Source organism: Nomascus leucogenys, chromosome 22a, assembly GCF_006542625.1.
Source record: "Nomascus leucogenys isolate Asia chromosome 22a, Asia_NLE_v1, whole genome shotgun sequence".
NCBI lineage: Eukaryota > Metazoa > Chordata > Mammalia > Primates > Hylobatidae > Nomascus > Nomascus leucogenys.
The window spans coordinates 139,209,559-139,353,737 of NC_044402.1; the positions used below are offsets into that span (position 1 = coordinate 139,209,559).

General features: G+C 48.4%; 2 protein-coding genes across 3 annotated transcripts; one reads left to right on the forward strand and one right to left on the reverse strand.

Moving 5' to 3' along the window:
* Window positions 1-27,002: 27,002 nt before the first annotated feature.
* On the reverse strand, window positions 27,003-28,559 carry LOC100594667 (transcription initiation factor TFIID subunit 4). The gene is given in 6 exon segments (XM_030802319.1): window positions 27,003-27,291; window positions 27,293-27,441; window positions 27,443-27,781; window positions 27,783-27,889; window positions 27,973-28,352; window positions 28,453-28,559. Coding segments are annotated over 6 exon segments (1,371 nt in total).
* TWIST2 (twist family bHLH transcription factor 2) lies at window positions 28,374-89,260 on the forward strand. 2 transcript variants are annotated; one of them, XM_003277487.4, is made up of 2 exons: window positions 28,374-29,075; window positions 66,298-66,772. In XM_003277487.4, the coding sequence occupies exon 1, from the start codon at window positions 28,558-28,560 to the stop codon at window positions 29,038-29,040; it is 483 nt and encodes a 160-aa protein (XP_003277535.1). In that variant the 5' UTR covers window positions 28,374-28,557; the 3' UTR covers window positions 29,041-29,075; window positions 66,298-66,772. The 2 variants fall into 2 exon arrangements, with proteins under 2 accessions (XP_003277535.1, XP_004092109.1); XM_004092061.3 differs by lacking the exon at window positions 66,298-66,772 and adding an exon at window positions 88,565-89,260 and having other exon boundaries at window positions 28,418-29,075.
* The last annotated feature ends 54,919 nt before the right edge of the window (window positions 89,261-144,179 follow it).

Consider the following 144,179-nt stretch of genomic DNA (forward strand, 5'->3'; position numbering starts at 1 on the left):
TTGCAACACAAATTGACAAGAGGGACCTGTTCAAACTAAGGAGCGTCTGCATAGCAAAAGAAACTATCAACAGAGTAAACAGAAAAGCCTACAGAATAGGAGAAAATACTCTCAAACTATACATTTTACAAAGGTCTAATATCCTGAATCTAGTAGGATCTTAAATAATTGGACAAGCAAAAAACAACCCCATTAAGAAGTGAGCAAGAGATACGAGCAGACACTTCTCAAAAGAGGACATGCTAGCAACCAACAGACATGAAAAAATGCTCAACATCACTAATCATCGGAGAAATGCAAATCAAAACCACAATGAGATACCATCTCACACCTGTCAGAATGGTTGTTATTAAAAAGTCAAAAAATAACAGATGCAGGTGAAGCTGCAGAGAAAAGGGAATGCTTATACACTGTAGGTGAGAATGCGAATTAGTTCAGCCACTGTGGAAAGCAGTTTGGAGATTTCTCAAAGAACTTGAAACATAACCATCATTTGACCCAGCAATCCTATTACTGGGTATATACCTGAAGGAAAATAAACTATTCTACCAAAAAGATGCATGCACACATATGTTCATTGCAGCACTATTCACAATAGCAAAGACATAAAGTCAACCTAGATGTCCATCACAGTGGACCGGATAAAGAAAATGTGGTACCTATACACTATGGTATACTATACAGCCATAAAAAAGAATGAGATAATGTCCTTGACAGCCACATGGATGTAGCTGGCAGCCATCATCCTAAGTGAATAATTGGAAGACAGGAGGGTTTGTGTCAGTTAAACTGGAACAGAAGACCAAATATCACATATTCTCGCTTGTAAGTGGGAGTTAAACATTGGGGCTCATGGACATAAAGATGGCAACAATAGACACTAGGGGTTACTAGAGGAGGGAGGAAGAGAGGAAGGAGAACAGGGGTTGAAAAACTAACTGTTGGGTACTATGCTCAGTACCTGGGTGATGGGATCTTTAGTACCCCAAACCTCAGCATCAAGCAATATACCCATATAACAAACCTGCACGTGTATCCCCTGAATCTAAAATGAAAGTTCAAATGATTTTTTTCATGAAAAAAGTAAAAAAAAAAAATAACCAAAAAACTCTTAATCACATCTGGGAAGTCCCTTTTGTTATGGAGGGTCACATATTTACGGGCTCTGGGGATTAGAATGTGGGCATCTTGGGGGCCATTATTCTGCCTCCACAGGAACATCATCCTAAATCAGAAGACAGAAGTGCTCCTTGTGGGAGAGGAATTACAGGAAGTGAAGCTCTGTGTTAGTCATAGGGTTCTCCTTGGGCTCTCTTGGGGAGAGGGGACAGGGACATGAAAAGCACAGCCTGTAAAACTCAAGGCAGTGTCTGCGAGAATGAGCATGAGAACGATCTTTAACGCCTACGTCAGACTTCACTCTTGTGCACTCTTTGTCTTAGTCATTAGGGCCAGCTTACTGGATGTGTGCCATTTTTCATCCCAATTTATAAAAAAACAAATGAGATCATGAAATGTTGAGTTACTCACCCAAGATCACAACTCTGTACATATCTGTCAAGGTGGTGAGGTCTGCAGACAAATCAAGGCCAGAATGCCCATCTTTCCCTTTTAAGGTGAATTCAAATATTTTAGAATCTCAGAGGAGCCCTTTCCAAAGAAAGGTGGCATTTTTCATGATCACTTTCCCACATGAAAGACCTCACTGAAGGAGCCAAAGAGTTGAAACCCGCAGATGCCGAACGAGCCCTTCTTCCTGCAATGCAAAGATCTTAAGCCATGATTCATGATGCCAACAATCTGCTGCTGACTTTTCTAAGTGTAAATCAACTTGACAATGCACATTCTCTGCCTCATGTGCTCTTCAGACCCAGCCTCTTCACAGGACGCTGCTTCGTGATGTAAGCTCTGGACAATGTGAGCTGTGGAGTGTGATTAATGCGCCACGTGTCAGCAGGAGGATCAGAGGTTGTGTGTGTGCGTGCCTTAGTGTGTTGGTGTGTCCTCCCTGAAGTTCAGGGCTCTGGGAGTCCCTTCCCTACAGAGAAAAAGGAGGGGGAAGCACAAACTCCATTGAAAAAAGGAGAAAACCTCAAAGGAGAATTTACTTAGCATGAAATATTTTCACAACCCAAAAAGATAAGGAATGTTAGGACGAAGAGAAAAAGGAGTCAAGGACAAGTATGAGCTCCAGGGTGGTGGGCAGTGGTCCCTCCTCCCTCCTCACTTGGGGGGACATGAACATGCCCTTGGCTCCTGGGTCTGTGCAGAGCTGCCGTTCATCATCAATACACTTGTCCCCAAACAAGTAGGAACTTCCAGGTAAATCTACAAGTGTGTGGGCCAGCTGTCCTAGCCGATGCAGACTTCCGATATAAATGCTCTGCCTCTCTGGGCTTGGGTTCCATTGTTCACACCACTAAGCCTTCCCACACCCAGGTCCAGAAGCATCCTGGCCACATACCTAGTGCCAGGGAAGGGCCCTGGAAACTGGAGGAGCTGAGCAGGAGGCTCCCCAGAGCTGCTTCCAAGGGCAGAGTCATGCTAAGGAAAGTGAGGGTCAGTGCTCAGGGACCTGAGCTATCATTAATCCAGGGGTGAGTCTGGGGCAGGAGAACACAGAAACAGTTCAGGAGGCAAAGCACTGTGCAACAAGGAGCTTTGAAAATGTTGGGCAGCTGAGCCCGTAGGGGTAGGGTACCCGTTTATTTTCTAAAAAATGATACTTGAGAGTGAAAGGGGGGTGTGATTCATACCAACTATGAGGGGCTATCCCTATATGGGTGCTGCGGATGGAAGGGAGGGACCCAGGACCCCACTCAGGACTTCTGCCAAATCCCTGTGTCTCACCTACTGCACAGGCGGGGACAGTGCTCTGTCCACATGGGTACTGGAGGATGGATGGTGCACTGATATGATGCACTTGATGGTATCAGATTTTAAGTGGGGAAAAGCTCACACTTGGAAAACCCCAGAAGTCCCACCTTTGCGAATTTACAAATTAGCTCCCTTCAAGACTTAGAAGACTAGAAAAATTATTCTGAGGAAAAGACTCATCGGCTGCAAGTGGGAGTGATAACTGCAAACATCATGAGTGATCTACAAGACGACCTAAATGCTTCTACTGACCAGAGTCCTGACCTGGTGAGGCAACCATGCCACAGGCTTTCCAAGTAAGGGAGTTCTATTTCTGCTTGGGCTGCAGAATGCTGCCAGAGAACAGTGTTCATACTCTAACCACAAGAAGACACCACATAATCTGTAAGATCATAAGTTTTCTTGAGAGCTGCGGGTACAAGGCAAATAGGTGAACCGAACCACAAAGGGTGACAAACCCACTGAGGAGAGTTGGGACATGTGGATTGTTTTACGTTTGGCAAAGTGTAAGAAAAGTTAACATAAAAACAAGCAAAAAAGAAATAGTTGAAACCTAATGGTTTATTAAATGCTGAGTATGGATACATTGTGTTGAATGGTGGCCCCCCAAAAAGGCATGTCCATGTCCTAACTCCTAGAAGTTGTCATTTGATTTGGTAAAAAGGTCTTTGCAGATGTAATTAAGGATCTTGAAATGAGAACATCATCCTGCAGTATTCAAGTGGGTCCTAAATCTTCTGTCAAGTGCTCTTATAAGACATACAGAGGAGAAGAAAGTCACAGAGGAAAAGGCGACATGAAGACAGGCAGAGATTGGAGTGATGTGGCCACAAGCCAAGGAAGCTGGCAAACCTAGAAGAGGCAAAGAATGATTTCCACACTAGAGCCTCTGTAGTAATAGGGCACTGCTGATACTTTGTTTCTAGACTTCTGCCCTCCAGAACTGTATGAGAATTAAGTTCTGTTGTTTTAAGCCACTAAGTCTGTGGTAATTTACAGCCCCCTTAACAAACCAATACAATGGGCTAGCATGACAGTGTAGAATTGACATAGGAGGAAGGGCTGTATATCAGATGAGATTGAAGGCTGGCTGAAAGGGGTAAGAGGCACCAAAAGCACCTCTCCATAAGACATGCCCACCACCAGCACCATGACAGTCTACCATGGCCATAGCAATGCCTGGAGGATACCGCCCCTTTCCATGGCAAGGACCTGGAAGTTACCATGCTTTTCTAGAAATGTCTGAATAATCTTCTCCTTAATTTGTATGTAATTAAAAGTGGGTATAAATGTGACTGCCGAATGGCCCTGAGATGCTACTCTGGGCACACTGCCTATGGGGTAGCCCCACTCCACAAGGAGCAGGACCTCTGCTGCTGCTCTATTTTGTGGCTTCAATAAAAGTTGCTGTCCAACACCACCAGCTTGCTCTTGAATTCTTTCCTAGGTGAAGCCAAGAAACCTCCCAGGCTAAGCCCCAATCTTGGTGCCTGCTTGCTCTGCATCAGAATCCCTGGTAATTCTAGGCACAAGAGAGCCCACACTCACTCACTGACTTTTTTCTATGGACCTTTACCAAGTACTTTTGTGAAAGATCGGAAAGAGGGAAGGAGACCTGAGAGAGTCTGTATTAGTATACATGAAAGCCTGCCTACATCATGGATCCATGTCCAATATGTGGCAAAAGCCACGCTGGGAAGGGACAGCTCCCAGAAATCAGGCAAAGATGCTCTGTCTTTCAGGAAGGGGAGGAAGCAAAAGCCATCTTCTTTACAGGAGGGGCTGGAACCTGACTCAGGCACAGTGTCCTGCACTGATACAAAGCAGAAGTCTGCTACTTATTGCTAAAGGAGGATTAGGAAACTCTCTTCTACCCAAGACCCTCCCAGACACTAACAAACAAGAATTTGGTTGTCATGGGGGAAAGTTAGGGATGCTGCCAAAACCCCACCTTTGAGGCCCAGATGTACACCTATGACTGAGGCTGGAGCAAGAGAATTGAGAAACCTCTCCTGACCCTACCCTAAGGCTTGCACCAAGTAACAAGCATAGCAGGCTGTGACTGGAAGAGGCTGTAACTGGAGAAAGCCCTTCTCTGTGGTGCAGATGTACAGGGCACATTGAGAGCTGAAGGTATAGCAGAAATATAGAGGGAAACCCTATAGCATTCCAGACCCAAGTAAGCACAGGGAAGCAGCAGACCTCCAAAGCAGAAATTTGAAGCCTGTACCCACTAAAGGTAACTCTAAGAACAGAAATTATACACCCAACTCAACTACTGAACAGATTGCCTCAACTCCTGTACAAAACACCTATCATCAGAAGACATGCTCACTTCTAGGCATAAGTACTATTTAGATTAGCCTCTACTTTTATTTTATGTAGAATTTTCCACATTCAACAAAAAGTTATGTAATACACAAAAAGGTATAAAAGATGACCCATTGTTAAGAGACAAAGCAATCAGCAAAATCAGACCCTGAGATGATCAAGATGTTGGAAATATCAGACAGGGATTTAAAATTACTGTAATTAATATAATAGAAGATCCAGGATAAGATAGAAAATACGTATGAACACATGAGAAATTTCAGCAAAGAAGTAAATACTATAAAAGAATAAAATGGCTGGGCATGGTGGCTCACACCTATAACCCCAGCACTTTGGGAGGCCGAGGCGGGTGGATCACAAGGTCAAGAGATGGAGACCATCCTGGCCAACATGGTGAAACCCCGTCTCAACTAAAAATACAAAAATTAGCTGGGCGTGGTGTCACGCTCCTGTAATCCCAGCTACTTGGGAGGCTGAGGCAGGAGAATCACTTAAACCCAGGAGGCGGAGGTTGCACTGAGCCGAGATCATGCCGCTGCACTCCAGCCTTGCAACACGGTGAGATTGTCTTAAAAAAAAAAAAAAAAAGTGGGTGGAGTCAAGTGAAAATGATAGAGATTAAAAATTATTAAAAATGTATACCATACAGTGAATAATTCCTTTGACAAGCTTATCAGAAATGTGTAGAGATATTAGAGGAAAAAATATTATTGAAGTTAACCAGTAGAAATCATCCAAGCTGAAACATAAAGAAGAAAAAAGAGTAGAAAAAAAATAACAAAACAGAGCACTCAAGAGCTGTGAGGCAACATCAAACAGTCTACATATATGTCATTGTAGTCCCAAGAAGAGAAGAGACAGAGAGCAAGATAGAGGGGCAGGAATAAGATTTGTGTGACAGTAGTTAATAATTTTCCAAAATTAAGGAAAAATAGCCCAAGAAATCCCTGAAGATCAAAGAAGTTCAGATATATCACACAAGATATATTTCAGGACAAATAGAAACAAAAGATAAAGATAAGATCTCTTTAAAAAAAATTGAAGAAAAATACACATCACACGCAGAAGATCAAAGATAAGAGCTAGGGAAGATTTCTTATTAGAAATGTTGCAAGCCAACAGACAATGAGGTGGCATCTTTGAATTACTGAAAGAAAATGTTGCTGTGTACCCAGAATTCTATATCATGTGAAAATATTTTTCAGAAGTGAAAGCAAAACAGACTTCTTAAGTTTAACAAATAAGGTGTGTGTTTCCTGCACACCTGCACGACAAAAAATATTAAGGAAAGTTCTTCAGAGAGAAAATGTATGATATCAGTGATACCAAATGCCTGTCTGGGTCTGTACAAATAAATGAGGAATGCCAGAACTCATAAAAATGAGTAATTATAAAAGATATTGTTTACTTACATTTTAATCTTTTTCAGAGATGATTGACTGTCTAAAAGCGTAACAATGGTAAAATTCATAACATATGAAGAATCAAAATGCATGACAACAAAAGCACAAAGAATGAGCAGGAAATGGAAGTACACTATTGTGAGGTTCGCATACTACATGTGAAAGGGTATAACAGTATTTGAAGATAGATTGTGATAACTTAAAGATGCGTATGGTAAACTCTAAGGCAACAACAGAGGGAGAAGGAAAGAGAGAACATTGTAGAAATAAATCAATTATAAGGTAAAATTGAATATACAACAATATTTAATTAATCCAAAAAGAAGACAAGAAAATTGGAAAAAAGGAACAGAGTGCAGAATTAATAAATGATAAACAAGTGGGCCCGGCAGGGTAGCTCACGCTTGCAATCCCAACACTTTGGGAGGCCGAGGCAGGAGGATCACCTGAGGTGGAGAGTTTAAGATCAGCCTGACCAACATGGAGAAACGCCATCTCTACTAAAAATACAAAATTAGCCAGGCGTGGTGGCGCATGCCTGTAGTCCCAGCTACTCGGGAGGCTGAGGCAGGAGAATCACTTGAACCTGGGGAGGTGGAGGTTGCGGGTGAGCCGAGATCATGCCATTACACTCCAGCCTGGGCAACAAGAGCGAAACTCGGTCTCAAAAAAAAAAAAAAAAATGGTAAACAAGTTATAGATTTAAATTCAACCCTATAAGCAATTACATGCAGACGCTCCAATTAAAAGGCAGAGATTGTAAAACTGGAAAGGAAACAAGACTCACTGTATGAGTAAAAAAAAACAAAACACTTTAAGTGTAAAGACTTAAAGAGGTGAAAAGAGAAAGGCTAGAAAAAGAAATACCATGTAGAGACCAATCAAAAGAAAGCTGAAGTGGCTATAATAATTTCAGAAAAACTAAAATTCAGCATAAGAAATGTTACAAAGACAAAGAAAGAGCTTATAAACCACTCGGTCAATTCATCAAGAAGACATTGCAATCCTAATTGTGTTTGTCCCTAGTCCTGAGCTTCCAAATGCATAAAGCAAAAGCTGAGAGAACTAAAATGATAAATGGGCACATCCATAATGATAGTTGGAGAGTCCCATACTCTTCTGTCAGTAATCGATAGAAAAAGTATACAAAATAATCAGGAGGGCAGTAGAAGATTAGAAAACCAGTACCAACCAACTTGACTTAACTGACGTTTCTCAGAACACTCCACCGTCTTCAGAATACACATCCTTTTCAGGTGTACACAGAATATCCACTAAGATAGAACATGTTCTGAGCCATGAAACAAATGACAACAACATTAAAAAGACTGAAATCACACAAAGTGTATTTTCTGACCACAGTTTAATCAATTCAGGAATGAACAACAGAATGATATCTGGAAATGCCACCAATAGTTGGCTGGTAAGCAGCAAATAATTCTTACGTGGAAGAAGAAATACAAAATAAATTATAAAATGATTTGAATTACAAAATAAAAGTAAAACATATCAAAATTTGTAGGATGCAGGTAGTCGTGCTTAGATGGAAATTCATATCATTAACTGCTTATATTACAAAAGGTAAAAGGTCTGAAACCACTAAGCTTCCACCCTAATAAACCACAAAAGGAGGAGCAAATTAAACCCACAGCAGACAGAAGGAAGAAAATGATAAAGAGCAGAAGTAAAAAAAAAAAACAGAATCATAAAAGCAATAAAATATCAATAACCCCTTATCCAGAATGAATAAGAAAAAAGTGAGAAAATACAAAGTACCAATGTTAGAAATAAAGCAGATACTACAAAAATTAAAGGGATAATAAGAAAATGTTATGAACAACCTTATGACAATAAATTGGATAACTTAGATGAAACAGAAAAATTCCTTTAAAAACACAAACTACCAAAATTCACTCATGAAGAAATAAACCACTTGAATAATCTACATCTTTTAGAGAAATTGAATTTATAGTGATTTGAATGTATTTGGATTCTACAAGGAAAAGCACAGGCCCAGATGGCTTCACAGATACATGTTGCCAAACATTTAAAGAAGAAATAATACCGATAGCATGCAAGTTTTTCCAGAAAGTAGAAGTGGAAGAAACACTTCCCAAATCAACTTATGAGGCCAGGATTACTCTGATACCCAAATCAAGAAAAGGCATTACAAGAAAAAAAAATCAACTGACCAAAAAACTAAATTAGACACAAAAACCCTTAACAAAATATTAGCAAATGAAATCCAGTAATATATGAAAGTGATAATATGTCATGTTCAAGTAGGGTCTATCCTATGGATGCAAGGTTGGTTCAACATTTGAAAATCAGTGAACATAACTGGCCATATCAACAGGCTAAAAGTGAAAAAAAAGATATGAAAAAAATGATATCATCAACTTAATTGATGCAGAAAGAATATTTGGCAAAATGCAAAACCAATTCATTATTTAAAAACAAACTCTCAGAAAACTAAAAATAGGGGGAAACTTCTTCAACCTGATAAGGAGCATCTATGAAAAGCCTACATCTAACATCATACTTCTTGGCAAAAGACTGAATACTTTCCTGCTGTGATTGGGGAAAAGGTGAGGATTTCTGTTCTCACTGTATTTTTCAACGTTGTACTGGAGTCCTAGCCACTGAAATAAGTCAAGAAAAAGTAACGAAAGTCACATAGATAAGAAAGAATAAAAACTCTTTATTCATAGGCAACATGATTATCTATGTAGAAAATCCCAAGAATTTACATAGAAGCTTGTAGAACAATAAATGAGTTTAGCATGGTCACAGGATACAAAGTCAGTATACAAAGACCAGTTTAATGTCTGTATACTGTCAATGAACAGCTGAAAAAGAAAACATTAAAAGTGCTGTTTAGCATTGCACCAAACCAAGAAACAAACAAACAAATAAAAATAATCGCCTAGGTATAAATCTAATAATATATGTTAAGGATCTGTTACAGTTTTGGAGACTCAATATTATTAAGATCTCAGTTCTCCCCAAGCTGGTCTGTAGATTTAAGGCAATGCCAACCAGGATGCCAGCAGGCATTTTTGGTAGAAATTCAGATTCTAACATTTATATGGAAATGCAAACAACTTAGAATAGACAAAATAATTTTTAAAAAGAAGTACAAAGTTGGAGGATTCCCACTACTTTAAGACTTGCCATGAAACTATAGAAATCTAGACAGCGTTTTATTAATATAAGAACAGATATATAGTAATGGAAAAGAACAGATAGCTCAGCAATAGTCTCACATGTACACGGTCAATGTATTTTTGAAAAATTTGCAGGAAAACTCAATTGGGAAAGAATATTAATTTCAATAAGTGGTGCTAGAATAATTGAACATCAATATGTAATAGAAACCAACCTCAACATTAATTTTACACTGTAAACAAAACTTAGCCAGAAATAAATCACATAAATAAAAGAGCTAAAGCAATGAACGTTCTAAAAGAAAATACAGAAAAGGTCTTTTTGATATCTGAGTTAGGCAAAGATTTCTTAGATATGATACAAAAATACAAACCGTGAAAGAAAAAGTGATAAATTGGACTCTCTCAACACTGAAAACTTCAACTGTTTGAAAGACTGCTAAGAAAATGAAATAAGATGAAAACTGTGAGAGAAAATACTTTCAAAATATACATTAAATAAATAAATTTAGAATTTATATAAAATTCTTATTTATAATTTATACAAATTTATAACTGTATTTAGAATTTATGTAAAATTCTTATTTAGAATTTATAGTAAGAATTTATATACATTTAGAATTGTATTTAGAATTTATATAAAATTCTTACCTATTTAATAAGAAGATAAGTGACCAAATTAAAAATGGGCAAAATATTTGAACAGATGTTTCACCAAAGATGACAGACAAATGGCAACTAAGTATATTAAAAGATGGTCAACAGATCTTGAGATTCTTGTAATGCCGAAGAAAAAGATGTGCTCAAAGATGATAGGACATATGGGAAAGACACAGGTACCAACATGAAAGTGACCCCAATGGTCAAAGCTGAGGCAATTAGAGCAACAGCATAAATGATAGTATTGGATTATACCCCACAGTGTAAAATAAATATCTATTAGTCAATAGTGATATAAATAACAAATAAATAAATAAACAGGGAATGGGAACTGCTCTTCTTTACAATAGAATTCTAATTCGTAAATGAAGAAATAATGCAAATAGAAAATCACTATTTGGCAAGCACTGCAGTAAAAGCTGTTGCAGGCAAGAGTCACAAATAGATGTTAAAATTATTGAGCAAAAATAGGATGAAAAACAGGATAGTCTCCTGGTCTCAAAGTCTCTTCCCACAAGATTCTTACTAATTTGGAAATTAGTAATTTCCACACTAAAGGAAAAGGGGTCACTTTATAATAGAGAAAACTAGCATTCACCTAACCCAGTTATCAAAGCTGCATCAGCAGTAATAATACATTCCACATACATTATATCGCTTCTGTGGTATTCTTACCCAAAATGCATAACCTCAATATGTTCATGAAAGAACATCAGATGAACTCAATTTGAGAGTCATTCTTTAAAATCACTGGCCAGGACTTGTCAAAAGTGTCGAAGTTATGAAAGACAGACTGAGGATCTGTTACAGATTAGAGGAAATTTGACAGTTAAATTCAATGTGGCATTCAGGGTTAAATCCTGGACCAGAAGAAAAAAAGTGTAAAAACAGGAAAATTTGATTAAGTCTATAGATTAGTTCATAGTATTCTATCCATGTTAGTTTCCTGGTTTCCACCACTGTACTATGGCTTTGTGAGATTGTGGGAGACTGAATGAAGGGTGTACGAGAACTCTCTGAACTATTTTTGCAACTATTATGTGAATCTAAAATTATTTCAGAATAAAAATGACATTTGGTAGAAAAAAAGCCAACATCATTAGTCATTAGAGAAATACAAATTAAAACCACCAGGAGATAATTGTGCATCTACTAGAATGGCTAGAATTAATAAGACTGGTGCTAGCAAGTACTAACGAAAATGCAGAGAAACTGAATTTGTTTCCTGTCTTTATTGTGGTAAAAAAGACCCATCTGACGCATTTACGGTGTTGCACAACCACTACCACTATATATGAACAGTTCCAGAGTCTTTTCATCAGCACAAATGAAAACACTGTACCCACTAATACTCACTCCCTATTCCCCTCTGTTTTAACATATACCCAGGATTTGTTTTAATCGGGGAAAATAAGACACGCAGATATGGAAATGACTGTCATGAAGGGAGGAGTTTTATACTGACAGGTCCCTGGAAACAGGAGGTGCAGTACACCTGGCAGAGTCTTATGGCGAAGCACCAGGATGAATCAGGAGGCAGAAGAGGTGAGAGGCAAGAGTGCGAGAGATCCTTGATGGTGGTTTTCACTGCAGAGGTAGGGCAGGGTGAGCAAGCTGAGCATGTTTAGGATGGAATAGCTGAAACAATTTCAGCAGGCTCTGGACTATAGTGGTCCCTAGTTGTCAGGATCTGGCTCTGGGGTGATTTAGGGAAGGGTGGGTAGTGTTATGATCTGCAGGAGGCTGATACAATCAGGTGGATGGGGATATTGGTTGGTTTGCAAATCAAGACATGCTCTCAAACAAGTTGTTTGCTATCTCCAGGAATTAGCGAACCCTGGAAGGGGCAGTCTCTCCCTGGGTCTGCAAGGACCCAAGATGTCAAAGCACCATAAAATACAGAAAATAAAAAACATGATTAACACATGCCCTCCTCCAGACCCCTGGCAACGACTCATCTGCTCTCTGTCTCCTGGTTTGCCTATTGTGGACATTTCATAGAAATGGAACCGTATAATATGTCGCCCTTTGTTTTTGGCTTCTTTCACTAACGTACTGTTTTCAAGGTCTGCCCATGTTGCAGCATGCGACAGTACTTCATCCCTTTACATGGCATGGCTGAGTAATATTCCATGGTATGGCTGGACCACATCTTGTTGCCCATTCATCCACGCATGGGCATGCAGGTGGTGTCTACATCTCAGCAATGGTGAATGATGCTGCTGTAAATATTCACATACACATTTTTGTTCGAACAGCTGTTTTAATTCTTTTGGTTACATACCCAAAAGTATTAATAGGATTGCTGGATCATATGGTCATTCTGTATTTCACTTATTGAGGAGCAGCCAAACGGTTATTCACAGTAGCTGTGCCATTTTACATTCTTACCAGCAGTGGAGGAAGATTCCCATTTCTCCACATCCTTGCCAAAATGTGTCATTTTCCAGTTTTTGTTTTTTATGTATCATAGCCATCGGCAGCTGAATTTGTCTCAAAATGGTCTGGCCATTCTGGAAAACAGTTTGGTAGTTTCTTTTAAAGGTAAGTGTACACCCTCACAGGACCCAGCAACCAAGCCCCTACAAATACGAGAGATTAAATTGTCTAAGAGAGACCTGAGAGAGGTGAAACACATGTAGACAGAGGCAGCTTGACTAAAAATCACTCTAAACTGGAAACAACCTAAATGATCATCAGCCAATGAATGCATGAGCAATTGTAGTATATCCAGACCATAGAGTTCTCAGCCACAGAAAGCAGCAGGCTCAAATATGTGCAACGGCATGGATGACCCTCCAGGGCATGAGTCTGAGGATGAGAAGGTGGACGCGAAAGGCTGTTTTTTCTGATTTCATTTTTATGACAGTCTTTACAAAGCAAAACAGAAACAGAAATGAGATCAGTGGTTGCCAGTGGCTGGGACGGGGAGGCAACTGACTGCAGAGGGGTTCAAGAGCACTCACTGGAGTGATGAAAGTGTTCTTATGGAGACAGTTCCACATAGGAATTTTAAACTTGAAATGGATGGATTGTACTGTATGCAAACTATACCTTTTTAAAAATGGTTATTTTTTTTAAAGCTTGCATGCTTTAGACAGATCTGCTTTTCTGCTTTGTATGTGGAGCACGAAAACCAGCTTGCAGGTGGAGGAGCTCACGGTGTCTCAAGACACACAAAGTTGCAGGAGGATGTGCACGTGTGGGAAACTGAGTGAGTTTCTCGATGTCAGCAGCAAGGACTCACAAGGCTGTTTGTTTTGTTTTTTACTAGGTGTTGACAGCGCCTTCTACTTCACCTTCTCTCTCTCTTTCTCCTTGTCCTTCCTCTTTAATGAATTGACCATTTTCCTTAATTTGAGCATAAAGAAAATATCTTGTTACCTGAAGATTTCCACCACTTGCATTGTTATTGATTATATACCAAAATATTATGTGTGAAATCTTCCTGAAGAAAATACAATATTCCAGAGTCCTTGCACAAACAATTTTTAGAGAATGAAAAATTAGTGTCAATATTTTCCTCCTATTGCATTTCAAACCTCTTTACTTCTGTGCGTGCATCTGCCAGCTGACCTGAGAGTGCTTCTGCTGAGATGCTCAGCCGGGAGTCAGTGGAAATCCATGGATTTCAAATGGATTAAGACCACAGGCGACACACCCATCATGTGTGGCCCAGGGAAACAAAGGCCACACTCTCATCCTTTGATACCGTTTCATGAATTTCTCCTCAGGGGGAAAAGTAAGTATCTGTCAAATAATGCAATAGAGTCGTTTCACTTTCCTCTTGGAGTTCAGCATCTCTTCCGCGGGTAGGCGTGAGGGCCTTTTTGAAGGAGGAGGCAAAAATCCATCAGGAGTAGCAGAGGAAAAAGAAACTGGAGGGAGAAGCCTGGAGGGAAAGCCTGGAGCAGGCAGGCTTCGGCGCCTTGGCACAGAGGGAGGGGAAGCGGCGGCACTCCTGGCCGCCATCTATCCATCTTCCCTGGCAGGAGATGAAGAAATAAAGAAGGGAAATGGAGTCAAGGGAAATCATTAAAAACATTTTAGAAACCGTACAGCCTAGAGAAGTAACATATCACTCCATATCCCTACCTACCTACACACACACACTCTCTCTCTCTCTCTCTCTTTTCTGAACAAGGACACTCCATGGTTCTTTCCTGGTCTCTTGGTAGAGGCCTGTAGCCCACTCCAACTGCCCCGGAAAAGAGAAATTTACCATATACCCAGAAATATTCCCCCCAGAAGCCTGCTTTGATGTGTTTTTATATTCCAGATATAATCAGTTTTAACACAGGAGTTTAATTCCAAGTTTATTGCTTCATACATGTTAGGTCAAACCTGAGTGTTTATTTAGATAAGTGTTCAGAACTTTTTAAAGTCAAATTTTCAACTCATGAGTTTAAAGTTTTCTAAAGAACATTTTGAAACATAAACATAGTTTTAATTTAAGATCTGCTAAGGCTCAAAAGTGTCATGCCGAAGGGAGGCCATAATTTCTAATTATAAAGTATCGGGGGCGATAAATTCACATGACCTTTTCAGGAAAGTTTATGACCACGCCACCACAGGGCAGGGGCTTTATGAGGGGCCAGGGCATGTGTGGCCACCAAAGGCCCCTGCATGTTATTTAGACAGAGTAAAAAAATCACACTCCCCGCATCCCCAGGCCTGCTCTTTCGACAGCGCCACTGAGCCGCAGAGTGTGATACGTAGCTTCAGTACTTCAGTACCAAACAGGGATTTCCACTTCTGAAAATAGAACCGGGACACTATCATGCTGAGGGAACCCTAGGGATCATTCACCCCACCCTGTTATCCACAGAGGGGAAACTGAGGCCCACAGTGGCAAAGGGAATAACCAAGGTCATCTTCTAACCAATGACAGAAAACAGAATCCAGACTTCCCCTGGCCCAGGTCGTTTTCTGATCTTCCCCATAGCCTCGTGCTGTGGCTAGGTTTTGCTCTTTTTATTCTTCTCCTTCTCCTTCTCCCTCTCCCTCTCCCTCTCCTTCTCCCTCCCTCTCCCTTCTTCTCCTCCTCCTCTTCTTCCTCTTCCCCTTCCCCTCCTCCTTCCTCTCCCTCTCCCTCCCCCTCCCTCTTCCTCCTCCTCCCCTTCTTCCCCTTCCCCTTCCCCTTCCCTTCCCCTTCCCCTTCCCCTTCCCTTCTCCTTCTCCTTCCTTCTCCTTCTCCTTCTCCTTCTCCTTCTCCTTCTCCTTCTTCTTCTTTTTTTTGACAAGGTCTTGTTCTGTCACCCAGGCTGGAGGCAGTGGCGTGATCACGGCTCACTGCAGCCTCGACTTCCTGGGCTCAAGTGATCCTTTTGCCTCAACATCCTGAGTAGCTGGAACTACAGGCACACACCACAATGCCTGGCTGACTTTTGTGTATTTTTTGTAGAGATGGGGTCTTATTATGTTGCCCAGGCTGGTCTCGTACCCTGAGCTCAAGTGATCACCCATCTTGGTCTCCCAAAGTGCTGGGATTACAGGCCTGAGCCACTGCAGCTGGCATTTCTTTTCTTATATGATAAAAAATAAGTGTTTCAATTGCCTGCCTTCCCACTCTCAATCGGCAATGCAGCAAGAGGTGGTGGGTCCAGGTGAGCTCCCACGTTAGCCCAAGCCAGTCTCTAAACACTTCGCAGTCATGGGAAGAGAGGCCAAATTCTGCAGCTCCCACCTCTTGACTCCCCGCTGTCAACTCCCCCTTTGCTGCCTCCTGTTCCCTCTGCTGCCTCCTGTCCCCTCTGCTGCCTCCTGTCCCCTCCCCACCTACCGCTGTTCCTTGTCTGGCTGGGCACTGGGCTGGCTTCCATCTTCCAGATGGATCACTTTTTTCTTTAGAACTCTGGTTCATTTCCAGTTGTCTCCAGAAGGAAATCCAAACTCCTAACTGGTCCCACAAGATTGTTGGGAGCCTGGTCCCCACCTTCCTCTATGGTGCTGCCAGCACCCCCAGTGGACGAGACTTGCTTATCTGCCCAGCACCTCTTTCCACTCTCAGGGCACCAACCTGCCCTTCTTATCCCACCCCATCACAGGAGCCCCAGCTGGAGTCAGGCCAGGAGAGCCCCATGCCTAGTGTCTCTGCCAAGCAAGAGACGAAGGCTGTTTAATGAGCACTGCTGTCCTGGGAGGATGTGACCCTGGAGTATCCCACCTCCTATCATGCACAGGAAGAAGCAAGGCCCACACACAGAGGGAGGCAGAGCTAAAGCATGGAGAGAAAGGAGAGGGATATAGCATCATTGAAACTCCTGGATCCAGCTAAGCCTGAAGCCAGCCCAAGCCTGAACTTCCCAAGTAGTGAGCCAGTACATTTCTGGTAGGCAGGTTCAGGTTGAATGACTGTTACCTACAACCAAGAGAGTGCTAACCACTGAGCCCCTGAGGTCTGAGCCACAGGGTGCTCTCTGTTTCAGGGACGTGAATGCCTCCTGCATGCCTTTGGGTCTTGTCACAGCATCATCTCTTCGCCTGAATGAGTTTTTCTCCCTCCTCTGCCTGGCAGATGTTACTTGCTGTATTAGTCAGGGTTCTCTGGAGGGATAGGACTATAGGAAAGATGTATCTATGAAAAGGAGTTCATGAAGGATAATTGGCTCGCATGATCACAAGCTGATGTCCCACAATAGGCCGTCTGCAAGCTGAGGAGAAGGAAGCCAGTCCAAGTCCCAAAGCCTCAAAAGTAGGGAAGCCGACATTGCAGCCTTCAGTCTGTGGCTGAAGGTCTGAGAGCTCCCAACAAAACCACTGGTGTAGGCCCAAGGGTCCAAAAGCTGAAGAACTTGAGTCTGATGTTCGAGGTCAAGAAGCCCCCAGCACAGGAGAAAGATGAAGACAGGAGACTCAGCCAGTCCAGTCCTTCCACATTCTTCTGCTTGCTTTATTCTAGCCTTGTTGGCAGCTGATTAGATGGTCCCCTCCCAGACTGCCAGGCGGGTCTGCCTCTCTTAGTCCACTGACTCAAAGGTTAATCTTTGGGAACACCCTCACAGACACACCCAGGAACAATACTTTGCACCCTTAAATCCAATCAAGTTGAAAATATTCACCATCACACTTGCCCCTTACTGATGTCTTTCCAGGCACCCTCCAACCCTGCAGATCATTCTCTTCTCAGTCTTCTCAGTGTGGATTCAAAACCCCATTACATCCCTCAGCATGCTGTCTTATAAAGTATCTGTTGGCCCAGCAAGATGGCTCACGCCTGTAATCTCAGCACTTTGGGAGGCTGAGGCAGGTGGATCACCTGAGGTCAGGAGTTCGAGACCAGCCTGGCCAACGTGGTGAAACCCCGTCTCTACTAAAAATACAAAAATTAGCCAGGTGTGGTGGCTTGTGACTGTAATCCCAGCTACTCAAGAGGCTGAGGCAGGAGAATCGCTTGAACCCGGGAGGCAGAAGTTGCAGTGAGCTGAGATCACACCATTGCATAGCAGCTGGGGTGACAGAGCGAGACTACATCTCAAAAAAAAAAAAAAGTATCTGTCTATTGGCTCCTACTTCTTAGCACAATATGAAGCACAGTAAATAATGATTAATTAGAAGGTACTGTATTAATAATTTGCTGTGTTTGATTAATTTCTACCCATAGTTGTACAATAAATTACATTTTTTTTTGAGGTGAAGCCTCACTCTTGTCCCCCAGGCTGGAGTACAATGGCGTGATCTCAGCTCACTGCAACCTCTGCCTCCCAGGTTCAAGTGATTTCCTGTCTCAGCCTCTTGAGTAGCTGGGATTACGGGTGCCCACCACCATGCCTGGCTAATTTTTGTATTTTTAGTAGAGATGGGATTTCACCATATTGGCCAGGCTGGTTTAGAACTGCAGACCTCAGGTGATCCGCCCACCTCGGCCTCCCAAAGTGCTGGGATTACAGACGTGAGCCACTGTGCCCAGCCACATGTTTTTTTTTAATTAGGGTGCATCCCCAGTATGAGGTGAGGAGAGATGCCACCATGATTCCTATGATCCCTCCACACTGCCTTCATTTGAAAGTGCTATGTTTGAAGAAGTTAAATGAGTAGGGAGCTGAGCAGGGCAAGAAAGTGAGGGCATAGGATGTGAATGACAAATTTGAAGATTAAAAATCAGGGCAGGGCAGTGAGAATTGGATACGGTTTGGCTGTGTGCCCACCCAAATCTCATCTAGAACCGTAGCTCCCATAATTCCCACGTGTGGTGGGAGGGACCTGGTGGGAGGTAATAATCATGGGGGCAAGCCTGGAAGGAGCTGGAATGTTACTCTGGAAAATCTGAGCCCAAAAAGAGAACCTGGCAGTGCTGACAGATGAGAGGGTTTGTACTGAAAAAAAGGTAAATGTGTGAAAATCCACATTCTGAATGATGAGATCCCCTGCCTAAGTCCCTTTCCCTCCTAAGTCTCCCAAGACACTGGAACCCAAGCTTCTGCCCCAGAGCAGGAGGTGGAAGAATTCCTCCCTGGAAAGAGGGGCCAGCCACAAAGAAAAATAGCAATGACTGGAGGGTCTTCCCCCAAGCGTGACTGAGTCCCCAGCTGATCATCCCAAAGTAAGCCTACTAGTGACAATGGTCCCTCTTCTCACATATACACCACACACACATGCACACACACAAATGCACACACACACACACATGCATGCAGAGCTGCCAATCAACTCTTTAATGACAAAGCCCTGAATCTGGGCTTGGTCTTGTGACTTAGCCCATGGAACATTGGTACATGTGTCAGGAGCAAAAGCTTGGAAAGCATTTGCCTTGGGGCTTGTGCTCTTCAGACTGTGGTTGGAGTCCTGAGACCACAGCAAGAACAAACTCAAGCCAGCCTGCTAGAGAAGCCATGTGCAGGAGCACCAAGGGGTGACAGCTGGTGCCTACTACCACCAGATCTGTGACAGAGGCCATCAGGCTTAAGCCATGAGATGACCACAGGCACATGAGTGACACCAGGCAGGACTGCCAAAACAAACAAACAAACAAACAAACAAACCAAAAACCACCTGGCTGAGCACAATCTGAACTCCTGGCCTACAAAACTGTGAGCAAATACAGTGATTGGTATTTGAAGGCACTGCATTAGAGGGTGGTTTGTTATGTGATAATAGATATGAGATAGATTGGAAAGGTGTAAGAACATCAGCCACCTGGCTATCTGGGGAGCAGGAAGTTTCAGGTAGGCTTTTGTGTGGGGACATGCACTATGCAGGCAGGAACTGCCAGCAGCCCAGAGTGACAGGAATGGAGTGAGCCAGAGACATAGAACCTGGGATTAGAGAGGTCATGGGGCATGATCTTTGTCAGGTTGGGTGGGCCTTACAGATGCTGGCAAAGACAGTCATTTATACCAAGTAAAATGAGCCCTTGGAGGGAGCGGAGCAGAGGAGGGGTGAGATCTGACTGCATCCTGATGACACCATTGAGCCTGTCTTCTAGCCCTGGATTTTCTGGAACTGGCTGCCCTAGCCAGGGGCTAGATGACTTGCAACTTCTCAAGTGATGCTGGGTCCTGCCTCCAGGAGGTGTACCTCTCTTTCTATGATGTTACTTAGCATGGACCAGCAGTGCCTGAATCCATTCTTACATAACAGAGATGTTATAATTCTACCGTCCATCCTTCATTTGTTATCTGGAACACTTCTATAGAGTGAAATATTTTCTCATCAACTCATACATTACATTGAGGTATAATTCAGTAAGGAAGGCTAGTTACATGCATGATTCTTTCCTTTCACTTACCAATTTTTGGGACTGTGAGTCCATTTCCTAGCAACAGCCAAAAATGACCAATAAGTTTTGTATTCAAGTAACATTAAGACTTAAGGATTTTTACCATCTGTGATATGTTTCTGTCTATTGCAGTTACTTTTCTCATTCATGCTCATTTGCCCTGAAGTGGGGAAACACTTTTCAGTTCCTTCCTGGTCCTTTTGACATGGATGTGGTCGTTATTGATGGCTTCCTTGCCTTCTGGTGTAGTAAGATGCTCCAGGCTTATCTTGTTTTACCCTAGATCTAGGTCAACCATTTCTTCAAGGAGAGACCAAAATCTGCACATTAGCGGTGCTCATTGCCAGTGGGTGGCTCATTGTTCTAGTTCTTTTCAGTGGTCAGGGTCAGGAAATACAGACCCAAGCCCATAGCTGATGTTTCCAACAAATTTAGAATTACATGGTTTCACTTAACTACTTCTTCTTTTTTTTTTGAGATGGAGTCTCTCTCTGTCACCCAGGCTGGAATGCAGTGGCGAGATCTCAGCTCACTGCAAGCTCCGCCTCCTGGTTTCATACCATTCTCCTGCCGCAGCCTCCTGATTAGCCGGGACTACAGGTGCCCGCCACCATGCCCGGCTAATTTTTTGTATTTTTACTAGAGATGGGGTTTCTCCGTGTTAGTCAGGATGGTCTTGATCTCCTGACTTTGTGGATCTGCCTGCCTCAGCCTCCCAAAGTGCTGGGATTACAGGCTGGAGCCCAGCACACCTGGCAACTTCTTTTGTTTTACATTCGTACCTCTTTTCTTTGAGGTTGGAGATCCTGATCCCCAAAGACATGAACATAATTATTCATTTGGCTTAGCTCACAATATAGTTTTGGAATAACAATAGCAATTTTATTACTAGAAACATGAATGCTGAAAGGTTTAAGCCTTTTTTGCAGTTCTTTTTGCCTTTAGAGTATGTTTCACTAGGGATATAAGGCAATTATAGTGTTTTAAAGCTATCTTAAATTATTTCTGTCTGCATGGTTAAGCCACCAATATCATATACATTTGATGAGGTACATTTGTGTGATTTTGCTTTCGATTTTTTAGGGATTTCTATTTTTTTCATTTTACTTGATTTTATATATATAATTATATGAACAATTACATGATTCCAAAGTCAAATCTAAAAAACAAGATTTATTTGGAGGGACTTGGCTCCCATCCAAGCCCCCTACACCCTATTCTTTCTGATTCTATTTGTGTCTTGTTTGATCTTTCCATTTTCATTTTTTAGTTGAAATTTGGTATATATTCCAGGTTAAAAAAAGTCATATAAGTTTGATGCAAGAACAACTTTGATTAGATCTCAAAGGAATTTAAAAATGTGTGCCAGCTGGGCGCAGTGGCTCACGCCTGTAATCTCAGCACCTTGAGGGGCCGAGGCAAATGGGTTCCTTGAGGTCAGGAGTTTGAGACCAGTCTGGCCAACATGGTGAAACCCTGTCTCTACTAAAAATACAAAAATTAGCCAGGCATGGTGGTGAGCACGTGTGATCCTAGCTACTCAGGAGGCTGAGGCAGGAGAATCGCTTGAACCCAGGAGGCAAAGGTTGCAGTGAGCTGAGATTATGCCACTGCACTCTAGCCTGGGTGACAGAGTGAGGACTCTGCCTCAAAAAATAAATAAATAAAATAAAATAATAAAATAAATAAAAATAAAAACGTGCCAAAGGCCAGTGTTAGCTCCACTTTACAAGCAGATGTTAGTGATGTCAAGAAGTCAAAGCCAAATAATGGGGGGAGCCCTAGCATCCACCTTCTGAACCACAGCCCAGAAATGTGGGTGTTTCACCAGGATTCCATTATGGAGAAAAAGGCCCACATTGCTTAAGCAGGAAACGACTTATTAGAGGCTATGATGGAATCGTTTGTGGAGCTGGATGAGCAGGCTCTAGGTAGAGCTGTCAAGGCTGGCTTCTGAGCCATACTGCCGAGCTGGAGTTGCTGACTCATTGGATCCAGAAACCAGTGAATCCAGAACCACCTGGAATCAAGGAGCTGCTCCTGCTGCAGCCAGCTTCCGAGCCACAGTGCTCCTGCTGTACACCTCTCCAGGAACCCGATGTGCAGACCACACCTCTGGACATCCGGTGCCTGGACACCATGCTGCCAAGAAAGTCAAACACCTCCACCCTGGGCTGACCAGCAATGTGCAGGCATCTGCCCATTTCCCTACATATCCCTAGAAGTTCACCTCACCGATCAGGGCTGCCAGAGCCTGAAAAAGGTCATTTTCATCTTCCCATCTGCTGCAATTCAAGAAGAAAGAAGACAGGCTAGATGGAAAGGAGGATGAGGACCCAAAACAAGGAGGAATGATGCCAGCAGGAGATGATGCTGTTCAACACTGCTGGGTTAGCAATGTCAGACACTCGAGGGCAGGGCCATTACACTGCAGCTGTGCCTCAAGCCCCCCACTCCCAGGGATTTCTCAAGGGGATTATTTTTTATCTTCGATTTTTTTATGTTGATTGGAATCTATAACATTTATATTTTTTCTTGACACATTGGTTGGACATATTTTTGGGGTATTTTGACACCTGTACATGATGCATAATGATCAAATCCAGATAATTGGGATGTCCATCATCTTCAACATTTGTCTTTCTTTCTGTTAGAAGCATTATAAAACTTATTTTCTAGCTATTTTGAAATATGCAATAAATTATTGTTAACTATAATTTCCCTACAGCCCTGCAGAATACTAGAACTTATTTCTTCTATATGACTGTATTTTTGTACCCCTTGGCCAACTTCTCTTTGTCCTCCCTCTCCCTTCCCCTTCCCGACCTCTGGGAACCATGATCCTATTCTCCACCTCCATGAGACCTGATTTTTTGGCTCCCACATGTGAGTGAAAACACAATATATTTGTCTTTCTGTGTCTGGCTTATTTCACTTAACACAATGACCTCCAGTTCCATTCATGGTGATGAAAGTGACAGGAGTTCATTCTTTTCATGTCTGAATAATATTCCATTATGTATATATATCAGAGTTTTGTATCCATTCATCTATGATGGACACTTAAGTTGATTCAATATTTTGATCATCATGAAGAGTGGTGTGATAAACACGGGTGCACAGATACCTCTTCCATATAGTGATCTTTCTTTCTCTTTCTTTCTTTCTTGCTTGCTTGCTTGCTTGCTTACTTTCTCTCTCTCTCTCTCTTTCTTTCTTTCTCTCTTCTTTTTTTTTTTGAAACAGAGTCTCGCTCTGTCACCCAGGCTGGACTTCAGTGGCTTGATCTCAGCTCACTGCAACCTCCGCCTCCCGGGTTCAAGGGATTCTCCTGCCTCAGTCTCCCGAGTAGCTGGGACTACAGGCGTGCATCACCAAGCCTGGCTAATTTTTGTATTTTTAGTAGAAACAGGGTTTCACCATATTGGCCAGGCTGGTCTCGAACTCCTGACCTCAGGTGATCCGCCCACCTCAGCCTCCCAAAGTGCAGGGATTACAGTTGTGAGCCACTGCACCCAGCCAGTATTTATTCTTTTGTGTATGGCTTATTTCACATAGCATCAATGAACTTCAAGATTAATTCACATTGCAGCAGTTACCAGGATTTCCTTCCTCGTGCTTCAGCCAGCAGAGTAGCTGGGATTACAGCCACACACCACCATGCCTAATTATTTGTATTTTTGGTAGAAATGAGGTTTTGCCATGTTGGCCAGGCTGGTCTTGAACTCTTGACCTCAAGTGATCTGCCCACCTTGGCCTCCCAAAGTAGCAGTGGGGATTTTTAAAGGAGAATCCTGCCTGTACAGGATGTGTGCCCTGGGCTTTAGGTTCTGGCTCTTTGTAAGTAGGATTCCATCCTGCTGGTGTCATTGCTGAAGTTAGGCAGAAGACTGGCTCTTGGACTTGACAACCAGAAAGTGTTCTGACGCCTATCACCAAGAATACATTGCATTTTACGACTAGATTTGAGAAGCATCTTCAACCTTGGTTTTTAGAACTGAAAAATGCTTTTACAGTGACCCCCAACCCCCACCACTGCTCTATCACACTGGGGAATGTGCTGGATGATTGAAATCTCTGGGGATGGCAGACGGTTGCAAGGAGGCATAAAGTATTGCCAGAATAAAGCCAACAATACATGGTACAAGGATAGCTTTTTCCCAGACAGCATATTTCTACCATTCAGCAACATGATGCTGAAGACCCCTAGAATCTACACAGAAATGCCAAAACTTTGTCAGATAATTCTCAAGAGTCCATCTCTGAAAATTTGTGGTTTCTTAAAAGAGTGGGTCATGTTCACTGTCACCTCAGTCCAAGAGAAAATAATTCAAAACGAAGGCACCAAGACTAGTTTGATGGAAAAGTGTCAGTGGAGCGCTGTGTTAGTGTAAGACTGCTACTGCGCTAATGCTATTTGCTTTGCAAATAAGGAAGTGCTGTTTGACTGGGAGATGCTGTTACCAACCCCGGAATCAATGTCATTGATTCATTAATCTGTTGGATTGATTCTGTCACACAATTATGGGCTGCTCTGTCATCTGCTCTCAGTTCACTAAATTCACGTGGAGGTAACAACCCACTAAGTCACTGGGAATGGAAACTAGACCTTTAACGATATCTTGGTTCGTGTCTCTTGGCTCCATCAAGAACTTCATAGAGTTAAACTACAAAAGGATCTGCTGAAGAACTCAGGTGGGTTCACCTGTGCAGGCATTTTGACAAAAGGTAGCGACAATAGCATTCAAATGTATAAATTCATTGCTTTATTTAGGTCCTGAGAGTTTACTAAATTTTTTTCACATCTGAGCAAGTACACAGTTTCTTATCCTAAGAAAGCCCAGGGGCTGTATAATTGCATCCTATTCTTTTTTTTTTTTTTTTTTTTTGACACAGTCTTGTTCTATCGTCCAGGCTGGAGTGCAGTGGCATGATCTTGGCTCACTGCAACCTCTGCCTCCTGGGTTCAAGCGATTCTCCTGCCTCATCCTCCTGAGTAGCTGAGATTACAGGCATGCACCACCACGCCCAGTTAATTTTTGTATTTTTAGTACAAATGGGCTTTCACTATGTTGGCCAGGCTGGTCTCGACCTCCCAACCTCAGGTGATCCATCTGCCTCGGCCTCCCAAAGAGTTGGGGGATTACAGGCGTGAGCCACCGTGCCCAGCTGCTATTCTTGAAGACTATCCCCAGGTGACAATCCCTGCAGTGTCATTCTACTGCAGCAAGATTAAAGCCAATCTAATAGCTGTCAAATTCGCTGTGAAAACATATCACCTTCTCTTACTTGCTGCCCTAAGGAAAATGTGCAGTAGAAGAATCTTTCAGAACACCAGGTCATTTTTTAAAAAAAACACAAAGTCACATGAAACAAAGCACACTTTTTTACATATATGAAAGGAAGCATTCACAGGATTTTCCATACTCAATAATGAATAAGTACCCCAAGAACTGTATTTACTTCCGTGAATCTTTATTGCGTGATATTTAACTGAAGTCCAAGTGAGCCTGGGTGGTCCTGCAAAGAATATTCACACAGAGATACATTGTATTACTTATGCTATTAATAAATTGGCTTTATTAGCCTTATCACTGACTTAATTTTTGACAGAAAAACTCAAACTAAATCAATAACCTGAGTATTATTTCCCAAATTGATGACATTTTCATTTGGGTTTTAATTCAGCAAATTCCCCCCCTCAAAAGAGAGGAATGCTGTCACTTCCCCAGCCAACCTGCAGGTGACGTTGAAAACGCTGCTAAATGCCACTGTGCCTTAGTTTCTCCTACTTATTATGCAAGGGGTCACCGCCCAGGTAATGACTCAGAGGGGCTGGCAATACAGCATAAGAAAGACATTCCAAATTCCGTTAAGCAAGGTTTTCCGCAAGCAGCCGTCAGTATCACAGACTCCAGTACTATAATCATTGTTAAAGTATTTTAAAATAGACAAGACACGCCATGAAGAAAGTGCATCCAGACGGTTGAACTGGGCTGCTGGTTATGACAGCTCCAGGGCGCCCCGGGGGTCGCAGGTGAAATCCTCCAGGCCCATCTCCCCAGGCAGAGGTGAGCCTACAACCCAGCTTGCGCTCCCCTTCCAGGGCGCCCCCGGGGCTTCTGGTCCTCAGGGCAGGACTGGGCCCTGGGCTGCTCAGGACCAAAGCTGAGCTGTTTTTCTTTCAAACTAAACTATGAACTCTCTCTGCTGGAGAGAGAGACAGAAAGAAGGACAGAGAAAGAGACACACCGACAGAGCCAGAGTGACACAGGGGCATGCAGACAGGGAGACAAGGGTGGCGAAGCGGGCTACCAGGCAGCTCCTCTCCTCAGTAAAAGCCCTCCGCATCTGGGAAGGGGGAGATGTCGCTGGATCTGGGTCCTTGGACCCACACAGGGTTGGTAAAAGGGCAGCAAATCGCTATTGTCACTGCTCTGAGCAAAGAAACCAGGGAAAGGCCAGTTCGGGAAAAACAGGCCCTTTCCATCTGACGTGAAGCCCCAGGAAGGGCTGCAGCCCAGCACGGGCAGGACGGCTGGGGACCTGGCTTCTCTCTCTCGTTCCTTAAATTTTTATTTGAGAATTTTTAAGAAACGGACCTGGAAAGCTATTTTGCTGGGCTAGAGGGGCCGGGGCCTTCCCAGCGCGGAGGAAGGAGGGCGGTCAGGCCCTCAGGCCGGGTGGGGCTGGGTGCGGTGGCTCTGCAGAACCTTTAGTCATTGAACTGAAGCCGTGGGTCCGGTGCGCAGACACTGCGCAGGGCGCTGCCACCAAGTCACATGCATGCGACGGCCCGCTCCTCGGCGTTCTGCCTTCCTGGACGGATTGTTGGTAAAATGTCCCCTAGAACGGCCGGAGCCAGGGCCCTCGGACAGGGGCGCGAAGGGCCCGCTCTTTGCAGTCCTCGGGTTTCCCAACGCGGTGGTCGTGGCCCGCGGGCCCCACCTCGCGGCCCGCCTGGCCGGCGGGAGGAGCAGCGGAGGCCGAGCACTCCCCGGCCTAGGGTTCAACTTCAATAAAAGGGCCCAGCCCGCCCTTGATCACGCCGCTTGCCTGACAGCCCGGCTCAGGCCGGGGCCTAATTGAGCCCGGGTCACCTGGGAATAGGTTCAAAGGCATCAAAGCCGTAAACCACCTCCAGGCCCAGAGCCAGAGCGGCCTGGCGAACAAAGAGACCCCGAACCACTTCAAACGCGCTCGCGCTCGGCGTCCAGATGGCCCGGGGCCGGGGTCCGTGGTGTCGCTCACGGAGGCCGGGCCCCACACTCCAGCCACCCTGCGCCCTCCTGCTCGGAGCTGCCCGCGGGCGGCCAGCGCAGCGGAGGCTGGGCCCGGGGCAGCCTCGTGTAGCTCCCGGAGCGCCCTCCGTCCTCTGCTGACCCGCGAAGCGAAGGCGGAGCGCAGAGGCTGGGGCCGGACAAGGCGGGCCGGCAGACGCCCCAACCCGCGCCCAGCAACCCGGGCAGGGCCAGCCAGGCGGGCGCGGCGGGCACCGGGCGCTCCCGCAGAGGCTCGCTGTGGCGTTGTTTTAAAGCAGTTAGAAGGAAGGTTTGGGAAGGGCGTCGGGGCCGGGGCTCCCCATTAAGCCAGGGTGAGAAATGGTCCCCGACAGGCACGCTGGCCCGAAGGGTGGCATCTCCACGGATCTTGGCGGCATGTCCTTGGGCACGGGCGTCTCCAGGGGGTCCCGACTGTCCTTACACTGGCGGTCGGGGCACCGAGACCCCTGCCTGCGCAGCTCCCCAGACCCCAGGCCTAAGCTTGCGGGCCGCGGTGCAGACTAGCTGTGCGCCCGGGGGCGGCCAAGACCCACGCAGGTCGAGGAGGCTCCTGGCTGCGTCCTCATCTTCGGAGAGCGCATCTGGGGCTGGACTCGCCTCTCGAGCCCCCCCACGCCCAGAGAGAGAACCCTCCAAAGCCCAGTGGGGGCCGATCTCTACGTTAAGGCTCAGACAAAGCCAGGCTTGGCTGGGCCTAGGGCTCGGGGCGGCCTGAGAGTGCCCTGCGTTCGGGGTGGGGGCGCGGGCGGCGGGCGAGGACCCGGCCCCCGGGATGCCCTCCGCGCCGGGGCCGAAGGGGGAGGCAAAACTGAAAGTGCCGCGCCGGGGGGCGGGGGCGGCCGGCGAAGGCCCCAGAACTTGTCCTGCCCCCGGCCACCGCGGCCAATCAGCGCGCCGCCCTAGCTCCTGACAACTATTTAGCAACCCAGCCCGGCTAGAGTTTCCAAAAAAGTTAGAATAACTTCCTCTCCCGGAGACCTCGGTTTTGCACAAGCCGGCCTTGAAATCAGAGCCTTTCCAGCAACTCCGAGAGCGTGTGCTCGGCGACCGCGGGCTTGGCCAGCGGCGCGCGCTCGGCGCCCCGGCGCCCCCAGCCCCACGCGCGCCGGGCGGGCGCCATGGAGGAGGGCTCTAGCTCGCCCGTGTCCCCCGTGGACAGCCTGGGCACCAGCGAGGAGGAGCTCGAGCGGCAGCCCAAGCGCTTCGGCCGGAAGCGGCGCTACAGCAAGAAGTCGAGCGAAGATGGCAGCCCGACCCCGGGCAAGCGAGGCAAGAAGGGCAGCCCCAGCGCGCAGTCCTTCGAGGAGCTGCAGAGCCAGCGCATCCTGGCCAACGTGCGCGAGCGCCAGCGCACCCAGTCGCTCAACGAGGCCTTCGCGGCGCTGCGCAAGATCATCCCCACGCTGCCCTCTGACAAGCTGAGCAAGATCCAGACGCTCAAGTTGGCCGCCAGGTACATAGACTTCCTCTACCAGGTCCTGCAGAGCGACGAGATGGACAATAAGATGACCAGCTGCAGCTACGTGGCCCACGAGCGCCTCAGCTACGCCTTCTCCGTGTGGCGCATGGAGGGCGCGTGGTCCATGTCCGCCTCCCACTAGCGCCGCGCCACCCACCTCCGGACCGGCGCGCCAGGGTAGGTGCTGAGCGCGCGACGGGCGCCCTCCGCTGCGGGGGGCGGGCGGCAGGGGCTCAGGGGCACTGGGGCCTGCGCGTGTCTCCTTGGGGAGGCCCCGCGGGCCGCGGCGGCGTGGATGCCGTGCGCTTTTCCTCTTAGCAAGGAAGGCGGGCGGGCGGGACGCTCACAGTCCCAGGGACACCCCTGAGTGCAGACTTCCACGCGAGGGTGTCAGTTGGGAACCAGCGGACCGGTGACTCCCCGGGTGGGATCTTAAGATACTTAGACAAATGGTCGCATTTTTCATTCTCGGTGGTGTGTGGGTGTCCGTGGTTGGCGGTGGAAGGAGCGAGCATCAGAAAAACCTCCTGGGGCCGGCTGGGGACTGGGATATGAGGACCAGCTGCCCTTTGCGTCCGCCGCAGCGCAGGCCGCCCGCGAAGCTGCCTGAGCCGGGTGGTGCCGGGAGAATGGCTTCGCTTTCTTCCTGGGCAAGGGTAGAGTGCGTTCATCGGGCGGACACTCAGATCTCCCCAGCTGCTCGCGCCCGGGGTCCCCGGCCGTCGGCTCCCTGGCCGGCCCAGTGGGCGTAGAGGTGCGGGCCTGCGGCTCCGGGGTTTGCCTGGGGAGGACGGGAGGAAACTGCCCTGCGCTTCGGGGCCAGATCAGCCACAGGGCCGGGAGTGCCCGAGAAGAGCCCTGGGCCGAGAGCGCAGAGCCTGGAGCGCTGAGGCAGGGGGGGTCGGACGTAGCCGCGCGGAGCCCCAGGGCGCCGGCAGGCAGGTGGAGCTGACCTAGGAGCTGGGAGCCCTGAGTCCCAACCTTGACCATGGAGTGCCGGGGAGGGGCCCCGCCCGTGCCGCGTCCTGGGTCCAGCCCCGCAGGGGTGGGCGAGGGGTCCAGGCTGGGAAACAGGTCTGGAGGACAGGGAGGCTGTGCGCGCTGGGCCCTGCGCGAGGAGAAGGCTCGGGGGACACAGCACTCAAAGTTCTGGTTTCCTCTGGAAGAGCGATTAGGGCGTCCTGCACCGGGTCCTTTTCACCAGACACCTTCCAAGTCCCTTTAGACAAGCTCGAGCCACGGAGGCGCCGTCCTCAGGCTCTGTGAGCAGGCGAGCCCCTCTCTCATCCGCCATCCAGGGCCATTGGAGGGGCACAGGGTTCTTTTTGCTGGGGCCGCGTTAAAAATCCTTCCCCCTTAGTATGTTTTAGTTCCTCGCACATCTTGCGATGTTTTTATAAAAGTCTCTAATTCACACAGAAGGAATTTAGATTAATCAAGAGCACCCGGCCGCCTATTCTCCCAAACATACCTATTTCTTTTTTTATGTGGTTCTGTAATATCTGCGAATGTTGTTGCTGAGGCCACGAAAAGCTGATCTAGCACAGGTGGGTTTTATTTCATTTTTTTTTTTTAGCTTTTATTTCGGTGTCACTAAAAATTCTTTAGATGAAAGAACCTCCTGAGATAATGATAATTGTATAGTTTTTTAAAAATAATTTTCAGCAGAAAATAACTTGTGGGAATCTTCTCCTGTCTTTGTCAAAAACAGATGGAAAGTGTCTCAATCACATATTTCTCTAGGAAAGTTTGGACTGGCTGAGTGCGAAACGCTACAGTGGGGTAATACATTAATTCTGGTTTTTGCTGCCTAAATAATGAGCTTCCATTAGTTACTTTCATTTATGCTTTACCTCATTCATGGTTTATAGCACATCTGAAATAAGAACAAACAGATGAGGAATGTCATCTTTTTAAAAACACACACATTGAGCCGTGTTTAAGGAAAATGTCACTGTAATTATCGTTAAGACTGCCCTCCAGAAAATTACTGAAAACAAATACCGGTAGATATGATGCTGCTAGAATTTAGCAGGAACATTTAAAATTCATTTAAAAATAATCGCACTCCTCAAAACTTAGAGAATCAGCCATAGGTAACCATTAAAGATTATAGAAAAATAAAATGCAATACGTGTAATAAATAAATAAAAACAGTACTAAGAGCTTGTTTGGAAAAAAGCCCTTGAAAATATAATAGATAATTACACAGTTAGTGGGAGAGCTGATGATCTATAAGGAGCCTATTTATTTTTATTTTTACATACTGGACTATAACTGAGTAGTTCAAACAAGCTAGTTTCATTAAACAGATACTCTAAAAGAAGAGAAAAGAAATATGGAAAATTTTTATCCATGAGGGATTCTGGACACACCTTGTTTTTATTTATCAGGCACGTTAGGCAGACATCCTGTCATTCTTTTTGTTTTTAACTCATTATTCCCTGTAAGATCAATACAATTATAATTGGTTTGATTTCCTGAAAATGTTGCTAAACAGCATTTGTTTTTATCTGTAGCATTTCTAAGAAGCATTAATTATATGCATCAGCAAAGACTCTCTAGACATTTCAGTACATTGCAAGTGATTTTAATGTTTGATGTGGGATGTTTTCACGTATGTGAAGAAAACTGTGTTGAGACTAACAGCAACAGCAGCACAAAGCCTAAATTGTCCTTTGAAAGGAAGAGAAACGCAAGAGATGGTGGAGCGCGGGTGGTGCTGATATCTATCCTGCCTTTCTTCTTTGGCCTGGTATTTAAAAGCACAATTAGACAATAAATCAGGTGTCTTTGGCCAGTCAGTTGGATTCATCTAATGGAAAAATCTCAAAAGGATTTTTTTAGTATTCTCATTAAATGCCTGCACCTTCGGAGCAGGGTCCCGGCCACCTGGCTTGGAGGATGGGGGAAGGTGACCATTACTTATCAGACATTTGTCCTGTTCCCTGCTGTGTGGTTAAAGAAAACATCTTCTCTAACTTCTGCAAAGTGTGCACAGATTTTCAATAGGTTACCTTACTCAACAAACTTTGTTTTTCTGAGAACTTTTAGCTACTTTGAAGAAATTGCATGACCCCTTCACCATCTAATATATGTTAGCCTTTTCCTCCCTCCTGAAAATTTACTTCTCAAAGGTGTTTGTTAGCTGCTGTATTCAGGATGCTAGAAAATCAGTTCTTCGTGGAGAAGAACAGAAATGCAGAATCCCAATGGAGCTTTTGCTTGCCTAGAAGAAGTAGAATGAAAGGCTGAGCTCCCTGGAATATAAGCAATGTTTGGTTACAAAATACCCGTCAATAAGATCTGATGTAGGGATTTGACCTGTTAATGTGGGTCTTGTCCTCTTAAACATCAGCAGTCCTTTCCGCCTTCCATCAGGGAAGTCTTGCTACTCATCTTGCTGGAGAGGGACTTCCTCAGACTTCAGTGGCTATTTGAGACCATTTGAGATAGACTACTTCACTGAGGTGTCCTGAAACTCATATTTTCAGACAGATCTTGAGCTGAACCACGTTCTTGTTCTTGTCATCCTTACTTCACTCTCTTCTGGGTAGATGGCACAGATGCTGGATTCCTTTTGCCTGGCAAAAAAATTAAAAAAAAAAAAAACCACACACATAAAGTAAACTCTTTCTGAGCAGAGCACTATAACTCATAACTTTAGTTTAAATCTGGGCTTTAAAAAAAACAAATATTTTAATAAGCCAATTTTAAAGGCTGAACTTTTATGACAGTTTTTAAGCTTAGTATTTATATTAATCTATTCTCACTGGTGTCTTTAAAAACCCTGTGAATGCATGCTGGAATGTCTGTTTATGTTTGTGTCTTTCCCTGGGAAAGGATAAATGTGCTGCAAAAAGCAAACCAAATACAGAACTCTCCGCTAGCAGAGAGTTCACAAACGAGGCAATAAAATTCAAAGAAGAGATGAATAAGTTACTGTAGCCAAGGAATGGAAAACCATAAAGGAGACACAGAATCTAATCGATACAGACATGGATGCTTTCAAATGTAAAGTCAAGATGAAACACTACAAACAGAAACTGATTAGAAAGATATTCCACATGGTCACCTGAGTCTACACGTGATAAAATTGCATAGCACTAAACACACACACACACACATGCACATGCACATGCACACACACACAGGAGTGTATGTAAAACTGGTGAAATCTGAATAAGGTCTGGGGACGATATTGACGCCAGTTTCCTGATTATGATAATTGCAAGATGTCAGCATTGGGAGAAAGGAGTGAAGATCTGAGAATCTCTGTATAATATTTCTTGCAACCTCATGTGAATCTATAATTATCTCAAAATTAAAATAAAAAAGATATTCCACAAAAGTATTAAATCTGTATGTTTAGATAAGCAAGTTATGTAAGAAATTACTACTAAGCTTTATCTCAGAGTAATAAACTAAAAATGTGACTTGAGCAAAACTCCACATTTTTTTTCTGACGCCATTTGAGGAATCTCAACATATTTCCAATATATAACTAATTAGAAGTGGTTCCCTATAAGTCTTAAATAAAGAGTAGTATCCCAGAAATATGAAAGGCAAAATACCAATTATAATAGCAATACATTTATTCCTATACTAATAAAGAAAATATTTTACAAAAAATTTTGGGAAATATCTACCTTAAACTGATACCTGTGTTATATTTGCTTTTTAAGATACTAATTTTATATTAACTTTCATTAAGCATAAACACACAATTCTAAAGCCAATGATTTATAAAAATTATTCACCAAGAAGTTTAGGGATTGAAGTTTTAGTATTTGGAGCCATAAGCAGTGGGAAGGAGAGGATATAGAAGAGGAGGGAGGGAGAAAGAGAGAGAGAGAGAGAGAGAAACTCAAACCCTAAGCCCAGTTATAGTTATTTTTAATGAATAATTGTTTTAGAAACATATTTTCTGTTTTTGTTTGGTAGTAACCCTTTGAATGTGATTGAGTGATATTAAACTATGCCTTACCGGAATGCTGATTTGGAAATGAGGGCGGTAGCATTAACAAGGTGAATTTTAAGCTCTTGTAAACTGAGGCACAGTGTGATTTTTTCTTCAGCGATTATTAATGGTTGTCACTTCAAAAGGAGACTTGGATCTGAAATTGGAAAAGCCAGCACATAACTTGATTCCGACATGAGGAAAATTTTTTAGTGTTTAGTCGAAAATAGTCATTTTGAACCCAAAGGGTATCTGACATGCTTCAGATATCTGGGCTATTTCATCCACAACTGCGGTGTTTAGAATAACATGATGATCCTGTGATTCTGAGGATGAGAGAGCATGATTGCGTGAGCTGAGTGCAGTATCTCCTTGTCTACTGGGGCTGTCCCTCACTGAGCAGTTTTCTATCCTAATAGTGTTTTCCTCTGTTATTTGACCAGGGAAAGATTTAGATGACCCAGCTTCTGTCGAAGTCTCATGTAGAACTATAGTTTTACTTCTCAGACCCTAAGAGCAGTGCCTTTAAACTTGGACACATCTCTCCTTTCTTTAGTTCAGAATTTCCCTTCACTGAAATGAAAGACAGGGTTGAACTCAAAAGAGCTTTCGGTTATCACATTTGATTATCCTGGAAATACTCCTGTCTTTTTAGTTCACATTCTGCCTTAAAAAAATAGCCATCAGCGTCTTCTGGGAGGAAATGGTAAATTTTGTTATGTGGTCTGGCATTAGATTCCTATTTCTCACTGTCTAATTTGACGGACAGTTCACCTCTGTGTTTCTGGATGTGCAGGTCTGGTGTGTGACTGACCTGAAAGATTTGGGCAAACCCCTTGATTTGTATTAACCCTTCGACCTTGACTAAACATCAGACCCCACCCTGTGGCTGAGGTTTGTGGCGTGGTCACAGACAGAGCCTTTCCAGAGCACCAGGCAGAGCAGCTCCCCCAGGAGGGGCTAGGGCAGCTTTTTAGCCTTTTGCTGTGAGAGGGGAGGGTTAGAGATCCTTTTGCTGTCTTCCCCGTGGAGAAAAAAATGTTGCAACTTTCGTCGTTACTACTGTTTTTCTATCGCTATGCAGACAAAATGCCACCCGAGCATTTCTGTTCAGTCTCTGTAAGTAGATGCCCCTGCTGAAGGGTGGAGAGATTTTGGCCTGTTTCCGAAGCAGGGGCTCCATGAGGGACAGCTTGGAGCATGAACAACCTCCTAAAGGAAAGCACAGGCCAGTCATGTACAGTCTCGGGCTCTGCCGCCACGGTGGCTTTCTTTGTCTGTTCTACTTTGAATTAGCATTCTGCATGTGAAAATGCAAGCAGGCAGCGTTTTGTTTTAATCACGAGATCTAGAAGTACCGTTTCCTTTCCTTCATCTCTGCTCTTTGAGTGGTTCGTGTGGCCGGTGCGCAGAGCGCTCGGAGTCGCAAGCTGGCTGCCTGCGTGGACTCCCTGGACCCGTTACTTGTCCTTTACTTCCACAGCTCAGACTTTTAGCTCGGCGGAAGAGCGCACAGGCGCGGCGTGAGCTAGCCTGCAGGGTTGGCAAAACCTATACCGACTGGGTCCCTTCCAGAAAGTTTCTGTGAACCTTAAATCTCAGTCTCAAGGAGATTGTTTTGTCTTGATACATAACAGAATAAGGCAGTTATCATTTCTTTGGGAAATGCCTAAAATACTGCAAATTGGAAGGGAAGGGAAAGGAAGGAGGAGAAGGCATACTCCTCTTTCTCAAATCGGGCATCTACACACCTCTGTTCACATCATGGACACTAATGGGTGGACAGCGTCTTCATTGAGGATTAATTTTCCTGAACTCAAATATTTATATATATATACACACACTACATATATACTGATTTGTAACTAGTCAAAATCTTCAGCATATGCCCAGCCGCCTGGCTTTCCTCTCTTTCATGATAGTCTGCATGTGTAGATGGGAAGCTAGGAGAGAAAGATGCGAGCATTTTGCATTCTTTTTTCTGTCTGGGGAACATTTCTTCTCCAGCAAGTCTTTCCTACTGCTTCCCCCAAACCAGCATATACTCTTCTACATTCTTTAGTTGAAATAGCATCTTTTAAAAAAATGATTAACTGAAGTCCACTTGAGGTTTCACTTTACGAAAAAGTAATAGAGGAAGAACGAGAAGCCCACCATCAGGTCCCGTGACAGCTCAGTCACCCGTGGAAATACAGACTGTAAATACTGAATGGCCGAGGACCCTCTGAGCAAAGCCTCGTGTGGCCCGTAGATGTGTGCTCAGCACCCCCGCCTCGGTGTATGCTTGGCGACTCCCTCTCCTTCGTGAGGTCATGTTACTATTTTCTAAAAGTATTGTTTCACTGATACCAGAAGTGCCCCAAACAGATATCTGTACCCTAAGAATCCCAAGGTGCCCTGTTTTTGTTGATTTCTCTGGTGCAGAAGGACCTGTTTCAACGATCCCCAAACTCCCTGGGGGCCGTGTGGCGGCTGTGGCAGAGGGGGTGCATCCAGGACTGGCGTTATATGGCCCCCGAGGTAGGGCCAGGAGAGAGCTTATCTTGAGGTCCCGTCTTGTGTGACTGCGAAGGTGTTAATAGGCAGGGTCCAGGTGGCCCATGCGAGCCGGCAGCATTGGAAGGGTAGAATTAATTGAAGGGCATTTTACTGGGTGTTAAATTATTGCTAATTCCAAAACTTTCTTTCAGACTATTTTTTTCTGAGAATAGAGATTTTCTTCTAATTAAACAACAGGCAAAAGATGAGCACGATTACTCACTTCTCTGCTCGTTTCAATGTTGCTGTATGTCATCTCCTTTCTTGTTTTACTACAGTTCACAAGTGAATAATATCATGTAATTTCAGTGTGGAACAATGTAATTTCCATGTGCGTCCCCAGCAACCCTGTGCACATTAATCTATCATTTATAATTTATAACATGGAAAAGTCTTTTTTTATGGAGGACAAAATAAAAGAGAAGATTAGGATGTGAATAGGTCAAGTGATACATAAAGAATTTCACAAGGGATCAGGGCTACGGAAGGGACTCAGGTCTCTTAAGACCAGGTCCCATTCTGTATTTATCTCCAGGATTGTGTTGGGGCCATGTGCCTCTCTCTGCTGCTGGCCACGGGAGACCCAGCACCTCTTCCTCAGTGTCCCTCAGAGACCTAGAAGACAGCGGTTTTTCAGAAAAAGCACCCTTGCTGCCATTCTCAGAAAAACAACACTGTAAATATCCAGCAGGGTCCCTCCACACTGCTGCAATAGTGCCATGAGGGAGGCCGCTGCAGACACTTGAAAAGGACCTCAGGTGCCTTCCGTTCCTGTTTGGTCCCAGCCATCAACACTGCCCAGCAAAGTGTGCCAAAGAAGCCCCAGAGGGGGCTCTGCCTCTGAGGGGCCTGTGACAATCGCAGGTGATTCAGTTGCCAGAGAAAGCAGAGGCCCCCAGAGGAAGGTGGTCGGGGGGCCATCTGCTGTGCCTGGGGTCAAGGACCACTGGAGGGAGCTTGGGTTGGCTTGAGACTGTTCAGGGGAGGGGCACCATGACAGGCGGGCCCTCCCATGACAGAGGAGCCGGAGAGCAAGAGGAAGGACGCTGCTGCTGGCTGTTTGCAAGTAGCTGTCCCACCACCCTGGCACTTCCCTGGTCCCTGAGGCTGGACGGGCCTTGCAGCCCATCTTTGCTGAGGCCCAAGTCACCTATCAGGTCGTGCTGATGAATGTCTGAGCATGAGCTCAGCACGGCTCAGCATTTGCCAAGGTTAAGGAAAGGAAGTGGTAACTCAGCATTGATTTCCTCCCCCGGGATTTAATAGCGATAGATCTAAACCTGCAGTCAGATACCACTTTAAAAGCCTTGGCTCATCTAAAGACAGCTTCCAAGAGACGATCATGCCAGGCCATCGCTGAGGTTTGCAGAGGAAGCAGAACCAGCCCTGTCTTTGCTGAGAGAAGCCAAACGACCATCTTGTCTGTCTCGTAAAGCAACCTTCTGCTTGAATAGCAGAGCTCTTTGAACGGCAATAAATTATTACATTGAGGCTGGGTGCAGTGGCTCATGCCTGTCATCCCAGCATTTTGGGAGGCCAAGGTGGGCGGATTACCTTAGGTCAGGAGTTCGAGACCAGCCTGGCCAACACAGTGAAACCCCCTCTCTACTAAAAATAAAAAAATTAGCCAGGTGTGGTGGCACACGGCTGTAATCCCAGCTACTCAAGAGGCTGAGGCAGGATAATTGCTTGAACCCAGGAGGCAGAGGTTGCAGTGAGCCGAGATCGCGCCACTGCACTCCAGCCTGAGCGACGACAAAGCGAGATTTCATCTCAAAACAAACAAACAAACAGCAAGCAAACAAACACCATTACATTGGGCAGATGACAGACTTTGTCCTCCCCGCTGGTTCCTCCAAAGCCACCTGGCCTGGGGGTTCTCTGTACCAGGCTTTTGGACAATCAGCTTTGTTGTACTGTTTCCTGAAAGTTGCAAATATTGTTGAATGTTAATTACATAATTTCACTTTTTCTAACCAGAAAGAGGAAAAGAGGAAGTGGGGAGACAGAAAGTGAAGCTGCTGTGCATTTCTGGCTCCCTGGGCGCATCCACTGGGCTTTCTCCTACTTGGTTCATCACAATGGGAAACCATAATTAACTAATTCTGAGAACTTTTAAATGCTTGTGACTATGCATGATCAGTGTGACTCTCTACAACAGATTTTGCAATTAATTTAAGTCGCTGTTTCTGGAATAAGTTATATGTGATTCTTCCCTTTAGTAAGCTTTTTTGAGGTGGTATTTTTCTAATTTGGAAAATTTTAATTGGGCAGAAACCAAAGGCTGTTGACTTTGCGAGAGGCAAGCTAGCTCCCCAAGTGACTCTCTTGGGCAGAACCCATTGTCTTGTGTCTGGGGGATTCACGGTTCAGAATAAGACTTGACTGAAGTTAAGTCTTGACTGAAGTTAAGCAGTGGAGAACACTTTTCTGCCCTCAGCCTTGCAATTTCCCATGTGGTCTGAGGCAAGTCATGGCCTCTCTGGGCCTCAGTTTCCCTGTCTGTAAAATAATGGACTAAGTTTCTTATAGCCCTCTGGCTACTAAAATTCTAAGAACCAACATAACCCTGCAATTCCACTGCTAGGTATATACCCCAAAACATTGAAAACAGGTGTTCAAACAAAAATTTGTACACGAATGTTCATAGCAACATTATTCGCAATAGTCAAAGGATGGAAGCAGCAAAGTGTCCATGAACTGAGGATCAGTAAAACGTAGCCCATCCATACGATGGAATCTAATTCAGCTATAAAAACAAATGAGGTTGGGCACGGTGGCTCATGCCTGTAATCTCAGCACTTTGGGAGGCTGAGGCGGGTGGATCACCTGAGGTCAGGAGTTCAAGACCAGCCTGGCCAACATGGTGAAACCTCATCTCTACTAAAAATACAAAAATTAGCTGGGCATGGTGGCAGGCGCCTGTAAACCTAGCTACTTGGGAGGCTGAGTCAGGAGAATCTCTTGAACCCGGGAGGCAGAGGTTGAAGGGAGCCGAGATTGCACCACTGTACTCCAGCCTGGGCAACAAGAGCGACACTCTGTCTCAAAAAAAAAAAAAAAGTGTAATATGTGCTACAGCATTGATGAATCTTGGAAACATCATGCTAAGCTCAAGAAGCCAGATGACTACATATTGTGATATTTGGGATTTCATTTATATGAAATGTCCCAAATAAGCAAATCCACACAGGCAGAAAGGAGACCGGAGGCTTCTCAGGCTTCATGGCGGGGTATCGGGGGTGAGTGCCGAACAGGTGTGGAGTTTCTGTTTGGAATAATACAAAACACTCCGGAACTAGATAGCGAGGCTGCCTTCACAACAAGGTGTACGCACTAAATTCCGCTATACTTTAAAAGCTCAAATGATAAATTTTATATTGTATGTATCTTTCTACCATCACCAAAAAAAAAAAAAAAAAAATCCTACTTCCCAGACCATGTGCATCTCTGGTAACTGAGGTGTTCAGTTGGGGGTGGAGGGGCTAAGGGGCTAAGCGTTCACCCATCACTCACTTTTCAGAGATGTTATCCAGTTTATCCTCCTGCTTCAGCGCTTATCCAACTATTCTAGTTGTGCCTATGAGCATTTTCCTTTCGACATCTAGTTCCTAATGTGTTTATTCACACACACACACACACACACACACACACGCACACGTGCGTCAAACAATTCTGAGGCACACTGTTTCTTTTGCCTGCCCTCTGCTTTTTGTGACATGTCGATTACACCTCTTGAAGCCTCTCCACAGTAGACTGAGTTCTCACCCTCTGGGGGCCGGAGGCGGAGAGGGATTGACTCTAAGCCTCCATGCCTCTTGCAGTCAGCTGCTAGATGAGAGCCAGAAGCATCTGCCATAACTGTGGTGGGGGAGTCTGGTACCTGACGGGAAGACACACAAGGGTGGCCCATGAGTGCACACCCCTCGCCTCCGTCAGCAGGCTGTCCACAGCCCAGGGCTCGTCTGCCCGCTCGGTGGACCACTTCAGGCTGGTTCTGGGCTCAGAGGCCCTCAAGGGGTTGGTGCCATCTCCAGAGTCATGGGATTCCTGCTCTTCGTGTGTGCAGGTGCTGCTCCCAGAAGACAGGGAGACACCTGGAGACACCAGGAGGGTGGCACTAAATTGTTCAGCACCAGTTGTGTGTTTTCCTTCGGTTGCTCACCTTTCTCTTCTTCCTTCCTGATCTGTGCACCCTTTACATGCTCCTGAGCCACCTGTGTTTGAGACACTGTCAAAACCACCCACCCAAGAGGATGGGCCAGAGAGCCGCTGTGAGTGCTCCCTCAGCTCTGAGTGCTCCCTTGGCCACGACGCCATCCTGTTTCTTTCTAAGACATCATCGCCTTTGTGGCATTATTCAGTCCGATGTTGAGACACTTATAGAAGCCCCAGAGATGGTGTTGGGCTCCAGGATTGTTTGAATTTTCAGAATCCAGACTGAGGGCTCAGGAGAACCTGGAGCAAATCCCAAAGGATCTCACCAAGGGCTGAGTTGCCAAAAGCAGACAAAAACTGTTCCGGGCCAGGCGCGGTGGCTCACGCCTGTAATCCCAGCACTTTGGGAGGCCGAGGCGGGTGGATCACCTGAGGTCAGGAGTTCGAAACCAGCCTGGCCAACATGGCGAAACCCTGGTTCTACTAAAAATACAAAAATTAACCAGGTGAGGTGGTGGGCACCTGTAATCCCAGCTACTCGGGAGGCTGAGGCAGGAGAATCGCTTGAACCTGGGAGGTGGAGGTTGCAGTGAGCCGAGATCAGGCCACTGCACTCCAGCCTGGGCGACAGAGCAAGACTCCACCACACAACAAACAAACAAACAAAAAACTGTTCTATGTGATGCTGCTGTTCCCCCATTCCCAGTCCCATTGTGGAGCAAAGAGGAAGCCACTAGAGAGGAGGCGCAAAGGGAAAGAGATTCCCAAAAGCTGCCGAGAGAGAGGATTCCAGATGGAGATGGGAGGACTGGCCGCTGGGGCCCTGGCTGCTTCCTTAGTTAAGTTGTGCAGTCGGCTTGACAGGAACGTGGGTCACCCTCAAGCCAGACACATCTTGGTCTCATGGCCCCCATCAGTCACCGCCGCAGGGGTTCTTCCCGCAGCTGCCGAGGCACAGAGCCCAGCTGCTTTGATTCATTAGCACATTATTCACATTCGTAGCACAGCACACTTGCTTTTCCTGGGGGACGCTCTGCTCTTCTTTCTGGCCACTTCTGCTTCGTGGTAACTAAATTGGAGGCTCTACCATGTCCAGCCTGTGCTCTGTATGCCTGGGGGGACACTGGAGCCAGCGCCCAGTGAGTGTAGGGTAACTAGAAAGGGCACCTCCGTCACTGATTTTCCAACTGACTTTCAGAGACACCATCTGGATGCTCTGAGCCAAGTCGGCACCCTTAGGCTCCGGGGCACAGTGTTTCTCCCTTGTCTCCTCCACTCCTCCTCCCTGTCTCTATCTCACTATCCCTGAAGGCGAGACTGTGGTGTCAGAGAATGCACTGAGTCAGCGTGCCTTTTAGCACACTTGCCACCACCTGACTAACAGCAAAGCCAGGCTTCCTGGTGAATCCCGTTACGGCCGTCCCGCTTATCTATGGTTTCGCTTTTCGAAGTTTCAATTACACACAGTCAACCACAGTCCAAAGTTATTAAATGGAAAATTCTGGAAGAAAAATTGATAAGTTTTAAATTGCACACCATTCTGAGTATCCTGATGAAATCTTGAGCTGTCCCGCTCCATCGCACCTGTCTCTGGCTCATCAGATAGAAAACGCATACAGTATATATGGGGTTTGGTACCATCTTTGGGATCGAGCATCCACTGGGGGTCTTGGTGTGTATCCCTGTGGATAAGGGGCCTACTATAATTTCATCCCACTGAGGTGCCATGGCCCAGGCCAGCAGGGACAGCTGTGGACGGAGCACCACAGCCACACGTGGACGGAACACAGCGGGAGATCAGGCCAGTGTCTTGCAGGTGGCAGCGGTGAACATCCAGTGAGCTGAAGTGGTGTTTACTAATGCAGGCCCTTCCTACCATCTGCTTCCAAAAGCTGACCATTCCAAGTCCAGCAATCCTAAATAAAATAGCAAAATAATAACTCACTAAATTAAAATTCTAAACTTTTATATACCAAAAAACCATGACAATCAAAAATTCTAAAAGAACCAGGAGGAAAATATTTACAATCTATTTTGCAGTGGGTTAATGCTCTTACTAGAAAAAGGGCCTTTAAAATATTTAAAAAGACAATTACCCATTAGGAAATATGGGCAAAAAGTATGAATTCATAAAAGGAGAAATTCAGTTGGCCAACAAACACATGAAGTGTTGAACTTCAACAATAATCTAAGGAATTTGAAATAAAACAGAAGGATACTATTTTTTATTAAATTGGAAAAAATACATAATTATAAACCCCAGTACTGAGGAAGGTGGGGGAACCATGCCATCCTATTTGCCAGAGGGAAGAAAAACTGCACAGCCTTTCTAAAGGAATTTTGATGGTAGGTGAGAAAAGATCTAGGACTGGAAATACCCTTTGCATGAACAATTCCGCTTCTAGGAATTATCTTAAGTGAATAATGGCAGAGCTGCCTAGCAACAAAGAAATTCATATCAGCTTCATTAATATTGGTGACAAAATTAAAATGTCCTGGGAAATCGGTGGGGTAAACTCTGCTTTGTCCATATGCTGGAACACTAGGCAGTCAGTAAATGTGTGTTGTAAGTGGATGTTTAATAAAGTGACGGCCATGATTGTAGGGTGGAGCAGTTCATACGATCTCAGGTTGGAGAATCAAAGTGTGTGTGTGCGTGCATGGGTGTGTTTGTCTGGAGAGAGAGTGGCAAGAACGAATGTCTCTGGACCAAAAGTTGATGAAAGAGCTTCCTTTCCTTCTTATGTTTTTTTTTTTTTTAATTTCTAGATTTTCTACAGATGCCCTGTATTACTTCTGCAATTTGAGAACACAAATCCAGAGGTGCCCAGTGCTTTGTAAAGAGAGTGTGGCAGGCACATGCTGACCGACCCTCCCTCTAGAGAAGGGCAGCCACTCCCAGTCCCATCATAAGGCGGTGCAGTGAAAATACAGCTGCCACCCACAGAGGAATGCCCGCACCGCAACCCCCACTCGGTGTTATGACTTAGGTACTCGCTGAAGTAATACAAAAGAGTGGCCTTCAAAATATATTTTTGTATCTTCTGCAATCTGCATTAAAGACACCCGTCCGTCATTTTCAGAAGAGGCCTTTCACGTTAGGATAATTCAGAAGGATGCACCCGGAACGTACCAACGCGGCTCCCTGATGGAGCTGGCGACGTCCTTTGGCAATGAGGGCTGTGCGGTTTCAGCTCTCCTGGCTGGCCTTTACCCGCTGGGCAGTTCCCAAATGGCACTTCATGATGGGACCGGCGCTCATCCCCACACTGTTAGTGTTAGCATCCTCATTTCTTCTGCCTTTTTTTCACTCCTCTCTACGTAGTTCGGGATATCTGTTGTTAACCATAAACCACTTCAGCTTTGGGGAAGCAAGTGGGAAAAAACCACAACGAACCCCTTAGCCGTTCCCCGAACCCAAATTGAGAAGAGGTGCTTTGACCCCGACTCACTCAGTGGAGCTAGAAAAAGCCCTTTCTTAGCTGCTAGAGACGTTTTATTCACTTTTTACCAGGATCAAAAATGAAAACCACGCGTCCCCCTGGCCTTGTATGATGAATGACAAATGTATGGGACTGAGGAGAGGTCGGCCGTAGAGTAGGTCTACCCCCTGTCCGCGGGGCATCCCTGCGTGCCAGCTTCTCCAGAACCTACAGGGAGGAAGCACCAGGCTGCATCTCCTTGGAGGCTGGAGACCAACCAGGCACCGAATCTCTCGTTTCCTTTCAGATTCTTCGCCATAATCTAATTTTTGTTAAGCCTGTCTTCCTTTACACCCTGGGCTACATTTGACACATATTTCTGGCAAATTCTGGGACCACCCTTGCCAGATGACCAAATCCTTTTCAGAGAGATGACTGAAATATTTGTAAGTTTCCATCAGCATGGGGGGAAGGGGCTGGAGGTGAGGGGGGACCTCTCGGGCTGTGCTGTGGTATCCTCTCTTCTCCACATTACACCCCAAGCACGCGACTGTGAGTGGCGACTGGGGCCTGATCCTCAGTTCGAAGACACAGATGCTCACTGCTGTAGAGACATAAAGAAACCAAGAGGTTAACGGCCAGGGTTAGTCCCCTCCGCGGGCCTCCTGCATGAATCAGAGCCGACTGGGAGCAGGAGTGACTCAGAGCCGTGGCTTTTTGTCCTCTGGCTGTGCAAATAAACAGAGCAGGAAGGTTTGAATGGGCCAGGCCTGGAGCAGAGAGCAGGGTTGGAGGCGGCTCTCAGTTCCAAGGCGAGCCCCACCCCGCCCCCAGGCCAGGTCAGCCCGGGGAGGGGAGAACTAAGGGCACCAGGCAGCCCACCCGGCCCGGCCAAGACCAGCAGGACAGGGGCCCAGAGGCTGGTACACCCCGAGGTGCGGGGGAAGAGGAGGTGGGAGAGTGCGGGGCCGTGGCTTGCTCTGTGGGGACACTGCCCTGGGGTCCACCCTGTCCCGGGGTCCACTTGGTATAGGCACCCACCAGGCCTGCACCCTGCCCTGGGAAACATCCGTGGGGCTGTCCTCTTCTCTGAGCATCTGTGAGGGGTTTTCCTCTCCTTAAGACCCCCTGGAAGGTCCAGAGTGCAGGGTGTGTGGCCCGGCCGGGCCTGGAGATCCGCCAGGAGCAGAGAGCTCCGGAAGGCCTGCAGGGAGGACCCGGAGGATGCATCTACTGCGAGGCTCGGTGGGCCTGGCCACCCGAGGAGCCTCTTCTCTCCCCCTGCAAGCTGACTTAAAGGGTTTGAGAAACGATGGCAAAGCCACATTAGGTCACTCCACTTGTTGATAGTCCACCCAGCAAGCATGCAAGCACTGAGCAAGCAAAATTATTTTCATCCTCAGAATGGCCCCATTTCACAGCGGGGGAAACTGAGGGACCCGTGTAACTCCTCAGCTGAGAGCATAGACAGAGCAGTGGGCAGAGCCAGGAAGCAAACCCAGCCAGTCCGATTATCTAAAAAATGAGATTTTTCCCTCCATGCCAAGTATGGCCCCATCCTGCTGAGTCGGGTCATTCGGTCAGGGCTCTCTGCTTCAAACAACGGTGCACAGGGACCTCCCCATGCAGCAGGGAGTACCCCGGAGAGTGAGGGGGGCCTGGATCCAGCCAGGCATCTGTCGGCGTTCCTACACCCCTGCAGTCTGCTCTCAGGTGCTCCTGCGTTGGGAGCAAGGCCTGAGGCGCTCGTGTCAGGATTCCCCGTGGGAGATCGGGTAGCTTCAGCCTGGGCACAGGAGCCTCTGGGTCCAGAAGTGAGCAGATCAAACCCCTGCCCTACACACGTCACCCACCTGGCGCCTCCTGGCTTTGGGTGGCCCAGCCACATGCCTGCAGGTTGAGTCTCTGAATTTGCAGTGCCAGGGCCAGCTGTGCCATCTGCTCTTTTGGAGTTTTTTTTTTTTTCCTGTGGCATTAGACAGGCATCCTCTAACCTAGAGAACTCTCACTACCACTGCTCAGAGTTCCCTTTTTATACCTGGCGCCAGTGAATACACCAATTTAGATGCTCTCTGTAGTTAGGGAGCAATCCCCATGGTCTGTGCGATGTCACCTTGTGTGGTGGAAATGCCATTCGCTGTGATGAACCCTTTCCAGTCACTCCACCATGCAGTGCCCGGCCGGGGCCCGATCCGCCCTTCTTCCTGGTCCCATCTCCCGGGATCTGCTGTCCCCTCTTCAGGCCGTTCTTTGCGTGGTTAGCCTGGGCTACCTTTCCCAGTCACTGATCTGACTCTGTCGCTTAACCTGTTAATGGAATAGCATGAACGATGCACCCCACACCACGTCTGGTGTTACCCGGGCCCACTGAATGTAGGTTCCTTTACCCCAGTTTCACCTGCTGCCAGCGGGATGGCCAGGCCTGCCAGGCACCGCCCAGGTTCCCCATGGCACGGGCCCTGCCTGCTCTTCTGTGAGCTGCCTCTGAGCCTTGGGCACCCTCCATGGTGAGCTCCCCAGGCCAGGAGCATGTCTGTCCCTTTAACCCTGTACCCAGCCCTTGGAGCAGTTGCCAGTAAGAACGGGGGTGAGGAGGTGAGCAAACCCACATGCTTGTCCTTAAAGCATGGCACCTTCGGGCAGGTACAGTGGCTCACACCTGTAATCCCAGCACTTTGGGAGGCCGAGGCAGGCAGATCACAAGGTCAGGAATTCGAGACCAGCCTGGCCAACATGGTGAAACCCCGTCTCTACCAAAAATAGAAAAATTAGCTGGGCATGGTGGCGTGAGTGCCTGTAATCCCAGCTACCTGGGAGGCTGAGGCAGGAGAATTGCTTGAACCCGGGAGGCGGAGGTTGCAGTGAGCTGAGATCGCGCCACTGTACTCCAGCCTGGGTGACAAAGCAAGACTCCACCACAGAAAAAAAAAAAAAAAAAAAAAAAAAGCATGGCGCCTTCATGTTCCATGGCTTCACGCGGCTCTCCTTTGACTAGAATCTCCCCTATGCCCGACAGGAGATTCCCCTCCAGCGTCCCCTCCTTGGGGAGCCTCTAACCACCCCTCCGGGTGGCATTTGTGGTGACTCCTGAGGCCTCGTACATCCCCTAGTGGCCTGGTAGCTGCGACGGTTTGTCTGCCTGTCACCCCGGGAGCACCTTCGGGACTGTGTCCTTGTCATGTATCTGGATGCCGGGCTCAGCCCATGCCCTGCACAAGTGAGGGTCATGGAGGGAGCCTCTGTTTCCCTACCAAGTACACAAAGAAACTACACTGTGTCTGATGCAAACGCATGTTTTCTGTGCGTCTGTGATTTCCAATTCCCTGGCTGCCTTCCAAGCAGAACGCACCTGGCAGCCTGGGGGTCTTGTGTTTGCCCCAAACAGAGGAGCCAGCCTCATGTTTCGAGGGCCTTTTCCATCCCAGAAGCCAGCAGCTGGAGGGAAGGGGGCTGGCTGTAACATTGGAGGGGCCGCAACCCCCACATTTCTTCTGCAGAAGAAAAAGGGGTAGAGGTGGAGAAAGAGAGGGAGAGGGAGGCAGGGAGGGAGGGGGAAGCCACTGTACAGCCTAGCCTGGAGGCATCTCGGGGGAAAGTGATTCATCTGATCTGGGATGGAAGATTATTTTGGGGAGTAAAATGCCCTGCCTCCAACACACACACACACACACACACACACACACACACACACACACACACTCCCCTCAGTAAAATACCCAGTTATCGCCAGGCTTTATGCAGTGGCTCTGGGGGCAGGGGCACAATAAAGAGAAGTCCCAGCCAGCTCCTGGGGCAGTGTGGGCTGAGGAAGAGGCTGGGAGGAGAGAGCTGTGGCTGGGAACCCTTCGATAAACAGGAAAGAATATTTTCCCTTTGGCACAGGCCTGGCACAGAGGAGCTGTCAGCAAGCAGGCGTCTGAAGATTGAGATCACAGAGGGGTGGCCGAGGCTGGGGCACAGGCTGGATGCAAGGCAGATGCCGCATGGAACCCTTAGGTATTGAGTGCCCTGAAACTAGAAACTGAAAAGGCAGTCACATCCTCATCAGAAAGAAATCGATGGTGAGTTAGGAGGCCAGGAGGGAAGCAGCCGTTCCCAGAGCTGAGGGGCATCCCTCGAAGGCGGGAGGGAGAGAAGTGGGAGGCAAAGGCTGGGGATGGCCGGGTGGCCCTGGGACCAGCAGAAGGAGCAGGTGGGCTGAAGGTGTTGGGGCAGAGACTGTGGTCAGCAGAAGGAATGAGAGGGGCCACCCTCCTGCATGGAGTGAGGCTCAGGAAACGTGGAATGAAAGAAAGAAAAAATGAATGCAGTATAATGGAAGTTCCAAGGAAAACTGCGGTTAGGAAGGTGGCTGGCATTCTGGAATTACCTCCCTGACCAGTGTAGTGACCCACAAAGACCGCATCCCTCAGACATCAGCCCCGTGCCCTGGGTTCCCTCTGGGTGCACCTGCCCTGGAGGTCAGGCTTTCTGCACGTGGCTCCCAGGGGCTCTGCTGAGAAGCCCTTAGACATCATCTAGTACAGCCCCTGGGCCCTCTCTGGGGTGCAGACGAGCTGGTGAGCTCCAGGCCTCAAACCTGACTGCCCAACTGCCTGGACCCCCCCGCCCCCCAACCTGCTCTGGTAAGCATTGGGCTTCTGTCCAGATGACACAGCTAAGCAGGGTTTGGAAGAACAAAAAACAAAACCCAAGTCTGCCCACTTCGGACAGGGGCAGGGTGGAGAGTCTCAGTGGAGGATGGGGGACTGGCTAAGTCAGGCAGACTCAGGGGGCATGGCCAGACGGATCCCAGTCTCCTCCCATTCCATGTCCCTGCATCATTCTATGGGACCACAGGAAACCAAACTGGCCCTTCTTGAGACAGAGATGGAAGATGCTGTTTCCCACAGTGGACACCAATCAGCCCTGGCTGTGACTGTGTCTGTGGGACGAGCCGTGGTCCGAGGTTGGTGACTCTCTGGGATCACCCGCCGCCACCATGACCGGTATCCTCTGTTGCTCACATACTCAGGCATCACTGGCCGGGCTCAGTGTGGTGCCAGCGTAGGCTGATCCACAGGCATGGTAGGGCCGGGACACAAGCCCGCGGCTCAGCAAGGCTGGAGGGAGCGCTGCGTGCCAGCCGGTGCAGGGGCTTGTGTCCATTTGACTCTCAAGATGGTCCAGTGATGGGGGTGGCATCCACCTGCATTCTCTCGCATTTTCTAGAGAAAGGAAGTTCATCCCAGATGGGTCAGTTGGCATCGGTGTCTGGGCTGTGAGAGACAGTTTCATCCGCACCAGCATCAGGCAGCAGATGGCACGGGTAGGTGTGAGGGCAGCAAATGCTTGGCGGTTTAAGTGGTTTCCTTGCAAAGGACAAGGCTGGGGAGCACGCCACTGAGAGAAAGGCATCGACTCCTGCAAAGCCTGCTTCCGAAGCAAGCAACGTGGACTGGTTTGCACAGAATGGGAAATAGGTCCAAGTGCGGTGAGGAGTACTTTAAAGAAAGGATTTCACAAGCGGTGCTGGCACAGGCCACTGCAGCTTGTTTACTGCCACGGAGATGGAATTTCATACTTTCAAAAGGAACAATCTGGGATCTCTCGATAAAACTTCCAGGGCACAGGCAAGGAAAACAAAAATAGACAAATGGGACTACGTCGAACTTAAAAACTCCTGTATATCGAAGAACACAACAATGAAAAGACAACCTGTGGAATGGGAGAAAATAACAGCAAATTATTAATCTGATAGAAGAGTACTATCCAGAAGAGATGCAGGACTCCTACGATTCAACAATAAAAATTAAATAGCCTGCAAAAAAATAGGCAAAGGCCTTAAATAGATATTTCTACAAAGATGATATACAAATAGCCAACAAGCACATGAAAAGATGCTTGACATTGCCACCCATCAGAGAAATGTAGATCCAACCAGAAAGAGGCACCAGCTCACACCTATGAGGTTGCCTTCTCATGCCTGCAATCCCAGCATTCTGGGAGGCTGAGGTGGGAGGATCGCTTGAGGCCAAGAGTTTGAGGGCAGCCTGGGCAACCTAGTGAGATACCATCTCTACAAAAATGAAAATAAAAAAGTAGCAAGGTGTGGTGGCATATGCCTATAATCCTAGCTACTCGAGAGGCTGAGGCAGGAGAACCACTTGAGTCCAGGAGTTTGAGGTTACAGTGAGCTATGCACCACTGCACTCCAGCCTGGGCAACAGAGTGAGACCCTGTCTCAAAACAAACACAGAAAATAAATGTTGGTGAGGATGTGGAGAAATTGGAACCATTGGGCACTGCTGGTGGGAATGTAAACCAGTGCTACAGAATACAGTATGGAGGGTCCTCAAAAAATAAAATGCAGAACAAACAAAACGTGGTGTGTACACAGGCACACAATACACCTCCCACACACACACCACACCCCACACAACAAACCACACCCCCCCACACACCACACACCCACACCACACACACACCCCACACCCCACACACACCCCACACCCCACACACACCCCACACCCCACACACACACCACATACCACACACAAACCACATACCTCACACACACACCACACACCCTACACACACCCCACACACATCACACACCCCACACACACCACACACCCCACACACACACACCCCCCACACACCACACACACACCCCATACCACACACACACTCCACACCACACACACCACACACACCACACACCCCACACACACCACACACACCCCACACTCCCCACACACACCACACACAAACCACACACCCCACACAGACCACACACCACATCCCACACACCACACACCCCACACACCACACCCCACACACACCACACCCCCACACACACCACACACACACCTTACCCCACACACCACACACACACCACACCCCACACATACACCCCACACCCCACACACACATCCCCCCACACACCACACACACACCCCACTCCGACACACACCACACACACACCACACCCCTCACACACATCACACCTGCCACACACCACACACACAAGCACACCCCACACACACACCATCACCCCCGCCCCACACACACGCACACACACACCCACACGATGGAACGTCATTCTGCCTTTAAAAAGGAAGGCTGCCCCGACAGGGACCATAGCATGGATGAACCCTGAGGACACGGTGCTGAGTGAAATAAGCTGGTCACAGACAAACACTGTATGTCTCCACTTACACGAGGAACCTCGTGCAGTCAGATTCATAGAGACAGAAGGCAGAACGGTGGGTGCCAGGGGCCGAGGGGAGGAGTGGGCAGTGTGTGTTTAGTGTGGACAGAGTCTCAGTCTGAGAGGAGAAAAAGAATTCTGGAGATGATGGTGGTTAAGGTCGCACAGCAGCGTGAATGTCCTTAATGCCACAGAACTCTGCGCTTCAAAACGTTAAGACGGTAAATTTTATGTCATGTGTATTTTACCACGATTAAATTATTTCCGGGGATGTTTCTGCCACATTAACTGGAAGGCAGGTGACTCCTGGGCCAGAGGGGTCCCACGGTGGGTCCTGCCTGCCCCCATGCTCTCTACCCCCCAGCAGTCCCTGGCCAAGGGTCCTGGGCCACTTGATGCCCTCAGACTTGTTGCTCATTGAACCCTTAACCCAAGGGGGTGGTGTTCCAGGGTGAGATTTGGGCTGGACACTGGACTGGGCTGTAGGCCAGGACGAGGGCCAGGCCAATGTAGGGGGATTGCGAGGCCAGAGGAGTGGTCTCAGGTGCATCACCCCGTGCACGTCAGGGCTTCCAGCACATTCTACTTGGAAGTGATGCTTACAGATTCTCAAGAAGATTGTATCCAAACCCTTGTAAAATTTGGGTCCTGTTGAGTGTCTTTTTGTTTATCTGCATTTAGATCTGGTAACATTTTGGCCAACCCTGTGCAGGGAAGGGCGATGCTCTTTCTTTTCCAAGAATTGGGGTTAATCGTCCATGAATTTGATACAAATGTGAGTCTTCAACGTCATTCAGACAAAAGCTTTCAGACATTTTTGAAGCTGTGAGTTATTAAATAGGTAGCATCTACCCATGGGGGGAAGTAAGACACAGGCCTAGCCAGGGAGCAGGCACAGGTGCCACTAAACCTCTGGCACCAGGACGATTTACTGGACAGGTGACCAGTGTTGTTCCCATTCTGCAGATAGAAAGTCCGGGGGTCATGGGCATACAGCCTAGAGGCACACGCTCCGCAGATGGTTTCGAGTAGCTGGTATCATGTGGGGCAGCTGCAGGGTCCTTCGTGTTGCCCTCACATTTACTGAGCCCTGGCTGTTTGCAGTCCTTCTGCTGGGTGCTGGAGACATAAGAATGACTAGAATCTGTCTCTCCTGTGGAGGACTCACCATCCACGTCCAGCCAAGGAGACAAATCTACTGACAGCCATTCATAACACTGCATGTGGCTGTTGTACGACAATGGTTAGCAAACAAAGAAAACAAGGATGCCTTCTCCTGGACACAGCAGGGAGGCCAGACCAAGGGGTGGCACTTTGGTGGATCTGTCATTCAATCAACAAATACTTGTTGAGAGCCTCCCACGTGCTGGGCTCCACATTAGAGACCAGGATATGGCGGGGAAGAAGTCAAGACAGTTCCTGTCACCATGAAGCTTGCCATGGGAGGGGAGGGGAGGGGAGGGCAGGCAGGACGCACGCAAGACAGCAGATGTGGGCTTGCTGACCGCAGGTGCTGAGAAGGAAGCAAGAGGATGGGGAAGGACATCTGAAGAAATGATGCTTGAGCAGAGAATGAATGGAGTGAAGGGTCCTGCCCAGGTTGAGGATTAGGTGTGCAGAGCCTGGGGTATGCTCTGGGGGTTGGGAGTGGGCAGGGGGATGGCTTCGTAGTAGAAGGGAGCGGCAGAGACATGCACGCATGAGCACGCACAAGAGCTACCGGGTCCTGCTGAGTGAGATGTTCTCAGGAAGGTGCACACCGTGCACAAGGAATACACAACAGGCAGGTGGGTCCGAGCGCCCCTCCCTGCACCCAATGCCTGGTGCTAGGGGAGGACAGAAGCAAAGCTGGGCTGAGAGTCATGCTGGTCTTGGAAAGGCTTGATGAGTGGGCCTGAGGGTACGTTCCAGAACATCTCGATATCAGAAACCAAATAATAAAAAGCCTTTGTTCATGTCTCATTCAGGAGAAGCTGGAGGCCTGTGATTCTTCTCCTTTACTGTCTCTGCCTCCAAATCCAGACTGGGAATGGGAATGTCATTGTGCATCAGCTTGAAACTGGGTTGGTGGCCTGCTCTAAACTTGCTGATCCATGTTCCATCAAGGAAAAATCTCACTTGCGGCTCTGTACCTCTCTGAGACGGGGTTCATGTGTTAGAGGAGTTAGCAGCCTGTTTGGAAGACAAGGGGCCTGAGCTGCATCCCAGGCAGGATGTTGATGAAGGGGATGGGGATTATGTTTTTCAATGATGAGGGATGGGATCCCATGTGCAAAGAGGACCACACCCTCCTGAGAATTTGGGGACCAGGGCTGGTGACTCAGGGAAGTGCAGCCACCACTGTTCAAGGGAAACACAACTTGGGAACACGGCTGCCCAGATGCTTTTATTCATTCCTCATGCTTTACAGCATCCAGGACATGAAAATCTAATTTGTTTGAAAACTTAACTTTCCTGCTGTGGGTATCTTAATTTCACGTGCAGTATTTCTCTTTAGTTCCATGTTATTGGGTCTTAAAATGTCCAATTTAGTTACTTAAGGCTCTTCTTTTGCAAAAGAACAGAAAGAAAAATGTTAAGGATGCAGGCCCAGGAGATGTTGTGTTATCCCAGGACTTCTACAATAAAAAAGCGAGCTTTCGAAATGATGTGTATCCTCGTTGGACGACTCTCTCCCTGGTGAATGCCAGTCTGCACCAGCCCCACCTCCTGGCCACTAAAAATCTTTAATACTACGTAGTACATATATTCATTCACCAGACATAGCACATTGAAAAGGCCTGGAGGAGTTTCTCTAAAGATGCAAATCTTGGTACTTTGCTTGTTTCTTGGAGAATCTACAGAGGCTCTCTGCCTTGGATGCTTACCCAGGATTCAGGTAGAAGAGCTGCCTGCCCTGGGCTCCCCACAGCACCTGGGTGCGCACCTGTGATTCAGGTAGGAGAGGGGCCTGGGCTCCCCAGGGTACCTGATTTGCCCTTCAGGTGCAAGTGAGTTCTCAGGGGTGAGGTTCTATGTTTTGGTGCCTCCCTCTCTGCCACACCGGCCCCTTCCTTGTGGAACATGTGTCTTCTTCCAGGCTCTGTTGATGACTTCATATAGAGTGCACAAAGGAACAAAAACAATGAAGTTGACCAAGGAGGAAGCTGGCTGGAGGGTTTGGAAGGACAGCAGAGCAGCCACAGCTGGAAGGATTTATTTTTCTCTTGCTACCAGAAGACTCAGGACACAATGCAGAAAATACGAAATACATTCATTCATGGGCTTTCCCATCTCTTAAATGGTTTGACCCAACTGGGCAAGCCCTGGCTGAAGAGATTGGACATCTGGAGTCCATCACTGTCTGAGGCCACGGTGGACCCAGCTCTTTTCTTTTCTCTGGGGTGAGATATGGTGGACACTCAGCCCTTTAAGGAGCCCTGACCACAGATGAGACAGAAGGTGCAGCTGTGGGTCTTCTCCAAGAAGAAGACGGCCTCTTCCGCGACTCCTCCAGCAGCGCCACCCGCTGGGTCACACTTGTCACTGAGCATCCAGCAGCTTCCTCTCTGGTGGAAAATGGATTCAGCCAAAAGATCAAAGACGAGGAAATTTAGAAGTCCATGTGATGCTGGCCAAGCATCCCAGTAAAGCGTATATCCTCTGTGGCTTTGTTTTTCACGTTACTGGCATTGGTTTGCTTTGTTGGGAAGCTATGCAGGGTTGCACATCACCTTGTAACAGAGGTTGGCTTCCAGTGGGCTGGACGTTTACGAACAGATGGGAGCCAAGAAAGTGCCGTGAACTTCAGCTCCCTGACCGGGGTCACGGGAATGCCATAAATCAGGCCAGACAAATTCCCATGATGTCAGTCACTCGGCCGAGTTTCTGGGGGTCATGAGTCTCTTCGCATTCTCCCCTGTCCCCAAGTTCCAAAAAAACAAATAAATAGATGGAAAGGTTACCTCACAGATCCTTGGCAAAGACCCCTGGAATAGCACAGCTTTGTCCCGAGTGAAAGTTTACTTCAGAAAATTCTGATGCAATAGAGAAAAAATAAATCGGGTGAGGGAGCCTGTGGCTTGTGGGGCTCCGCTATCCAGCAGGGCTGGAGCAGGCGCCAGGGTGCAGGGAGGGTGGGGGACCCTGAGGCCCTGGCCAGGGTTCACATCCTCATCCCACTAGCTGTGGACGTGGGGGACCCTGGTAGAAAGGAAATCTGTCCAGTGAGCTGTGCTTGTCAGAAATCCTCCCGGTGCACCGGTCACTGCCCCGTTGGGCGGGTGTGGGTGGAGGGCGGATGGCCACACGGCCACTTGGGAAGTTCGGGAACGGCTGAACCTTACTAGAGTGAAATCAAGTCAGGCACCCAGGTGGCCTCTGCAGCAGGCACTAGGGGACTCTCAGCAGCTCAGAACTGTCCTTACTCCTAAGGAGTTTGAAATTAGGAAGCATAAAACTTAGGGGGAAAAAATGACTACAAAGTGTCTCCTGAACTGGCCCCACAACGGACTGCAGGCTCCAAGTGCTCCCTGTCTGGGTAAACGCCTTCTGCTTTCTAGGACTGCCCACTCAGTTATTAAGCCCACTGCTGTGTCAGGCCAAGGGTGCAGTGATGGCAGAGACAAAGTCCTGCCTTTGGGGACAGTCCCCAACACGGCAGCAGCTAGATTAGAAAAAATAAAGATGAGAAAGCCTCTCAGAGCATCTGTCATGGTATCTGCCAAAACCTGTCAGGGATAGGAGAAACTCTCTCTCAGTAGGAGCTTAGATTAAATTCTAGGTAAAATATAAGAAAAGTACACTCAGCGATATGCCAAAAGAATAGGGCGCTGTGAAGAAGGTGGATTTATTTGTGGAATATCAGGGCATTCAGATGCCTTTGCCAGGTTTCTGACACACTTTGGCAATATGTGTCAAAAGCATTGATTGCTCAGATTCTTGAATTCATTTATGCAATGAGGCACATCTATAGTCAAAAAAGGGAAATAAAGGGAATCGACTCAAGAGATACTAAAATGCATCTGAGAAAAATTTAACATATTTCTGTTATTAAAACCTCCCTGTCTGATGTTTAAAATCTCAATAAGCTATCATAAAGAGATTCTTCCTTACCTTCAGCAGATCACCTGAGGTCAGGAGTTCAAGACTAGCCTGGCCAACATGCTGAGACCCTGTCTCTACTAAAAATACAAAAAATTAGCTGGGTGTGGTGGCGCTCACCTGTGGTCCCAGCTACTCAGGAGGCTGATGCAGGAGAATTGCTTGAGCCCAGGAGGTGGAGGTTGCAGTAAGCTGAGATCGTGCCACTGCACTCCAGCCTGGGAGACAGAGCAAGGCTCCATCCCAAAACAACAACAACAAAAAGCCTATGTAGGACTCAAGTCTTTTGTATAAAAGTCAGCAGGTCTCTCGCCAGTATACTGTTTTGTAACATTGTCTCAAACTTTAAAAAATGATTCTATATGGATCACGAAAAAGAGATAGACATAGGGCTGTTGGCAGGCAGAAGATAAAAATATTAACATTTGTAGACGATACCATTGTTTACTAAGAACCTTGCTGTCTACCCCATATCAAAAAAAGAAATCATTTGAAAATCCTTAGAAGAAATGAAACAATTTAGACTGAAGGCAATTGCCAAGTGAAGATAATTTTTCACAAGCACTCTCACACACACTAGCGATAAGCAATTCAATCACGTAATGAAACAAAAAGATGTCATTCACACAAACAAAAATATTTATGCTTATGAGATACCTTATATACGTTTAGTGAGAAATATGGAGGACTTTTATGAAGAAAAATATCTTAGCTAGAGAGTCCAATAGAATATTTTTTGAATGAGGAGTTCTATTTATTAGGACTCTGTTTGGAAATACATATTACTGTGAACATATCATTTCTTTTACAATTTAATTTATATATTTAATGAAATGTTTAATTCAATAAAATTATTCTCAGGTGCACCTGGAAGACTAAGACAGCAAACACGTCCAAGAAACTTATGAAAAAGAAAAGTGAGGAGAGAGGTTTTGTGCTGCCAGGGACTGTAATCCAGAACTTTAATATTCAAATTACTGGGTGCACTGGGGGCCAGGCAGAAAATGCAATGAAATGGAACTGTGGAGAGCTCAGGACAACCCTGATGCTTGTCCTATTCAGGTACAGGGTAAAGGAGACAATGGCCATGAAGAGGGTGGATTATGCAGAGCCTAATTCCAAAAAGGAATTACCTGGAGACTGGTTTTGTGCAGGTCTACCCAAGAACAGCCCAGGAGCTTGTTAAAGGCTGATGTTCTCTATTAGTTGGTAAACAGCTCTCATGGTGCCCTCTCCCCTGCTGTACCCCTCCCTGTCCATGCACCAGCAATTCAATAGTTAACCCCTGGATCCCTGTGCCACCAGTGGGGGCCTAGGACATCAGCCACCCAAAGCTCACTTATCCGGGTCTGGCTTGCAGGCAGTCCACTCTTGCCTTTTATAGTTATTGTTACACTTTACTTTTTCTTAGAATTTTCTAATCCAGAGTTAAATGGCCACCAGAGAGTATAAACGCCAGAGCATGATGAGAAAAAGAAGATGTCAGCTCCTCACCCTAGCGCAGCGGGGCCTCCAGAGCTTATTAAGGCCATGGGAATCTGCAGACCCAGTCGGCATCCCAGGTCCTGGTGATTGTCAGAGGCCAGGCTGTGGGGACATGGGTCACCTCTCGCCACTTGCTGTAGGGCTCCGGCATGGTGCAGGTAGCAGCCCCTGTTGATCTTTTTCCCCAGTGAAGTTGTGCTCCTCATTTTAACCTGGAGTTTATTCCTCCAGGAGGTAAAGCAGAACACAAACCTTTCTCTGAGAACAATAGCAACACACAGATTTAATTCTGAAACAGGGGCTCTAATAACCGTCTGTGACCATGGGGGCAAATGGAGTGGAGAAGAGAGGAGGCTGTCCCAGCAGTGGGGGGTCTGTGCTCTCAGCTGGAAACTCAGTGTGTTCTCTCTTTACAGCCTTCCACCTTCAGGAGCTGACTTTCCTCTAATGTTTCTTTAAATGTTAATGTTGGAGCCTGCGGTAAGAACTCGGATAATTACACACACCAAGTGAGGGCATGTAACCGTGCAGAAGGGCTCAAACACCCAAGGATGAAAAGTGAGACCATCATTTTAAAAAATTCTAATTGTATAATATCACATCGCATGTATGCTTTATACAGAGAAGAATCCAGCGAGCACAAAAGGCAAACTGACTGAGGTTGTCTTGGCCGTTCTGGGTGGACACACAGCCTTCCTGGCTCTGTCCCCTCTGAGACTGTGAGCCCCTCCTGGTGGGGCTCTGACCTTGCCTTACCTAGACCCATGTGTCTTAGAGAGGCTTCGAGTCAGTACCTTCTTGATGAGACCAACAATCAGGGCTCTGCTGGGCTGAGTGGGGGTGGGGGTAGAACATCAGAAGTGGATGACCTCTTGAAAAGGTGACAGTCCCTCCCTATCAGCCCACAACTGTTCTGGCTTCCTCTTGTTCTCCAGTCGTGATGATTAATAGTGCCCCTTTCATTCCCAAAGCATCTCATTCTACATGTTGGGTCGTGTGGTTATCCTGTCCAGCAAATGCACACCTCCCTCCAGCTGGGACTACCTGGCCACTAGGCCACACTCACCACTCCTTAGGGTCACTCGTGGAGTTTCCTAAAATGCCCCTTCCTTGCTCTGCCCCACTACCCGCCCCCCATTCTGACATGCCCAGCTAGGAAGGCATGCACTGCAAGTCACTCACCCAGAAACCAGAGATCTAGTGTCAAGTTAGTGGTTAGCAGGATCCCCTGGCCATCCTGGATCAAGCACCAGCTGTTGAGTTGTGGACATGAACAGCCCTGCCAGACCTTGCCCCATGCAGGCAGTACCTATGGGAAGTTCCCTGGACCTGCAGAAGGGCATGATTGGCTGTCCTATTGTGGTGTGGTCAGGGAGGGCTTCCTAGAGGAGGCAGCACTGACCAGCACTCAGAGGTGCAGAGAGCATTCTGCACACAGGGAGAGGCAGAGACAGTTTATGTGGAGGACCTGCTATGACTGCCAGCTAGGGCATGGTTCAAAACCCAGGAGGAGTGAATTCCCTATGGAGAGTGCTTGCCATGCAGGCAGAGAGGCCTCCACAGGGCACTGGGCTGCCAACACTGTAGGACATTATTTAGTGTGAGTGTTAGTGTTAGTATTAGTGTTGGTGTTAGTTTTGATATTAGTGTTAGTATTTATTTGTATTCATGTTAGTGTTAGTATTAGTATTAGTATTCATTAGTATTAGTGTTAGTATTAGTATTAGTGTTAGTGTTACTATTTATTAGTGTTAGTACTAGTGTTAGTGTTAGTATTTATTGGTATTAGTGTTAGTGTTAGTATTTATTGGTATTGGTGTTACTGTTAGTATTAGTGTTAGTGTTAGTATTTATTAGTATTAGTGTTAGTATTTATTGGTATTAGTTTAGTATTAGTATTTATTAGTATTAGTGTTACTGTTAGTGTGTCAGTATTTATTAGTATTAGTGTTAGTGTCAGCATTAGTGTTAGTATTTATTATTGTTAGCATTAGTATTAATGTTAGTTTAGTATTAATATTAGTGTTGGTAATATTAGCATTAGTGTCAGTGTTAGTATTAGTGTTAGTGTTAGTATTTGTTAGTATTAGTTACTATTTATTAGTGTCACTGTTAGTGTTAGTGTCAGTATTTATTAGTATTAGTGTTAGTGTAGTATTAGTGTTAGTATTTATTAGTGTTAGCATTAGTATTATGTTAGTTTAGTATTAATATTAGTGTTGGTATATTAGATTAGTGTATGTTAGTTTAGTGTTAGTTTATTGTTAGTTTAGTTAGTATTATGTTACATTAGTATTATGTTAGTTTAGTATTTATTTATTAGTTTAGTGTTGTGTATTGATTAGTGTTAGTGTTAGTATTTTTTGGTATTTGTTAGTTTAGTATTTATTGGTATTAGTGTTAGTGTTAGTATTTATTAGTATTAGTGTTAGTGTTAGTACTTATTAGTATTAGTGTTAGTGTTAGTATTTATTGGTATTGGTGTTACTGTTAGTGTTAGTGTCAGTATCTATTAGTATTAGTGTTAGTGTCAGTATTAGTGTTAGCATTAGTATTAATGTTAGTTTAGTATTTATTAATATTAGTGTTAGTGTGTTATGTTAGATTGGTGTCAGTGTTAGTATTAGTGTTTGTGTTAGTATTTGTTAGTATTAGTTACTATTTATTAGTGTCACTGTTAGTGTTAGTGTTAGTGTCAGTATTTATTAGTATTAGTATTAGTGTCACTGTTACTGTTAGTGTTAGTGTCAGTATTTATTAGTATTAGTATTAGTGTATTCGTATTAGTGTTAGTGTTAGTATTTATTGGTATTGGTGTTACTGTTAGTGTTAGTATTTATTGGTATTGGTGTTACTGTTAGTGTTAGTGTCAGTATCTATTAGTATTAGTGTTAGTGTCAGTATTAGTGTTAGCATTAGTATTAATGTTAGTGTTACTATTTATTAGTATTAGTGTTAGTGGTGTTAATATTAGCATTAGTGTCAGCGTTAGTATTAGTGTTAATGTTAGTATTTATTAGTATTAGTTACTATTTATTAGTGTCAGTGTTAGTGTTATTATTAGTGTTAGTATTAGTATTTATTAGTATTAGTGTTAGTGGTGTTAATATTAGCATTAGTGTCAGTGTTAGTATTAGTGTTAATGTTAGTATTTATTAGTATTAGTTATTATTTATTCATGTCAGTTAGTGTTATGTTAGTATTAGTGTTAGTATTAGTATTTATTAGTATTAGTGTTAGTGTATTAGTATCTATTAGTGTTAGTATTAATGTTGGTGTTAGTATTTGTTAGTATTAGTGTTGGTATTAGTGTTGGTGTTAGTATTTGTTAGTGTTAGAATTTATTAGTATTAGTGTCAGCATTAGTATTAGTATTAGTGTTAGTATTTATTAGCATTAGTTAGTATTTATTAGCATTAGTTAGTATTTATTAGCATTGGTGTTAGTATTAGTGCCAGCATTAGTTCTGGCTGGGCTGGGCTGGTGTCCTGGGTCTGAGCTGTCTGCATCCCCATCTCCGCCCCTCTTGAGCATCTCTCACATCTGCAGTACTGCACAGCCCAAGTCCCGGTGGGAATGCTGCATCTATAAATCCCTACATAAGGAAATGTTATCCAGAGGAGCCACTTGGCCTTCAGATGGGAAACATTGGACATGACAAGGGCTTTAGGGAGGAGGAGGTGCCACCTGCTGTGTGCCTGGGTTTTCCATCCAAGAGAGCCCGTGGGCATCACAGCCACTCCATGAAGGGACTGCCTGGTTTTTCTCTTCCTGTCTCTCTCTCCATCTGTCTCTCTTCCTCTGTCTGTCTGTGTCTCTCTGTGTGTCTGTCTCTGTGTCCCTGTCTGTCTGCCTCTGTCTCTCTCTCTCTCTCTGTCTGTGTCTCTGTGTCTCTCTGTGGTCTTGTTTAGGGGCACTTGGCAAGTCAGATTTAACCCTGGGCCTCTGGCTCCCAGGTCCCTGTTCATACGCCAAGTCCCACTCGCCTCCTCTTCTCTGGGAGGCTCTTTTCCCTCCTCTCCCAGCAGCAGCCCAGGTCCCCTGAGCCTGAGGGTCTGCTGTCTGCACAGTGCACTGTCCTGTGCTTCCCGAGAGCATGGGAGTCCCCAGCCTCTTTCCAGCCCATCCAGTGCCTACCTGTGTTAACTGGACCCAAAACCTCTGAGGCCATTCTGTAGGGTGGTGGCTGGAAAAGAGATCAGTACTTTTTTCCACTTTTAGACTGCAGCCTGGACAGAAATGCAAACGCCTTGTGTCCTGTGCTGTGCCAGGGTGCCCTGCCTTACAAAACAGACAGCTCTGGAGAAGCATGTGTAAATTTAATTTGGGGTAACATTGACTCATGTTAGGATCATTTGAGCCTCTTCATCTTGACGCCGATTGGCCTCCGAGGCAGCACCGACTCACACTCCAGCTTAGCTTGCCTTGGTGCCCTGCCTTCCAGACCAGGAGTTAATGATCTGTAAAAACACTTAAATTCATGGGGAAAACTCCTTCTTGAAAGGAGCAAATGTGTTTGTAACTTACATATTCCTTTTGTCCCATGATGAGGGAACTTCCTGGGAGGCTATCTGCTTGAAGTCCTGGGAAGTGATATCTCGATTTTAAAAGTCCTCCACGATCAAAGCTTCTTTTAACAAAGTCAAAGGATGCTTTCTGGGTTGCTCTGCTGGAAGCTGGGGCAGTCAGAACTGAGGGGCAGGTGACCATGGTCCAGGAGTGGCCCCCGGGATAGATGCGGGTCAGGGAGGTGTGGTCCAGGGTGCAGATATCTGAGTCCTTCCTGATTTGAGGGCAGCTCTTGACATCGTTCCTTCCAGTTTGGGGGTGAGATGGACATGAGCATTTCTTCTGTGATTCCTTCTCCTCTAGGTTCTTTTTTTCTGTGAATTCTTCTAGAAACCTGAGCAGGGCCTTTGCGTTTCTGAACCTCCATTTTCTGCTTTTTTATTTACTTGGGTAGTGCTCGAAGTTCCTTGGAGGACAGCCGCGGTGTTTATGTGACTCTTGTTTTATTACCGGGATTGGGCTGGTGATGGTTCCTCCTCCCAGGCAGTCGCCCCTCGTGGACTGTTTATCCTTGTAGAGACGTGCGGGATCCACGAACACCGTGCGAGCCAGCCAGGGCCCCACAGGGCTGCAGATGGGCTCCGTTCACCACATTGTTCATTTTAAAAATTCTCTGCTGATTTAAAATCCACTCAGCTTGCCGCTGTAGCTGGTGGTCTCTGAGGAGCCGAGCTGGCTCGCTTGACATTAAACAGCAAAAATAAGGAGAGAAAAAACAGAAAGTGAGGGGAGAAGGGACGGGAGATGCCGGAGCTGCAGAGCGGAGATGGCCCAAGCCCAGCCTTATCACTCCCTATCCTTTAATTCCAATAGAAGGAGAAGGATGGGGATTTTGAAGACAGATCAGGGAAAACATTTAGCATTTGAGCAGAAGAATTTTCTAGAAGCGTGGCCAGGAAGGGGCTCTGAGCACACGGAGGGAGTTGAGTAAGAATAATTCCCAACTCCAAGGATCCTGAGAGGACCCTGGGGAAGACCATGTTGATACCGTGCCTTGCGGAGAGGGAGGCGGTTTTCAGGAATGAAAAGCTGACAGGGTTATGTTGTTGCTGGTTTCCCAGCTGTAAGATGCACATAACTGTGGCTTTTCTCTCCTCCTGCATCTGCAAGGCTTCGGTAATTGATGGCCGATCAGAGTCGCTGGGCGAAGCCAGAGCCGTGAGCAGCGCTGTGGTTTCCGTCCTTCCCTCTCCTCTGCATTAAATGTGATTGGCCTTTCCCCTGGGGTTAATCTGAATTCCCCTAGGGTTAATCCGAATTCTTCCAGCCTTCCTCCCTTCGGAAATCTGTGCTCAAAGTTCAGCCCCTCCACAAAAGGCACCGCGAGCGCCCACCCAGCTGAACATCTTCTGGGAAACAACGGGGCTGGCACTTACAAGCCAGTTCTTTAAGATGGGGTCATTGGCTGCCGATTGTGCCTGGGCTGAAGTGCCAGTGGGCTGCCAAGTCTGCCCCAGGGATCCCAAGGCTCCTGGGCCTGGGATTGCAAGACTCTGAGTCAGGGCTCCCCACCTTCACCTGGAGAAGTGAGGTCCCAGTGAGGCCAAGACCAGGCCAAGGTCCCCAGACAGCAAGTGGCACAGGTGAGGCTGGAGGGCCACTTCCCATGCTAGTGGCCTCATGCCACAGGTGTGTTCTGAATCTGGGGCTCTTCTCTGTGTAGGGCTTCTCCCCCTCCCCTGCCTGGCCATGCCATGGATGTCCAGGTTTAAGCCCCAGAACAAGATTCTAGGCATGGTCTGATTCACGGGCACATTCAAGGGTGTGGCTGCCGCCCACAGTCCACTGGACTGGGCTGGCGAGGTGAGAACGGCACCTTCACACCTGCCAGGGAGCTGGTGCAGGCAGCAGAGGCGAGGCCCATGGAACATAGCTCTATCATGGAGAAGGGCTCAGATGAAGCGTCCAGCTGCTGCTGTCCCATGGTCCAGCAGACCCAGCCCCCAGTGCTGGCAAAAATGTACCTCGCAGGCCTCCCCCAGGTCAGGAGCATAGGGAGCCTTCCGGAAGCATGGCCAGGAAGTGCCTGCTCCCTGGGGCTGGCTCACTGCTGCCAGAGGAAGATTCCAGGGATGAGCTGTGCACACCCAGTTGACTCTTCCCAAACCCACCAGTCCGCAGGTCACTCTAGCTCCCCTGAGTGGTGTGGGTAAGGGGCAGAAGAGGCCAGGGCATCAGCGGAGTGTCCCCCCATGGAAGAGAATGTCCATGTGCTCGTGGAGGCACGTTTCTCCTGAGAAGCCTGGAATGGGTGGGGGTCAGCCCTGGTCTGTTAGGAGCTTCTTCACCTTCTCATGCCTCTCAGTCCTCAGTGCCTTCCCAGATTGTGCAGATGTGGGCAGGCTGCACCACTGCGAGCATGAGGTGCCCCCTCCCTCTCAGGGTCCCCATGGCCGGGTGTTCCGAGCAGAACCCTGATTCCTGCCCTGCCTCGTTTGCAGGGTGGAGGTCCTGGTTCCCCTGGATGGTAGTCAGTCTTCCCTCTGTCCTCCCTCAGTGCCACACAGTACCTGGCCAAAGCTGTCATACTGCCTGACTCAGCTTGCTTTATTTAGTCCAGGCAAAGTGGTGGAAAATGAAAAACTGGCCTTTTGTGGCTTTACAGTGCACATTTGACCAAGGGAAGAATCAGCCCAGAAATGTACATTGACGAGTCTGCTGTTTCTTGCTGGCTATCTACTGTCCTCAATGTCTACTGCACCAGCCATGGCACACAGGAGATGTCTGGTCCTAGACACTGCACCTTACCAGTGTCTTGTGGGTGTTTGGTGCCTGTTAGCAGAGCAGGAGAGATTCCAAGTGCCATTGAGAGTGATGGTACAAATTCACCATCAGGAGCCCCAAGAGTCCTGCAAGCCACATTATAAATGCTTTGGCTAGCCCTGGGGAGATGAAGGGAGTATTACTGGGAGGCTTATCAGGATCACATCTTAAAGAGAACCAGTGGGTTTTATACATTTTAAAGTATATTTGTAATCTTGGTTTTAAAATCACATTACTGGCCAGGCGTGGTGGCTCACACCTGTAATCCTAGCACTTTGAGATGTTTGGAGCCTGGGGCTCACCAGCTCCAGTCTGCACCCCCAGAGAAGGCCCAGAGGCTGTACTGAGGCCTGCACAACATGGTGAAAACCTGTCTCTACTAAAAATACAAAAATTAGCTGGGCATGGTGGCAGACACCTGTAATCCCAGCTACTCAGGAGACTAAGGCAGGAGAATCTCTTGACCCTGGGAGGTGGAGGTTGCAGTGAGCCGAGATTGCGCCATTGCACTCCAGCCTGGGTGACAGAGTGAGACTCCCTCCCAAAAAAAAAAAAAAAAAAATCACATTACTGATGATTTTCTCACTAGGATATAAAATGCACCGTGAACTTTGTTCCACAAACAACAGAACGGCTCTCACGATGACTGCCTGACCCTCTACTGGGCTCTGAGTCCCAGACTGCAGGGAAAGGTCATTATCTTCTGAAGCACCAAAAACCCCAGGGCAGAGCTCTTCTTAGCATTAATTATGTTTTCTACTCAACAGTTCAAATACCCGCAACTAAGGGTAGACTATTTGGGGAAAAAGTGGTTTCTTTCTGCATCCTTTTGTTTTGCTAAAAGTTTCATTTATGAAACTTCTCTGGTCCCTCATACACAGTATGAGGGAGAATTCGAATTTCCTCTCAGAAGATGCCGTAAGGGTTGCTAGTGCCTTAAAAATGAGCATATGTGTACGTGGTATTCCCTCCCCCAACGCAAGCTCACCTCACCCCAAATCTAAGGAAGTACGCTTCTGGGCTATTGTCTGGAGCACCAGGGACATGGGAGGTTTGAGGCTCCAGGCCTTATCTTGGTGAGTGATTCTGGGAGCCATCTACCAGTTGAGTGGAGTGAAGGGTGGAGACGGAGGGCAGATGGGGATGCAACGTTGGAAGGGCCATGTCTTTGGGCAGTGGGGGCTCTGTTCTCACCACAGATTTCCAGTAACAAGAGACTCTTCCCACCAGAGGAGATTCTGAATGATGCTGTCATTGACAGACCTTCTGCTACCAAACAGAGCGAAGAGGAAGAGGGGGCAGCATTTGGTCAAGACAGCCCTTGAAATGTTGGCGGGAGTGAGCACATTAGCAATGGCTAAGAACATGCTTGAATCATTTGTAACAACCCAGGACAGAGATGCCACAAGAGGACTTCAGGGAAAGGCGAATCCACTCATGCATCTTGAAGTTGTTTTTTCAAGTTCAGAAAATGAATCTTCACCAAGGTCTTGGACCATGAAGCAGAGACTCTGGTGCTGACTCTATCATTTGAGCTCCTAAGGGTACTCATGCCCAGTGAAGCCTGCACACCAGTGACACCACCAACACCATCTCGATGTCCCACCCCTTAGAGGAGGAAGAGGACACAGAGGGGAGCCCCAGTAATAACCCTCCTTTCCTCTCTTCCACCCCACCACATCATCTCAATAAAACATGAAGGTAACTGAATGAGTACGGCTCCCTCATCATCAATTTAATCCTCCGTCTCTGTTGATGTTGGTCAGTTAAGCTTTTTCATGGGCTCATTCAGTATCTCACTCTCTCCGTCTCTTTCCCCATGAGACTTACACTCCTCCAGCCAGATTGTGGTGCCCTGGCCATTTTTAGGAATCAAATCCTGGCATTTGGCTGAAATTAATGCAATTAAATTATCAGTTTCTCAAATGCCATCTACAAATTACTTTTTTGTTTGTTTTAGACCTTTGCTTTGGCACTGGAGGCAGACTCGGTGGTCCCCTGGAAAGTTGACTCTCTCCCTTCACACTCCTCAGAGCCCCTGTGGCTAGGCAGGGCCACAGGACTAGTTCCAGCCAATGAGCTTTGGGAGGAAGCCTTGGCACAGCTTCCAGGCTAAAGTACGGAAGAAGCTGTGTGCAGCACGCCAGGTCTCTTACGCTGCCCCAAGTGCCTGAAGGGGCCGCAGGTTCTCAAGACCGTGGAGGCTTTACCAGCCTGATTCCCTTCGTGACTGCGTGGAGCAGAGTCCCTGCCAACCTGAATGAGCAAGAAGCAAATGACTGCTGCATGAACCACCTGAGATTCAAGGGCTTCTTTGTTGCAGCATGAAGCCTAACTTGTTCTGTCTGACACAGCACTGACATGAGCAGGAGAACCAACTCATAACTCACGGTCGCCTCTCGTGTTGTCCTGAAAGCCCTATGCAGGTGAACTTTGCATGTGAAATGGGTGGGCCATTTAAAATTCGTGTGAGGGAGCTCAGTTCCGAAAGGCACTTTTCACTCAAGTTTTTTTACAAATCACAAAATGTTCCCAAGGTGTAACCATAGCTTCGTTTGTTATTTACTAAATGTGGCTCTATATGCCAGATTTCTTTAAAGTAACTCAAAGGTTAGGATGTTGAGAGATGTAACCATTTTGCACTTTGCCTAAGCGTTATTTGAATTCTTATCTTTGGCTCAAGGTCTACTGCCCTGTTTTCAGAGTCCTGTCTCCATTTCAGGTTTTGTTGAAGTGTTCTTCCCTCTGCTCACTTTCATCCTTCTTGTTTGATTGCAGGGCCGTGCTTTGTTTTAAAGCAGATTCAACCTGAATTCTTTAAAACTGCACAGAACATCTGCATCACATCTATTTATTGACAAAGCTTGATTAAAGACAACCTGGGAGGGAGGTGGATTTCTGGACCAAGGATTGAAAGTAGATGGCTGGATTCCCTTATAAACATCGACTTTGACACTGCTCTGTATATTCAGAGTCTGTATTAGCAAAATAAATTACTCTAGGATGTTGAGATGAAGTTTAAATGGTAATTACATGCATTAAAAATGGCCATTTAAGGAAAGGATGATTCCCACGTAAGGAGTGTAAGGAGTCGTAGCTCCTGATTTAGTCAGAAATATTGTAGCAAACATTTCAGTTCGCTATGCAGCTTGCATAATAACGGCGAAGTCCTGTTCAGGATCCCTAGATCTTAGCTCTGCCATATTTCAACCCAAATTAGTCATTTCTGGCTTTCAAACTCAGGAACATTGTTGCAACTCATGAAGAAGTAGATGTGAATATTTGGAAAAATACACAGCTATGCATGTCACACGTGCATATGAGATTCCCACAAATGACTGTCCAGGCTGATTCTAGCAGAGAGGAGGAGACTGGAGATGTTCTTTGACACGCAAGTGGTTGCAAATGTTCTCTTAAAAAAATTCCAGTGTTATCCTTGGGCCTGCCCTAGCCACACATTCCCAGGGTGGCAGCAGGCATCATAGGGCAGGAAGGGGTCATCCCTGGCGCCCTGGAGCCCTGGATCCTGCAGAGGACTCCTGGAGGCAATCTTAGAAGTCCAGCCCAAAAGAAGAGCCAGGTTTGACTGGACTGTCATTCAGTTCCCCGAATTACACTGACTTCTGAATCGTGGACTGGTTAGGAACAATGTGAGTGTAAAATCTCCACCCTCAAACCATGAATTCAGTAAATCATGACTCGGGCAAACTTGGGACAAGGGTGGCCCTTCTTAGAGAAGCAGTGTGTGTATATGTGTATCTGCATGTATATATGGTACATATATTTATATATACACACATATATATACACGTGTGTACCATATATACATAGACTGTAGATGGTGGGTGTGTATAAATATGTGTACACCAGGTATATAAATACCAAAGACCCTAAAGCCACTGCCAGCCTGCTCTTCCAGATCCCAAACTCTCCCCCACCCATCCCTGTGTTTCTTGGGTCCAGAGCAGAGCTCGGCGCTCACTCAGTGCATGATAGGTATTTGTTGTTGAGTTGTCTCATCGCAAAGAAAATTGTATTTGTATTTATTCCTTCATAGTTACCTGAGTTATCTAAGCTGCAGTGAATAGTCCTCTACAGCCCTAGTGCAGTCGTAACATGGAGTAGGATTCCATCCCTCACAGGCTGGTGGCCACATTTGAAAATGACTGCTCTCATGCTGTCATGCTCTGATGCTGTGATACTCAGTGGGTTAATTACAGACTTAACATTAAGTGAGCACCTGCTACGTGTTCTCCCACTTGCAGGGCAGGTAGTACCAGCCCATTTTATAATGAGAAATGGATTGCCAAGGATGATATGTAAGTGTAAGAACACACCTGTCGGCGAGGGAGCCCATCTTGCTGGAGAGAAGAGCTGCCTGGGTGGAGGCTGCCCAGCCTGGCCTGTGCCTTCACAGAGGTCCCAGGGAGTGCAAATTGGCCGGGGGGAGCCTGCTCCCAGGGCTTAGTTTTCAAGGACAGCTGCGCGGAGGATACATTCTTAAAGCCATCCCTGGAGAGCAAGGTTCACCTGGGGCAGTGGAGCAGCCGGAGCAAAGGCCTGCACTGGCCTCTGCACATGGCCAGGGAGGTGACAGTGCCAGGGATGCCACACAGCCAACAGCCTGCTGGGCTGGGGTCAGCCAGGCCACCTGCCATGCTTGTGGCCACTCCAGCCTGTATCCCACAGACGCTGACCACTGCTCTGTGCAGGACCAGCACAGCGAGAGCACACCCCAGCCTGGGCAGGGCAGGTACCCTCCAGAGGCTGGGTGAAAGGCCGGCACCTCCCCATCTGGTGTGAAGGCGTCCTCAGCTTAGGAGATGGCCAGTGAGAGCCCACGATTGCACAAGGCTTGTGAAAGAGAGGGAACGCATTCTAAAGCCACACAATCCAGGTGATCCTTCCCCACTTAGGATTTTTGTTCCAGAAGTAAGACCAGAAATGTGTGTGCATGTGTGGCCAACTCTCATTCATGTCATTTTCTAGTTCTGGAAAAAAATTCACTGTTTAGGAAAATACAGAATATTCAAAAACACATTGAAAATAAAATCAAATGCCATAAGACTCGTTGGAGCATGCTACAGTTTATAAACATGGGGTTTTATTGCAGGACTGTCGAATTTTTAAAAATTGAGTAATCATGACTATATTTCTGTATCTCTTTACTTGATCCTTGAGGCTGCGGGTCTTCTGAGGCAGGGGTATTAGTCTCTAAGCTCTGGCATCAAAGACAGCCTGAGAAGGTGTTGAGGGATCTGTTCTCCCAGGGTCTGCCCTTCCCAGATTGAAATTGTTCTGCCCACCGTCATCACAAACAGCACTGAGACACTTGACTCCTTAAAGTTCTCAGATGCCACGGTGTAGGCTCACCTGCACCCCGGGACCTTGCCAGCTATGTGTGGGCTGATAAGAATCCGTGCACTTTCACTCCCGTTCTCGGATCCCCCGAGGTTCGGCGCGGCCCGGCTCTCAGTGCTGCAGTTCACTCACCACTTTTAGACGGAGGACGTCGATTAGATTTGTGGATCATGACATTCGCAGTCTGATCTCAAAAATGAAATGTGAGGAACTGCAGCCTTTTGTTAGAGTCTGATGCAGGAGATCTCGAACACGTTTTCCAGAGCCGTCCTCAACTCCAGGTGCTCTTAGATCAGCAAGGCCACCTTGACCCTATCGGGAGCATTCGGACTCCTGGTAAACCTCTCTCAGTGGACAGCAGAGCTGTGCTTGTCAACGGCCTCCGGGCCCAGTGCCTCACTGCCCTGGTGGAGATTATCACTGGTCACGGCTGATGACTGGCTGAGCACCTGTATGTCTCCTCAAAAGGAACCTGGGGCTTGGCCGGCGTGGCCTCTTCCTTGTGCTGGTCTGCATTTCGGCCTGGACTGGTGTGTCTGTTTGCTGTCCTGAGGCCTGTGGGCTCCCAGGTGTCTGTGTTCCAGTGTAGGGGGAGCTGGAGGGTGAGAGGACGGTCTGGCAAACGTCCTTCCCCTGGCAGATCTAGGAGGCATGCGAACAGGGGGACGGCTTCCCCCAAGAGGAGGCCGAGGTTCTGAAAGGCAGGTGGGGGCCTCGAGACAAGAAAGCGTGGAGGTTTGAGGGTCAGGGGTCATCCTTGGCTGGCTGACAGCACCCTCACTCTGGGAGCTGGAAGCTGGGAAGACAGAGGCGTGCACATTTTCCAGGCTTGAGTCCAAAAACCTGGCCGTTCTCCGAGTCTCTGCTGCCTTGTTGCCTTCCTCTGTTTGCCCCTAGAGACCCAAGCGCTGGGTTTGTGGAGTCCGCGGGGATGTCTTTCTGTGTGAATAAGCAGCCACTGAGTGTGGGAGGATTGGGCTATGTAGGACAAACTGTATTTGTGCACCTGCCCAAGATGGGACCCAAGGCGGAACCGCTGAAATTTAGCCTTGGAGTTCATTCATGGAGCCGCTGACCACTTACCCCTTCCTCTTCAGCTTGTGCCTGCTGCTGAGCCATGCGGGTTCTGTGTTCTCTGTTAGGTGCGGGTGTGTGGACTGGAACCTGCCTGCAGCAGCCACTCCCACCTGCCCTCGGGACCCTGACTCTACATGGGCTGAGCCAGGCAACCACCAGAAGGGTGAGTCCTTCCCCAGGACTCAGCGGGTGAGACTCCGGCTCACCTCACGGCGGAACGCAGACACCTGAGGGCCTGCAAGCCTCAGGACAGAGAGAAACAGAGGTCCAGGTGGAAATGCAGAGGCGTCACGAGGAGGGGGCCATGGCCTGGGTGCATGTGCGCTGTGCTACATGTTACACGTGAGAAGACACACAGATGCTCCGCCGGTCACCAGTCAGGACCTTCCCCAGTCGCCTGTCCAGCCTGGGCTGTTCACTCATCCTGTCCAGCCCCTGAAATTTACTTTTTCCCTCTAATATGGTTTTTTTGTTTTGTTTTTGTTTTTGAGATGGAATCTTGCTCTGCCGCCCAGGCTGGAGTGCAGTGGCGGATCTCGGCTCACTGCAACCTCTGCCTCCCAGATTCAAGCAATTCTCCTGCCTCAGCCCCCCAAGTAGCTAGGACTACAGGCGACTGCCACCACGCCTGGCTAATTTTTTTGTATTTTAGTAGAGACGGGGTTTCACCATGTTGCCCAGGCTGGTCTTGAATTCCTGAAATCAGGGAATCTGCCTGCCTCAGCCTCCCAAAGTGCTAGGATTACAGGTGTGAGCTGCTGCACCCGGCCTTCTAATATGTTTTTTTCAGTCACCACTACAGGCCTCTGCTAGCTGATTTTACCTTAACTGAGGCAAAGTCTTCAACACTTAGTGTGTGCTAGTTGATTTCTTAATATGATGTGTTTCTCAACAGAGATCAGTCTTATTCATGTGGTGCAGAAGTTCGAGAATCTGAAATGGGCTAAAAGTAACTCAGTCCAGCGCTTGGGAAGCAAAAGGCCTGTCCCTGTTGCAGAAAGGCCTGGTTAACCACGCCCCCGAGTGCTCCGCCAGAAACTCCAACTCTGCAGGCCGAAAAGCACCTCCGCCACACCTTCAGCTGAAATCTGAGTTCCCAGGGATTTGTGGGACCCGGCATTGAATTATCGGAGGATTCTTCCCATGGCTTAGGTTTTTGCATGCTTCTGAATGTAGGTGAATAGATGCAAAAAATTTCAAAAATAGCTTATTGTATCAGAGGCATTTGAAAAAAAGACTGCCCAATAAAACAGATTTAAGTAGAGTTACTCTTGTACACAGTTTCGCATTTTAAAAACGGCCTATTTTTTCAAGATTAATTTGAAGGACTAAAAGCTGGCCTTAGTTACAGATATGGCTTATGGTCAGCGTTGTTTAATTATTCAGATCAGTTTTATATCCCCCAGTTAAAAATTGTTCAAGGGAGACAGTCCCAGAATCATTCTGCCACACTTCCCAGGCTCCGCACTCCCCAGAAATACAGCCTGTGCCTCGCCACTCTGAAAACAGGCCCCGGAGCCTGGACACCTGGGCTTAATTCCCAGGGCTTTGTTCCTCCGCTCTCTGAGCAGAGTGGCTTCCTGCCTCTCAAAGCCTCCGTGTGCTCAGGCTCGGAACGTGGAACACGGGAGCATCGATTGCGTGGACGGTTGAGAGCCTTCAGCCGAATCCCAGACATGCAGTGTGGGGCCCGGCACTCAGGAAGCGCCAAGCGCCGGCCGCCATTGTTCGCAGCTTCTGGCACTTTCGCTGTCCCATCAAATGTGTGGAAGACCATTCCCAAGGAGCGCCGACCCCCTGGCCTCCGCAGCAGCCTGCACCCGGCTGAGCCTGCTCTTCTGAAGTCCTGGACCCTGGTGACCTTTCCAACGCCTGGTCCTCCTGCTGGCAGGGGGTGGTGCTCACCAGCCCTCCCTTGACACCCCCTGGTGTCAGTTCTCCCTGGCCTTGCCTCTCCTACCAGACGCCTCCTTCCCAGCCTCCCCCTCCGCTTGCCCCTAAATATCTGCCTCCTCCAGTTCTGCCATGGACGGAGGTGTAGATCAGGAATCTGAGCCCATCTTTGGAATCCAGAGGCCTGGGTTCAAATCCTAGCAAAGCAAGCATCTCAACCTCTGTGCCGATTCCTCATCTCTCCAAGGGGAGAATAAAGTTGGCCTCAGTCTGGAGAATCTGCCTGTGAAGCCCCCACCCTCTTCTGGGGTTCCCAGCATGTCGCTTTGCTGTGTGAACTTGCCCTTCAGGGTGTCCTGAGGACTCCAGCAGCTCCACGTGGCTGACACAGGTCTTGTTGCCCCCGAGATGACTCCTCTCCAGATCTGAGTCTAGCTTCTGGGTCAGGATGCACCCAGCCACCCAAGCAGGGCCCCTGAGCCGCCCCTCGCCACCCCCACACTCAGCGGGTCACCGTGTCTGGTGGGTGGCCCCTTGCCGCCTGCACAGCTGCTGTCTCCGTGTGGTCCTGGCCTCCCTCTGGGCCACTGGGGGAGCCGCCCTGCCCAGGCCCCACCTCAGGGCCTATCCCCTGCCAGCCAGAGCTACCTCTGACAGGGAGATCTGATGCTGTCTGTGGCCCCCCAAACCTTTCCTGGCCTCCTTGTCGCCTTGGGGAGTCCTGCCAATTCCTGTCCCCTCCCCAGAGTCAATGCTTTCTTTACCCCCAGATCCCTCTCCCCACCCTCCTGGCTGTGCCTCCCATCTCTGCCTGTGCCCACAGGCCCTTCCACCCCTCTCAACTGGGACTGACCTGCTTGAAGACCTGGCTGCAATCCTGAATTCTGTGACGAGCTCTCCAAACCCTCAGAAACCTAAATGTCACCTTCCCTGTGTGTTTATTATGGACCTTTTAATCTCTGTATTATAATAATACATTTGTAGTCATCACCTATATTTATATTTCATAGCAAGATTGTTGCAGACCTGAACGTACTTTTATTGTACTTTTATTATTACATTTTTGTGATAGTGATTTGTTCTGCTCCTTGTCTCCCCAAATGAACTGTGAGCTGGCTGAGGCAGGTGCCTGCGTCAGGCAGAGTGCCCTACACCGGCAGCCCTTCTGTCCATATTTTCGTTCGCTGCTGCTGCTGTTGCCGCTGCTGCTGCTGCCGCTGCCACTGGGAAGGCTGTGTCTTCAGATAGTCATGTGTTCTGTCAAAAGACATTTGTAAAGTTCATGCCCCTGGTTTGGACCAGTGTGTCAGTGCTGTGGATACAAAAGGTATTTCCAGCCCAGGGCTTAGCTGACTTGCATTCTGGAGGAGATTCTGCACCCACTTGGTGACTCGGGATGTCAGGCCCTTCCTCACCTTCCTGTGGCCCCGTTCTCTCCGTGTCTGAAAAGACACTGCTTGGCCAGATGGCCTCCAGAAGGGCCTCCAGCACCACCAGCTGGAAACGGGGCCCGCAGGGCAGTTTGTGTTCCACCATCTTCCACTCATGGGTTTTATTTGGAGACTGAATTTGGTGGCATCTGGAGAAGTTGTGACTCACGGGTTGAAGGGGTTCCTGGACTTGCAGGCCCCAGGTACTGGGAGCAGTGGAATGCTCTCCTGCCATCTGGCTGCTCGTGGCTGGCCAGCCCTCGCTGTGTCTGAAAGTTGGGAGGGGTCACTTTGCAGTGCTCCCAGGGCACTCATCGTGGGCAAACAGGAAGGTCTTGCAGAGAGGAAGAGGGTGGGGCAGATCCTGAGGGACCGGTCAGACCCTGCAGCCTCAGCCCTGGCAGAGCCCGCCCTGGAGAGCCTGGGGGTTGCCAGGTGGACGGGGCAGCTCTGCAGGGTGGCCTCTCCAGCCGTGATGCTGGGGGCTCCAAGGAGGAAGGAGCCGGCCTGGTCCGCTGCAGACAAGCTCGCCCTCTCCCCTGGTTTCCTTGGGCTGACTCCTCCTTGCCAGATAGGCCATTCCAAGCACAGTCAGCCTGAGTCCCTGAAGCCAAGCCCAAGCTGAGGGAGAGAGACAGCCTGGCTTCCAGCTGGCGTGAAGTCCTTGCTCCCCTGGAGGAGCCAGGCCAGGCCGATAGCCACCGGGAGCCCCGGCGTTGTAAATATGGTCATTCCCACATTCCCAGCAGGATTCCTCCTTCTCAGGCGCAGCAGGCAAGCCGGGGTCAGAGGCATGAGTCATGGAGCGGGGAGAGAGGGGCGGGGATCCGGAAGACGGCTCCGCAGTCGCCTGACTGCACCCTGCCTACTGACCCTCCAGACCCTGACGGCGAACGCCCCATGTGTGGGGCATTCAAAAGCATGCCTGCCATGCCGTCAAAGCAGACAGGGATGCAGAGAGCATGGGAGACATCCATAGCATGGGGAGCAAACAGGCCACTGTCCCCAGGGCCACCAGGCTGCGCTGGAATCACAGGCTCCCTGCAGGACCCCATTTCAAGCCAGTGGTGCTGGAAGTCCCTCTGGAGGCCGCCTGGCCGAGCAGTGTCCTTTCAGAGATGGAGGGACCTGGGCCACAGAAACGTGGGGTGGGGTGTGACTTATCCCAAGTCACCAGCTGGTTCCCTAATATCAGGCTGCCACCTGACCACGTCCTGAGCCACTTGTCTCAAAAATCCTCAAGGCCCTGTAAGAGCTCAGAGCAGGCAGCACCTGGTGCGTTTGTCTGACCAGCAGACACCCATCAGTCCTCTGGGGGTCCTAGGAACTTTGGGGTGTGATTGGGGGAATCTCACCCATGCAGCCATTCCTGGGAAGGCCTGACTCTCCAGAGGGGAATGGGGCCAGCCCCTGCCACACACACACATGCTCTGGGATTTTAGCTCTGGCCCATTTCTTGGAGTACCATGGGCACGTGGTGGCCTCCTTGTCACTCACCAGCCTGCTGAGAATCACATGGCAGAGGCTTCCACCCGGAGCCCGCAAACAGAGACCAGAGGGTCCTGCCTGTAACAGTCACTGCTTCCGTTTGGAGAAAGATAGGCACGCCTCAGGGGGAGGGAGGCACCCGAGTTTAGGAGTGAGGGGCGCCCTGGCAGAGCCATTCAGGAGAATATTGTAAAAGACAAATTAATCCCAGAATTCCAATTGTTTCCTGATTCCCATTTGCTTCCAAGAGAGAATAGAGCCTGCTTTCCATCCCTTTCCTCTTAGCCTCACCATCATCCCATAGAAATATTCACCAAATCCTCCAACGCCCCCTTTGAAAGTTGCTGTCAGCGACAGTGTCCCTGCGTTCCTCCTGCCACACTTCTCCCTTGGTTGCAGACATTGATTCTTAGACAGTCCTGTGGTGGGACTAAGGGGGGATGGTAAGCTTTTGCTGTTTCCCTTGTGATTTTCTGTCCCCTGCGCGCCCCCCTGCCCCCATGTTCCCCAAGCTTCCAGGGCCTGCTTACAGCTGGAGGAGCCACAGAGGTTGGCCAGGAGGAGGGGAGCCTAACCCCCAAGGACACCTGCCTTTTTACCAAGTGAGCACCCCTTGCCACCTTCCCCCTACAGCACCCAGCAAGGGTGGCAGGGCGGCTGACTTCCTGACATGCCAGGCCCCACCAACCCAGGCCACCCTGGTGCCTGGCTCCCTAGTGACGAGTGGCTTTTCCTGCTCAGGGCCAGCCTTGTGCTCAGCTGCTCAGCCTCCGAGGTCCCCTGCCTTGCTTAGAGCTCGCTGTGCAGATGCGGCCTGGAAGGAGGCGTCACACTTTCTACCGTGAAAGCAGCACTCTGCATTTCCTCCCCCGCCTCTGGACAAGGCTTTTGTCAAAAAGACAGTGCACTGGGGAGGAGGCTCTAGGGTGGAGGTGGCCAGCTTCATGCTGGCACTGCCCATCCCAGCCCGAGCTGGCAGCAAGCTGGGGGCCTCCCTGGAGCCGCCCGGCCCTCGGTGGCCAATGGTCTCTTTGAACCCTTACCCAGATGGAACAAGTAAACTCGTTCAGCAGAGCAGGAGGGACTCTCCCGAGAGTCTCCATGGGGCCTGCTGCTGGCACCCTGATGCCTGCCCATTGGGTGGGTGATCACTGAGGCATGGTCCACGGTGCCTGAGGACTCGGCCTGGGTGCACAGCTGTGTCCACTAAGTGTCCGGCCTGCCCCCAGGCCCTCCTGCCTGCCTGAGACTGTCTCGAGGGCTGGAGGCTGTGTCAGGACCCTTCGGAGGAACTGCAGCTGGTGAACGTGGTCTCAGGGCCCGGGTGCTGGGGGTGGGGCCAGCCCCGAGCAGGGAGCATCTTGCCTCTAACCAGCTGCCCCGAGCAGAGACCATGTTGCCTCTAACCAGCTGTGTGACATAGTGTGGCCCAGCCTCAGCTAACCCCTCTGAACAGGGCTGAGTTGTCACAGGAGATGAATGGCAAGGCCGGATATGTTTGTCTTTCTGCCCAAAAACATCTTAGATGAACTGGAGATTTTGTCAAAGTGCAGATGTGGACTCTGAGGCTCCGAGGCCTGAGACTGCCTCTCTGAAAGCTCTTGGGGAATGGTGCTGTTGCTGGTCCGGGAACCAACTTCTGGGTAGCAAGAACTTAGAATGCCCATGAGGCCATTGTGGATGCAGAGATCGCTTGGGTCTTTTGGATTGGTACAAAAGGGGAGTTTCCGCCAGCCGCTCCTGAGACACAGCTCAGGTTGGGCTCCGTGTGGGCGAGAGATCCTTGGGCGCAGCTGCCTTGAGGGGACTGGCCTTGCTTTCTCCTTCCTCTCCCCTGAGGTGGGGGTGAGTGCTCTGTCCACTGTGGGGAGGAGGCACCCATGTCGGCCCAGCCTTCCAGATAGTGCCCTCCTGCTAAGGGCTTTGAGGCTTCCACTGGGGTGGGGGCTGGATGGGCAAAGTCCTGGAGGGGAGGCCCAGGGAGAAGTTGGCAGAGGGTCCCAGCCCTTGCGTCTTGTGGCCTTTCTGTCTGCCCAGGTTCGCTCAGCCACAGCTTTGTTATTTGGAAGCCTGTGGTCAGGCAGCTCTGGCGCCGGCTCCTGGTGGACCCCTTGGCACTGTGTGGTGGTTGGGCAATGTGACCAATGACTGCTTCCCTGCATAGTACGTGCCTGGGTCAGAAGGTGGGCAGAGGCTGCCATATGTGCCCTGCTGCCCTCCGGCATCCGACCTGGCACGGCCCAGCGTTACTGGCCTCTTTGCTGTTGGTATTTACAGCCCTGACCATCATCTATCCGGTCCTGGCCTTGGCCTGCCAAGCCATGTGCCTGCTGGCCACGGGAGCCACCTGCTTGGTCTGCACGGTCCCCGCATCCCTAAGGCTTCCTCTGCTGGTTTCTCTCTGGTCTCTTCATTGTAGTCCCTCTTTCAACAAATATTTAATGAGCACTTACGAAGTGCCAGGAGCTGTTCTAGACCCAGTTGGGGAAGAAAACAGCTCCTTGCTCTCTTGGGCTCCTGTTCTCATGGCGACATGTGTGTTGACCATAGATCAGGCAAGGCCAAGCCTTTCCAGTGAAGTAGCTCATTGAGCCCTCACAGCACCAATGCAGCACGTCCTATTGTTACCCTCACTTGGGTGTTTTGCAGAAGTGGAAACTGAGAGCTGGACAGGTTAAGCCACTTTCCCAAGGCTGCGCCACAGAGAGTGGCAGCTGGGCTTCAGCCTCGGGCCAGGCTCCAGGGCCCGTCTCAGGGAGAGGTCAGGAAACCAGGCCTTGGAATTGCACACACGCCTCTCCATGACCATCCCGGCATGCCCTCACCATCCCTCCTTTCACAGATTTCCAAATGGTAACATTCTGCATTCCTGGAATAAACCCTTCTTGGTCATCTGGAATTGATTCTTTAAATAACCGACTTGACTTGATTTGCTAATGTCATAGGCTTTTTGCATTTAGATTCACAGGCGGCAACGTTCTAGCCTTTGGTTCTGATGCCGTCAGGACAGGTGTCCAAACTGTGTCATCTTTTTATGAAGGATGCTGGGTATGGGTGGGAGCAGAGGGTGTATGGGAAATCTCTGGACCTTCCTCTGAATTTTGCTGTGAACCTGAAGTGCTCTGAAAAAATAAAGTCTGAAAGAAAGAAAGAAAGAGAGAGAGGGGGGAAAGAAGAAGAAAGAAAGAGAGAGAGAGGAAAGAAAAGAAAGAAGAAAGAAAGAAAGAAAAAAGAAAAGAGAAAGGAAGGAAGGAAGGAAGGAAGGAAGGAAGGAAGGAAGGAAGGAAAGAAGGAAAAATAATGGGAAGTGGTCCTTCATCTTTAAATTCTGGAATAGTTTAATATAGATGGGAATTGTCTGTTCATAGAAAGTTCTATTTAATTCTCTCATAAAACAAGCGGGTTTGTTATTCTTCGTGGCATAGACACAGACCTTCGTAACCTGGCCCACATGTCTGATGGCTATCGACACATTTGGGTTTCCTGCTTTTTCTTGGGTGAGTTTGGTAACTCGGACAGCATGAGAATTAAGAGTGTGAGTTCACGAATCCGATTGCCTGGTGTCAGTCTGGCTCCTGCTGTCCTTATTCGTTGTGTGACTGGGCAGACAGAAGCTCGAGGTGACCGGGGACCCACAGATGTGCCTGGTGTGGCCGGCAGCTGTAGGGGTTGTGCACCCCCTGGACTCCTGCCTCCAGTTGACCGTGGGCCTCTCAAGATTTTCCTTACAGCCTCTTTCCTTCTCCCCAACATTCTTATTTGTTTGTTTTGCACTGGGGGATTAGTCCATCGTTTGTTGTCGTGCTTGCAGAGAAAGAAGCCCCGGGAATACCTTTCCTTTGGACAGAAGGCATTTCTAGTGGAATTTCCCAGGAGCAGCCGCTGAGCGGTGCACCTTCTGCAGCTGCATTGCTTCTCTCGCTCTCCGGCATGGTCCCTGGACTCGCTGGGTATGGACTTCCGGGGCTGCCCTGCTCTTTCCACCAACACTCTGGACATTCTGGGAGTGTCACTGAGTGGGGGTGGTGAGCTTGTGGGAAGCCAGCATGCATCTGCTGGTTGTCTAGGTCTGGAAGCCGTAGGAGGTTGCCCTACTCTTAGAGCCCAGAGATTTCTTTATGATTCAGCTGGGTTGCCCCTCCTCTCGTTTTCCTTCCTGGAACTTGGTGTTCCCTTTTAGTCTGAAGATTATCCTTATAATCTGAAGATAATCCTGAACGTGGAGACATGTTCCTCTGCCATTTTTTCTGATCGTTTCTGCCCTATCCCTTCTCCTTCCTCCCGCCCTTTTTTTTTTTCGGAGTCTCGCTCCATTGCCCAGTCTGGAGTACAGTGGTGCAGTCTCAGCTCACTGCAACCTCCGCCTCCCAGGTTCAAGTGTTCTCCTGCCTCAGCCTCTGGAGTAGCTGGGATTACAGGTGCATGCCAACCATGCTGGCTAATTTTTGTATTTTTAGTAGAGACAGGGTCTCTCCATGTTGGCCAGGCTGGTCTCAAACTCCTGACCTCAAGTGATCCTCCTGCTTTGGCCTTCCAAAGTGCTGAGATTACAGGTGTGAGCCACTGTGCCCGGCCTCCTTTGCCTTTTGCTCAGCATGCTGGGAGACTTCCAGGAGCACTCTCTGATATATTCGTTTTTTTCATTTTTAAAATTTGTAAACCTTCTTCTGTTTGTTTTGTTGTTTCCAGCAGTCCTGGTTTTGTTTCCTAATGGTTCCTTTTTTTGAAGCAGACAGTTCTAGTTTTATCCAGGCTCCTCCTCAGAGGGTGAATTCTGCTGCTCTGAGGCTAGCTCCCTGTCCGGAGGCCTCTGCTAGGTGTTCAGCCTGGAGGTGCCCCCTGAGTGGCCCTCGAGTCCCTGAGGTGTCTCCTTGTCTGTTGTGCACTCACGCCAATGGGAGGTCTCACTGATCACGCTGAGCGGTTCCATACCTCTGGTTGACTCGGGGTGGCTGAGGTGGGTGTCTGAGGGGTCAGGAGGCTGTGTCCAGACTCGGCAGGGGACAGAGAGCCCCCACTGAAGGACTGCGCCCACCAGGCACTCAGGAGAAGAGAGGACTGGCTTTGCGGGGTGGCCAGGACCCATCGAGACCCATGGGGGTGGCTGGCAGCTGGGACTTCTCCATGTCTGTGAACTCTGCTGTGATCTCACCCTGGCACGTTCCCTAGCCCTGAGCATCTGGAAGCCCAGGGTTGAGGGTGTGGTGGGGGAGGGAGAGGAGGTGGGGGTGAGAGCGTTTTCACATGAACTGGGTGATGCCAGGGTCCTATGGAGGCAAAGCTCCTCCGCTGTGATGCCAGGGCTGAGGACAGGCAGGGAAAGCTCAGGGTAATGAATGTCCTGGACATCTGCTCTATGCTGTGGACCATGGTCACAGCCCATGCTTCTGTGGCCAGATTCTGATCCCTGATCCTCACTTTTGCCCCTCCAGGGTCCCCTGGCAGAACCTCAGGGGTATGTAATGGTGTGTGTGTGTGTGTGTGTGTGAGAGAGAGAGAGAGAGGTATGGGGTATGTGTGATGTGGAGTATGTGTGTGTGTGATGTGTGTGGTATGGAGTTTGTGTGAATGGGGTGTGTGTGTGATATGGGGTATGTGTGTGTGATGTGTATGTGTGGTGTAGGGGGTGTGTGGTGTTGGGTTTGGGTGAATCAGAGTGTGTGGTGTGTGTATGTGTGTGGTGTGGGGTTTGTGTTAATCAGGGTGTGTGTGTGATGTGATGTGTGTGATATGCGATGTATGTGAATTGGGGTATGTGTGAGGTGTGTGTGTGATGTGGAGTGTGTGTGGTGTGGGGAGTGTGGGTGATGTAGGTGTGGATGTAGTGTGGGGTGTGTGTGGTGTATGCATGTGTGTGTGTGATGTGGGGTTCTTGTGTAATGTGAGTTGTGTGTGTTGCAGTGTGTGTGATGTGAGTTGTGCATGATGTGAGTTGTGTGATATGAGGTGTGTGATGGGGTGTGTGTGATGTGTGTGATGTGAGGTGTGTGTGATATGTGTGTGTGTGATGTGTGAGGTGTGTGTGATGTGAGGTGTGTGTGTGATGTAGTGTGTGTGACGTGGGGTGTATGATGTGGGGTATGTGCGTGATGTGAGGTGTGTGTCTAATGTGAGGTGTGTGTGATGTGTGTGTGTGATGTGGGGTGTGTGTGATGTGGGGTGTGTATGTGATGTGAGGTTTATGTGATGTGGGGTGTGTGGAATGGGTGTGTGTGTGATGTAGTGTGTGTGTGATGTGGGGTGTGTCTAATGTGAGGTGTGTGTGATGTAGTGTGTGTGTGATGTGGGGTGTGTGTGATGTGGAGTGTGTGTGTGATGTGGGGTGTGTGTGATGTGAGGTGTGTGTGTGTGATGTGAGGTATGTTTGAGGTGTGTGGTGTGTGTGATGTGAGGTATGTTTGAGGTGTGTGTGTGATGGGTGTGTGATGTGCGTACGTTTGAGGTAGTGTGTGTGTGATGTGAGGTACGTTTGAGGTAGTGTGTGTGTGATGTGGGGTGCGTGTGATGTGGGGTCTGTGTGTGATGGGTGTGTGTCTAATGTGAGGTGTGTGTGATGTGGGGTGTGTGTGATGTGGGGTATGTGTGTGATGGGTGTGTGTGTGTCTGTGTGTGTGTTCGTGTGTGTATGTCTGACTAGAGGAGATTTCACATGTGTGCTCACCCCCCACCCTTCTTCCCTGCCATGGTGGTTCTGACTGTCCAACAGTGTCCGAGTTACTTTGCCCTTCCCTTTCTGTTGTAGTCTACCTGCACTTTAAAAGGTGATCCTTATCTTCCCTGTGTTCTAGTTGCTTACAAACATGCTTCTGCCCTGCTAGATTTCTCTGATTCATCTCAGCTTTTTCAACAACTAGCAGCATTCCTGGCACATGACAGATGCTCAAATATGTCGCAGGAATGGAAGGAAGAAAGGAGGAAAGAAAGAAGGGAGGAAGGGGGAAGGAAGCGGAAGGAAGGAAGGGAAAAATGAATGAATTGGTGAAAGGATAAATGGATAAAAGGAAGGAAAGGTGGGTAGATGAATGGATGAGTGGAAGGAATGAAGGACGGGTGGTAGATCAATGAATGGATCAATGAAGAAATGGATGGATGGAAGGAAGGAAGAAAGAGAGAAAGAAAGAGAGAGAAAGAAAAAGAAGGAAGGAAGAAAGAAAGAAGGAAAGAAAGAAAAAGAAAGAAAGAAAAAGAAGACAGAAAAGAAGAAGAAAGAAAGAAAGAAAAAGAAAGAAAAGAAAGAAAGGAAAGAAAGAAGGAAGGAGGTAGGTGGGTAGCTGGATGGGTGGACAGGTGAGGAGGTGGATAAATGGTCTTAGAGTGAAACCCCTCTCCCTTGGCCCACGCTGCCTCTCCTAGCCTTTTCCATAATGCTTCTGTCCCTTTGTTAGGCCTTGGGGATATAGAGTTGAATGGGGCCTTTCACCTGCTCCTTAGGGCCCCGGTCTGGTGTGGAAGAGACAACTGAGGCACTCTCTTGGTCCAGCCACAGCTTTGCAGCTCCACCACCCCCTCCATCCCGCCACTCCTGGGCCAGGCAGGCAGATACAGGGAGGTAACTGCACGCAGGGCGCATGCACACAGTTCCAGGTGGCCTGTGTATGCAGGAGGCACTCCCCAGCCCCAGATGTTTTACATTTGTTGCAGAGAACACGGCCCATGTCAGCAGACATGACTGGGGTCAGGGTGACATCAAGGGGGCCAGGCCCAGAGGCGCTCGGACAAGAAGACTAATGAACCTGCCGCCCGTTTCTGCCTGAGCCTGGGTCCCCTCGGGCATGTGAAGCAAACCCTGAAACCCACCACTGGCCAGGGGACGGCCCCTGTCATTTTTGGCTTTTCATGGGTGATACGGTATTTCCCCTCGGAGGGCTGGTTCAGCTCATATATCAAAAGCTGTGGTAATTATTTCCTCCCACTGAGGAAGGCTTCCATTTAGCTTTCTCTACCCCCCCCCCCTTATTAATTATCTAATTACAACCACATTCTCCGAGAGAGCAGCCTTTGACTTTCTGCCCAGGACCACTTAAAAAAGGCTTAAATATTTGGAGCGCTCTGAAGTTTGAAAAAAGTGTGTGTACGTGTGTGTGTGTGTGTGTGTGTACGTGTGTGTGTGTGTGTGGTTTTCATATGCATGGGTTTCAGGGAAAATATGTCTTGGCCTTTTCAGACCCTTGTCTTGGTTCAACAAAGGTTCCTGGAGGTCTCTGAGGATGTAGGCTGCTGGGGTGAAGCCTGGGGCTGGGGGTTGGGAGAGGGCTGGGGGTGAAGGAGTGGAACCACACGTCCCCCCTGCACACTGCTGTGTAACATCAGACACCCACACCCACAGGGACACACACGGGTCCACGCACACAGATGCACACACCCACACAAAAACATGCACACTGACACTCCCACAGGGACACACAGACCCACTCACGAGGATGTACATGCTTCCACACACACACACATACACGGGCCCACTCACGTGGATGTACACACTCACAAACATGCACACTAGCTCTTCCACGGGAAAACACACTCACACGGATGTACACACACATACACGTGCACACTGACACTCCCACAGGGACACACAGACCGACTCATGTACGCACATGCTCACACAGACACACACACGGACCAACTTACACGATGCACACGCTCACACAATTTACACAACTTGCACATGGACACACACTCACACTGGACATTCTTTCATACTCACACACTCTCACACTAGTGGGCACACTCACAGACACACACATGGGATGTCACCGAGCACCACATCACACGTCCCTCCAGCTTCCACATCCTCCCCCCAGTGCCTGGGGCCTCCCTGGGCCTCCTTCCCTGCGGCAGAATCCTCACGGTGACCCCTCTCCTGGCGGCCGTCTTGGGGAGCCCATGCCTGCCTCTGGGCTAACACCCACCCCTCCCACCACGCTCAGCCCCTCTGCGGGAGGAGGGTCTCGTCGCGCTGGTTTGCCCCTTGGCTCAGGGGAGCTCTCCAATACTTCTCACTGAACACTCACCTCCAGCAGGCTCTGCAGGTCAACTGGCTATTCTCATGTTAGTGCAACAGGTGTGGGAGTGAGCACTTACAAGGCCAGGCCCTGTGGCGGGCAGGAAAGGTCCCAGGGCTCAGGGCCAGGCTTCAGAGATCCCTGCTAGAGCTCAGGTCTCCTGGCAGGGCCGCAACACAGCCCGGGGGCTGCTGCAGGCTGGCCTGGGTGTGTGGCAGAAGCGGCCCTGAGGCGTGGTGCGGGGCCCACCTGTGTTCGCCACACCCCCGACCAGGTGCTGATGCCAGTGGCGTGTGCCCCGCCCTGTGGGACCCACTGAGGTGCCCCAAGACCTTGGGCTTATGACACCACATCCCTGTGCACCCTGGGTCTCAGACGCTGGCCCCGGCCTCCTCTCAGCACCTTCTCTTTGAGCTTGAGAGGGAGGTGCGGGATTGGGGTCTCCACCCCGGCTTCCTGGAGGACCTGGACTTTCCTCCTGCCTGTTCCCCTGCAGGTGGGAACGAAGCTCTGGGTAGCGCCTGAGCGGGTTCTTTCCCCAAGGTGCTCCCGGGACAGCTGGTTGCAGCCCTGGAGCTGCACCAAGCCTGGCACACCCACAGTTTGATTGGCCCACAGGTGCACTTAGAAGTCACTTGTGTGGCACGAGGGGACCTTGTGGGGCTGGAAGAACTGTGTGTCTTGATCACAGTGGGGGGTGCAAGAAACAACATGCATGATGAAACTGCAGGAAGTACACATACACCACACACACACACACACAAACGCACACAATACACACACACAAACGCACACAACACACACACAAATGCACACAATACACAAAAACACACACAAAAACACACAAACACTCCACATACCCACGTGCACACATACACACCATGCGCCACACAAATATACCACACACTACACACACACCCACACTGTACATACACACCACATACACACACATACCACACACAAACACACTACACCCCCCACTTACAAACACACACCACCCACACCACACACAAACACACATCACACAGCACACAAACATAACACACACTACACACACACCCCACACTGTACATACGCACTACATACACACACACATACCACACAAACACACCACACCCCCACATACACACACAAACTCACACCACATACACCACACACCATACAAACATACCACACACACACAGACATACCACATACACATACAGATAACATACCATGTACACTACCCACTACATACCACATATACGTACCCCACACCACACACACACACACATACACCACACTGTACACATATACCCCACACACACAAAATGCCACAACCCCCCACACAAACACACACCACATACACCATGCACCACACATACCACACACTACACACACACTTCACACTGTACATAGACACCACATACACACACACACCACACACACAAACACACCACACCCCCACATACACACAAACACAAACCACATGCACCACACACCACACAAACGTACCATGTACACACACACACAACATACCAGGTACACTACCCACTATATACCACACATACGTACCCCACACCACACACACCCACACAAGTGACATGTGAATAAGCTCTTGGTCCATACTGGTGCCAGATGCCTGGGTGTGATGTGGTGACACCACCGTATGTGTGGCGTATAATGTGGTATATATTATACCATATGGTATGTTGTCTGTGTGGATATGTGTGTGGTATGTTTGTGCAGTGTGTGGGGTGTGTGTAGTATGCAGTGTGTTTGTGGTGTGTGTGTGTATGTGGTGGTGTGGTGTGTTTGTGTGGTATGTGTTTGTGTATGAGGTGTGTATGTACAGTGTGGGATGTGTGTGTAGTGTATGGTATGTTTGTGTGGTGTGTGGTGTATGTGATGTGTTTGTGTGTGGGAGGGGTGTCGTGTGTTTGTGTGGTGTGTGGTGTATGTAGTGTGTTTGTGTGTGTATGTGGCAGTGTGGTGTGTTTGTGTGTGTGGTATGTGTATGTGGTGTGTGTGTAGTGTGGGGTGTGTGTAGTGTGTGGTACGTGTGGTGTGTGTTTGTGTGTATATGTGGGGGTGGGGTGTGTTTGTGTGGTATGTGTATGTGGTGTGTATGTGGTGTGTGGTGTGTGTTTGTGTGTATGTGGGGGTAGGGTGTGTTTGTGTGTGTGGTATGTGTATGTGGTGTGTATGTAGTGTGGGGGGTGTGTAGTGTGTGGTGTGTGTGGTGTGTGTTTGTGTGTATGTGGGGGTGGGGTGTGTTTGTGTGTGTGGTATGTGTATGTGGTGTGTGTGTAGTGTGGGGGGTGTGTAGTGTGTAGTATGTGTGGTGTGTGTGTGTATGTGGGGGTGGGGTGTGTTTGTGGATGTGGTATGTGTATGTGGGGTGTGTGTAGTGTGTAGTATGTGTGGTGTGTGTGTGTGTGTGTATGTGGGGGTGGGGTGTGTTTGGGTGTGGTATGTGTATGTGGTGTGTGTGTAGTGTGGGGTGTGTGTAGTGTGTAGTATGCGTGGTGTGTGTGTGTATGTGGGGGTGGGTGTGTTTGTGTGTGTGGTATGTGTATGTGGTGTGTGTGTAGTGTGGGGTGTGTGTAGTGTGTAGTATGTGTGGTGTGTGTGTGTGTGTGTGTGTATGTGGGGGTGGGTGTGTTTGTGGATGTGGTATGTGTGGAAACTGGGTGAAAGGCACGTGGGACATCTCTGTGTTGTTTTTGCAACTTCCTGTGAATCTGTCATTGTTTTGAAAGCACACATTTTAAAGCAAGCATCCGCCGTTGACAGCTCCCCCCAGCGGCTGACCCACTTCTCTGCGTCCTCCTCGCTGAAACACAGCCCTCTGCTGCCCGAAACCCCGCAGCTCCCTCGGGCCTGCACCGAGCCTCTCTTGTCCCCAGGCAGCCTGTTGTGAGGGGCTCACCCACAGCCAGACAGCATTCACGGCTGCGCTGAGCACGGGCCGGGGAGAGGCCCCGGGGTGGTGAGTGTGAGAAAGGGCATTCACTCGGGGGTGCGAAAGGATGCTCTGGGCTTGGCCTGGCCCAGGGGGCAGGGGTTGTGGAAGCCTGGGCTGGCCCCGTGGCAGTCACCTGTCCAGTGTCTTTTGGGAGGAACGTGAGTAGAACAGAGCCAGCTCTCTCAGGGCCTGCCTGCCCCATGTCCCGTCCCACCCAGCCTTGGGACAGTCTCAGGACGATCCTGCAGGAAGCTGAGAGAGGCGGCCGTAGCTCACCGTCCCCCTTCCTTATCTTCCAGGCTGTCCGTCGCGTCGGCGGCGCAAGTGGAGTTGGGATGCATTCGAGTCTGTAACTTCTGAAACCTGAACAACCTCAGGAGGCCCCCACCTCTGCCCTCCACCAGCGTCGAGAGAAGGGACAGCAGTGACATCGGACAGAAGACCCGGGCTCCCGTCCTCCCCCAGGACGGTCCCCACATAGGAAGGGCACTCCCAGCCCTCTTGCTGGTGACATTGTCACGGTCATCTTGTCTGTTTGGATTTTTCTTCTGGGTCTTATGTTTGGGGGGAGGTTTATTCTTTCTGAAAATGTCTAGATTCAGGAACACATTTATGAGGATTTGGATTTTGAATTTGTATTTCCCTCTAAGTGCCTTTTTTAATGTCTATTTTTTTAATAAAACAGAAATGCATTCTTGTACGATTCTGTTGAAACTGGACCAAGGCTCTCAGAAGAGGACCCCGAGTTCCTTCCCCTCCCCCGAGCCTCTGCATGATTGTTCCAAGTCAGCCTGGAATTCTTATTTTCATGCCGCTATTCTTTTTCTTTCTCCATGATTGCTCGGCTAGCCATTTTTAAAAAATATTCTTTGTTCAGTGTATATGTTGCTTGTTTGTTTTATTTATTGAGATATTTTTACAAGCTAAGTGACTGCAGTGTGGCTGTGTATCCTTCTCCCCACCCAGGAAAAATAAAGATGTCCGCGCAGCCATGGTCTCCCCATCTCTGTTCTCATCTCTACTTCGCAGCTCAGGGCTCTGCCTGAGAGAGTCAGAACCGGTTGCAAGAATCACTGTTACTTCACTTTAAAAGGCACAAGAGAGGATGTGAGACATTTTATGCTGTGCATATTTGTAGAAATTTCTAGAAACTACCAACTCTAACATGGTTGCCAGTGTGAACAGACCCAGGCCTGGGAGAGCAGAGGGGGCCTCAGCCCTTTCCCAGTGCCTAGTCCTCTGCTGCTCCCCAGCAGCCTCAGCACAAGAGACCATTGCTGTCACACCCACGCCCCGCTCTTGATACAGAAGCGTGTCCGTCCTGTGCGCCGCCCCTGCTGTCCAAAGTCAGGGCCAGCCTTCCCTGCTGCTCACCCTGGGTGGTATTCCCTGCTCTCCCAAGCATGGCATTCATTTGTGCCACCACCTCCCTGCTTCTCTGAACGAGTCACCGTCTACTCCATGTGCATCTGTGCCGTGTTGACCATGAGCTCAGCAGGCAGCTGGCTAAGAATGGAGCACCTGGGTGTGCGGGTTAGGTTGGCATCCTGCCCAGAAATCCCACAAGGACCATGATCTGCCATCAAGGAGAGTCAGCCCGGGTCTGGTGCAGGCAGGCGGGCACCTCTGCATGAGGGCAAGGGCTCCATGCCCTGCCCGCTGCCTCCTTATCATGCCAGCACCCATGGGCACTGGGGGCTGGGTGTTGCTTGTGGACCCCAGGGTGGAGGCTTCCAGCTCTGGAGACTGTGGGTCACCAGGTCACTACCCTGAGCCACCAAAGGCATGTCTCCTGGGGGGCACCTGGTACCGGGGTCTGCTGGGTGGAGCTGCCCGCCAAGCAGTGGACACACAGAGCCCACCCAGCTCCTAGACAGAGCTTCTGGAAGTAGGGGTCACTGGCAGGATAGTGGTGGCCTGTGAGCCTCATTTCCCACTCCCACCCTGTCCCCAGGCCCACCACGGCAAGCACAGGAGCTCTGGAAACGCCAGCATGGCCTCAGCTTCCATCTGGCTCCTGTTGGTGACCTTGGTGCAGCACTGGCTTCTGCTGGGGCTGGCATCACTGGGAGGGGTCTTGAGCGCCTGTCTAGGTGACAGGTCCCTGAAGCACAAGCCCCAGAACCCACTGCATGCAACAAGCACACAGACATACACACACACATGCCCAGATCGCACATGCACACACCACACACATGCATGCACACACACACCACACACACACACATGCACACACCACACACACAGCATGCGCACACACCACACACATGCATGCCACACACACCACACACATACACATGCACACACCACACACACATGCACACATCACACACACATGCACACACACACCACACACACATGCCCACACCACACACATGCACACACACGCCACACCACACACCACACACCACACATGCATGCACACACACCCACACACACACGCACACACCACACACATGCATGCACACACCACACACACACATGCCCACACTACACACACACACACAGGCACACACACCGCACACACAATGCGTGTGCACACACTTGGCACACTTCAAACACAGGCACATGTACCCATGCCACATGAATGTATGCACATACACACAACCAGCATACACATGCACACGTATGCACACACGAGACTCTGGGGAGATAGAATGGGGCAGCTGTGGTCCCAGCAGCGAGAGGCCCTGCCCTTCCCAGTACTGTCTGGCATGGTCTGCAGAGGCCTGTGGAGGCCACGAAGACTGTGAAGGCCACGGTGCCCTCCCTCCTGACGTGAGTCAAATAGAAATAATCCCGAGTCATGTAATGCAAAGCTGACGGACGGTGGGGCCAGAGGAGCCTCTTGCTTGGTTTCCAAGTTGAAAACTTCATTCTTCCTCTGCCCGGTGCCCTGAGCCTGGTTTCCTGCTGAGCAACAGCCGCTTGTCACCTCTGTGGGGGACCCAGCCCTGTGAGTGTCCACACCTAAGCCCAAGGCAGAAGGGGTGAGGAATGAGAGGGCCCCGTGCAAATGAGGGGGCACCCTGGCCCCACGTGGGAGGTCAGGGATGGAGTTCAGTAGGGGCCTCAGAGCAGTGACCCAGCTGAGGGGGTCATCCCAGGGCCTCCCTGTGGCGGCCGCATCTCTGGGCATCACTGGCTGCTGCCTGTTCCCAGCCCACCTGCTGCACACTCTGGTGGGCATATCAGGGTGTCTCCCTCCCCCAGCCCTGGCCTCTCCTGGGGTCTCTTCTGGGGCTTTTGTCTCCAACTCTGGGCATCCAAGGAGCGGGTCACCAACACCTTAGGCTACGTGGAAATACGCGGCTGTGAATACGGGCTCACTTCCTGTTTTCACTCCTGCACTCACATTCCTGGAAGAGGTGCTGAGAGATGCTGGCTTCCGGAACACGTGTGTGTGTGTCTATGGCTCCATACGCATGCTGGCGCGCATGTATTTGCATGTGTGCGATGCATGTCTATAGACGCAGGTACGTGCTCTCCCGTAACCTGCTGCTGGATCCTCCTCCCCAGGCACGTCGTGGGGCCACTTCCCTGTGCTGGCTCCTGCTCCGGGGTCTCACAGCTTCTGTGGGGTCAACCGGAGCCCTCTGCAGTCATGGCCCTGAGAACAGACCTGTGTGAGCTGGTGTGCACATGTTTTCAGGGTCAGATGCCTGCTGAGTCTGCAGAACAGGAGACTGTTCAGAGCCCCAGGGGCTGTCTAAAGGCAAACCTACCCCAAACCCACCTCACTTCCACCCGTGTTCAAGGGCAGCCTGACAGAGTCCCCAGCTGTCAGGTGACCAGGTCAGCCTGAGGTGCCCGGGTGCAGACGTGGGGTGAGGGGACCTGGAGGGGGCAGCAGTGCTGCCGGGACCCCTGCACCCAGCCAGGCCCTGACATCGCAGACCATCCTTGAGGGAGGGCCGCTGGCCAGGCAGGTGGGTGCCTTGAGTCTGAATTCCCCTCAGGGCGAGACATGCTGGGGGCGGGGGCTCCTCTGCAGGTCCGCAGTCTCAGGTCTGAAACAGCCTGTGCAGTGGCCAAGACCAACACATCTTGATGGAAGAAGTCTCACTCTTTGATTTTGAAAGCGACTGCAGACAGAGGTGGGGCTTCCAGGTTGTAGCTGATGGAACACAGGCCCCATGGGAGCCGGGAGTCATGGAGCAGCAAAGAGGCAACAGGAACTCAGCCCGAGGTCAGCCGTCTCCCTGCAGCCCCAGTGCCATCTGCAGGATGCTGCGTGGCTCTGAGTGACATAGTTTGAAGGGTTGCTGGCAGCCCTGAGCACCCCAGAAGAAGAGATGGGGGCCCTCAAAGGAGACCAGACAGCCTCTGGTTAAGGCAGAGCGGGGATAGGCTGTCCGGAAGAGTGCGACCTGGGTGGGCAGGGTGGGTCCTGGGGAGAGGCGGTATCTTCTATGTGGCTACAGAGGCCGGGTGCAGCCTTGTGTTATCCTGCGCCTGCAGGGCCATGAAAATGGCTGTCAGTCATAGAAACGGTGCCATCGGAGGCTCTTCGAACACCTCACTGTGTGTGGCATGGGTACGCCTGCGGGCCGCCACACGTAGGGGCCAACACGTACAGAGGCAATCTGCCCCACAGATGCCTTCAACCCACAGGCTAAGATGCCATGTCGTCTGGGGCCAGGGCCATCTGAAAGAGGGGGCACCCAGAGCAGTCACCGCATGCAGAGGAAGAGTACGGGGCATGTGGCCTACCCCTGTGTACCGTCCCTGCATCCTGCTTCTCTGTAGGCGGGGTCATCCACACTCTGTCTCCTGCTTAAGCCCTTTGGCTTGGGGCGAGACAGGTCTAACCCTGTATCCATGGAGCACCGCCTCACTGCCCACACAGGACAGGAACCATCTGAGCTGCAAAGGCCAGAGCAAGCAAAGGCCCGGAGAGCACAGTGATGACAGCCCTCATGGGATTGAATGTGGGCACCTCATAAACCATAGTGCAGAGGTCCGTTCTGACCCCGGCCCACAGGAAGACTCAAAGTGTCCTTTCCCTTAAGGAAGCCGACAGCTGCCTGGGAGGGTCAGGGCTCTTTAGAAACAGCCAGGCCCTTTGCCTGCTCGTGGCCACACCGGTTTGCACCCCAGCGGACTTGACTTTCCCCCTCCAAGCCCCAGTCTCCCTGAGATGAAGCCGCCAATATCTACTTCTGGGCCTGCTTGCTGCCAACTGCCAGTTCTGTCTTCCTGAACAAAGACTCTCATCCTGAGCTGGGCTGGGCTTGGGGCTGCCTTTTTCCTGCCACCCCATCCAAGGCTGAGTGGACTCGCCCATCCTCCACACATATTTCCAGCAGGTCTCATCACTCGCTGACTCAGTGACTCAGGAAACAGGCCCGACTGCTGAAAGAAAGTGGGGAGGGCATGAGTGGGAGCCAGAGGAGGGGAGAGGGATGGGAGAGGTGCTGGGGTGCATTGGCCAGGAAGGATGACCAGGCCATGCCCGGGTTCTGGGGGTCTAGGGATGAAGCATGGGAGGGAGCAGGGAGGGCAGGAAGCTGTCCGGCAGCTCTGCATTGCAGGATGCGTGTTTAGGTGTGACCAGTTACACATGCATGATTATCAGTGTTTCCCCCGAATCCTCCAAAAGATATATTTACGTCTGAACCCCTGGAACCTGTGAATGGACCCTACTTGGAAAAAGTTTGCAGATGTAATTAAGTTAAGGATCTGGAGATGAGACCATCTGGATTTGGGGTGGCTCCTAAATCAAGGATGGCCTTACAAGAGAAGGGCAGTGGGAGATTTCAGAGAACACTGGGAGATGATAGAGGCAGAGATGGGAGTGATGTGTCCACAAGCCGAGGAACGCTGGAGAGCAGCCTGGAACAGGCGCTCCCTCGGAGCCTCCAGAAGGCACCAGCCCCACCCACACCTCGATTCAAATTTCTGCCCCCAGAACTCTGGGAGAATCCACTTCTGAAGCTATCAGTTTGTGGTTGTTTGGTGCAGCAGCCACAAGGAACAAATACAGCCCCCGAAAGTGACATCAAAGAAGGAATGACCTGTGAATGCACAGGAGAGAGGGACGGGGGCAGCCTGCAGACAGGATACCTTGGGAGGCTCGTGGAAGATGAGTGGGAAAGGGTGGGCAGCCCCTCGGCTGAACCTCGAAAGGGGAAATGCAGCAGGAGGGCCTGAGTTGGGGAGGCTGGACCAGCAGGCTGGTCCCAGAAGGACTGGGGACTGGCAGGTGACAAAACCTCTAATTCTGAGGTACAGCATGGGGCTAAAGCCGCAGGACCAGCTGATGATCTGCAAGAGACATGGGGAGACCCTCTTCCCAGCACAGAGTTGATGACCACTCTCCCCCTCTCCTGCCAGCTGGAGGGGTCCAGGAAGTGTCTGAACCCCAGCACAGCTGTGTGGAGCAGGTGGGAATGGAGGATTTGGGGTGACTCTAGGAGGCTCCCCACTTCTCCCCTGCTCAATGCCAGCTGCTGGAAGCCCAGCCTTGCCTCTCCAGGAAGGAGGCTGGAGAACGCCTCTCAGCTTCTGTTATAAATGGACACCCGGGACAGACAGGCCAGAACAAACACACAGAAGAAAAAGCACAGAGGAAGGGGGAGAACCATGTCAGAGGTGCCACCGGAGAGAAGGTCCCATACCTCTGAGATACAGCGACCGGCGAAAAAGAGAACTGAGAATTCCAGTGATCTCCTGTGAATTAGGAAAACCATTTCTTGAATGGAAACTTTAGTAGCAGTTTTGGAAGATGAAATGAGAGAAATCACACGCAGCAGGGCAAAAAGACAAAGAGAAGAAGAAAAAAAAACAAAATATGAGCAAGAATCCAGGAAGTCCAATGAGGAGTCCCAGAAAGACAGAACAGAGAAAAACAGGATTCAGAGCTGAGAGGCGTGTGTTTCTGGGTTGAAAGAGCCACGGGAATGTCCTACACCGAGAAAGAAAGAAGGAGGAGGGAGGGAAAGAAGGAGGAGGGAGGGAAAGAAGGAGGAGGGAGGGAAAGAAGGAGGAGGGAGGGAAAGAAGGGAGGGAGGGGAGGGGGGGAAAGAAGGAGGAGGGAGGGAAAGAAGGAGGAGGGAGGGAAAGAAGGAGGAGGGAGGGAGGGAAAGAAGGAGGAGGGAGGGAAAGAAGGAGGAGGGAAGGGAGGGAAAGAAGGAGGAGGGAGGGAAAGAAGGAGGAGGGAAAGAAGGAGGGGGGAAGAAGGAGGAGGGAGGGAAAAGAAGGAGGAGGGAGGGAAAGAAGGAGGAGGGGAGGGAAAGAAGGAGGAGGGAGGGAGGGAAAGAAGGAGGAGGGAGGGAAAGAAGGAGGAGGGAGGGAAAGAAGGAGGAGGGAGGGAAAGAAGGAGGGGAGGGAAAGAAGGAGGAGGGAGGGAAAGAAGGAGGGGGAGGGAAAGGAGAGGGAGGGAAAGAAGGAGGAGGGAAGAAGGAGGAGAGGGAGGGGAAAGAAGGAGGAGGGAGGGGGGGGGGGGGGGGGGGGGGGGGGAGGGGGGAAAGAAGGAGGAGGGAGGGAAAGAAGGAGGAGGGAGGGAAAGAAGGGGAGGGAGGGGGAGGGAAAGAAGGGGGGGGGGAAGGAGGAGGGAGGGAGGAGGGAGGGAAAGAAGGAGGAGGGAGGGAAGAAGGGGGGGGGGGGGGGGGGGGGGGGGGGGGGAAAGAAGGAGGAGGGAGGGAAAGAAGGAGGAGGGAGGGAAAGAAGGGGAGGGAAGAAGGAGGAGGGAAAGAAGGAGGAGGGAGGGAAAGAAGCACGGCCGGAGTGGCATACGCGGTGCTGATGTCAAAGCACCAGTTCTAGGATGATCGAGGGGGCTAGTAGTTATCGTCCCTCTTCCCTGCCCAGGTTCTGAGCAATATGGAAAAATAAAACAACAGAGAGGCGGGAGAGGGCTAAGTGTCAACTTTACAATCAGTGGAGGCTCAGCCAAGGTCAAGACCATCTGTGGGAACCCAGTGGGCCTTCCCTGGGGTACCCAAGCCTGCTGCCTTGCCCACCCACCCAGGCTCTGGGACTAGAAGGAAGGTGGGGTGGGCTGCAGGAACCCTGTGATTCTTTCTGAATCTCCAGGGACATCACTGCTCCACTCTGGAACAGAGAGAGCCATGCGGGGAGACAGACTACGGGAGACCCCATTGTGAAAACAGGAGTGGGGAGAAACCGGGCCCCTGGCCTCAGCAAAGCCTTGTCCATTGGAACCACATTGGATGGCCCCACAGCAGTGCTGGGACAGTGGGGTGATGCCTTCCACCCCCGGTGTGTGGACCCAGGTGCCCTGTCAGTTGTGAGTGCAGAGTAAAGACGTCAGCAGCAGCCCCAGACCTCCCCACCAGGGCATGGCAGAACACCAGGCCCACGCCCAGATTCCACGGTTTGAGGGAAGTTTGGCCAGAGCTACGTGAGAGGTGCGGCAGAGCATGGGGTACTCACAGCCGGGGTGGCAGCAGGCGGTGGGCTGCCACTGGGGAGGCAGGGTCACTGGAGCCCAGGACACTCTGTGGAGGTTCCTGAGGGCTGTGCATGACAGGGAAGGACAGAGCCAGGGTAGAAACTGTGGCTTGCTGTCCTCCCCGCCCACCGGTCCCCTTCCACAGGCCCCCACTGACCCCCGACCAGAGGGCAGGGAGCCCACAGATGCAGCAGGTGGGCACAGAGCAGGGATGTCCCGGGCAAATGGGAGAAGGTCAGCTCCCTTCCCCGCTGGCCTGGCTCAACAAGCTCCCCAAAAACTAGGGCGAAAACCAGCAGATCTGGGGAGCAAAGGATCCCACCTAGACAGCAACATCCCGAGCAGGGTTCCAGAGTGGCCTTGGGCAAACCAGCCCAGTGCTGGGTGCGTCACCAAAGAAATGTCTGCAAGGAAAGCAATGGCGCTGAGAGACCCCGGGTGTTTTTTGTGGTCTTCTTTTTTTTTTTTTTAAGCAAAGTTTGGGGCTGAATTAGTGAAAAGTTCATAAAAAGCCACACACGCACCAAAAAAAAGAAAAAGAAAAACAGGAAACAATGATTAACTTGAAGAAAAACGAAAAGTTTGAAAAGGAAAGAAGTGAGATTACAGTGCAGTATGTGATTTTGTTTTGTGAACTGTGATTGCATCACACAGCTATAACTACGGAAACAGTAAAACAGATTCAACTATTAATTAAGACTTAATTTTGAGAGGCACACGAGGAGCAGAAACAGGTGGGAAGGTGGATGTTAAAGAGCTGAGTCCTCAGCTCCTGGTACAGAAAGACAGAAGATCCCATCTAGAACTGAAGAATTCATAAAGAACATTCTAAGCATGTTATCATTATTATTATTATTATTTGAGATGGAGTCTCGCTTTGTCACCCAGGCTGGACTGCAATGGCGCAATCTGGGCTTACTGTAGCCTCCGCCTCCCGGGTTCAAGAGATTCTCCTGCCTCAGCCTCCAAAGTAGCTGGGATTACAGGCACCCACCACCACGTCTGGCTAATTTTTTGTATTTTTAAGTTTCGCCATGTTGGCCAGGCAGGTCTTGAACTCCTGATCTCAGGTGATCCACCCGCCTTGGCCTCCCAAAGTGCTGGGATTGCAGGCGTGAGCCACCATTGCCCACCTCAGCCTAAGCATGTTATTTTAAAATGTGGAGATAAATACCAGAAGAAATGGATAAAAACACTGAAAGAGCCCTCCCAACGCTCGGGCTCTGGGATGTGAAAGGGAGGGAGAAAAGAGCTATTTTCCATTTTAAGCTTGTTAGTATTTTAGGATAGATAAATAATAGGTAGATAGATAATAGGTAGGTTGATAGATGATAGATAGATAGATAGATAGATAGATAGATAGACAGACAGACAGACAGATAGATAGATTCATCTGAGATTAAAAGCTTAAACTTAAAAATTACACCATAGTGAACAGGGAACACTTCTACGCTGCTGGTGGGAATGTAAATTCATACAACCACTATGGAAAACAGTGTGCAGATTCCTTAAAGAACTAAAAGTAGAACTACCATTTGATCCAGCAATCCCACATCCCACTACCATATCTACCCATAGGAAAAGAAGTCATTATACGAAAAAAATACTTACACATGCATGTTTATAGCAGCACAATTCACAATTGCAAACTGGTGGAGTCAACCCAAATGCCCGTCAATCAACGAGTGGATAAAAAGCTCTGAGATATATATATGATGGAATACTATGCAGCAATAACAAGGAATGAATCAACAGCATTTGCAGTGACCTGGATGAGATTGGAGACTATTATTCTAAGTGAGGTAACTCAGGAATGGAAAAACCGAACACAGTATGTTCTCACTGATATGTGGGGGCTAAGCTATGAGGACTCAAAGGTATAAGAATGATACAATGGACTTTGGGGATTTTGGGGGAAGAATGGGGGGGCGAGGGATTAGAAGACTACAAATGTGGTGCAGTGTACACTGCTCGGGTGATGGGTGCACCAAGATCTCACAAATCACCACTAAAGAACTTACTCCTGTAACCAGATACCACCAGTACCCCAATAATTTATGGAAAATAATTACACCACGGCAGAGAGATTTTAATGGGCGTTGTGTGGTAATAAAGAGGCCCATGTCTGCACACACATTTCAGGCTTTATCAGTTTTCCAATGGGGCCCTTCTAGGGTTCAGTCGCGTCTCCCGGGACAAGCTCCCAGCGCCACGTCCCCTTGGTGCTGAGTCGCAGTTGTGTCGTTGGATCCACCGGTGAGGAGAGACTGCCCTTAGGCGTGCCCGAGAAGATGGGAGGAGCCACCAGGAGTCAGGGGCAGGGACGTCTGAGTGGGGACGACGCAGTAAGTGGCCGGTCCATTGGTGACTATGTGTATGCCACAGTCACCTTTGCTTTCTCACACACTCGTTGGACAGAGAGGACTAAGCCCATAAAAAAGCAAGTAACAGGGACTCTCTCCCTTATCCCCATTTCACAGAGAAGCACACAGATGTCTGGAGAGGTGAGCTGCCTTGCTTGGGAGTAGGGGGGCTGTGATTCCGGCAGGGCCTGCCTGACTTCCAAGGCTCCAGAGCTCGGAACCTCATGCCACTTCCTCTCCTGTCTGTGGGCACAGGCATGACGTCATGTGAAAAGCCTGGAAAGTAAAGTGGATCTGTCTTAAATGCACTGAGAGAGGGTCTAATTTAAAATATGTCTTCAATGCATTTTAATCAAGTATTTCTCTTGCAGTGAGAATGATCATACCTCAGTCTGACAGTTTCTTCAAATTGTGTTATCTTAGAGTACTCACCTGTGTATGCCTCCCTTGACCAAATGAGATAGTTCCTTAATGGACATTAAAACTGTGCTCTGAAAAGCTTGTTGAAAATATGGACAGAGGCACGTAACATGTGGGTCACTGGAAGCATTTTCCAAAAGGCACAACCTACATCCCTGTGGGTCTCCAGGACTGACAAAGCCAGGAGCCCCATTCCAGCAGGACATGCATCACAGAAGACACCAAATAAGACATTTACATAGCAGGTCCGGCCTTTCATCTAGCAACAACTGGGACGGCATTAGGCAGCCCATGCTCCCACAGTGGCATCAGTCCTTATGAAAGAAATAGGACCTGCTGGATTAACTCCTCCCAAACTGAGCATGCCCAGCAAACATTCGTACTGGAGGACTCTCCACCAGAAACACTGGGGCCAAGGATTTATATTTCAACGGAGAGACCCACCTTCCCATCTTTTTGGCTTAGCCTGTGGCAGCATGTACCTTCAACCTGCGTTTTAGTGACCCACCATCTGTACCACTCCATCTGCTTCAATATCCCCTTTGTTGACATCATCTCCACCTTGGACGTGGTGCTGGAGAAGCAGAAACACTGTGACTCTCTCCTCCCCGATCTGAAGGGGAGCTGGGAGGGCTGGGCCTGCATTCTTGAGGGGCTCAGGGGAGTCTTGGCTCCGTAAGCTACCAGCTATCCAAGCTTCACGAGCAATGGGGTGGAGATGCCCAGGAAATGTGCAGAGGGAAGAGCGCCCTGCGCTCTCTGAGGGGAGAACGCCCTGTGCTCTCTGCTCCCCTTCCCCACCTGGGGGCGGTGGATTCTGCCTTTGCTGGCTCAGTGCCTGGACTTGCATGGCGAGGCCTCAGGGCTGGTGGAGAGACAAAGGTGGAGAAGTTGGGACAGGGTGAGGACTGAAAGTGGCTGGGAGTCATCTGCGGAGGAGAAGGAAGGACAGGACAGAAGCAAAGTGGGAGGCGGAAGGAAGTGCAGGAGTGCTAGGGGCTGGGGTATCTCTGGATTCAAGGCTGAGAGTGAGGGGAGCAGTTTGGGGGGAGTCATAGCAAGCAATGTGGAGAGTGGCCAGGGAGAGAGAAATGTTAAGATTTTTGCTGTGCGTTCGGAGTACACCTTCCTCCCGCAAGCCTCTTGGGACTTCAGTAAAGATTTGAATTATTGGGGCTGCTCTGCCTATGGAGTAGCTATTCTTTTATTCCTTTACTTTCTTAATAAACTTGTTTTCACTTAAAAAATGATTTGAATTATTTTGGCATTAGACGGTGTGATGATTAATTTTATAGTCAGCTTGGCTGGACCATGGTGCTAAAATAGTTCGTCAAACATTACTCTGGATGCACCTGTAAAGGTGTTTCTAGATGAGATTAGCCTTCGAGTAAAGCAGGTGGCCCTCGTCAAAGGGAGTGGGCCTCACCCAATCGGTTGAAGGCCTGAATAGAACAAAGAGATTGACCAGCCTTGAGCAAGAAGGAATTCGACCCCCAGACTGCCTTAGGCCTCGAACTGTGACATGAGCTCCTTCCCAGGTCTCCAGCCTGCCGGCCCACCCTGCAGAGTTTGAATTTGCCAGTGTCAGCCAGTTCCTTAAAATCCCTGTCTTCTGATGTGCACACCTTGAGCGGCTCTGCTGCTCTGGAGAACACGAACTAGCACAGTTAGTGTCTCCATGAAGATGTAAATCCTGTATTAGAGGGGCCCCTGGAAGGGACAGGCAGGTGCTAAGCTGAAGGTACCCACAAAGGGACACGATTGACGTCTATCCTGAGGCCTGGGAGGCACACAGGAAGCCACGATCTGGGCTGGGACCAAGGGAAGGCGGCTTGGGGATCTGTAACCCACACAGAAAACAACCAGATAAGAATAAAAGCAGTAAATGACGCTCAAGAAGAAAAAGACGAAGGCTCTTATAATAAGAAAAATACAAACACCCAATAATAAAAATATCCACCTCCTGAGACGGGCCTCAGCTCCTGCCTGCCCTCACCTTGGCCTCCGTCTTGATGATGCATGGGGGCTCACAGCACCTTCCTCCAGGATGAGTTGGGGCAAGGCATAAATAAGCTCTGCATGGGTCCTGCACCAAGGAAGTGCCCAGACGTGGGCGCAGTCGCTGCTGGCCATGGAAGGGGTGGCCCGACCACCTCCCCGTCTCCACTTGCCTTCTGCCTCCATAAGCCATGGGGATCGGCTGGGTGTCTGGCAGAAGCCATCAGGTCTGTAATGGGCTGAAGTGTGTCCTCCTGAAAGTCACACGTTGAAGTCCTGATCACCAGTGCTTTAGGCTTTATCCAAAGAGGCTTTATCTAAAGGAGGCTTTATCTGGAGGCTTTATCTGAAGGAGGCTTTATCTGGAGAGAGGGTCTCCACAGAGGTCACTGATTTAAAATGAGGTCATTAGAGAGGGCACTGATCCAATAGGGCTGATGTCCTCATAAAGAGGAGATGTGGGGACAGAGGCAGACACAATTAGAGGGAAGGGGAGGTGAAGGACACAGGCAGAGCCAGCGCCTGCACACCCAGGAGAGAGGCCTGGGACAGAACCCCCCAAACAGCCTGGGAAGGACCCAGCCCTGCCCACACTGTGATCTCGGGCTTCAGCCCCCACTGCTGGGACAAGATCCGTTTCTGTGGCCTGAGCCCCCAGCCCTTGGGGCCTCTTTGCAGCAGCTCCAAGACACGGATACAAAGCTGTCACACTCCCTGGCCACACCTGCCTTGAGAACCACATGAACAGTATAGAAAATGATACAGAGACCATGGGTGCAAGGCGCCGTGGGGCCTGTTTGACATCCTGAGATTGCAAACGCCTTAGGTAGAGTGACAGTTCCTGTCACCTGTGCCCGGGTCAGACTTCCCTGGCTGGAGGAAGGACGGGAAGGTGCCAGCAATGAAGACAGTGGTGATGCCATGAGGCCAATGATGGCGATCATTTGAAAACCAGACAGAAATGTTGCATCCCATCCTCCCTGCTGGCACTTGGCATAGAGTAAAATCACGCACAGGTACAGAGGAGGGCAGCCCCGGACAGCCACCTCCTCCTGCCACCTGCTTCCCTCCCTACCTGCCTGCAGGACAAGCGGGGGGCAAGGCCACACACCCTCACTTTGAGCACATCCTCTGTGGAGACTTGGAGCTAGAGAGACAAGAGGGTCCTTGGCTAATGGCAGATGACACCCTAGAGAGGGGCCGTCTTCCAGGGATGCTGTGTCCAGCCCAGACCACTGTCTGATTGGTGATGTCCCTCTAAAAAGCATAATGTGGCTGGGCATGATGATGCATATCTGTAATCCCAGCACTTTGGGAGGCGGAGGAGAGCAGGTGGCTTGAGTTCAGGAGTTTGAGACCAGCCTGGGCAACAGGGCAAAACCCCATTTCTACAAACACACACACACACACATTAGCCAAGTGTGGTGGTGCATGCCTGTAGTCCCAGCTACTCAGGAGGCTGAGGTGAGAGGACTGCTCAAGCCTGGGAGATCGAGGCTGCAGTGAGCTGAGATGGTGCCATTGCACTCCAGCCTGGTCGACAGAGCAAGACCCTGTCTCAAAAATAGGCACAAATATTTTAAGTTGAGCTTCAACTTCAAAATCCTCTCTTAGGGGTAGAATGCCATCACCCCCCTCTCCCCCCCGCCGCCCACCTGCAGATTCCCAACTTCACAAGTCTTCTGGGAGGTTCTCTGCTGTTTGGGAGTTTTCAGTGGCAGATGAAATTAACAATTTGACCCCCTCCCACTGTATCTAATGCAGCTCTGAAGGACCTCTAGCCTTTCTGAGTGACTCCCTGGGCCCGTCAGCTCATCTAAATATACTAAACTCACGGCTTCAAAATCAAGGCTAAATTTCAGAGGGCCAAAGGTCTGATTGCAGGGCCATGGAAACTCACCGATTCCCAACAGGCTGTGTTTAATGCAATCTGCGGGCTGGTGGACGGAGGGGCCCCTGCTTTAATTTCGAGTCTGCTACCTCCAGGCCCAACACGTCTTCAGGTATTTTTACTCTCAAAAATGTTTCCAATTGGAATGCAGTAAATTGGGACCATCTCCTTGGGCAAAAATGAGATCGAAAGGCATTTAGGAATCACTTTCAAAATCCCAAGATCTGAGGAGGAAGAAGGAGTTGAGACTTTAAAGGTTGAAATCTCGGCTGTTCTAGAAGCGTGTGCTGTGCAAAGCGTGCCTCTGACGTCACCCCTGCCCTTCCTCGAGTGTGAGCTGCACGTGTGGACGCTGATTCTTCTCTGCCAGAGCAGCTCCAGGGATGCCCTGGAGCCTTCCGAGTTTGCTGGGAAGGAGGTGGAGTGTCGGCGTCCCCTGCTCTCTCTTTGAACTGGGTGCTGGGAAGGAGGTGGAGTGTCGGAGTGTCGGCGTCCCCAGCTCTCTCTCTGAACTGGGTACTGGGAAGGAGGTGGAGTGTCGGCGTCCCCAGCCCTCTGTCTGAACTGGGTGCTGGATGTAGCTTGCTTCCTGTTTCATGGTCTTGGTCCTGTTCTGGGGTCCTGGTCCTGTTCTGTGGTCCTGGTCTTCTACCTAAAACGTTCTATGCTAAAAGCTTTCCAGGCATAGATCCATAGAAATCGAGGCTCACAACAGCGCCCCAGGCGGACTTGGGCCAGGACACTCTTTCAGAGAGGGTTTTTGGCTGTCTAACCCATCAATAGGTAAAAAAGGAAAAAAAAGGAGAGAAGTAGGTATTTAGGAGAAGGGGTTGGGGCTTAGCACCCAGCATCACCCCCACTGTTTCAGCCGCCTCCCCTTGAAGGGTTCAGTTCCAAATGGCAATTTTACTGCAGAGGAAACAAGCTTGGGAAGGGAGTGTGGACTTGACCTCGGTCACACAGCAAGATAACAGCAGAAACCAGCAAAGATCCAGGGCCATCCAAAGCCAGGTCCCTGCTCCAAGGGAAGAACAAGGAGAACCCAGAGCCTGCCTAAGATGGGAGGCCCAGGAAACCACAGCCCTTTGCAAACCCCCAATGCCTGCTATTCAAACACACCTTCTGGGCTCTCCATCATGCCCAACCTGGGACAAGAGAATCGGCTCATCCCAGAAGGATACTTGGCACAGCCACGCACCCCTGTCCTGCCTCTGCGACAGCAGCCACTGCAAGCATGGACGGGAACCAGTTTGGCAGCTCCTCGCTGGCTCTAGGTACCTGCAGCGTTGCACACGGTTGGCAAAGGGTCGGAGCCAGCTGCCTTTCCCTTGCTTCCTGCCATTTTGGCATTGGCAGCTGTCCACGCCATTGAGCTGCACTCCAAGCCATTGAGCAGTTGGGGCTGAGAGAAATGGGGACGGTTTGGGTTCTGTTTTTGCTGAGTGTTGTCTCTCCTTCGGTTGTCCCACAGCTGAGGTTCACAGCACGTGTCATGCTGTGTTCCTGGAAGAAGCAGAAAGCCACTGTTGGAAATGTAATTTGGGTCTCAGCTTCCTCAGCTATAAAATAGGGATTAGAAACCTCAATTCTACCTTTCCTGTGGGTTTTTGTGACAATGAGTAAGATAATCTACATGAAAACATTTCAGACAGGAGCTGATGATTGATTTTGAATAAAATAATCAGATTATGTGCAACATGCTTTGACACAGATTCTTGCCCCTCTACTTCCCAGGCCCCTCAGTGGCGCCCACCTTCGTTGTAGCCCCGTGTGTGGGGGAACGGCCCAGCAAATCTTTGTAGAGCCTCCTGGGACCCGAGTGCCAGCTGAGGCTGGGACCTGTGGAGGACAGGGCCTTCTACGTAGAAGAAAGTCTGAAGGAGGAAGGGAAATGGCCCCATGCTCCTCCGAGGTGCACAGAAGACGCTTTGCGGAGCTGAACAAGCAGTGAATAAAATAACCAATGGATTCCACAGTCGATGAGCAAAATATTCTACACAAACCTTATTTGCACTATGCACATAAGGCACAATCTGCCTGCCCTCACCACGTACTTCACTCAGCCTCGGGGTGACAGCTTGGAATGAACAGATGACATCACACCACTGCCCTGGTAACACAGTGCTGAGGGCTTTTTGTGTGTTTGTTTTTAGCCGTTTGATTAATTGTGAGGCATTGGGACTAGTGCATATAGGATGAGCTTGGGCCCACCCTCCTCAGAAGCTGGGCCAAACGGCCCTCCCCGACGTCTCCCAAGGACCTGACCACTGTACCCTGAACTTTTCCCCTTCACACATACCTATTTCCACCCATTCAGTAAAGACATTCAAGGAAAATGTTTTCTCTGCACATACCCCAACTCCCAAACGTTCTTTCATTTCTGTTTCAAAACAGTGAGCATGCTGTTAGCAGAAGCTTAGCTAAGCCACTGCACTCCATCCTCAGGTCTCCAGTGAGGGAAAGTCAGGTTTCAGGTGGGGAGGAGAAAGGGCACACACAGTCTCCCCTGCCTCCCAGGCCCTCAGCCGCCCCCACCTTCCTGTGGCCGCTTGTTTGGGGAACAGCCCAGCTAACCTTCGCAGATCCTCCTGGGCACCAGGTGAGGCTGAGGCAGGACTCGCGGAAGACAAGGCCCTCCACACGGATGAAAGTCTGAACCAGGAGTGGGATGGCAGAGTGCTCCTTGCAGGTGCTCAGAAGGGGCTTTCACAGAGGAATGTCCATCTCTCGGACTTTCCGGGAGCGGGGTCCAGCTAAGCTCAAGGCCAAGGAACTTCACAGAACAAAACTGCCCCCACCCTGCACTCAGGAAGGATCAAGGCCTTGTGCCGGGGGCCACAGTGTGGGGCGTCTCAGCCCTGGCTGGACTTGGGGGAGGTGACAGGGGCTGTGAAAGGACAGCCACATGTCCTGTCGTTTCCCAGGCTCTGCATGGCTGGGCATGGAGGGTGGCCAGAGGCTGCCGCCTTGCGTAGGTAGGAGCCAGGGGCGGGGCACAGAGGAGGGTGAGACTGCTTGAGGTGGGAAATGGAGGAGCAGGTGATCACCAAGAGGGGACGTGAAGAGGAGGGGGAGCAGACCAGTCTGGCTGCGGCCAGGGGAGGCGATGGTGCCAGCCTCTGTGAGCCACCAGGCAGGTGAGGCCTCTAGGTGAAGTGTTCAGGAGGCATTTGGAGGTTTGGATGTGGCCTTGGGTGGATGTCCTGTGGGAAGGGAGGTGCATTCGGGGAGCTGGGGCAAGGTTTCCAGGCAGGTACTCTGGAGCAAGGGCTGCAGTGGCATGGCCACCTAGGCGGCAGGATGCCAGAGGAGAGGGAGGTGCAGAGTGACCTGGGAGACTCACTGCGTGAAGCCAACATGGAGGGCGGGAGCAGGTGGCCTGAGTTGAGACGCAGGCAGCACCTGGCAGGTGCGGTCAGTGGTGAGGGAGTGTAGAGCCCCAGGCTCTGTGTGGGGTGCAGGATAGAGGGCAGCTGCAGGGGATGAGAGGAGACAGATGCAGAGCTCTGTAACCCCAAGGAGAGCAGAGGGGCCTCTGCAAAGTCCAGAGGGTACAGGGGAGATGGCAGCTATAGGGGACAGCTGGTGGCCTGGAAGCAGGAGGGTGTGGGATGACCTCTCGTGCTGGCAGAGCTGGTGGATGGGGTGCAGCAGGAGGCTAAGTTGCACAAGGTAGGAAGCCTGGCAGGAGGGCCCGTCTCTGGTGGGGGGCCTGCAGGCCCATAGGGCTGGAAGCAACAGGTTAACCCGGTTGTGCTGCTAAGTTCCCACTTGGGAACATCTGAGCAGAACGTTCTCCACATCACAGAGGGCACTGCTAGCTGAACACATGCCTCCTCCTAGGGTCCCATGGTGTTTAAAGCCTCGGGTTTCTGAGGGAGTATTGCAGCAAGTGCTTCATGGACAGTGCATAGAGATGTCCAATGCAGTCTCCATGGCCCCCATCACCTGGGAAGGCCTTCAGGGGAGGTGAGAATAGCTCTGGGTTGGGGAAGAAAAAAGAAGGGGGCTCAGCCAGTGTGAACCCTGGGACTCTAGCTGGGGCTGGCTGCCTTTCTTCAGGGTGGCCTTCTGCAGAGCTGCCAGGGCAGCATGGGGAACCCCTGGGAATGTGGAGGGAGCAGGGCACCCAAGGGCTCTCAGTCCCTGCTGCATCACTGAGCGGCTGGATCAAACTTCTCCTGAAGGTCTCTGAACCTGTGGCCTCTCCACCGAGGTGAGTGTACCGTCCTTATTGCTTACCTCCATTTGGGCTGGATCTCCTGTCTGTTTTCAACACAAAAAGTTCCAACTGACAGGGTGTTCAAAACTGCCACCAAAAATAGAGATTACATCACTGTTGCTAAAAACAGTCGTGTGTGCAGAATTTCAAGAGGAAGAATATGGAAGCCTTTCTTGATATATTGGCACCCCATCAACCCACACCCAAACAGTAGTATGTCCAATGACACTGAAGAAAAGAGGAACTGCTGCCAGGCGTGCCATCCTGGGAGTCCCGGCGAACATGGCGACCAAGGGCTCACCTTGACCCCTGCCAGGTGTGGGCGGCCTCTGCACAGCCCGTTCTCACTGCTGGAAATAGAGCAAACGAAGAGTTTTCTGATTTGACAAAACACAGCACAACAAAACAATAACAGAAACAACAGCAAATAGCCCGAGTTTTCCTCCACGTCCCCATCTGTAAGGAAGCGACTGTGGAAACCAAATAGAACCAGCAGGGCCATTGGGGAAAGTAATGGGCTGATAAACAAGCAGAAAGGACCACCCAGGTGTTAGCTGTCATGCCGGGGGGCTATGTGGGTACTCCATGTTTTCGATGTCCAGAGATGACAAGTTCCAGAAAGGTACTGGAAGCTGAGCCCAGCCCCTGCTCCTCAAGCTGGAGTGTCCTGGCCTACATCCTGCACGTCAGCGTGGCTGGACTGGCAGGTGGGAGGGCGCTCATTTCTGATGGACACGCCAGAGATAAGGCCCTAGAGACCTGTGCCCATGCCCTTCTTGTTCCGTGGGTGCCATTGCCACCACAATGCCCTCAACAGAACCCTAAACAAGGTGCGCCCAATGAGCAGCATGCGGAAGCCCCAGAGGAGGTACTGGTCTAGAACCCGGATCCCCACACCCTCACATCAGAGCAGAGCACTCAAGCTTCCCACAAGGGTGGGGTAGGTCTTTATTCAGCACACAGCAGAGGGTTTTTTCTCATCTGTGTTTTTTTCTTTGGAAACAGACTTTCCACACAGGATGTGACTTCTTTACTTCTTAGTCTTGCTTCTTTAAAACTTGTTACTTCTTTAGTTTTGTTCAGATTTTGAAAACACATCATTTTGATGCCAAGATTAACAAATGTGGCTCTTTATCATGTTGGAATTGACCCAACAATTCACAGATTTAAAAAAAAATAAGACAAAGCGAATCGCGTTGGAAAAAGTTGCACATTCTTTTCGTCACATGGTCCTGCTGACCCCACAGGCCCAGTTCCTCCCACTGCCCATTCTTGGGAGTCGTAAGAATTAATAAAAAACAAAACCAAAGCTCCCTGCCTTCATTTTTATGTCCTTTGTGCTGACAGTGTCTTCCTGCCACAGCCCTTCTGTGTAAACAGCCAAATCTCTGTCCCTCCCCATTGGCTGATTGGAGCAGGGTGAACGCTAGACCAGACGACAGCCAACCGCTAAGCTGCCAAGGGCTGTGGCATGGGTGGCCTGGATCAAAAAGATGAGCCAGCCAAGCGGAGTCCTCCTGGGGACTGGGAAACACAGAGGCTGAGCTCACTGGCTGCAAGAGCGGAGACCAGGAGGATACCTATCTGGATTCAGCAGCAGGGGCAGGGGAGGCTGCAGCATGTGAGCCCTGAGCAAGCTGGGGAGATGAGGGACCAGGACCTGTGAGGATGGAGAGGGAGCAGGCTGGCAGAGGAGCCATGGAGGAAGCAAAGATGACCACACTGCCCCTGGAGTAGGTGGAGTGGGGAGTCACCCTGATTCCTGATTGTCCCTCTCCTTCCAGACCTTTGTTTAATGGTACATAGCCTTGTCCAGACATCTTTTAGGGCCTCTCTCGCATCTTCTTGACCTGCCTCTATCCTGATAGTGCTTCACTAGGACGTCAGGTGCTTCTCATCATCTGCCCAGGGCTTCCTGGATGCCTGTCATGGGATAGAACTCATCTCTTCTGGTGCCCATAAGTGACAGCACAAGGGAGTTCACAGACCCTGGAGCAACTCTCCATCCATGGGACAGAAGCAGGAAGATAAACATCTCTCTTCCACATAGTAGAGAAGGGGACAATTCTGACCCCATTGTCCATGACTGCTCAGAGAGTCCTCTGCGTAACTGAGCCCCTGTTGCCAGCAGTGGCGACTGGCTCAGTGACACAGCCTTGGGTCAGCTTTCCCTCCTCCCTCCTTCATCTGCCCGGTCCCCCTAGTCCCTTTTCCCCTGGGAACTTAAAAAAATGAGTGATCTATATAAAAACTTGGCCTCAGAGTCTTCTTTGAGGGGGAAGCCAAGCAGTGGCACCCATGTTGTTGAGGGAACTTCAACGAATCACTCTTATTTTGGACTTGCAACCAAAATAACTCAATCTGGATGGTCTTTTAAAAAGAAAGAAACTTCCACTTCCAGGAAAATAGCAAACTAAGTTACTCAAATAAAATTCCTCCTGAAAACAAATTAAAATGCTGGAAAAATGTTTTTAATTCTTAAAAGCAATGAAAAGCAAACAAGATAGTAAGAAATAAACAGGCTAAACTATTTTTTAAAAAGTGGAATCCAGATAAAAATGAAGAATGTAAGCGGATAGTACTCCAAGGATATTTGAAGATCGAGGCAAAATTGGACTGCAGTAGCTTTGCTAGTCTACATGGTGCAGAGACCTCTTAAGATGGGGAGTCTAATGAGAGACCCTCTTCACATTGATCTGAGATCTCCCCCAACTGGACCACCACATTCTCCATACAACACCCAGGAGACTTGAAGGAGAGTTACCTTCAAGGCACTGAGCAGAACACAGAGGAAAACCTACTTGTGACACACATTTGCACCCTACATTTAGATGCCTTTGGTGATCAAAACAAAAATAGAATTCTAAAAAATGTTAAGGTAACCCCAAAAAAGATGGAAAAAATGAAATAGAATCAACAAAAAAATAAAATAAAATAAAATGACAGACTTAAGTCTTAATGCATCAATAATTATATTAAATGCAAGTGGTCTAAAATCACCAATAAAAGATAGAAATTGACAGGTTGGATTAAAAAACATTTCTCAACTACACACTGTCTACAAGAGACTCACTTCAAATATAATGATACAAGCAGATTGAAAGTAAAAAGATTTTTAAAAGATACTTTATGCAAACATTAATCCAAAGAAAGTAGAAGTGGCTATGTCGATATCAGATAAAGTAGATTGCAGAGCAAGTAAGATTACCAGAATCGGAGAGGAGACATTATATAGTAATAATGATCAATCCAACAAAAATACATAGCAATCCTAAATGTGTATGCAGCAAACAACAGAATTGCAAAATATGGGAAGCAAATATTAATAGAACTGAAAAGGGAAATAGACAAATCCACAATTACAGTTGGAGACTTCAAATCCCTTTATCAACCACTGATAGAACTAGACAAAAGATCATCAAGGATATAGAAGAGCTCAAAACACCATCAACCAATAGTATCTGATCAATATTATTAGAACAGTCCACCCGAGAACATCAGAATACATTTTCTTTGTAAATCCCAACAGAGCACATATTAAAACAGACCACATCCTGGGCCATAAGACAAATTTCAAAAAATTCAAAAGAATGAAAATCATGCAGAGTGTGTGCTCCAGCCACAGTGCAATCAAACAGAAGTCAATAATAGAAAAACAATAGAGGAAAATTCCAAAAACCTGGAAACAAAAAAAGTCACAAAACCCCAAAACCACACATGGGTCAAAGAGAAAATCTCAGGGAAATTTTAAAAAATACATTGAACTGAAGGAAAATGAATATACAACATCTTAAAATTCGTAGGACACAGCTAAAGCAGTGCTAAGAGGGAAATTTATAACACTAAATGCATATATTAAAAAGAAAAAGTCTCAAATCAATAATCTTTTTTTTTTAATGGAGTCTTGCTCTGTCATCCAAGCTGGAGTGTGGTTGTGCAATCTCGACTTACTGCAGCAACTTCCACCTTCCAGGTTCAAGCGATTCTCCTGCCTCAGCCTCCTGAGTAGCTTGGATTATAGGTGAGTGCCACCACACCTGCTAATTTTTGTATTTTTAGTAGAGACAGGGTTTCACCATGTTGGCCAGGCTGGTCTCGAACTCCTGACCTCAGGTGATCCACCCACCTTGGCCTCCCAAAGTGCTGGGATTGTAGGTGTGAGCCAACAAAAGGAAGAAAATAATGAAGATAAGAAAGGAAATCACTGAAATTGAAAACAGAAAAGCAATAGGAAAAATTAGTGAAACAAAGGGAGTGGCACTTTGAAAAGATCAATAAAATTGACAGAACTCTAGCAATACTGACAAAGAAAATGAGAGAAGGCAGAAATTACCAATATCAATAATGAAGCAGGCAATATCGCCACAAATTCTGCAGATATCAAAAGGATAGAGAGGGAGTACTATGAACAACTCAACATAAATTTGTCAACTTAGAAGAAATGAACCAATTTCTTTATTTAAAACAAACACAAACCCACAATTTACCCAATATGAAACAGATCATTTGAATAGCCTATACATATTTTACAAAAATTAAATTCATGGTTTTAAGACAAAAAAAACTTTATGCCCAGATAATTTCACTGAGAATTCTACTAAACACTTAAATAGGAATTAATATTAATTCTACACAATCTTTTCTGGAAAAAAAGAATAGGAGATAACAGTTAATTTTATGAGGCTAACATCACCCTTATACCAAAACCAGACAGAGACAGTACATAAAAGAGTATACTATAGACCAATATCTCTCATAAATATCAGTGCAAAAATTCTTAACAAAATATTGACAAATTCACCAATATATACAAATAATTATATACTAAGACCAAGCAGGATCTATTCCAGAGATGCAAGGCTTGTGCAGTATTTGAAAATTTTAAATATGGTTCATTATATTAAAAGGCTAAATAAGAAATCAATTGATTTATTAATTGCACAAAAAGCATTTTAAAATAGGCAATACCAATTCATGGCAAAAAATAAGATTCTTAGAAAAATATGAACAGAGGGGGACTTACTCAACTTGATAAAAAGTGTATACAAAAAACCTTAGCTACCTTCTACCTGATGGAAAAAGACTGAATGCTTTCCCTCTAGGACTGGGAATTTGGAAAGGATGTGGACTTTCACCACTCTTACCTAATATATTGCTGGATGTGCAGAAAGAAAAGGAAACAAATAAAAGGCATATATAATGGAAAGGAAAAAATGGAACTCCCTATTTGCAAATGGCATGGTTGCCTACATGGAAAATTCCAGGGAGTCTATTAAAAAAAAAATTCTAGAACTAGTAAGTTCAGCAAGTTCACAGGTATAAGATAAACATACAAAAATCAATTGTATTTATATATGCTACTAACAAACATGTGTACACTGAAATTAAAAATACAATGCTATTTACAATTGTTCCAAAAACTTGAAATTCCTAGGTTCTAATAAATCATGTACAGGACTTGTATGCTAAAACCACACAGTGCAGATGACAGAAAACAAAGGAGATTTATATAAATGGAGGGATATACCATGTTCATGGATTGGAAGACTCAACATAGTAAAGATGTCTGTTCTCCTGAAACTGATGTGCAGGTTTAACAAAATTTTGGTCAAAACCTCAGCAAGATTTTTTGTAGAAATAGACAAGATTACTCTTGTCTATTTATCTGAAAAGGCAAAGAAATTAATAGCTAAAACAATTTGCAAAAGAATAAAGTGGAAGGAATCAGTCCATCCAATTTCAAGACTTATTGTGTAGCCAAAGTAATCAAGAGTGTATGACATTAGCAAAGGGAGAGACACATAGATCAACGGAACAGAACAGAGAACCCAGAAGTAGACCCACATCAATAGACCCAACTGACTTTTTAAAGAGGTACAAAGACAATTCAAGGAAGGAAAGATAGCCTTGCACTATATGGTGCTGGAGATCAAAAGGCAAAACATGAACCACAGCCTGTCTCACTCCGTATAAAGTATTAACTTAAAGTGGATCACGGACTTCAATGTAAAACCCAAAACTGTAAACTTTTAGTGGGAAGTGGAGGGAACAGGAGAGAAAATCTTTGAGTCTTAGGGCTAGGCAAAGCCTTCTTAGACTTGACACCAAAAATCCAAGCTATCAAAGGAAAAATTAATAAACTGGACCTCATCAAAACCTTAATACTTCTTCTCTGTGAAAGATCCTGTTAAGAGGATGAATAAACAAATTATATACCTGGATAAAATATTTGCAAACCACATATTTGACAGAAGAGAAGTATCGAGACTATATAAAGACCTCACCACTCAATAGTAAAAAAATCAAACAATTCAAATAGAAAATGGGCAAAGAAGGAGCATATTTTACAGATAAGAATCTACAGATTGCAAATAAGTATGTGAAAATATAGTCAACATTATTAGCCACTGGGGAAATACAAATTAAAGCCACAATGATATATCATTTCACACTTATCAGAATGGCTAAGTATAAATAGTGACCACCCTAAAGGCTGGTGGGAATGTGGAGAAACTGGATCATTTGTATACGTCTGGTGGACCATAAAATGATGCAGCTACTCTGGAAAACAGTTTGGAAGTTTCTTAAAATACTAAACATTCTGAGGTGGGCAGATCACTTGAGGTCAGGAGTTTGCAACCAGCCTGACCAACATGGGGAAACCCCATCTCTACTAAGATACAGAAAACATTGGCCAGACGTGGTGGTGCACACCTGTAGTCCCAGCTACATGGGAGGCTGAGGCAGGAGAATCGCTTGAACCCAGGCGGCAGATGTTTCAGTGAGCACAGATCGCACCACTGCACTCCAGCATGGGTAACAGAGCTAGACTCCCATCTTAAAAAAAACAAAACAAAAGAAAACGAAATACTGAATACGATATGATCCAGCAATTTTACTCTTGGGCAGCATTTCTCTGAGAGAAATGAGAACTTATATTCACACAAAAACCTGTACATAAATGTTCATAGCAGTTTTTTCATAGTGGCCAAAAATTGGAAACAATGGAGGTTTTCTTCAAATGGTGAATGGTGAGATGAGGTGTGTGTGCTGCATCCATGCCATGGAATACTATGAAGCAATGAAAAGGAGTGTGTATTGAACACACAGAAACCAGGGCAAACCTCCAGAGAACTGTGGTGAGTGAAAACAGCCAGATCCAAAAGAACGCATGCCGCACCATTCCATTTACATAACGTTCTTGAGATGGCAGAATTGTAGACATAGAGAACAGATGAGCAGTTGCAAAGAATTAGGGTGAGGGGTGCCAGGCGTGGTGGCTCACACCTGTAATCCTAGTACTTTGGGAGGCCGAGGTGGGCAGATCACCTGAGGTCAGGAGTTTGAGACCAGCCTGACCAACATGGAGAAACCCCGTCTCTACTAAAAAAAAAAAATACAAAAAATTAGCCGGGTGTGGTGGCACATGCCTGAAATCCCAGCTACTCAGGAAGCTGAGGCAGGGGAATTGCTTGAACCTGGGAGGCGGAGGTTGCAGTGAGCCAACATCACGCCATCGCACTCCAGCCTGGGCAACAAGAGCGAAACTCCATCTCAGAAAAAAAAAAAAAAAAAAAAAAGAATTAGGGTGGAGGATGGAAAGTGGGTACGGCTGTAAGATGACAATGTGAGGGACCCCCACGATAAGGGACAGTTGAAGAAAGGAATGGTGGCATATTCTGACCATGTCAATGTCAGTTTTCTGGCTGTGAGGCTGCACTGTCGTTTTCTAAGATGTTACTATTGGCAGGGGCCGAGTGAAGCGTGTGCGGATCTCGCTGTATGATTTCCTACGGCTGCATACGAATCTACAATTATCACAAGATAAAAAGGTTGATTAAAAACAAGCAAAAGTACACAAAAATAAAATTTTGTAAAGATGATACTCTTGTGTGTGAAGTTACCTCTGCTTGTTACTGTGTGAGAGCAGGGACCGACCAGGGTCAGCGTGGGGACCTGTGTTTAGTGGCAGCTGCAACCTTTAGCGGGCACTGCCCTTCACTTGGTCCTCGGCATCCCCCTTCTACGTGAGAAATGCAAGCTCTCCAGACTTGAAGAGAAACCCCCAGAACCCTCTCGGCTTTCTTATTCCATGTTGCAGGCATGGTCTGGGTGCCTGTACTTGTTAAACTCATAACCATGCTTCTTCACTATGCTCTTCATGAGACACCAAGAAACGAGGGTGCAGAGCTGGAATTTGCCTTCCTGCCTGATTGCATGTCTCTACCCACTGCAACTCAAGCCCTGTGAGGGTCTGGCCACTGTCTCCTTTATTCCCTGCTGGACTCTGGTTCCTGGTGTGGTGCTTAGCATGTTGCATATGCCTGATCAAGTGCTGAATCCATACACCCACGGCAAGTCCATCTTGGCCCAGCGTAGCAGTGAACGCTGCCATTCCCGGGGCCAGGGCTCAAGCGCTGATGGGGCCTCCCTGTGTGTGTGCAGCACAGGTGGGCATTTGGTCCACGTTTCCAGCATACTCAGCCTGTTCTACCACATCGGGCCCACCCTCAATTGGTAAACCACAGTGATCTGTGAATGCAAAGTGCACATGTACAGGTGAGCGCAGTGAGTCCCAGAGGCACACAGAGGTGCATGTCACACTCTGTGCCCCAGAGTCCCCCTGCTCCCTGTCCCAGTAATTTGAAGGTCAACCCTTCCCACTCCCTTCCCACCAAGCTACCTTCCCTGTTCTGAGATAAAGCCCTGTATTTCCCACAGTATTTCCTTACACGTTAGGAGTCTAAGATGTCTCTGTGACTGCGTTGGTGCATGGTCATGCCTACCATTCCCGGGTCAATGCCTTGGTGACGGCATTTGGGACATGCTACCCTGTGGGCTCTTTGTGCCCTCTGCAGGGTGAAACTTGCAGCCCTCAGAAGTCACGCCACTGCCCACCAAGCCTATCCTAAAAAAGCACCATGGAGGCCGGGCGCGGTGGCTCACTCCTGTAATCCCAGCCTTGGGAGGCCAAGGCGGGCAGATCACGAGGTCAGGAGATTGAGACCATCCTGGCTAACATGGTGAAACCCCATCTCCACTAAAAATACCAAAAATTAGCCGGGCATGGTGGCGGGCACCTGTAGTCACAGCTACTAGGGAGGCTGAGGCAGGAGAATGTTGTAAACCCAGGAGGCGGAGCTTGCAGTGAGCTGAGATCGCGCCACTGCACTCCAGCCTGGGCGACAGAGCGAGACTCTATCTCAAAAAATAAAAATAAAAAAAAAAAAGCACCGTGGAATGACGACTGGGTATTTCCTGTGGGCCATGCCTTGTTGAGTTTCCTGTTCTGTGTTAATTCCATAGTCTTCTGTGCTGGTGCCATCACCATCCGCATCGTCTGTGGGTAGAGGACCTGGGGCCCACACAGGCTGGTCCCTGGCCTGGCACTGTATGACTGGCAGAAGCGAGACCTGGAGAGTCCTTGCTCTTAATCTCTGTGTTCCCACCTTGATTTCCCCCTGGCTCATTGCACTTTCACCTTCACCAGCTTTGAAACATTCAGCCACCATTTGGTCGTTCACAGGTTTGGAAGAGAATACTACTTCTTCCTGAACAGCACGCTGGCTCTGTGTGCTCAAACCATTCCACGGGGAACCTGGGTGAAGACAAGCTGCCTCGTGCAAGGCTAATATGTCTTCTATTGCCCAAATGGAGGGCTGAGGGTCCCTGTGCACACCCACAAGCTGCCTTTGTGGAGCTTGGCTGGAACGCCTGCACGTGGGACGTGCATTGCAATGAAATGCAATGTGCTTCCTCTTAACTGTAAATTGAGAACAATGGATGCACCACCCCCTAATCTCGACTCCCCCAGGAGCCTCAGGTTGTGGGTCCTTGCAGCCCAGCCAGGTGGCAGTCGGCTCTGCAGCCACAGTGTCCAGATATGGCAGGAGGACCCAAAGCCACTCATCACGGGGAGAGAAAATACACGTCTGGGTGTCTTCCCATCCTCGTACGCCATTTCTAGGTCAGGTTGCAAATCGTTTCTGCTTTGTTCACTTTCACCAATGTGTTACGGAAGTGAATGATCCTCTGTGCTCCTTCTCTACCACCCAAGCTCTCAAGCAGAACTGGGCCAGCCAAAACGGCCTTGCGTGGTCGGGGCCAGCTGGAAGAGGTGACTTCCCACCCGGGTGGCGGCTGAGCTGGGGAGCCCAACAGCTCCCTCTGCTCAGGCTTCCGCTGTTTTCCTGGGAATCTAAACCCTGGAGGGCCCAGCAGGTCTGTCAGTCTCCAGTGGGGTGACCCTATGGGGAAGCATGCCTGCCAGATGTCCCTGCCAGCTCTTCCTGGGAACACCCACCCAGAGCCTGTGCAGGAGTGTCCACACGCACACACGCACACACCCATTAATCAGGGCTCGCCTCTATCATCCCCCTGACCTCCCGCCAAGGCTGCCTTGGTCGAGGCGATTCCCACTGCATGAGGACTGGGATGCTTTCTGAGGGCTGGGAGGCTTTTCGTCAGCTGGGCTCCGTCCAGCATGAGTCACTGTCCGCCTCTTCTCATTAATTAGTGTTCTGGGAGTTGCTGGTGTAACTCTGGTGAAGTCTAGAGAAATTAATCAAAGTATATCTTACACTTGAAACACAGTGAGAACCACCATCCGGCCAAATCCCCCAGCACTGGCGCATGGACAATTCGAGACTTCCCTCCTCTTCTTTTTTTCTTTTTTTTTTTTAAATTAATTTGCAATTTCCCACATGCTTAACACTTGCCTTCCTCCCTGGATCTGGCACTCTCATCTTTAGTGTTGTTTTTCTGGCAGTTTTTATGCTTGTTTTTCCAACTATGGCAATTTCTCAATCCACTACATACCATCCCTCTCAATAAAACAGTTCTCATGGAACGCAGCGGCCCAGAAGGACTTGGCCAAAGGCCTCTCCTGGGTCACAGTCCTGTCTGTCTGCACACTCCCTGCACCACCTGGGTCATGGTCACCCCAGATACAGAGCAGAGGCTTCCATCCACCACTCATTGAGCCCCCCACCCTCTGCTGATCGTGAGCTTGTATTCCAGCCTCGACAGGAGCTACTCTGGGAGGTGTTTCTAGTGTGATGATCATTACACCCCAAATAGCCCCCATTTCACTTAAGAGGCTGAATGGACAAATGGACAACGACCAGGCCATATGTGAAAACAGAACCCTGAGCCATGACCTGCAGTAACAAGCCCTAGAAGCCTGCCCATCATCCAGTCACCAGCCCATGAAGCCCACCCATCATCTACAGTCACCAGCCCTGTAAGCCCACCCATCACTCATGGTCACCAGCCTGAGAATCCCATCCATCATCCACAGTCACTAGCCGGGGAAGCCCACCCATCATCTACAGTCACCAGCCCGGGAAGCCCACTCATAATCTACAGTCACCAGCCTATGAAGCACACCCATCATGTACAGTCACCAGCTTGGGAAGCCCACCGATCACTCACAGTTACCAGCCTGGGAAGCCCACAGATGATCTACCGTCACCAGCCCGGGAAGCCCATCCATCATCTACAGTCACCAGCCTGAGGCCAGCCTGCTTGTTCTACAGCTAATCTGGAAAGCTAAGCAGTAACTTCTGTAACAATTGGACCTAGGTGGCCAGGACTTGATTAATCACTGATCACTTCCTTAATTTCTGTCTCAACTTCCAATTTCGGACCAACCAGAGAAAGTCGAATACACCCCTAACTAATCACATAGGATCTCTGCTTCTAGTGAGCCACCTCCAGCTCAACAGCCAACAGGCACACCTGAGCCTCCCTTTTTCCCCTGTGAAACTTCCCTTCTCGGCTGCCTGCCTCCCAGTCTCCGCCAGACTCAAAGGATGGTGGCAGGTTCTGAATAAACGGTTGTGGTTCTTACCTGGGTCATCTGTTTATTTCCATACACTTTGCATCACACGAGTCCTGCTTCTTCTGAGGTGCAGCGTGCCTGGCGCTCCTCGGGGACACAGGAGGCTCTCCTTCCTTCTCCTTGACGTTCATCAAAAGCTCTGAACCCCCTCCCCTGAGGCCCCCACAGTTCCCTATAGATGTTCCTACGCTGCATGGGCTGGCTCCAGCCCAGGCTCTGTTTTGAGGGGCATTGGCGGCTTTGTAGAAGGCCTTACATGGTGGCACGGGGCCAGAAAGTGGGCAGCAAGGGCCTCCCGTGGCTTGTGCCAGCCATATCCTCGGACAGTGCACTTGACCATTGGTGGCCAGGCCTCCAGCCTCACTCCAGCTCTCCCGCGTTAGATGCGCTCGGGACAACTTGATTTTACCCTGCCTGTACTCAGCCCAGCCCCAACGGCTGGAATGACTTTCCTGCTTCCCCCATGTGTTCACTTCTTATACTTTCCAAGATTCCTCTTCCAGGAAGCCCACCTTGAGCTCAGACAGGTCTCTGTGGGCTCTCATTTGTCCACAGACCATGTGTGTACTGCTCATCTATCCATGGACCCCATTATGGAATCCTTTTCTCCCACTGGACTGAAACCCTCCCAGGTACGGATGGCATCGACCTATCCCTGCATCCTCAGCCACAGCAGGGCCCAGAAGACAGTGATATACAGGGGTGGACCCATCCAGCCAGGAGCAATGCTGCAGCCATGATGCCAACTGCTCTGCAAAGATCACTGGACAAAGGAAGCGGAGGGTATGGAGCACTGGAAGGCAGAAAGGCGTTCGGACAGCAGTCCAGGTGGGGCCTAGGGGCCAGGGCAGGACGGAAGAAGGCTGAGAGTGCTGAGTCATCAAGAAAGGACCTGTCCCTGCCATGAAGTCTCCTTAAGAAGGCAGAGTCCACAAGGCCCTAGGATTTCCACCCAAAATGGTCAACTGTCTGTATGGTTTCGTGCTTAGAAGGATTTAGATTTCCAGGTGTCTTGAGAGGGATTCCCCAGCACACTAGCATCCGGGGTGAGCACAGAGGTTTTGTCCAACCTGGGTCACCTCTGTAAATGAAAGGATATTAACAATGACACAGGGACAATGGGCCTGGGCTGAAAGCATGTCACCTACCTATTGGGTCACCCTGAGTAAATAGATGAGCTGCTCACTGGGGAGTTAGAGTAACTCTGCGGACTGTTAAGAATATACAAACTTTACTTTGAAAATTGAGACCAAATCCCTGGCATTGGCTTGAGCAGTCGCACAGAAGTGGGCAAGGATGGACGTGTATGTCCTGGAAGGGCTCCGTTACAGGCACAACACAGGCTGGGTCCCCACAGCAAAATGCAGAAAGCAGAAGCTTCCGGCTGAGCTCCTGTTGCTGGGTAAAGGAGCCCTTCTTTCCCAGCAGATGTCCACGGGCCAGGAAGCCCAGAAGCTTGTAGCAACTCAAGCCGGACAAGGAACAGGGTCTCCTAGAACACGGCCCAGCTCTGATCCGGAGGCCTGGAGATTTGCAGCCCAGGAGGCAGCTCCTGGGACACAGGCATGGATACTCTCCTTAGCACAGCATCAGCAGAGCAACCGGGAGGCCCTTCTGGCTACTGGGAAGGAGGTGAACACAGCGAAAGGGCCAGAGCAGGAGACCACCAAGATGGAGGGCAGCCCCCATGGCGCCTGCATGGATGGGCTGTACTGTGGCCAGGGAGCCTCCCCTCGGCAATGCCTGAAAGGAACCGGCTCCTCCTGCAGAGCCAGGTGAAGCAGAGAAGCTTCGTGCTGCCCAGCACTGGTGACCCTGGTGATGCCCACAAGCTTCTCATTTCTGACCACAGTTGGGTGACATTTTTATGTCCTTCTCCTCCACAATGTAATCATTCTAGAAGATGTTGTATAATCAGAGCTTCTATTGTCATTACCCGTCAACAAGATGCCACTCCTCCTGGGTGCCTCTTTCCAAGCCCTGCCTAAGGAAGCCACGTTTCCTGGCTGGTCTCTGCTCTTCCTCCATCCCCTGCTCACTGCCAAACCCCCAGAATAATAATTTTGTGTCTTAAATCATTTTCAGGTTTTCTAATCACATGACATATATCTCAAAGAATGCCTAGAAACAAATTATATGCCATAAAAATGACTTGTTCCTTAAAAGGGTAAGATCAGTCAGATAACCTACCACATACACTGGGTTTCCTGATCGTTTTTTTTAATTTGAGGGCAGTCATTCTCGACCAGGAATGACTTTTTTTCCTTTGGGATATTTGGCAAAGTCTGCAGACGTTTTTAGTTGTCACGACTTGGGGGAAAATAATGTTCCTGGCATCTGGTGGGAGGAGCCAGGGTAGGCGTGGAGCACCCCACAGTGCAGACGGTGGCCCCTGGCACAAAACGCCAGCCGGCTAGAAGCATCACAGTGCGTGGTCAAGAAGCCTTGCTCTAGGTTAATTCTAAATACCCCTCTAATTTGTTTTGTTTGGACGAGCTCTTCGTTTTAGTGACTCATTTAAGTTTTTCTCACATATAAATCCATCTATTTCTACTTGTTATGTTTCCCTCCAATTTTCTTAGATCTCCTTATGATCTTAAGATCACAGGTTGTAGACTCGGTTTGGGCATTTTCTTTTCTTATTTTGATAAAGAAGATATTCAAAGGCCTGGAAATCTTTTTAAGTGCTGTTGTGACCCTAACCATTTCAATTCCATTTTAAGTGTGATTGTTCCCTGGTCTTCATTTCCTCCTTGATCTGTTTGTTTCCTAGGAAGGTCTCTTTCAGGACTGGTGGTCGGGGCACAGTGCTGGCATGTTTGTCACTAATGCACATTTTACTGCCTCGTGTGCCTCTGTGTGTCTGTCGATGTCTCAGTCTTTTTGTGCACGGTCAGTTTGGGGACTTGTGCTACGAGAACCCTATTTCATTTTCCCTAGCCGTCTGTTAACTCTACCCCAGCAGTGATTCTGATTTAGATTTTATGACGCTTTATGGAATGGGGCAGAGACAGAGGACTTAGTATCTCTGCCCCTCTCCCTCTGCCCTCCCCAGTTCATTCGGGCCCTGCTACGTCTGGGTCCCACCACAGATCCTGCTCCCAGCTGGGCTGTCTGATTGGGCTCAGGCCCAGGCCATCCTGCCAGTCTCCACGAAAGTCAAGGCCCAACTGGAACAGCGGACTGTGATGCTGAGATATGGACTGGGAATAGCCAAGTCCATGCACGTGGGAATAGCCAAGTCCATGCACGTGAGAATGTGGGAAACCTGGATGCCCTGACCCACTGGAGCTGTGGACATGCCCCCTCCTCCCTGGTTAAAACCTAGGGCTCTGCCCTTGCGTGGGGAAGACAGAGAGGCCTCTGCTTTGCGAGACAGCACACACACACACACACACCCCACGCAAAGGATTAATCCCCACCTCCCCTCCTGGTCACCAGACAACAAGTGGACTTGAAGGGCAACTTCACCCAACCAGGGCCTGCAGGGCTGCAGGGTGAGGAAGGGGCCACATGCCGAGCTGTGGAGTCATAGGAACGTGACTGTGAGGGGGTGCCAGTGTCCCTGAGCTCCGTGGGGTGTATGCTCTGTAGGCCAGGAAGGTTGGGGGGATACTATTGCAGAAGTGGGCTCCCAGGCAAGAGTGAAGATGACAGAATCCTGGAATGTTAGAAGCTAGCAATGGCACTTCTCCATCAGCCGCAAGGTGGGCACAAGTGTGGCAATGAGTGGCAAGTTGGAGGGGAGCCAGGAAGGCCTTTCCCTCTGAGAACTATGAGGTGGTTAACAGATATGGCATATCTAGGGCAAAACAGACAGGCAGCCAATGGGTGTTCCCAATAAAAGTCATGATTTTGGCTGGATGCAGTGGCTCATGCTTGTAATCCCAACACTTTGGGAGGCTGAGGCAGAAGAATGGCTTGAGGCCAGGAATTCAAGACCAGCCTGGGCAACATAGTGAGACCCTGTCTCTACAAAACTGTAAAATAAAAATAAAACAAAATAAAAGTCATGAAGTCTTGCCCATCATATGTGATGTAGAGGAAACACACTGTACTAGAAAAAGCTTTGGATGGAGATTCAGAGAATTCAAAGATGAGAGATAGCAGATCCCTGATGACCTGGCTTTGAAATCTGGCTCTGCCATCTCATGGCTGGACTATCTTGGGGCCAACACTGAGACTCAGTTTCTTCTTCAGAATGCTGAGTGTCTTAGTCTATTTTCTGTTGCTTATAATAGAACACCTGAAACTGGGTAGTTTATAAAGAAAAGGAATTTTTTTTTAAGTTATGGAGGCTGAGAAGGCCAAGGTTGAGGGGCTGCATCTGGTGAGGGCCTTCTTGCTGGTGGGAACTCTTTGCAGAGTCCTGAGGTGGTACAGGGCATCCCATGGTGAAGGGGCTGAGTGTGCTCACGTGCTAGCTCAGGTTTGTCTTATAAAGCCACCAGTCCTACTCCTGTGATAACCAGTTGATCCATTAATCCTTGGATGGATTAATCCATGTATTAGGGGAAAGCCCTCATGACCCAATCACCTCTTAAATGTCCCACATCTTAATACTGGCACATTGGGGATTAAATTTTGACAGAATTTTGAAAGGGACAAATATCCAAACCATGGCACTGAGATAATATAAACAGCCACTACCCCACCCTTCTTACATGGTGGCTGTGAGCAGCACATCTGGTCATCCAAAAGACCATATCATGGACAGTCCAGGACAAGGACAGGCCCAGACCTGTCTTCCAACCCCACCAGTTGCTGCTGGCCTAATGCCTGCCAGAATCTAGATTCCAAATGTCACGGGGCCTAGAGAGTTCAAGGACTCACCTTCCCAGAGACCAAAAGCCCCTTCCACCTTTTTTATTTTTAAGCAAGGGCTACTGTTGACAGGAACTGATTCCCCAGCACCATGGCCACAGCCCCACCCTGGCTGCAAGCTCTTGAGTTTTTTGCAAGCGAGAGCTGGGCTGACATCCTGGTTGTTGGTTTTCTTTCCATGTAAATTCAGTTCTTGCTTCCCTCTATCCTTGATGTACATCTCAGAGAATTCTCCAGGAAGAACACTTTTCTGCCAAGCACAGGAGCAAAATCTGGATTTCACCTAAGATTTTATAGGGAAGGGCAGAGGACTCCTGCAGCCTACCCAGAGGGTGCCCTCCAGCCTGCCTTGCTCTCTGGCGCCACCAGCAGGCGGGCCCCACTCTGCACTTCCCTCCTTGGCCATGGTTCACTGCTTGTCCCTGTAACAGGGCTGTGGCCTCAGCCCCGCAAAACCCAAGCAACAACACACAAGCCTTGGAGAAAACCCTGCTGGCCTCTGCTAAACCAGCAGCTTATTATTGCCAGTTACTTACTGGTGCTGAGTGTGCCCCTGAGGGACTCATCGCCCACCCAATCTGGTTATCCTGTTCCCACCAGCTTCATAAACTATGTCCCCTAAGAAAAGATTGAGTAAATACCACTTTCTTCATCTTGGTCTGTTATGGGATCTTTAGGGTGTTGCTTTTCCGGCCAGAAAGCTGTGTGGCCAGTGGTACCTTTGCCTGAGTTCTTGTCCTGTGTCCAAGAAGAATGAGGTACACAGACAAGTGGAAGGTAAACAAGACGAAGAGGAGTTTTATTAAGTGTTAGAACAGCTCAGAGGAGACCTGCAGTGGGTAGCTCCTCTCTGTGGGCACGTCATCCTGTTGAGTGTTCAGTTCTCAGCAGGGAGGAGGCCCTGAAGTGGGCAGTTCCTCTCTGCAGTTGGTCATCCTGTTGTCTTCTGCTATCAGCAGAGAGGGTATCTCCTCTTTGCAGCTAGTCATCCATCCTTTCTGTCATCTCTCTGTCCTCTGTCCTGCTTTGGCTGAGCCTGGGGCTTTTTTGGGCCTTAGAGCAGGGAAGTGCATGCTGATTGGTCCATAGGCAGCCATGCATGGGCCCTGGAGAAAGCACCATGATTTCCCCCTCTGGTCCTCAGAACTGGCAGCCCAGCCCCCAGGTTTTATGCCTGCCCTGGCCTGAAGATGGGGCTTCACTGAAGACCCTCCCCCTTCCACCCAGGAGCCTGTCTGCCTCCTGTGGCCATTCATGGCACCCAGGTTGCTGGCACCAAGGGGCACCTGCAGGCCAGTGCCCAGCTGCCCTCAACTCCCCTTCAGCTTCTCCTCCCATGCTTCTCAGTGCCCAAAGTCCAGAGGGGGCTGAAGTGGCAGGGGGCTGGCATGTCAGCACTGCCCCGAGTGTGTGCACAACTGGTTGGGTTGTGATGGTGCCTGGGCTCAGCCCCACCTCTGCTCTGAGATCAAAGTGGGTGCCAGGAGTGGGGAGAGGCCAGGCAGCAGGACCAGGAACCACTGAGCCTCCAAGGACAAGGATACCTTCCCAGGCCCCCCAAAGAGTGCAGGGATGCCTAGGTCTGCAGCCCCAGTTTGGGTGGCTACAGCTGTGACTGGGGCAGGGGCGGGGCTCCTGCCTGCTCTGCTGAGTGGGAGGCCCAGATCCGCAGCCACAATTTGGGTGGCTGCAGCCCCCTCTCAGGAGGGCAGAGCCCCTGCCTACTCAGTGGAGCGGGAGGCCCATGTCTGCAGCCACACTTTGGGCGGCTGCAGCCCCCTCTCAGGAGCACAGAGCCCCTGCCTGCTCAGTGGAGCGGGAGGCCCAGGTCTGCAGCTTTGGGCAGCCGTGCTTTGGGCAGAGTTTGCAGCAGCACCTGGGGAGCTCCCACCCCAACTTGGAAGGGGTGGAGCTCTCACTTGCCTCCAGCTCCCGCGGGTTCCACAGAGTGTGCAACCCCAGCGGCACCTCCCTGTTGCAGCTGGTGCCATGGCAGTGGCAGGCCGTGTGGCGCAGCCACTGCCATCGGTACTAATACAGGTAAAAGAGATATGCAGCAAATTAGATACTTACCGTAGTGATTGAAGAGTACCCTGCCCTGCAAATTCGTGTCCACTCAGAACTCAGAGGGCAACTTTATTTAGGAATAAGGTCTTTACAGATGTAATTAAGATAATAATCTTGAGATCAGATTATCTGCATGCAGGGTGGGCCTCAAATCTCATCACTGTTGTCCTTATAAGAGGAGAAGAGGACACAGAGACACAGAGGGAAGGCCGTGTGAAGACAGAGCAGAAGGCAGAGATTGGAGTGCTGCAGCCACCAGCCAAGGAGGGGCTGGAGCCACCCAAAGCTGGGAGAGGCAGGAAGGAGCCTCCCCAAGCCTTCCAAGGGAGCACGGCCTGGCCCACAGCTTAGTTTTGGACTTCTGTTTCCCAGAGCTGTGAGATAGTGAGTTTCTGTCATTTTACACCATCCAGTTTGTGGTTACACTGGCCCTGAGAAATTAATACCCATGCACACACAACCAAATCCACAAGCAGAATGGACAAGGCCCACTCAGACATCGGTGAAAGCTCCTTTTTGGTGCTGACTGGTTTCCCTTCCTCTTCCCTGGGGTGGTTAACCTCACTGACTGGTCCCGGCTTCCCCTCCAGCTGTTGGTGACACTCCCTGACCCATGCTGTTTCCCAGTGGACTGAGGATTTCTAGATTATTCTCCATGGCTGTGAACATTTTCAGAGTTTGCAGTTCATTGTCAGCTAAATGCAGATTAACTCTGAGTCCCAGATCACACCTGGCAGGTGCTCTCTGCAGAGTCACCCACTCTGAGTGCCGCCCAGGAAGGGTTGGTCTCCAGAATGCTCTGCCTCTCTGCAAGATGAAAAGAGTTTGAAAGACCTTCCCAACATGAGTCAGAGATAGAAGGATGTCCAGGCATCGTCACTCTTGAGTCTTCCCAGTTACTCAGCACCAGTCACACCATGACCACATCCTGGGCTGCTGGACCCAGCTTCCCCTCCCCTCCTATGGCCATCCCACTCCCTCCTCCACTCCTGTCCCCACCTCTCCATCCCTTACCCCAGCAGTCTGGAGCAAGTTTTGCTGTGAAACTGTTTCTTTCCGTATGTGGCCACTAAAAGAACTTTAAAAATTTGTTGAGTTTTAAAAATTGGGTGATTTTTCATTGTAAGTTGTGTGCAGTATTCCATTTCTCATCCCTGAGGAGGGATCAGAAGGTCTGGACTGAACACTTGCATGACATTAGATTAGCTCGCCATTGGTGCTGTGGCTGAGGCTAGCTCACCACGGATGTGCAGATGAGGCTAGCTCACCCTCAGCGTGTGGAGAAGGCTAGCTTCCTTCTGGAGCTGTGGATGAAGCTAGTCACCATTGGAGCCACTGATGAGGCTAGCTCACTGTTGGTGCTGGTGCTGTGGCTGAGGCTAGCCCACCGTCAATGTGTGGATGAGGCTAGCCCACTGTTGGAGCTACAGATGAGGCTAGCTCACCATTGTGTGTGGATGAGGCCAGCTCACTCCTGGAGCTTTGGTTGAGGGTAGGTCATCATTGTGTGTGGGTGGATGAGGCTAGCTCACCCCTGCACCTGTGCCTGAGGCTACTCACTGTTGGTGCTCTGCAGGTTTCCATCCTCATGCCATTCTGAAGGGGGCAGATTCTCCTCCTGGAAACCACCTGCAGGGTGAGGGAGCACTGTCCCCCAGGTGGTTTCGTGGCAGGGACGGCACCGCTCTGCACCCAGCCTGGCTCTGCACCGGCATGGCTCACTGTGTTCCTTTCCTCTAAGATCATCCCCACAGCTGAAACCCTGTGGCCACTTTTCCTGGGTGCTTTTCCTGCCATGGAAGATAGTCCTGTTTAGGACAAACTTGCATTCTTTTGATCCCAGCTGACTCAGTGTTCAAACAATACAATAAAAAAAGGGTCTTCCTTAAAAAGAAAAAATTCAAAATCAAAACCCAGTCCTAAATTCTTACCAGGGAAACTATACTGGATTCTTTGGCTCCTGAACCTCCCAAAGACCCTAAGCATGACATCCCCTCCTGGCATGTCCAGGCCTGGTGTCTGCAGGCATCAGTTGGGCCCCTGGAGGGTTCGCTGGAAGTGGTGGCGTTTGGGATGCAGTTGAACACCTGGGTTGTGAAGATCTCTTTACTGGAGCAACTGGGGTGCACTGTCTGTCTGGGGCTGCTGCGAGATGGGATCTTAATAGCCCCATGCTGCAGGTTGCCAACTGTCCTTCTGGCCTGTGTCCAAGACCAACGTTTCAGAATCTGCCTCAGTCCCGTGGGCTCCGCGTGCTCACTGCTTGGAAGAGCAGAGGGGACTCCTTTCCTAAGGCATTGCAGGCTTGGTGTGCCCTTGGTCCCTGAGGCCACCATGTAAGCAGGTGCCCTGACACCCCTTGAATCCTGGAAGGGGGCCCCCGATAAAACCCCCATGGGGCTGTCTTTGAACTTCAGGGCTGCTGGAGCAAAATGACTTCCTGGGAAGCCCGCTGGCCTCAGACGCAGAAACCTGGAGCCTGAGTGGGCTTTCTCTGGAGAACAGCTCCGGCTTTGGACAAGTTCATTAACCTCTCTGGCCCTCAGTTAGTCCATCTGAGACGGGGGCAAGGCCCAGGGTTAACCTTCAGGAGAGCCTACAGCTCCAGACTGAGCTGTCCCCTGCTTACAGTTAAAACATTGACGAAAATTTACCAAAACACAAAAACCGGCCAACCACACTAAAACTTGGTAGAAGAGCCAGTCACTAAAGTATGGGACAGATACTGATTCTGCCATCAACAGAAATGTGCTGAGCCGTCATCCCAAACTGCACACACTGCAGGCAGCATACAGAGCCGGAGGACGGAGGAGCCACTCCCACTCACCCCACTGCCTGCTCACCCTGGGAGGCCCCCAGCTGCCCGATGCAGAGCTTCCGTCCTCCTCCAGTCCATCAAGGGACCACCGAAGCCTGGACCCTGCTGGGTGGAGCAAAGGAGCTGGGCTTTTCCCTCCTGGGGCATCACATGACTTTAGGAAGGGCTGTGAGGCGGGCGCCTGGAGGGACAGCTTCCTTTGCAGAAGAATCTCAGCCTCTCCATGACCCCTGGGGAGACCAAAGTCCCCAGCTTGGGAGCAGGCAAGGTTTCACCTCCCGGACGCCAGGCCAGGGCTCTGCCACCAGCCCTTGCTCTGGTGTAGACGGTGGAGCTTGCACACAGCGGGACCCGCCCCTGCAGAATGAAGGCAGCCCCAGAAAGAAAGGGCGAGGACACCATCTAAATTCCTCCCTGGACAACAAAGATCACAAGCGAAGCTCTGTGAACTGGGCAGGGCAGGGAAGCTCCATCAGTGTTTGCTGAGTGAATGAATGCAGGAAAAGAAACACATCCTGAGAGGGAAGAGCAAACCTGATAAACCATCTCAAATGAGCAAGAGAACAGAGATTAAAATGACAAGAAAACCACTTGCTCAAGTAATAGCAAATAAAGATACACATTAAAAATAAGAATTGACAAATAAGATACCAGACCCTGTGAAACTTCTTAAACATCATTGGAGAGTACTTTCATAATTACCAAGGCTTTGTGAATTTTCTTCTTGATTATTCCTTTATTGCTAATTTTCTGTTTTAATGAGTTATGGTGAAATATGTTGCTATAAAATCTATTTTTTGGACTTAATTAAAGCTTCTTTTCCCGTGGTATGGGAATTTTTTTGGTAAGCATTCTGTGAATGCTTAAAAAGAAAATTTAGGGCATGAAGTTAAATATCTGCTAATCAAGCATAATGCTGAGTATAATTTACTGAAGGTTTATTTGGTGCCAGGAAGATGATGTTCGCACCCATTTGTTCAACACACATTTGAGCACCTATGTTGTGCCAGACATACAGCAGTGAATCAGAAGGGTGAGATTCTATGCCTTTCTGAAGCTGCTATTCAATAGGGCTGTTCTTATGGATCTTCTCAGTTAACTCCATGAACTTTACACCTGTGGGATTGAGACTTAAGAAACTTGTCCAGTGACACACACCAAATCAAGGGCAAAAGTGGATTTAAAACCAGGCCTTCTGTCTGGTTTTAAATGCCCTTGTGCTGAACCACTGCCTCACACAGCTTTCCTCAACCTGACCAAAGTATCTCTGGAAATAAACCCTTTCTTACTCCTGATCTGCCCACATGGTCAGAAGATCTGTGTTAAAGTTTGTCATAAAAATTGAGTTTCTATTTGCTCTCACATTTCTAAGTGTGTTTGATTTATACAAGGCTCATACAAAAAAGTGTGTGACAGGTAGTGTTTTCATTAAGGATTCTTATTATCAATATAGGTTTCCCTTGGACCCATCTCATGATTTTTAACTGTGGCTTTCATTTTATTTTCTATAGTTTTCCAAATTCATGTTTGCTTGTTTTGGCTGATATGTCCTTCCTTGATGTATTTTTAATTGGTTTTATTGGGTTATAATTTGTATTCAATGAATTTCACCAATTTTAGGTGTACAGTTAAAGGAGTACAGCCTTGGGCGTAATCAAGATACAGAACAATTTCATGATTCCAGGAAGTTCTTTCATCCTCCTTTGCAGCCAATCCCATTCCACCCAGCCCTGGCAGTGATCGGTCTTCTCCCTGGTGCTGCAGTTTTGCCTCTTCTAGAGTTTTAAGAATGAAATCATGCACTGTTTCCTCTCTTGCGTCAAACTCCTCTATTCACTTTATGCTTGTGAGATTCGTGCATGATGTTCCACGTAGCCAGAATTGCTTCTTTCTTGTTTCTGAACAGCATTCTATTGTACGAATACTGCATAATTTGTTAATCTGTTCCTATGTCAGTGGACATTTTGGTTGCTTCCAACTTTTGGCTGTTAGAAATAAAGCTGCTATAAACATTCGCATAAATATCTTTTTGTGCATAAAAGTGAAGTTGCCAGATCATTTGGTAAATAAGCAACTGCCAAGCTGTGGTTCCAAGTGGGTTGTAGCACTCTGCGTTTCCCCCAGCAACACAGGAGGGTAGAGTTGCTCCACTTCCTCACCCACGTTGGGTATGGTCTGTCTGCTTAATTCCAGCCTCTCTAGTAGTACACTGTGGAATCCCACTGTGGTTTTAGTTTGCATTTCCCTCATGACTGATGATGTTGGGAGCCTTTTCACGTGCTTATTAACTATTCATATACCTTCTTAAGTAAAATGTGCATTAAATCTTTTCCCCATTTATTTATTCAGAATGTTTGTCTTCTTATTATATTGACTTGAAAGAGTCCCATATAGTTTGGATGTAAGTCCTTAATCAGATAGATGTGAAAATATTTTCTTCAAGAATGCATCATCCATCTTAAAGTTATAAACAGTGCCTTTCAAGGAACAAAACTTTTTATTTTTCAAAAAGTCTAATCTACCAATTTTTTCTGGCCTACCTTATTTACGTCTTAAATAAGAAATTTTTGCCTAATCATCTGTTTCTCCTATGTTTTCTTATAGGAAATGTTAGGGTTTTAGCTTTTATATTTAGGATTACAGTTCACTTCAAGTTAATTTTTGTATGTGGTGTGAGGTAAGAGTAGAGGTTCTTTTATTTTACACAGATATACCCATGATTCCAGCACCATTGCTGAAAGGCTGTCCTTCCTTCCAGTGAATTATCTTGGCACCACTGTTGAAAATCTAGTGACCATATATGCTTGAGTGTTTTTCTGGGCTCTGTTCTGTTCCATATATCTACACAGCTGTCCTTATGCCAATGCTGCACAGCCTTGATATCTGTAGTTTTATACAAAGCCTTGAAATCAGGTAGCATATGTCTTCCAACTTTGTTCTTTTTACTTAAAGAAATAAATGTTTTGACTATTGCAGGTCCTTTGCATTTCTCTATAAATGCCAAATCAGCTTGCTGAATTCTCCAAAACAGAAAGCTGCTAGAATTTTCCTTAGGATTGCATTAATCATAGATCAATTTGAGGAGAATTGACATATTAATGGTATTGACTTTTGATTCATGAACATGATATAATGTTCTATTGAGATAAATCTTTAATTTCTGTACATTTTTCTTCTTTTTCAGTGCACTAGTCTTGTACTTTGTTGTTATACTAATTTTCCAGTACTTCGTATTTTTATTTTCTTATAAATGATAATTTTTGAAAAAATTCAATTCCCATTTAATTCTTGTTAGTGTATAGAAATACAATTGAGTTTCTAACCTTTACCTGCTCTTCTTCAACCTTGCCAAACTTACTTATCTCTTCTCATAGCTTATTACTAGATCTTTTCAGATTTTCTCTATAGAAGATCTTGTCACCTGTGAATTAAGACAGTTGTAGTTCTTCATTTTCAACCTGTATGAATTCCATTTATTTCCCTTGCCCCATTGCCCTGGCCAGTGCCTCCAGCACAATGTCCAACAGAAGCGGTGAGAGCAGACACCCTGGCCTCGTTCCTGATCATAGAGAGAATGCATTCTGCCTCCTTAACTTAAATTATATAAACTGTAGATTTTTAGTAGATGTAATTTGTTGAGTTGAAAAATCCTTTTTTTCTCCTGGTTTCTGGAATTTTTTTTTTAAAACCTTTTCCTGTTTTCACCGAGAATACTCACTGGCAGCACTTGCAGCCGGTGTTCACCCTGAGACAACTCTGCCACTAAATATCTCCCTTTTATGATTATTTTCGCATTGCTCTAGGATATCGGCTTTGGGAACAAAAGACATTATTCTGTTTATAGGATTCTGTTTTTAGTAGTGGTATTTCCATTTACAAAATGAGCACTTCTCCATCGCTGAGACTGTCAAATCCTAGGAAATGTTAACATACCTACCCATGATGCTAACATCGTTCTCCAACAGTTTTTGGCCAAGCATTCATTGGATGAATCCAGTTTTTCCAAAATAGTCGATTCTGATGATTCAGACATTTCTGATGTTAGTTTCAAGAAAAGTTTTTATATTTTATTTTCACATTGAAAATCAGCCAGATTTGCTTTAGCTTCAAAGAGCGTGTTTATGTAAAATTAAATGAGTACTGGCAATGAGCTGAATTTTTTTTTCTTAAACGGGAAAGGGTTAAAAAATAATATGTTGTTGCTGAATTTGTCCAGATGCTTTCTCTGCAGCGATTGAGATGCGGCTCTTCTGTGTCCTGTCACCTGCGTTTCCTGCCCTGGTAAACCTCTTCTCCCGACTCTGGCACAGCACCCTCCCCTCCCTAATGTGGTCACAGTGGTCTGTGTAATGTGGGCCAATTGTCCAACCTATTAAAGCTGAACCTAGAAAAGGGCCCCAGTTTTCTAGCAGGAAAGACAGTCAGGGCTCAGGGCCCAGGCTGCAGAGGCCAGCGAGGCCTCTGGATAACCACAGGCTGGAAGGCAATGGCCAGGAGCTGGCAAGGGCAGGGACAGGAGCTGACCCATCCTCTCCTCCAGGCAGCAGGTGGCAGGCGTGGTCCCTCTCCCTAGAGCCTGGCTCACACCCATGACAGACCTTGCTCCTCCGTGAGGACAGAAGGACTCAGAGCAGAGGCCTTCAGACTAAAGGGCATTTGCCTGCAGCAAGCCAAGCCCGACAGCCATTTTCCCACTTTACAAATAAAAACAGAGGCTCACTCATCCTGGCTGGGACGATGTCCAGGCCTCCTTCCCGAAGGAAGCCTGCTTGAATAATCAATCAAGGAGCCATAAACCCCTCAGGCACCAAGTATTTCCCAGCTGGACGCATACTTGTGTGAAGGGTGCGGTGTGGATAGAAATGTGTAATTGGAGGTGTTATGAATGGGGTGGCAGGGATAATGATGGCTTTGGTTTACTGACCTTACTCCTCTCATCCCTCAATCACTATCAAATAATAATATAATTGAGAAAGAATCTGGGCAAAGCAAGAGAACTCACTAAGAATATTGGGTGCTAAAACCAGCTTTCTCATATATTTAGGCAACAACAGTTAGCTAGTGTATACCATTCGCTGGAAGGAACTGCATCTTTGAACAGGGAAGGAAGTGTAGATTAGCCATGCCGATTCTTTTAAATGTAACTGAAATGATTCCCAAGATGACCAAGCTGTTCAAGACAGGTTTGCAGCAGATGACATTGTTGTTTGGGATGACTCACCCCCTGCTTCTTCGTAGGCGGACCCCACTGACTTGGGTCATGACCACGTAACTGGTTCTGATCAATGGGGTGGGGTGGGCATGACCTATCCCACACCCCACAAACTTACATGAGCTCTTGTGTTCCTGGGCCCCGAGAGAGGAGTCCCTCTCTAAGAAAGTCAATTGCATGGGACACTGGAGAGAGAGGGACAAGAGGCTCCCAGGAGCTCTGGAGGCGGAGGTCTTGGTGCCACCTTGGACCCCCATCCACCCAGGGCTACACCCCTCCCTTTACTGGCTTCTACCCTTCCTGTGCCATCAGCCTCTGCCTCTCCTCGAGGCTGTATGCCTTTTATTTCCTTCATAGCTTTTGCTGACTCTTATGATTGTCTCACTCTTCATGGCAGCCACATGAGGTCATGGGAGCTCAGGCTGAAGGCAGAGGTATCATGCAGGTGGAGGGGGCTTACCATCCAAGCCCAGAAATGTATGTCCAGAGGTGCAAGGCAGGGGTGGCAGCTGGTGATGCTGAGAATGTCTGTGGGCTCCTTCCTTCTCCCTCTCAGTAAACTATGCCCTATCCAAGGGCTACAGGCCAGAGTGGACTTCAAGGCAGGACATGAAGCTTGGGAATGGGCTAAAGGGTTTGTCTGCTGGGGCCATCTCTCCGGCACTGACCGGCATGCTTTGGATCAGTGGTCCTCAAACTTTTCTCTTAAAGAATTTGGAAAAATTCTCTACTCCTCATATATCTTAAGTTTACATCTAAAAATGTTAATCATGTGTGTTAGAAAGCTGCAAAGTCTGCAATTTCCAGGATATAATAAATAATAGATTTAAAAGTAAAACTATTGCCTTTTTAGAGTATCCATTAGCCTAACCAGGTGACCCTAGGGCAAGTTTGCTTCCTCCCTATAGCACTGCAGCTGATGTGCTCTTGAAAGCGCCACCTCCTGGCTGTAGGCCAACTAACACAAAATCAGTGCACAAAAACACAGCCAAGGACCTTCACAGGGCCCACTTCATTCCCCTGCTTCCTCCACCAGAGCAGGTGCTGGTAGCCACAGCTGAAACGCCTGAAGATGGATCACATCACAGGACTCTTTGCAGACACTCCCCAGAACCGGCCCGGAGCCCAGTAGTTCCGCAGGGTGGCTAGACCCAGAAGAGCAAAAACAATCATTGCAGTTCAGCTCTCAGGAAGCCCCATCCCTAGGGGAATGGGGAGAACACACATAAAGGGAGCACCCCGTGGAGCAAAAGAACCTGAACAGCAGCTCTTTAGTCCCAGATCTTCCCTCTGACATAGTCTATGCAGATGAGAAGGAACCAGAAAAACAATTCTGGTAATATGACAAAACAGCGTTCTTTAACACCCCCAAAAGATCACACCAGCTCACCAGCAATGGATCCAAACCAAGATGAAATCTCTGAATTGCCAGAAAAGAATTCAGAAGGTTGATTATTAAGTCCTAATCACGAAGGCACAAGAGAAAGGTGAAGTCCGACTTAAAAAAATAAAAATGATGATACAGAATATGAAAAGAAAGTTCTTCAAGGAGATAGAGAACATAAATAAAAAAAAGAACTTCTGGAAATCAAGGACACACTTAGAGAAACAGAGAATGCACTGGAAAGTCTCAACAGTAGAATTGAACAAGTATAAGAAAGAACATCAGACCTCAAAGACAAGGCTTTCAAATTAATCCAATCCATCAAAGACAAAGAAAAAAGAATTTTAAAGAAATGACCAAAGCCTCTAGGAAGTTTGGGACTATGTGAAACGTCCAAACCTAAGAATAATTGGTGTTCCTGAGGAAGAAGAAAAATCTAAAACTTTGGAAAACATATTTGAGGGAATAATTGAGGAAAACTCCCCTAGCCTTGCTAGAGATCTAGACATCCAAATACAACAAGCTCAAAGAACATCTGGGAAATTCATCACAAAAAGATCATCACCTAGACACATGTCATCAGGTTATCTAAAGTCAAGATGAAGGCAAGGATCTTAAGAGCTGGGAGTCAAAGGCATCAGGTAACCTATTAAGGAAAACCTGTCAGAGTAACAGCAGATTTCTCAGCAGAAATGCTACAAGTTAGAAGGGACTGGGGTCCTATTTTAGCCTCCTTAAACAAAACAATTATCACGCAAGAATTTTGTATTCAGTGAAACTAAGCGTCATAAAGAAAGTAAAGATACAGTCTTTTCCAGACAAACAAATGCAAGAAAATTTGCCACTACCAAGCCAGCACTACAAGAACTGCAAAAAGGAGCTCTAAATCTTGAAAGAAATCCTCAAAATACACCAAAATAGAACCTCCTTAAAGCATAAATCTCACAGGACCTATATAACAATAACACAAAGGGAAAACAAAGGTATTCAGGCAACAAATAACATGATGAATAGTATTGTACCTCACATCTCACTACTAACATTAAACGTAAATGGCCTAAAGGCTCCACATGAAAGATACAGCATGGCAAAATGGATAAGAATTCACCAATCAAGTTTCTACTATCTTCAGGAGACTCACCTAACACGTAAGGACTAACAAAAACTTAAGGTAAAGGGATGGAAAAAGATATTCCATGCAAATGGACACCAAAAGCAAGCAGGGGTAGCTATTCTTATATCAGACAAAACAAACTTTAAAGCAACAGCAGTTAAAAAAGACAAAGAGGGACATTATTTAATGATAAAAGGACTAGTCCAACAGGAAAATATCACAGACTTAAATATATATGCACCTAATATTGGAGCTCCCAAATTTATAAAACAATTACTACTAGACCTAAGAAATGAGATAGACGGCAACACAGTAGTGAGAGACTTTAATACTCTACTGACTGTACTAGAAAGATCATTAAGATAGAAAGTCAGCCAAGAAACTACGGACTTAAACTATACCCTACAACAAATGGACTTAACAGATATTTACAGAACATTCTACCCAACAACTGAAGAATATACAAGCTATTTATCAGCACATGGAACATTCTCCAAGGTAGACCATATCATAGGCCACAAAACAAGTCTTAGTAAATTTAAGAAAATCAAAATTATATCATGTACTCTTTCAGACCACAGTGGAATAAAATTGGAAATCAACTCCAAAAGGAACCCTCAAAACCATGCAAATACATGGAAATTAAATAACCTGTTCCTGAACAATCATTAGGTCAACAATGAAATCAAGATGTAAATTAAAAAATTATTTTAACTGAATAATAATAGTGGCACAACCTATCAAAACCTCTGGGATACAGCAAAAGCAATGCTAAGAGGAAAGTTCACAGTATTAAGTGCCTAAATCAAAATGTCTGAAAGAACACAAATAGACAATCTAAGGTCACACCTCAAAGAACTGGAGAAACAAGAACAATCCAAACCCAGACCCAGCAGAAGAAAATAAATAATGAAGGTCAGAGCAGAACTAAATGAATTGAAACAAACAAAAAAAAATACAAAAGATAAATAAAACAAAAAGCTGGCTCTGTGAAAAGACTAAGACAATTGATAGCCCATTAGTGAGATTAACCAAGAAAATAAGAGATAAGATCCAAATAAGCTCAATTAGAAATAAAATGGGAGATTACTACTGATACCACAGAAATACAAAAGATTATTCAATGAATAATGAACATCGTTATGTGCATAAACTAGAAAACCTAGAGGAGATAGATAAGTTCTTCTAGATTAAACCAGGAAGATATAGAAACTCCGAACAGACAAGTTCTTCTAGATTAAATCAGGAAGATATAGAAACTCTGAACAGACAAATAACAAACAGCAAGGTTGAAATGGTAATTTAAAATAAAATGCTGGCCGGGCACGGTGGCTCATGCCTGTAATCCCAGCACTTTGGTAGGCCGAGGCAGACAGATCACTTGAGGTCAGAAGTTCGAGACCAGCCTAGACAACATGATTAAACCCTGTCTCTACTAAAAATACAAAAATTAGCTGGGCATGGTGGCAGGTGCCTGTAATCCCAGCTACTTGGGAGGCTGAGGCAGGAGAATCACTTGAACCCAGGAGGTGGAGGATGCAGTGAGCTGAGATCACACCACTGCACTCCAGCCTGGGCAACAGGAGCAAAACACTATCTCAAAAAAAATAAAAAGAAAAAAGAAAACACCAACAAAAAGAAGTTCAGGGCAGACAGGTTCACAGCTGAATTATATCAGACATTTAAAGAAGAATTGGTACCAATTTTATTGACACTATTCCACAGGATAAAGAGGGAATTCTCCCTAAATCATTCTATGAAGTTATTATCACCCTAATACCAAAACCAGAGAAGGACATAACAAAAAAAGAAAACTGCAGGCCAATATCCCTGATGAACACAGATGCAAAAATCCTCAAAAAAATACTAGCTCACCGAATCCAACAGCATTATCAAAAAGATAATCCAACATGGTCAAGTAGGTTTCATACCAGGGATGCAGGGATGGTTTAACATCTGCAAGTCAATAAATGTGATACACCACATAAACATAATTAAAAACAAAAATCACATGATTATCTCAATAGATGCAGAAAAGGCATTTGACAAAATCCAGCATTGTTTTATGATCAAAACCCTCAGCAAAATCGGCATAGAAGAAACACACCTTAAGGTAATAAAAGCCATCTATGACTAACCCACAGCCAACATTATACTGAACGGGGGAAGGTTGAAAGCATTTCCTCTGAAAATTGGAGCAAGACAAGGATGCCCACTTTCACCACTTCTATTCAACGTAGTACTGGAAGTACTAGCCAGAGCAATCAGACAAGAGAAAGAAATCAAGGACATCCAAATTTGTAAAGAGGAAGTCAAACTATCACTGTTTGCTGATGATATGATCATATACCTAGAAAACCCTAGACTCATTCAAAAAGCTCCTAGAACTGGTAAATGAATTCAGCAGAGTTTCAGGATACAAAATTAATGTACACAAATCAGTATTTCCACTATACACCAACAGCGACCAAGCTGAGAATCAAATCAAGAACTCAATCCCTTTTACAATAGCTGCAAAAAAATAATAAAATACTTAGGAATATACCTAACCAAGGAAGTGAAATACCTCTACAAGGAAAACTACAAAACACTGCTTAATGAAATCATAGACAACATAAACAAATGGAAACACATCCCATGCTCATGGATGGGTAGCACCAATATTGTGAAAATTACCATACTGCCAAAAGTAATCTACAAATTCAATGCAATTCCCATCAAAACACCACCATCATTCTTCAGGAACTAGAAAAAAAATCCTAAATTTTATATCAAATGAAAAAAAAGAGTCCACATAGCCAAAGCAAGACTAAGCAAAAAGAACAAATGTGAAGGCATCACATTACCTGACTTCAAACTATAGTATAGGGTCATAGTCACTAAAACAGCATGGTACTAGTATAAAAATAGGCACATACCAATGGAACAGAATAGAGAAATCAGAAATAAAGCCATACTGATCTTTGACCACTAATCTTCGACAAAGCAAACAAAAACATAAAGTGCAGAAAGGACACCCTATTCAACAAATGGTGCTGGGATAATTGACAAGCCACGTGTAGAAGAATGAAACTGGATCCTCATCTGTTACCCTATACAAAAATCAACTCAAGATGGATCAAAGACTTAAATCTAAGACCTGAAACAATAAAAATTCTGCAAGATAATATCAGAAAAACTCTTCTAGACATTGGTTTAAGCAAAGACTTCATGACCAAGAACACCAAAGCAAATGCAGCAAAAACAAAGATAAATAGATGGGACTTCATTAAATGAAAAAGCTTCTGCACAGCAAAATAAATAATCAGCAGAGTTAACAGACAACCCACAGAGTGGGAAAAAAATCTCCACAATCTATAAATCTGAAAAAGGACTAATATCCAGAATCTACAAATAACTCAAACAAATTAGCAAGAAAAAAACAAACAATCCCATCAAAAAGTGGGCAAAGGAAATGAATAGACAATTCTCAAAAGAAGATATACAAATGGCCAACAAGCATATGGAAAAATGCTCAACATCACTAACGACCAGGGAAATGCAAATCAAAACCACAATGTGATACCACCTTATTCCTGCAAGAATGGCCATAATCAACAAATCAAAAAATAATAGATATTGGCATGGATGTGATGTAAAGGGAACACTTTTTCACGTTTGTAGGAATGTAAACTAATACAACCACTGTGGAAAACATTGTGGAGATTCTTTGAAGAACTAAAAGTAGATGTACCATTCGATTCAGCAATCCCACTACTAGATATATATATAGAGGAAAAGAAGTCACTATACAAAAAAGATACTTGCACACGCATGTTTATAGCAGCACAATTTGCAACTGCAAAAATATGGAACCAGCTCAAATGCCCATCAATCAACAAGTAGATAAAGAAATATATAATCTCACACTTTCTTTATTATCTATCTATCTATCTAATCTATCTATCATCTATCTATCTCTATCTATGCAATGGAATACTACTCAGCCATAAAAAGGAATAAAATATTGGCATTCATAGCAACCTGGATGGAATTGGAGATCATTATTCTCAAGTAACTCAGGAATGGAAAACCAAACATCGTATGTTCTCACTCATAAGTGGGAGCTAAATTATGAGGACAAAAAGGCAAAAGAATGATACAGTGGACTTTGGGGACTCAGGCAGAAGGGTGGGAGGGCGGTATGAGATAAAGGACTAACACTGGGTACGGTGTATACTGCTCGGGTGATGGGTGCACCAAAATCTCAGAAATCACCACTGAAGAACTGATTCACGTAACCAAACACCACCTGTTCCCAAAAACCTATTGAAATAAAAAAATAAATAAATAAAACACTCTTGAGGGAAATTCTGATCATGTTGATCCTTAAATTCTTGACACAGTGACTGGCGTGTGCATAATAATAATAATAATAACCATTCTTCAGTGCTCACCAGACAACATGTTAAGACTTTTATATGCATTATCTTGCTTTATCTTCAAAACAATCCTAAGAAGTCAGCAGTCTTAGTCCTGTTTCATAGATGGGCTGCCTAAGATGTTACTGCTAGTAAATGGGAAAGCTGGGATTCAGGCCCAGGTGCAGTTTAGTGCCTAATACTACCCACTCTGAGCATTTACTGAATCAGCAGATGAGATTGTGGGTCACATACCTGGCACTGGGTGTTCCAGTGAAAAATGCAATCTTATCCCAGTCGCTACACTGACTCCTTCCCCATGAGAAACGGAAAGGGCATAATCCAGTCACATTCTAAAAAGGGCCTGATAGAAGAGGGTGCAATTACAGACCTTCATTCTCCTGGTTCCCAGCTTCAAGTAAGATGAATGAAAGTCTTCATTCTCGGTGCAGCTTAGCGACCTGTAACCCTCTGCTTCTCTGTCTCTTGATGTTTTCCTTTCTTGCCCTTAGGATGTCAATCCGCAGCTTTTGCAGGAAAGGCCACGTGCCAGACATTCTTTCAGGCCCTGGGCCTCACCAGCAGCCTCCTGACCTCGCTTTCTACTGAGAACTTGCCTGGAACCAGGGATGAGACTCAGAACCTTTTCACCATTCCAGCCTCAGGATGCCCTGGTGTCTGAGAAAGGAAATGAAAACTCTTTCATGACCAGTCCCTCTTCCCCTACCTCGCCAGTAGAGGCAGGGAAACACCCCCCACTCCCAGGGTGGTCTTGGAGGCCAAGTCAGACCAGGGTGGGGAAACACTGTGGATAGTCAGCCGAGCCACACTTGGGATGTGAGAATTCTAAAACAGTGAGCGGACCTCACACCTCAGGGCAGAGCCTCCTCCGGGCTCTTAACCCCAGATGCATCCTCCATACTCCTTCCTGGTGTTCAGCAGAAGCAGGCTTGACCACACCACTCCCTAGCTTAAAGCCCACCCCGAACTCCAGGGTGGTCCAGCCCCAATCCTGCCAGGCTGGCTTCCCCAGATCAGCCCTGCCCACCCTCCAGCCCCACAGCCGGCCACCCCGCCCGGCCACTGTGCCCACCCAGACCCAAGCTGCGAACGGGTCCCCCACGACCCTGCAGTCCTCAACCTTCACCTCTTTGCTAGTCAGGAGTCTCCAAAGAAACAGAGCCAACAGGATCCTGCTTCTCTCCTGGCTCTGAGCTGTCTCCATCACTAGCACTGTGGAGATGGAGCTGCTTCCCCTGTTGGCCTGCCCTTGTCCATCCTATGTTGTAACTGCGGGACCCACATGTGGTGAGTGTCGTTTGGAGTTTATTGAGTGCGTGAAGCCTCTGGGGTCCTCTGAAAACAAGGGGTGAGCTCACAACCCCCCTCCACCGCCTGACTCCACTCGTCCTGGCTAGGAAGAACCCACAGCAGGCCTCACACCCAGGACCAGCCGATTTCGGGCTCCAAAGGCACCTTGTACCAATTTGGACTTGAACCTTTGGGGTTTTCCTCCTCTGAGGACCTGGGATTCCCATGTTTCTGATTCAGTAAGAAGCAAACTCAACCAAATCACTCCCCACCCTAACACCAATTTTACCAGAAATCCCATATTCCTGCCCCACTGCACCTCCAACCAGGACACAGTTTACCACTCCTGTCTCTGAAGATCTTGCCCTGGGGGCTGTTGTATGTTGAATGGTGGCCCCAGAAAGATGTGTCCAAGTCCTGAGCCCTGGTACCTGTGAATGTGACCATACTGGGGATGGATCTCTGCAGCTGTAATTAAGCAAAGAATCTTGAGATGAGATCTTCTAGATTAGCTAGATGGGCCCTAAATGCATGGACAAGCATCCTCACAAGGAGAGGAGAAGACACGGAGGAGAAACGCAGAGACGAAGGCCTGGGAGAGTGGAGACGGAGACCGGAGAAAAGCATCAAGGAACGCAGAACGCAGCCGGCAGCCCAGGAGCCGGAGAGGAGCCAGGAGGGGCCTCCCTCAGAGCCTGCAGGGTCCTGGCCCTGCTGACACTTGAATTTCGGGCCTCTGGCCTCCAGAACTGTGAGAAAATCTGTTTCTGTTGTTTTAAGCCCCCTGGTTGGTGGTCATTTGTCACTGCAGCCCCAGGATTCTCTGTGGTCTTGCCCTACCTCCCCACCCCATCTCAACTCCTCTCTCACCAGCTCTGGCTGCACTGGCCTCTTTCCACCCTCCTCCTTCCCCATCCTTCCTCCTTCCTCTTTCCTCCTCCCTCCTGCCTCCTCCCCCTTTTTCTCCCCTCCTTCCTCTTGCCTCCTTCCTCCTCCCTCCTCCATCCTCCCTCCTCTCTCCTCCGTCGTCCCTCCTCCCTCTTCCCTCTCACCTCACTTCTGTTTCCTCCTCCCTCCTGCCCCTTCCCTCCTTCTGACACCCTCCTGCTTCCTCCCTCCTTCCTCTTTCCTCCTCCCTCCCTCTCCTCCCTCTTTTTTATTCCCTCCTCCCTCCTTTGTCCTCCCTCCTCTCTCTTCCGTCCTCCCTCCTCCCTCCTCCCTCCTGCCTCCATCGTGCCCAGCCAACATTTCCTTTCATGCATGCTTCTCACCAGCTGGTCCTGCAGCCCCATCAGCCTCCTTCCTCCCTGCCGATCTCACTCACTCGTTGCTTCCCTCCATGGCCTATGCTGCCCACCGCCCAAAATGCAGCCCCTCTGCCTCCCTCTTCCTACTCCTGTCTTTGTCCTGAGCCCTCAGCACTGTTCAGCTGCCTCCCTTCCCGCCTGAACATGAACCCCACCAGGGAAAGGTCTTGGTGTATTTTGGTTTCTTTTCTCATTGTCCCAAGCCCCTGGAGTAAAGCCCAGCTCAAGCGCACCATGGGCAAGAGTTGGTGCGTGAACAGATGAGAGGTTCAAGGGCAAAGAGCTGGCTGTCAAGGGCATGTGTGCGAGGGAAGGAGGGCAGCCT

What these genes read in the sequence shown, in the direction of transcription:
- TWIST2 (XM_003277487.4), top strand. Translation starts at nt 28,558, where the DNA reads ATGGAGGAGGGCTCTAGCTCGCCCGTGTCCCCCGTGGACAGCCTGGGC.